Source organism: Perna viridis, chromosome 8, assembly GCF_037379345.1.
Source record: "Perna viridis isolate PV_CMFRI_1.1 ecotype Kerala chromosome 8, ASM3737934v1, whole genome shotgun sequence".
In the NCBI taxonomy this organism is placed as follows: Eukaryota; Metazoa; Mollusca; class Bivalvia; order Mytilida; family Mytilidae; genus Perna; species Perna viridis.
The window spans coordinates 47656273-47800451 of NC_142452.1; the positions used below are offsets into that span (position 1 = coordinate 47656273).

The following is a 144179-nucleotide window of genomic DNA, read 5'->3' on the forward strand; positions in this document are numbered from 1 at the left end:
TCAAAAACTGTCAAGTGAATTATTTGTGTCATTAAGAAATTAAACACATTAGAGTGACGTTGGATATCCTATTGAAGTTCCAAAATGTCACGTAACATAGTTTTTAAATGTCACGTCAAATTCTATACATTGTATGCTATAATTGTGACGTATTAACAAATTTGATTTACATGCTGTTTATGAAGTAAATTCATCCCAAATGACCCGATACTTCCGCTTTTAATATGAATGAATAATGAATTTCTAAGAGAATGTTTACATGACTATTTTTGAAACACTTTATTTGGTGCATAATTGAGACCTATTGACTTAGGAAGAATTTATAGCTGGCACTTTGACTTATAGTCAACTATTTCCGTTCGCTATACCGTTTATAGCGTCACACGAACTTATTTTTTTAATTTCAAAGGCCAAAGGTATGGTTCTGATTTAAGTAATAATTCATGAAATGGCAGGGTAATCCAGGAAAAAGTATAAGCTCGCGCGTTAGAGACAAAGTTAAAGGCACGTCATGCAAATATTAACGGACAATTGTCAAATAGGGTAGGACATCTCGCTTTCTCAAAGTTATTTGCAGGAAACAATCCTTCAGTTGATACAAATAATTCACTTCAGTATGTGGACGGAAATCTTTTTTTGTAGAAACATTATTTCTGAGTAAAGTTATAAGTACCATTCTGTGTATAATCCCGGCGATGAGTGGTACATCATTTTACTCAATTTGGTCTGTTTAACTCAAACACATTGAATATATCTAGAAAACAACTGAAAAGATATATAAATTTATTCTGATCATCTTTGATCTAGACTTTTTTGTTAGCTTATATCGGAAAAAAATGTCGGAAAATTTTCTCATAATTTTTCATAATGCATTTCAACTAAACTTAACGCATCATTATCTTAAAAAGGCAAACTTTACTAACACTTCGATGGTGATGTTTGGAGATAATGAGATAAACGTATGCGCATTTGGATCATGCAATACAATCTTGTTTTTTATGTGCAACATCTTACACACATTTAATTTGATTCTTAGACAAAGAAGTACTTAAGAATAACAGGATTTGAAATGTTATTTCATCCTGAAACAATATAAGAAAATATATAGACGGGTAGTGTCCTCGTTTTGCAATACGACAAGCGAACATCCCTAAACAACAAAACTGAACATATTATATTAAAGTCTAACGAAGCTCCATTACAAATAGAAATAGAAAATTACAGTTTGTTCAGAAAAAAAAGGAACAAGTGTGTATGTGAACAATAAGGCTAAAAACAAAATTACCGAACGCTAATCCGATCCATAATCAAGTCAATATAAAACAAAAACTGGGAAAATAGATTTAACACCATCGGAGCAACTAGTACCGCAATAGTTCTGACTTGGTACAGGCACTTCAGATGAAATAGTGGGTTAAATCTAGGTTTTACAGCGCTAACTTGGTAGACATTTCTAACGAACTGATTAGTTAAATCTAAATTTACAAGTAAAGGTCATAAGTAATCGTTTCTTTTCACAATTACTAATCCATGATTGTGTTATAACATCGTGAACTGATTATGTTTATTCTCCCTTGATTTTGTATACTTTTATCAGATTATATTCCTTTCTGGATTTCGTAGCGCATAAATGCCTCAACTTACTTTTACGGCACTCATTTGATGTGATTAACGAGTTCCTTCAATACCAAACAGGGTTTGAGTAAGGCACAAGACTACAACCGGGCATCGCTCTTGTACATTTTTAACATTTGTTAAGTCATTGAAAAAGGAAGGAAGCTGAAAGGGGTTATAAAGATTAGGTAGACGGTTGTCCATTAAAAAAAACAATTAAGCGTACCGGATCATGATAGAGTAAATATTTTTTTAAAGGTTTTTTTATTTGTTTATGAACTGCACAACATAATTTTAAATTGATTTAAAGGCTTATTTTACTGATTTGTTCAACGTGTTAAAGTATCGTTTTCTTTTTCGTATACCCCGGACATTTCATGAGCAACTCGGCGGGCGTTTCTAAAAAAGCAGGGGATGCTTACCATATCGGTGCACCTGGCCCATGCTAAAAGTTTGTGTGGGGTCCGAGTAGCTCATTTACTTTTGTTACTTTGTATTTATTATTTAAGTTACTTCATGTTCTTTGCTGTGTTTATCTGTTTCCCATGTCTGGTCTTTGTCCCTCGATGACCTTCTTTTGATTTCCGCTGGAATCTGGGGTTCCTGGATTACTCTGGCACTTTGAATTCACTTCCTTGGCCCATTTTTGTGGGCTTATTTGAAGACTATTTCGGTTGGCTTGACGTTAATCGTTAGCCTGGCATGCGATGATCGATGTTAATGTACCTTTTGTTGAGTAAGCTGGAAAAATAAATGGAAAATTTGAAAGCTCTACATTTAAAAAAAAATTGCCTCTTATGACCACACTCTTATGTCTTAGTAATACACATGTAAGTGCTAATTGAACTTTTAGGAAATGAAGATATGTTATATAAAAAACATAAAGATAATATTTTACTATTGAAGTTTAGGAAAAAACACCACAAATTTCATATCATGACATTGATGTCAAACACTTATGGGAAAAAGAAAGAAAAGAGATAGAAAACTATATTGAATACATGTAATAAGCTTGACCAGTTATGGCAAAAGTAACTTGACAGTCTTCATAAAACTAGGTATTGTCTGAGTTTGGAATTCTTTTCGTTTTAAGAATAATTCATAAAACTCACCCGTACTAAAGGACAAAGACGTGCCTTCTGATGGTTAATTAGTTGTTATTGCGTATTGTAATTCCACCAACTTTACCCTGAACTATACCGGCATCACTGCCTCCTTAATAAGGACTAGTTTTACAAGCTGTATTTTGTCATTTTCTTAATTCAAACATAAATAAAAATTCAATACTATTTTAGTTTAACGACTTTCATTGGCAAGCTAATTTGCTTAAGAACCATGAAAATATTTCTAATGATCATAATCGAGTATCGCAGATTTATAGAGCGCATTTTTCCACTTTTTGAACTTTGTACAATTTTTGTAGAAATAAAGTAAATTTAGTTTTTAAAGTTTGATTTTGGGAATTATGTATGGAAGTAAATTATTATGAAGCAACGTTTAAAATGTAAATACATATTATTCCAATAAAGGAATACATTGACAAATGCATAAAATGAAAAAAATAATCAATCGAGTTAGTAAACCCAAATACTTTCAGAAAGAAAACAATTCTGAACACGAACAAAAAGGGTTACCTTCATAGAAGAGCAAATGTCTTTAAATATTTCGTTAGTTATTGAACTACATAAATGCTTCCCTGTGATCACAACAATTTTATCTTTTATTTACTATCTTTTCTATGAACTACTCACTTATTGACAATAACACAGTATCTAACTGTAACAGAAGCACTCTGAGAACGTAGGTATTTATACATTCATATGTACTTTGTTATAATGCTGCTGATGAGAGTTGAGAGAAACAATTGTTTGAAAGCTCCATATTTGTTAAATAGCTGATGACATAAATAAACAAGATAATCGCATCATTCATTTGCAGATCAGATATAGGATGGACGAAACAAAATGTCATTCTGAACGTTCCTCATTCTTTGCATCTGAAGGTTATTTGATGGATGGGGTTGCCGTTGAATCGATATCTTCACCAAACCAATAGATTTGCTCCAACAATGACTTGGAATATCAATATCTAACGATCTATGTAAATTACAGTCACCATTTCCATGATGGCTAAGAAAAGAGATGATACCAAATAAAAAAAATATTGATAGTTATTGTTGACAACATTTACTGCCAAAGAATCTTACTGTTTAAGGTGTTGGCATCTTTTTTACTTCAGTAGTCCGTATATTGTTTCGTCCCTGGCATTTAAAGAGGTAGACCCAGGGTAAGGAACATAACTCTTGCAATCAGTGATATGTTTGTATCATTTCCATTTCACCAAAGCCTATCAAGCTTTCATTTGAAACAGAATAAAATCAGTCCAAGTTACTTTGATGCTTACTTGAGATAGATGTAAAAGTGCTGAATACAAACGTTCCAATGATTTGTAAGAGTTGTGTCCCTTACCCTAGGTCTACTTTTTTAATACTCAAAATGATTTTGCAAAACATTAACGTTATTTTAAATTCTTAGGACCCGTCCGGGTAACGACGGCATCTGCCAAATTTCGGATTGACTTGATATAAAACTTCCCTCTGATGACTATTGACTATAGGCAAAAACTATGAAAAGCAGCCTCTTCTAAAACGTATATCAAATAAAGAGCTACTCTACTTTTTTTCTGCAAGCATGATTAATCAAAATTAACATTAACCTTCTTTTTATTCTAAGCAAGGGTAATTCAATACGTTTCATCCCTTTTCCACATTGTTACCTTGACCTCAGGTGAACGACCTTGTAATCAAAAGCTTTTTTATAATGTTAAATGATTTAGGGTGAACCATACTTAGCAAATCGTAAATGAAAGAAAATGATTCAATAGTACTTGAATTGGTGTTGTGTGCTGACTGATTCATGAACTGAAAGGATGGATCTTGAAAGAGTAATCAAGGGAACCAAGGTTATAGCGGTAATCAAAAGAATGTTATCCAGGGACAAAGACCAGACATGGAAAACAGACATTCACAACAAAGAACATAAAGTAACTAAAATCATACTTACAAAGTAACAAAAGTAAATGAGCAAATGAAAAGGTTGTTCCAGAAAGGGGATTTCAGGTAATTTTCTTACACACGCCCAGTTTTTTTCTAGAAAGTAACACAATCTTAGTAGCTTGTAATCCCACCTCCTTCCCTCAATAATCGCTATTTGAATTTACGTAACAATATCATTATTATTATTTGTTTGGGGTCTGGAGATAAATTCAATCATTTTATTTAGAAATATGTCATGTACATGTTTAGTTTTTAAATCAGAATTAGTTTCAACCCTTACAACTATGTGATTGACAGTAACTAAATCAATACTTTTGATACAACCTTTAAAAAAATATTGTATGAAAAAATAAAAACAAAACAAAACAAATCGTAGGCTGTCAATCATAGATAATATTAATATGCTTGTTCTACCGTGTTGTGTACATTCCGTATCATTTCTACAATGGAACATACAGAATCCATTAACACACGGCACTCCATGCTGAAGACATTAGCCACTTATCACTGCATGTGATTTTAGAATAATATTGTTCAGTCAATATTTAATTTCCAAATCGGACTTTTATTACATCCGAGCTGACAACTGAAATATCAGCAATACAATAAGTTATTGTGTAGAAAGAATTAAACATATTGTTTAATCAGTGTCTAATGACTATAATCGTTGCAGGGTTATTGGGTTCGTATGTTCGCTTAGAACTGAGATATGCATGTTTATGTTTACTTCTTCGTTAACCACATATTTTCGCATCAGCTGACGGAAAGTAACCTGTTTTTCTTTATTCTATTAACTTCAAAATAATATAATACAACTAATTTGATAAGTCAAGTCGATAAAGTTCCTGAACTAATCCGTGCAACTATGATTCATCAGATTCCGATCGTTCATCGATCCGTCAAACTGATCCGGTAAATCGATGATCGCTTCTATTTTCCATCCTGTGACACTCATCGATTCCCATTTTTAAACATATTAAGTGATGATGACATCTATTTACCTACTTTTCTTTTACATTTGATTTTTCAATGAAACACAAAATTTTGATTAAATATTTTAAATTCAATACAAATCTAAAATATTGCTATATTGGATTCGTTCAATGAAAATTCTTAAATTAAAATGAATCGATTACCGATTATTTTAAATAACAAAACTGCGATCAGATCGGTTATCGATTAGTCAGCGATCATTCAATCAGCAGAAATATTTGCGCCGATCAGTTTAGAAATTGAATGAGCGTATTGATTTTCATGATTTTCAGACTAATATTTGCAGAATCTTTGAACTGAACATTTTTGCATGTCACAGAATACAAATATACCAATTATATTGAAAGTTCAAATTTTGATATGCTATAGATGTAATTCAAGGGGTATCCTCTCATCATCAGCAATACAATCAAATACAGAAGAACAAGGAATTATATAGCTATGGGGAAACGGAACAATTGAACCAGAGTATAACCTAAATACAACGTAGTAACCATTTTCGGAGATCACCAAGTGTAATTACACCTAATTCAGCCCTGGAAGGCCCTACAACAAAGAGATAAAATCCGGGGTAAGAGGAAGATGACAAATCCTTATTACTAAAACTATCAACATAGAAAGCCAGACCCATCACCAAAAAGTTCTATCAAAGCAATACAAGGAATTATGCCTTATAATTTAGGTTTTAAATTTGCAATGTTGCAAAATTTGACAACTATAATATGATATAGTTCGCGGTTACTCAAGTCTGACTTTGGGTTGGTGAATACCATCGAAGACATTTGGTCCACCAGCAGTGGCATCGACCAAGGGCTATATTTTATTTATTATTAAGATTGGTATTTTTGTAGCCAAGGTCATGTACAGCATATTTTGGAGTTTCTCTGCTTTTATCCATTTCATAGCATTTATATTTTTTGCAGTGAGCTCGCTTTCCTTCACAATTTCATAAAATACACCTTTAAATATTATTTTGAATTCTTTAGAAAATTCTTGTTACTTATTAAATGTTTTAATAGATAAAACCTGATAAGACAAAAACTATCGAAAATCAAGAGAAGTTCTTTTCCCGCCAAAATTTCAAATCCTTATCTCTCAAAAACGAGCACACTGATCCATCATTGCTTTTTTTTATTATGTATTGTTCTAGCGTGAAAGAATCCCCCCAATGAATTTATCATTTACTAGTTGTAGTAAATATACAAGTTCAAATCATTGATTGATTTATTCATGTTTAAGCCAAAGCAACACTATTTTGGGGTATCCGGCCGATTGACATAAAATGGATAATAAAATGAACATGATATGAAGAAAAGAAAAATGGGATGGGACGCAAGGATAACAAGGTTAACGAATTTCGATTGCCATTGGGGATTTGGGTATGGTATGGCAATTGAGGATTCTGTAGTGAAGCCAAGGCTCCTATCCCTATTGATTACCACAACAGGTTCTCTAACGCACAAGAAATGTCGTGGCGTTTCACATAAATTGGTATACTACTACAGTTTGCAGTCAGGTTTTCAGTATTAAAATTTAAAAAAAAACAAAAAATCAATAATACATTATAAAATACACACTAAAATACATTAACACAAACATATCAAATCTGTTTCCTGAGTAAATAGAATCTAAATCAAAGTTTTATTGAATTTGATTTTATTTCATAATTTGTCACTTTTTGGAATTTCTTTCTGTTGTTGGAAGGTTGTTCCACTGAGTTGTACGATAGTAATAAATAGATCTTTTGTCATCATAAACTCGCGGATCGTTACGGTGTATTCATCTGCACCATGACAACTGACTTGTTCAATGTAACATAGTTTTTCTTGCCTCTTTCGTCTCACCGGACTGGAATTTTTATGAGCAACTCGGCGGGTGTTTCTAGAAAAATAGAGGACGCTTACCCTACCGATGCACCTGGTCCAAGTTTTTAGTGGAATCCAAGGTGTTTATTTACTTTTGTTTCTTTGTAATATTTTGGTTATTTTATGTCTTTCTTGTGTTTGTCTGATCTCCATGTATGGTCTTTGTCCCTGGATTACATTCTTTTGATTTCGGCAAGAATCTTAATTCCTTTGATTACTCTTAGTAGAGTTGATTTTGGCTCATCTGGCAATAGGCCACAGGAGCTATTGTCATCAGTTGGCGTCCGCCGACGTTCGTTATCGTCTTCGTCGTTGACAAGTAACTCTTCTCAGAAATGACTGGACCAATAAGAACCAAACTTGGTATAAATGTTTCTTGGAATATTTTGCATAGAGCTACTGTATTTAAAATTTGATCGGTGAAAAAAAAACCTAGCCGCCGTTCCTAAGAATTAGAACCTAGGGGTTAGACAGATTTTTTTCTACATTTATCTTCAAAACCTTTAGGTTTTATCAGATTTCTGAATTGCCGAACTGGTCCTTCTGATAAGGTCCACAAAAGTCTGCTTTGGATTAACGGAGTTGGACGACTCCTTGTTAGAGTGATTGTCCATGAAAGGCAAAAATGACGCTTTTCTAAGGTTTTAGCCAATATCTTAAAACATATGATAGATAGAGAGAAACTTTCATTTGCTGAAATGATCATTACGATATAGCCTACGGAAGTCCGTTTTGGATAAAAAATGTCGGACTACTCCTTGTCAGAGTTATTGCCCTTGAAAGGTGAAACATGATATTTACTTTATATAATCACTGCTACTACTCATAGAACGCGGTATATCGAAGTATTATTGACAACTGATTGGTTAGGAGCCAGAATTATTTGTTCTCGTGTTGTGATCTGCGGGTCGTTACGTTTTTGAGCTGGTACATTGATATTTTGGCTTAGCGTGAAGGACAAGTACAGCCACGTCAAAAAAAATGGAAACTACAAAATGACTGACCTTAAAATTCACCATGCAGAAAAACCCGGTAAATTAGAAGCAAGCGTAATGGTCCCGTGTTCGTAGAAGAATTGAAATGGTAAATGAGTCCACGTTTTATAATGCGCTATAAAATATTTTTTTTTATGTATATCGAAGCATTTTATCTATTTTCATTAAAGTTCTAAATTACGTTGCACAAAATCATTTTCACCTTTATAACCTATATAGCTTTTATCAACAGAAAATATACAAATGTACTTAATATTGCATTGAAAATGATTAATGTTGAAATAAAAATATTGTCCTTGAACTACTTGTTGTGCGTTTGTATTTTAGTTACTCTTAATTAAAAAGATATCATCTACTCATGTATATAACTAACTCTCATACAAATGCATATGTTCAAACAATAAAAATCATTTTCAATTAACTTGAAGGCTACTTACACAATGAACGCATACCATTGGTAAAATGGAGTATATGGTCCCGCGATCCTTTTTAAACTTTTTTTATCTTAAAATCAGAGATCGTACAAAATTATGATTTAATTTGATTTTAACATGTCATTTGATTTATTTTCCCAGGTTATTCCTGGAGTGGAATATAACCTAATTTGGTATTGTGAAACAAGTAGCATAGATCAATCCCCGATTTAAGAAATCTGACAGAAAATACCGTTTTTATGAAAAATAAAATCTTAATTTGGACTGAAAGTCATTAAAATAAAATGATTCTTTTTTTGAAAATTTTGCATTCTGTACCATATAATATAAGATAACTTGAATTTTGGAAGTTTACATATTAAACATGTTAAAATTTGTTAATCGTTTAACACTAGTATATTCCGGACAACATGTTATTAAAGTAGAAACATTCCTCAAAAACGTATCATTTCTGTGGTGGATGGGGACACGCATTTTTCATCATATATTTGTTCGATAAGTCATCTAATATCGACACGTCAGTATTGAAATATTTAATATACTCAAATAACTTCACAAATCCAAAATCAAAGACGATGTACATACATAATGTAGTAAACAAAATGAATAGATTACTCACAAAAAGATAAAGGAAAACACAAAACAAAATAACTACGGCACTAGCAGTCTAGTCTTGTGTTACATGCCTTTATTTATTGTTTCGAAACCGCGTGAACACCTTTTTCTCAAAAAATATTTCTACCAGAAAATAAAGACACAATCTGATCTCTCACGTGATATATTCTCGTGTATAAATTCTACCGGACAATAAAGACACAATCTGGTCTATCATGTGCTTTAGTCTTGGATATAGATTGGACAATTTTCCTGTCAATGTCATCGACAAAAAATCAGAAATTTCTCGTCTGAACAAAAAATCGATCACTTGATGCTCATGCTAAATCGTAAGAGACAGGAACTAATTTCAGTGCTTAAATGACGTCGTGCACATAATAAATATAATAATCACCGGAAATTTTAATATGCAATTAAATTCGTCATAAACATAAAAAAAACAAGACAAAAACAAACAAACAAACAACAAAACATACATACACACAAAACCGGCAATTTACATATAAAATTGATCACGTTGTGCACTTGTTCTAAATGAAAATTTGTAATGAATGCGGCATAGACAATGAAATATGTTGCCTATATAAACTCCAAGAAAATAACGTGTACACAGACATTTATGCGTCTCTTATCGGACTTTTGATTTATTTCATTTCATAAATGGCCACGATTTCAATATAAAAATTACTTTGTGTTTTTTTAACTGCTTCTTGAATTTAGATGTCAAATGTTATGACAACTAATCAAACTAAATGTTTATAGTGGCATTCAAAGCACAAAGCACACCCATCCTTCCCTCGTTAGACATTCTAATTGAAAAAAAAATAAAATTGAAAACGCATTTTTTATACAAGAACAGTCGTTCTGCGAAATGGACCAGAAAACCAAGCAAAAGTGGAATTACATCAAAAGAGGTACGTGTTTAGTAAATCTAATCGATAGCTTTGTGGTACAATGAAATTGACATATATTTATTGAAATAAAAAATAAACAAATAACTCCAATTAAAGTTGGTAGGTATTTGCATGAATATATTGGTAAATCTGATGCTTTGACAGCTGAGACAATTATACGTTACCATAGCTACAATAGTTTACAATTGCCATGTGACAAGTCTTACGGTCGTCATCATATTGCTGACTTAAACTTGAAAGTGCACCGGACTACATGAATGTTTTATTACGATAACTTTTGAGTCTTACATTAAAATCATAGTGCGGTTTACAAATTTCGTGCTTATTTCTAAATGAGATCGCAAATGTAAAAGAAATATTCGGAAGTGTAAAGTTAAAGTAATTACGAAAGGAAACATTAATTGTGAAAGTACTTGTCTTTAGAAATTCTAAGGTTCTACCGGAAACCAAAAGAAAGTAATCAAGGAACAAAGACCATACATGAAGGAGTAATCAAGGGAACCAAGGCTATAGCGGTAATCAAAAGAATGTAATCCACGGACAAAGACCAGACATGGAAAACAGACATACACACACACAAAAAAAGAACTACAATCATAGATACAAAGTAACAAAAGCAAATGAGCAACTCGGACTCCACTAAAAACTGGGAGCATGGACCAGGTGCATCGGTAGGGCGAGCGTCTCCTGCTTTTCTAGAAACACCCGCCGAGCTGCTCTTGAAAAGTCAAGTCCGTGGTAAACGAAAGATGAAAGGAAAATCATGACACGTTGAACAAATAAGTTTTTAATGATTGATTCTTTCACTTTTACCTGTTTTTTTTTGATAAATAACTATCAAATACAAAGTGCACATTGCATGACTCGAAAATGATTATGATACATCTGATTAAATTTACATATCTTTAAGTGATCCTGGCATGAGTTTATGTTCTTAATGATTTTGCTTTTCGTTTGGCCTTGATTAGTTTCATTTTTGATTACCTTTGGTAAATACGGGAACCAAGGTTATATCGGTAATCAAAAAAATGCAATCCAGGGACAAAGACCAGACATGAAAAAAGACATACACAACAAAGAACATAAAGTAACTAAAATCATACATACAAAGTAATAAAAGCAAATGAGCAACTTGGACTCCACTAACACCTGGGAGAATGGACCAGGCGCACCAGTAGGGTAAGAGTCCTCTGCTTTTCTAACAAAACCCGCCGAGTTGCTCAAATACGTCCTCAATATGCTTATACCCTTTGATAAATGATTTTCACAAGAATTATTTATCCGGGGCCTTACAAAACCGGTCAATGACCTCTTAAATGTTATATTTATATAGCTTTATATCCATCTGCACTATGAAAACTGATTTATTCAATGGATCATAGTTTTCTTTTTCTCGTTTGTCTACCCCGGACTTGACTTTTTATGAGCAACTCGGCAGGTGTGTCTAGGAAAGCAAAAGACTCTTACCCTACAAGTGCACCTGGTCCATGCTCCCAGTTTTTAGTGGAGTCCAAGTTGCTCATTTGCTTTTGTTACTTTGTATGCATGATTTTAGTTACTTTATGTTCTTTGTTGTGTACGTCTGTTTTCCATGTCTGCTCTTTGTCCCTGGATTACATTCTTTTGATTACCGCTATAACCTTGGTTCCCTTGATTACTCTTTCTAGTTTGCATAAATAAAAATATAGATATATAATTTAATTTCAGATGTTACATGGATTCTGATTGGATATAACAATTTCGTCCATCATCTCATAGACCAAATTTTGTAATGACTGTGACGTCAGCAGTTTTTAAAATTATTTATTCGTTGAATTAAAATACTTAAATTAAACTTTCAGGAATGATTGTTATATTGTTTTTAATATATTTAAAATAAACTCAATGCTCGTGGTGTACACTTAAAAATAACCTGTGATTCTTCTGTGCACCACGTGATTAATATTATTTCTTCATAGACCAAAAAATATATATATATAACTATCATTCATTTAACATCGAATTTTTTTTTTTAACGGAATGATTTTATTGTACTATAGGGAAAGTGCCGTCTGACTTTTTCCCAAAGACACTATGATAAGTTTGTTATTAACCCAGTTTTTCCGAATAAATTATCTTTAAAAAATGTATTTAACCTTGATTTCATATTTTGTTTTCAATTTAATGGGTGTTTTACTTCTAAACCGATACGCGTTTATAGTTATAAAATACTAATATAAGCAGCACGTAAAATTATAAAAAAAACGGAGATGCAGTAACCATCAAATATTGAATATCATATTGGACAATAAGAAATGTATCTTATCAACAACAATCTAAGGTTTGCTTTTGAAAATGAAACAGAAATCACTTAGAAAAGCTATAACAATTGAAACACGCCAAACAAATCGATGAGTAATCTGTCATGTTGAGTAATGATTTTATTTCTTTTATTCTGCACCATAGCAGCGAGGATAAACATTTTTCATATTTTCTTGTAATTCCGATATACACGATAACATTGTTGGGCTAACTAGACTAGATTCCAAGAATATATACTTCCATTGAAGTATTGAGTTTTTTCATATACATCGAGAGAGTATTGGAGTTTGAAGTCATCTGTTATCTGCGCAAACTTACGGTTCAATTTGGATTGTAGCATACACAAGTCTGTGTCATTCATTAAAGTGAAATAATTGGAACTTCAGGACTATCAATGGATTTTTGTTCAATACATTTGAATAGAAAACTATCAGATTGAAGGTAAGCTTGCATGTCATGTGTTTTAAATGTATTTTAATATGATTTTTATGCATGCAATAATAATGTAATTGAAAAATTATAAATACATACGTAACATTGTAAAACAAATCTTCATCATTTGCTAATGCGGAACTTTATCTTTAGAATTATGAATATAAAACAATTAAAGATTTGTAAGTTTCAATTCCATACATAAAATTTACTTATAGCTTTCTTTTATTGGTAACGAAGTGTGAACAACTCAACTACTCAATAAGCTACATGCCTGAAATTAGAAATGGTACTGCAATTATTTTTTTTTATCATATATACGATAATACTGAGAAAAAGTTTTACTTAAATGAGATTCCTGTATAAATGTGAAATGTGTTTCGAGTTTCTAAACGGCTCAATATTTATCATTATGTGCATTGTAAGTGATTTGATATTTCAAATTGAAAAACCGAATATCAAATCCAGTGTGCTGCTGCAAGGTATATTTAACAGGTTACAAATAAATAAAAAATAATACCAAATAAGAAGTCGGTATATTGGCATTAGTTTTCACCTCAATCAAATAACTGTTGGTTTTCTTTTTTTCAAATTACATTAATACAAATTAGTGAGGCCGCAATAAATGTATAATTATCTATGGCAATATCCTTTCAGCACCTGCGTATAGAGTTTTCATATCACAACTCATACGTTATGCCAGAGCTGGCTGTAACTACGCATACTTTTTGTTTATATCGCGCTAGACTTCTTACATTTATGCTTCTTGAACAGGGTAATCACTATAGATATTTCATGGTCGTCATGAAATCGTGGATCGTTACGGTTGATCCATCAACACCATGAAAACTGATTTGTTCAACGTGTCATAGTTTTCCTTTCATCTTCCGTCTACCCTGGACTTGACCTTTTATGAGCAATTCGTCGGGTTTTTGTAGGAAATCAGAGGATGCTTACCCTGCCGGTGCACCTAGTCCATGCTTCCAGTTTTAAGTGGAGTCAGAGTTGCTCATTTACTTTTGTTACTTTGTATGTATTATTTTGGTTTTTTTTTATGTTCTTTGTCGACTGTGTCTTTTTTCTATGCCTGATCTATGTCCCTGGATTACATTATTCTGATTTTCGCTAGAATCTTGGTTCCCGTGGTTACTCTTACACATGGACGCAACAAACAAAAGATAAGAAGGTTGCGTATGTCGCATTAAATGTCGAGCCGAATACTGCCAATTGACCAGCCGTCAATTTGACTGAAAGTCTAAACAAAACCAGGCGGAAGTAATGACGTCAGTAAAATTTATATTGAGATTTTAGTTTTCCTTTCATCTTCCATCTACCCTGGACTTGACCTTTTATGAGCAACTCGGCGGGTTTTTGTAGGAAATCAGAGGATGCTTACCCTGCCGGTGCACCTAGTCCATGCTTCCAGTTTTAAGTGGAGTCAGAGTTGCTCATTTACTTTTGTTACTTTGTATGTATGATTTTAGTTATTTTATGTTCTTTGTTTTCCAAATATTGAGATTTGCTATGTCAATTGGGGTGTCAAATTTCCGCGGTCTCCATTTTTGGCGTTTTCAGCTTGAGTAGAATTGAAGTTGTATATACAGTGTCTAGAATTAAATTAGGCAAGCTTTTTTTCGCGCTTTCCTGGACTTCGCATATAGCTAAAAGTTAGAAACCCGCGAAAATATCTAGCTTTCCTTATATTATGCCTACTTAAGTTTATAACTGATAGTCTTTAGTGGTTAACTTGATTGAGATAGTGACGTAATACATGAAATAAATTGCAACTATATTCGACAACGCAAAACGATCCTGTATATAAAAAAGAACTTTACCTATTAGGTTGTCACAAATGTTGTTTTTTTTTTCAGCTACACTTTAATACAATAAAGCGATGTTAAATAAATTTTAGATTATCCAAAAATGGCTACATTTGCGTTTTCATAATGTCTTGAAAATAGAAAAAGTCTAAATAAGTAACTGCTAAACAACTGGGCAGTTGCCAACATTAAGATTAACATTGGATGTATGATCCTTACAACTAGACGAATGGACGCAAAACGGCAAAAAACCAAATAACGAATAAACAAACATGCGCAACGGTTTTTATTCGGTACATGGTTAATCTTCAATTAATACATACATACATGCGTTCGAATTTTTTCTTTTATTTAATTGGTGAGAGACAAGAGCTTATGAACTCACTTGTACTAGAAATTTGGCAAGCATGTCAATTATTGGTTTATCCCCTTCATGCATCTTTACAAGTGCAATTAATCTTATGTAACGGATCTCCTTGTTGCATTAAGAGTGTTACCGATTTAAATCAATCTGCACTTTCAGGAATATACTGTTGATAGGTGTAAGCTTCCATTTCCATCATCTTTAGATTGGAGCTATATTTAATACTAAAGTTAAATGTCAAATAATGATCTAAATTCAATATTTGAAAATGAATTAGTTTTCTTTTGTAGAGCAGACATGCTACAAATCATTCAAATTACTTTGGACACTTTTGTTGGATTATTCTTTATTTCTGTTCATTTTCTGATTCATCTGTAAATATATATAAAAAATAACGAATATTCGTCGTATCCAATGCATTTGTTATATAGCTAAAATGTGTGATATCTAGAGAGGGCGATTTTTTTATAGCTTTAAAAAAGTGCAAAGGAATTCAATTGCATATGTAAATCAAGATTGTGAAATATTCATCCACGGAATGTATATTTGTTACGCATATTTTTAAGCTCAATCAAAAATTAGTTTCTTTTTAATAAACTATTCATGAAATCTGCTTTGTCTGATAGTCAATACTAATGACCTCAGTGATATTCTAATGTCATTGGGTATGCACCATCAATGCTTTGTTTGATTTTAGACAGTTTGTTCGACAATATCATATATTCTTTTAAAACTTTTGACTTGGTAAATTTAATACGTTTCATCAGTAGAACCTAATTACTTTACTATTTTAATGTATTTCAATGTACTTTTTATACTCCCCGCTTAAATATTTATAGATCATGCAGGTTCATTCGTCCCACTCTACCAGCTGTTTGATTGAGTCAAAATGTATTTTCTAATTAATATATATAAAGCACAATATATATATTGATATCCGGTGCACCTTATTGAGAAATGTGGGTGGCTGAAGTTTAAAGTACATAGTATTGTTTATGATATAAGTAGAACGTTATATTAATTTAACAAAAATGTATTTTAATGTACTATTCATACTCCCCTCTTAAATATTAAGAGATCTTGCAGTTCATTCGTCCCACTCTACCAGCTGTTTGATTGACTCAAAATGTATTTTCTAACAAATATGTATAAAGCATAATATATATAAATATATTGATATCCGGTTGCACCTTATCGAGCAACCGGGTTCGTTGTTTTGTAATCTTTTAGTTCTTTTATGTTGTCTATTCAGTGAATATATAAAGCTTGTGTTATTTTATTGAAGGATTTATCATCGTTTCCTCAGAATTGTTTTTTTTTCATATACCGATCTAATCATCGGGCCGTTAAACCTTATTAATGTGTCCTCCAAATTATTTTTGTCCTGTCCGTTTGTTTGTTCATCACACATTTGAAAGCACAACTCCTCTGAATTAACTGCACCAAATTAAATGAAACTTTGTCGGTAGTTAGGACATGATGTGTTATTGTACATATTACTAGAAAATCTCGATTCTACTGAAATTTGTAGCAATTGTACCCCTCAATACTTAGGAAAACGACATATACATTTTTGAAGGCAAAAAAAATTAATTTTGCTGTTCACATGTCAAACAGATAAAGAATATAGATACCCTCTTTGTTAATTATAATCATGTAAAACGGCGCATTTTATTAATCAGAGAACGAGAACTGTTTTAATTATCATTAAAGTCGTAATGGTAGAATGATCACACAAGATTCGAAAATTCAAAGGATGGCTCTATAGTGATGCGATGAGGAAAATTGATTCTGAAAGAAATAAATTTAAAAAAAAAACCAATATTGATTCGACCTCCATTCAGTACAAATCCCTTACTAACTTATAAAGTTTGAATGAAGCTTTAAAATCTGGTAGCAGTAACTGAAATTGATCGTTGTAAAGGTAAATCACTCATGTTTTCATTATGCAGCTTTCCTTGAGGCCAAGAGTAACCAAGGAAACCAAGATTCTAGCGGAAATCAAACGAATGTAATTCAAGAACAAAGATCAGAAATGGAAAGCAGAGACACACAACAAAGAACATAAAATTACCAAAATAATACATACAAAGTAACAAAAAAATGAGAAACTCAGACTCCACCAAAAACTGGAGCATGGGCCAGGTGCACCGGAAGGGTAAGCACCCTCTGCTTTTCTAGAAAAAAAAACGACCAATCTTTCAGGATGGATATATAAAAGTACCTTATAGTTTTGTGTCGACCAGCTTCTCTTATAAACACCACTGACAATGTTTAGTATCTGTTAGGATAAAACACGCACTGTCACAAAATGTGGGCTACACTATAATTTACGAGTAAGAAAAGAAGTAAAATATATCCAAATAGAACAATTCCGACACCATAAGGTCTGATTTCAAAACACCATATCACGGCAGAGTATCGTAAGAGACCTTCTGCTGTGCCTTTGTTTAAGTCGTATCGTTGTACAAGTTATATATTTATATGTATTTTCAGCATAATCATGATACCCTGTATGATATATAAATGCATGTATACATATATAATTTTATTTCAGAAGTAAAACGCTTTCCGATTGGATACAAAATGTTGTCAACGTCCTCATATGATTTACTCCATGAACTTTGCACCACAATTAAATTATAAGGAATGATTGTTATACTTTTGAAATAACCTCAATGCACGTGGTGTACACATGCAAATACGCTGGTTATTCAGTATGCAACACGTGATTAAAGTCATTTCTTCATAGCCCGAAAAAATATAACAGTCATTCTTTCAATAATCTGCATTTATAAAAAGACGTACAAATTGCAGGCGTAATATATTATCATTAGGTTGTTCATCCTTCAATACTACCGATTGCACATGGCTAAATCTTTTTTTCTAAATTAATGTTAACACAAGACTCAAAATGTGGTTTTCCGTAGCCTTTGTTCATTGACACTGTAAATCACTGTTAACACAAAACACGAAAGCGCAGAATTTGACATGTTTCATTCATTGGAACTGTAAATTACTGTGCATTGCGTAATAATCATGTTATTGAATTGACATTATTTGATTTTTGAATCACAGTAGGATTACATCACCACTGACAGATATTAAATTGATATTGCGGCAAAAACAAGTTTATAAGAAATGATCAGATAACGGAGATGCAGCCGAGTTTTCATGTCACTGCAATGGCAGATGGTTCAATATTACTTAGATAATACTTACGTTACACTGCAGTTGTAGATGGTGTGATGACCTGTTGTATTACGTAGGTAACAGTGCAATAGCACATGGTATGGTGTAACTGCGGTAATACGTACGTTACACTGAAAAAACAGCTGGAGTGGTGTTACTATGGTAATACGTAAATTACGCTGAATTTGCAAATGGTGTAATGTTCTTGTGTTAATACACACGTTACAATACAAACGTGACGATGCAAGATGATGTATTGTTATTGTGTCAATACTTACGTAACGCTACAATGTCAGCTAATGTAATGTTCCCGTTGTAATACGTACGTTACAGTGTAATGGTAGACGCTATAATGTGTCTTGTATACGTACGTTACACTGCAATGGCATGTAGTGTAACGTTGTTGTTTTAACATGTACTATACACTATAATGGCAGATAGTGTAATGTTCCTTTTGTAATACGTACTCTACACTGCAATGGCAGACAGTATAATATTTCTGTGGTAATACGTACGTACTCTACACTCTAATGGCAGACAGTATGTTTTTGTTAAAATACGCACGATGCATGGGTGATAAGGATAAATAAACACTATAGATAGAAGATAGAAGATGCATTGAGAATAGTTTTCAAATGCCCTTTTTGACAAGATCATATATAAATTATCGAGAATGACCAAGTGCATGACAATTTTTCTTACTAAGATAACAATTATATGCATAATATGCAATATTTGCCCTACAACAAAAAAAAAAAAAGATCATGCTTTTTTTTCATTCTTCTTCCAAGATCTATAAAACCTTCCTGATGTTAAACAATTTCTTTACGCTATCTTATAAGCATATAATAAACAAAAAAGAAATGCAAAAAAAACAGCACAAATATTTACTATGTATATTTTGTAAGTGAGCACGATATTTTTCTCGTAGACAATATAAGTTGAGTACATACAAATATATAAAATGCAGTGATTTGCAAAAGTAAAAAAATGGACATCGTGTTTTCGCTCACCTCTCTCAAGATCGTATTGTTTTTTTACATTTCATGGAAAAGAAATCTAGGAATCCAAGATCCGAACTGTAATCTGAAAGTAATATCATCGTTGAATTTCGACTCAACAAGGAAACCATACAAACATGTACACACAAAACAAAAAAACAAAACAAAACAAAAACAAACAAAAAAAAACAAAACAAAACAAAACAAAACAAAAAAAAACAACCAAAATAACACATATATACATAGAAACAAAGGTCAATGAGCACCTCGTGCAACATAGATAATTTGAAGCATTGATCAGGTGCACCGGTAAGGGTAGCGTCATCTGCTTTTCTTGGAAACCTGTTGGGTTGCTAATAAATTTTCACGTTCGTGTAGAATAAAGAGGAAAACTATGATACGGTGAATAAGTTGGTTATTGTGGTGCAGATGGCTATAACAATTAATGCAATCACAATAAAAACTATTAAAAAAATGCGCAGTATAATCATGACTTTAATCCTGTAGTTACATAACACTTTTGTAGATGCATTATTTTGAGATGTATAGTAAAGTACAAAAAACTCCGACTAGCTTCAGAACGATCGACAAAACGTATGAAAAATAATACAACAATCAAAAGTCCGGCGGTAGGTGCTTAAGTGACCAGGAAACCCCATCCTACATCTTGAATAGGGACATCCCTATCTAACATTCTATCATGTAAAATTATCTACTCCATACAAAAACACTTAAAATAAATATCATTTCTTGCATTTTCTTGTATATCCAACAAAATTGATATCGCAGTGAGAATAAGCAAGCTTGAATGATATGCATGGATATGTATAAATTCAGTTTCATTTAATTGATGGTACATTTAAAGAGCATTGGATTTGTCATGTTATATTCCCTTCTTCAATATTAAAATACTGTTAATTAATAGTATTTCTTACAATATCTTGTATATCCAATAAAACGATACCGCAGTGAGGATAAAAAGCCTTGAATGCTATGGATATAAACTTACAGTTTAATTTAATTGTTTACATTGAGACAGCATCGGATATTAAATGAAAGCAATATGCTGTTTTATTTCATCGGCAGAAAGGATTTCCAGACTGACATTGTATGTGTTAATAATACCAAATGCAATAGTTTATTACTATCATAACATGTTGGAACTTTATCAATCCTTATTATTATAAAGAAGCTGAATTTAAGGTAAGGTATATTGAAACTTTTATATTTAAAAAAAATGTTCATTTTCTAATAAAGAAAATGTAAGTGTTCATTTATTTCATCATGCATTATCTTTTCCTTACGTATAGTCTTGCAAGGAAATGAATTAGTTTGATTTCGTGTATTTTTGTAACAGGTCGATTGGAGGAATATATAGATAACCTAAAAACGAATGGTTCATGATACTAAATTTGCAACCCTTCCGGTGGTGCCCTTGTTTTGTTACTCTCAGTGTTTTATCAATCGGTTTGTATTCCTAGTTTTGTTTTGTTATTTATAATTTATCTTGTAGTTTGGTTTAGAACCACACACAAATAAAACTAAAAACAATCCCAGACATCGCAAGGGAACATTTTGAATGAATGAGGCTTATTTCTATGTAAATTGAATTTTCAGTTTTTGTAATCATATGATGAGCAATTATGTATTTATCTTATACTTCTATAAATCAATAAGAGACATTCGTGTCGGTTCCTCGATGCATTACAGGATATTGCATGCAGTATTACAGCCGTTTCAGATTTCACTAAATATTGAGAGAAAAAAACCGCTACCAACGTAATCCATGAGTTTGATTTTGTTTTGTTTATGCTGTCAATAATCATCAACAAACAAACAAGCTAACAAAATCACGACATACGCTCTTCTGTAGTTTTGATCATGTAAGACCACACATGGACTCATTTTCAAACGAACAATGTGATCGTCATGTCTCGAAAATATGTCAAAATAAAACAGCTATTTCTACATTATTCTGTTGACAGTTCTGTTTCCTTCGCAGAAAAAAAAATCGTCCAAACATATCAAGTTATAATAATTGATTATTTGTTTTTAGTAAAAAAAAAATACAATTAGATCATATTTTCAACAAATTATCAATAGAACGAACCTTAGATTGAATAGATAAATGTTCTGTATTTTGTGTTTATCTTCAAGGTTGAATAATAATCAAATAGTAAAATGTCGTCAGAAATTTCATATTGACGTCAACTATATTGCAATGTGTTTCTATTAAGTAAATGGTAAGTTTTTTTTCTGTTTTATCGACCAAGATGTATATCTAATTTTATTAGAGAAAGTTTGAACCAATCAGCTGTGTTCAATCATACCTAGATTTTGCTGTACATGTACGAGTCGTACTCTATGCTTACTTCCAGTCTATGTTTGTTTTTTTTAATTCCGACGCCGTCGGTGTACTTTCGCTTTTTACCCTTTGACCTTAAAGACGCTCTGTCGTGGAAACGCAAGTCACCTAATAGCAATTCTATTTCCCGATAGGCCAAACATTGTGGATCAATGATCTTAGTTGATTTAAAAAAATACATTGAAAATTAAAAGTAAAAAAACAAATTTTACTGCGTCGGCTATATTTTGTTTTGAAAGATAGTACTTGTTTACAAGTAAAAGAGTCTTTTATATTTAACTAGTGAAAAGGAAACAATCTTGTATATAAGCTGATGTAATTTGTTTTTACTGTACAAGTATGTATTATTTATATATCATTTTTATAAAACACTCAAACATACGTAGTGAACCCTGCACACTCAAAATGGTTTTCGTACATCAAAAAGTGTGTTCCCCATTGACTCCAACTTACACTGTTATCCCATGAATCCAACTCACACTGGTTCCTTTTGGCTCGACCTACACTGGTTCCCCATAACAAGTCTTTCATGAATTCATCATAGTTCCACCATACAATTTTTAACTATGACTCCAACTTACACTGGTATATCAAACCTCCAACTCACACATGCTACAAATATATCCAACTCACATTGTTTCTCACAACTTAATTTATAAATCACTTTTCACTTTATACAGAGTTGAATAAGTATACATTTACTTTGATATTAACATGATTCAAAAGGCGTAAAATATTGCATTCAGATTAGTCGGAATCGAATAATTCTTTAGAGTTTCTATTATTTTCAAGACAGAATTGGAAGTGTAAAGGATATGGTGCGTACAATATCAGAATATGCAAATCGATGTTTCTCAGAAAGCAGATCAAATGGAATGAAATTAAGTCTATGTTTTTTGTAACAATTAACATTTACAATTATGTCGTGTTTAATAATCAGATTTTTTAGTATTAAAGTAGCAGTCTTTTCAAGAATCATGCAAATTATGTTATATGTAATACACACCAAAAAGGCTACAAATTTTTTTTTACTTTTGTTTTTAATTTGCTTTACTGGTATATATAATAAAAAAGTATCATTATTCAATCAAATCTGTCGGCTCTTTCGGGATAATCCGCATTGACAATTCAACAGTTTCTTTCGTATTCAAGTGTCATTTACAGAGTTATATCCCTTAAATTTGAATTCTAAATACGTTCTATTATTTTTTTTATCTCCCAAGAACAAGCGTTATATGTCATTTATTTATTTTCTTTATTCAGAAAATCGTAATATAATGTAACTTTGTTTGCAAATAATGACGTCACAATACTTGTTACTGCCATGACGTCATAACGTTTCACTAATTTTTCACATAAGTGTTTTTGTGATAACGGCTATATAATTTTCCATGTAAGTCTTCATAAAAACGGAAAGCCCTAAATAAATTGAGATATTTGCAGTATTCACCAATTTTCATAATTTATTAGAAATCCAAGCAGCTTTTGATTGCGCATACACAGTACCTATGGTAAAATTTTCAAGGCAATATAGTTTAATTTTACCTTAAATTTGGCAAACCCACACAATTCACTGATAAACGAACAGCCTTGTCATGCAGCACTAAATGTGTAATACATCTTAAGTGATAGATCTCTTTGTTGATAGAAAGGTGTGAATGATAAAATCGACCTCCAATCTTTGAAGCATTCTGATAAAAAATTACGTAATCAAGTAATTTAGAAGGCCTCTTTTACTATCACACTCTCAGTTCAGTTTTATGTTCTATACAAACGCGTTATTGTTTATTTGTATGTATCAAATAAAAAAGGAAAAATGTCTAACCGTATCCATCTCTGACATTTACTTCTTAGCGGAAATGTGTTCATTCGATTTAAATGTTAAACTTAACTGTAGTTATGTTCTTTTTTATTTTGAATTTTTTAAGAGATTGCTGCTTTTGTGTATCCAGGGTCTTAACCATGTTTGGAACAGGACACCAAATACAAAAAATGTTTGTACCGTTTTTTTTTTCAGCAGGTGTGTGTGTTTTTTCAAATCACTATACACTATACACAGCCAACAAAGGTCACAAATAGGAATTATATGTAGATCAATACAAATTATTTGTCATACATTCCCATCTACATATGATTCCAGCTTGATTATAAAACAAAAATCATTTCCTGTTATACGATAATTATTTGTTTTTCACTAACGTATGATTCACATATGTAAATAGCTAATATTTACATAAGAGAACCATGAGATTATGTATGTGATTCATTATCTAACTTTTATATTATCATCATATGTTTAAAAATTAATGTCTATGTACTTTCCATACAAATATGGAAACATTATAAAACATCAATGCTATTTTCGTCAGTTTTGACCTTTAAACGAAGTGGTGATATTGACAAAATCAAAGCTGTGTACAGTCTTGAATGACATAATCTTCCCATTTACCCAATTTACCACACCAGCCCAAACCATTTTCCATCGGCCCCATCCCAATGTTCCCACTGAATTGATTTTTCTTTATCACACTTTCTCATTATTAAATTGAAATATCTATATTTGAATTTTAAAAAATTCAACTATTATTACTTATTAATTTTGATTCATTTTTCATATAAATTAAAACTAAAATTTCCCATATTCCACGTTCAAAATCCCTATTCTCCCACCCCATTCTAAACCTTTATATTCCTTATACTCACCTTATACAAGTGCTGTAAAACATCTAAAGATAGGTTGGTTTATTAATAATTCTTATATGACGTCTTCATATCGTCAAACAGTATTTCAGTAAAAACCCCACCTTTAGCACCTGCGCACTGTCTCTTTTCTTTCGCTGTCTCTTCGAGAACAAACACTCATTTAAAAACGTTTACGCGATGATTTAACGGCTGAGAGGTTATCTAATACTATACTATACTGATACTGATACTTATTCAATAAATGGTTTACTTGAATATGTTGTATATTTCCTAATTAATCCAACTTCCACACGGGGGAGTTTAACCGGAGCAGTAGTTGTTTTGTATACGCCTAGGGAATTTTTTGTCACAAAAATTATCGTATATGTCATATTAGAAAAGAAATAATTCCTTCAGGAGGTAGATTTGTACTCATTCTAACATGGGTTTGGCATTTATATTCCCATTTAACACCTCGCAGTCGCTCGGTGTTAAATAATCGAATATAAATGCCGTACCCATGTTAAACAAATCTACCCCCTCCATGAATTATTCTTTTAATTGATAGATCACGGCATTTGTTGAGGATAACACTTTTCGATTACGTCAGCTAACTTTGATGTCCCGTACTGCACAACAATCGACGTATTATGGGATGTCAAAACCGCTAACTGAGTTCTACTATATTCGGGTGCAGACTTGAATGTCTGCATTATGTCAATATGTTTTTTTTTCTTTTGTTTTGTTTTTTTTTTTTTTTTTGAATTACTTCATCTAACCTTTACTACTCAGAGTTTAGAATATTTACAATATATCTACAGTTACTGACTGCGTTGCAATATATTCTTTTCACAGTAATGGGCACTTTATCATCCGCAATTTGGTACAACATCTCAAGAACAAGAATGCTATATTTGGATAAAGAACCAATCCTTTATAGTCTAATCAAGCACACAAACCCATTGATATAGAAGGTTTTCCGAACTGTTTCGCCTTGGTATTACGACTGGTTATTCATTAAACGTGATTTATGCTCTGGTCACTAAGGATTTGCAGGAATCTGACCTCTTGATTAAATGTTATTGACCGATTGGGCTGAGAAGAGCTTAATCAAAGATTGAGGTAAAAGTATCACAACGATAGAGTAAAATTAGATTAAATTATCTTATTTTCTTTGATGTGATTGCCAAAACATGTTTCTTTTCTTCAGACATCATTGAAATATAATAGAAAAGCTCGACTTTGCAAGTAAAAACATTAACTGGAAGACCTTGTACTATATTTAAAACATATTATTGGCATATCAATGTTTCTTTGGAATTCTCTCATATCATCTAAAGTAATTCTGTAAATTTTTTGCACAAACTTGTTCATTTAGGAACGGTTTTAGCACTGAATATATTTTAATTACATCATTCTTAGTCGAAATATTTTTTCACGAGTACGCTTGTCCAATTGGTTTATATTTTTATTGACCGTCATTTTTTGACATTCTGGTGTGGTGTGAACAGTTTCCTCATAAATGTGATAAAACTGTTCGAACTACGAGAAGCTATAACAGTCAAACAATTTCTTAAACTATAATAGTTGATTGGTAAGACCCGAAATCTTTAATATATAGTTTCATAACTAGTCGCAATCAGATATCTTGTTTATGTTTGTAATATGAAAGGGTGAAACTTTGAATGGCAATTAAAATTGATAAGCATACCGTATGACATTTACATGGTTTGACAATCATATTGAAAATCCTGGAAAACGGAAGAAATATATGATTGGTTTGTTTTTAAAACATTCATTGGATGCAACAACTACTGAAATACTGTCATCAATGGGACTTCATCATTTCTAAGAGACGCTTAATAAACTTGCCAAAACATTCGATATGCATGATTCAGTTGAACGTAAACATTAAATTTTATAATTACATTCGTTTTCGTCTATTTATAAACGATACTAAATGGTTAAGGTGTTCTTTCATTACTTACTCTCATGTTTAATTCATTTACATTTATTTGTTTGCACTTTGTTCAATAAATCAAAACTGCAAAACCAAAAACAAATTAATGCCATAAGACACATGATCCTTTACTATTACTGTGCCATAGAATCAGGAACCAACTGTACTTCCGAAGAGTAACACAACAAAGAACATAAAGTAACTAAAATCATACATACAAAGTAACAAAAGCAAATGAGCAACTCGGACTCCACTAAAAACATAGACCAGGTGCGCTGGAAGAGTAAGCTCATAAAAAGTCAACTCCGGGGTAGACAAACGAGGAAAGGAAAACTATGACCCGTTGAATAAATCAGTTTTCATGGTGCAGATGGATACACCGTAATGATCCACGAACTATATGCACCATTGTGGTGAACAAACGAACGCGTTAAAGTAACATTCTTATTACCAATTATTTAACGATAAAACGATCTGAATTGTTTCTACTTGAGTTTCTATCACTAACAGACTTCCTGGCGTGAATCAGTCTAAAAACCAGTAAGCTAACTATCAAAACATGTTTAGACTGCCGTTGCAGATAGTAGTGTTATTATTTACAATAGACAGAAACAGGTTTTATGCTCAACTATTAGTTTTGTTACTATGACACAATAGTTTACCGCTACAATATTGTTTCTTTCGAAGTCAAGAAGGATCTGTCAATTTTTTTATATCGTTTTCTTTTAATATTTTATTTGATTGAAGGGAATAGTTTTTGTCCCATCTTTATTGTGTTTATAGTTTTTTACTTGACTACAAAACAAGTGAGTACTGTTCTAAAATGGTATAATTTTCTATTTAACCATATATCGTCCTCCATTTCTCATTGTCTCAATTTCTATTTCCCATGAAGAATTCTGGAATAATCACTATGCCAAAGACTCAACCCCCTTGCATTTTTCTTTAGCATACATTTACATTATCAAAATAAGTGGCATATTTTTTTTGAATTTTACAACATTTAAACTGGTATTTGTATTTTGGTGTCTTAGAAAAACATTTTCAAATATAAGCCCTTACGATTTATAGATATATAATGTATTTTCAGAAATAACACGGTTTCTGATTGGATACCAAAATTCGGTTATCATCTCATAGACCAAATTTTGTAATGACTGTGACTTCATCGAACTTTTTTAATGATTTACTCTTTCAATTTTGGTACTTAAGTTAAATTATAAGAAATGACTGTTATAGATTTTTTGTCTATTTGAAATAACTTCAATGTCCGTTGTGCAACTTTTAAATTACCTGCTACCCAGGTTATTTAGCGTGAACCACGTGATTGACATTATTTCTTCATAAACCGAAAAAATAAAACAATCATTCCTTAACTAAAACAATAAAGTTGCTTTTAAGACATATAATGAATATGCATTTAAAACAAAACCTTCAATCATATAAATCACATTGCATATTTGAGTAAATTTTAAATTCCTTTCATTCACCATTGGAACCAAAAACGTAGATAGTTCAAGATTATATAAAAAAAGTACTCAAAACCAAAAATGTCCAAAAAGGAAGCCAAATACACTCTAATGTGTTATTATCAAAGTATGTCAAGAAGCTGCAAAACGATAGCAACATATTAAGGAGGTAGACCTAGGGCAAGGGACATAATTCATGAAATCAGTGATATGTTTGTGTTATATTCAATTTCACCAAAGCCTCTCAAGCATTTGGTTGAAGCAGATTAAAATAAATCCAAGTTAATAAGATGCTTAAATAAGATTAATGTAAAATGCTGAATACAAACGTTTGAATGATTTTTAAGACTTGTGGTCATTACTCTAGGTCTACCTCCTTCAGGCAAGTGAAATATAATACATAAATTCGAATCCGACAAAATTGACTACAGGATTGGTGAATTCTCTCGGGAATCTTCATTGACATCGGCCCAGTGGTTTCTGAATATACAAATTTCAGTCATATAAATATTGCAAATTTCATTTTGCTGTGCATTTGTTTCAAGGAGTTAACTCAGCATACTTAAGTAGCTCAAGATAGGATGATTAGTTTTATACAAGTGCTAAAATTTGACACCTATGAGTTCTACCAAAGTATTCAAAAGAGCTATAACATTGTATAAAATTGTCAAAGTCTTTACAATTCCTGTATAAACAGAAGTATAAAGAGTACACTACTAACACTTTTGTACACCAGTAGAGTAAAAGATTATAAAAAAAACATTTTATTTGTCAATTTATATTGGATATTGTACCATTATTCTATTTGAAACAATCATCTATTATTGAAACCAATTATCCTCTAAACCATAACAATTTGCTTTTAATAATTAGATCCTTTTTAAGCTTTCAAATCGTCATAAGTGTTAATTTATCTTTGTAACCATTACAAACTTGATGTATCATCTTATTACCTTATTCAAATTATACAATGGCAATATTTGATATACCTATAATCGATGCCGGGTCTGTTAACTTTCATTTCATTCTGAATTTATGTTCTGTTGTAATATTTGAGATAAGTGACATTCATGATCAATATGAAAATGCCTTAATCAATGTGACACTTGTCATTAATTTACAATTAGCAAAGTCTTGCTTAAAAAGGCATTTTTCGCCATCAAGCAGCGCCAGACAGCGACAAACATTCGTATCATCTCTTGCTGTAGCCTTTCAAAATTCTTAGAAATTATTCATACCAAACGTCGCCTCAGAATTATGAGAGGTTCAAAAAATCATTCATCTTCCCAAAAGTTTGCAGATTCTTGCATCGTTTGCGAGTTATCTACAGTGTAAAGAATGCGTTTCAAAATTCAGGCGACGCTGTTTTAAGCGTGTTGTGCCATATAATTTTTCGAACCTGATTTCCTTTTCAAACCAAAATTATTACAATAGAGAAGTATCTCTCTCTCTCACTCTCTCTCTCTCTCTCTCTCTCTCTCTCTACTGGCACGTTTCCTTTCTGTGCGATGCCTTGTTTCCTTTGTCTTCAATTTTATCTGAAATTGTATTGAATTGTTTTCATATTCAGGACATGTGCTTGAATTTAAATATATCCGAACTTTCCGGTTATTGACGCTTTGTTATTTTTGACCGACATTGAGCGGAAATAAAGAAAAGTACAATCAGATTAAAATGATTCACAAACTTTTGACTACAAAAATATTGAAATTGTATTTATGCTAAAATAAATCGATTTTGGAAGTGTTTGTCTGCGGCACATTAATTTACAACTAAGAAAAGTAACACACAGTGAAAATCAATTTTCCGATTGAAGGAGTTAATTTTGAGTTGATTGGTTTATGTCTGCTAATATGTACAGTTCAATGAATAGACCTATAGAGTCTTTGTTGTTTTGTCAACTCTTTCTACTAATTACACTCGATAAAACTTATCTTATTCATTTTTGCGTAAAGCAAGGACGCATATCTTCCATCTTGTATGCAATTTAAGTATTAACTATTGAGTAAAAAATTAAATGAACTGATGTGCATGTGAATTGGGGAAAACGCGTCTTGTCTTCTACATTAGTAATGTGTTAAATATTGTAGCACCTGTCAATGCATCATTTTTATCAGTAGGTAAATATCAAAACCAATTAAAAGGTATCACTTGAAATATAATGTTTATTAAGTATTGAAATATGTGGGTCATTTACCGCTATTAAGCGTTATTCGAAAGTCAGTAAAATCTAGCATAACCAAACTCTAGATAAACCGAAACCTGTCTAAATAAAACAATTTTATAGTTCATTTACCTCATTTTGAATGTATGTTGAACCTTGATACACCACAAACCAGTGTCTAAACAAAACACTTTGAAAGCCCCTTCCTCATTTTGAATGTATTTTGAACCTGGATACACCGAACACAAGTCTAAACAAAAACTTTGAAAGCCTCCTTCCTCATTTTGAATGTATGTTGAACCTTAATACACCGAAAACCTGTCTAAACAAAGCACATTTTAAAAGTCAAGGACATATCCGGGATAGGCAGGTTTCAATGTACAATATTTTGGTCGTAATATCATTCGACATTAGAATGTTGAAATTAGTATTTTTTTCTCTTATATACCACATCTGTCATCTTTTTTGCATTCTTCCGTGTGCAATTCTACTGCTGGCTGCAATAATAACTGTAGTGACCATGCATAGTCAAACTTTAACTGAGGAAAACACATACTATCTACTGAAATGGTCATTTCGTTTTACCTAGTCAAAATATGTATACATAAACATTTCATTTTGTTTAAATTGACAAAAAAATGACATGCAACATTTGTTTCTGTTTTGTTATACAAATTTAATTTCTCAAAAACAGATAATGCATTGATTGATACATTGTGAGTTTTCATCAGTCAAAAAATGTCTGTGAATGGTCATGTCAGTCATTAGTTTTTGTCTAGAAGTATTCTGTCTAATTCTGTTTGCCATTTCTCCATCTTTTACCCTTTTGAGTACCACTTCCGCCTAGTTGGGTACATTGTACGAATTTATCTATTTTTGTCGTATTGAGTATCAATTTTGCCTGCTTTAATTTTACCATGGTTCGAATCAACTGCCTAATGCAATAAACTTGGAGCTGTCGCTCTTGACTGTTCATTTCAATATTATGATTTCATGTTAAGTTCACTAGTTCATGCAATACGTACGTATTTTGATATGCTACTTTAGCAGCATTACCCCCCTCGGGATTTCAGACATTATCAAGGTCTTTCTTATTTATTGCGAATACTAACAAATTATAGTCAGACCCCGTTGTACCTAGATTAATATTGTATGCTCTTCCTTGTTTACTGGATAATATACACAGTTTAATGCAATAGATGAGAGTTAATATTAAATTTTGACAATTATATTTCATGTAGATTTGATTACCATTCTTTAGAAGAGCAATAATAAATGTTTGGGACACCTCATGGGAAAAAAATTGGAATAAAGGAGACTGAGTATATGTAAATTTGGTTTCTGGTTTCTCTTTACCAATTTGTACAAACATTTATTGTCACAGCAATCAATAAGTAAATTGTTTGTTTTATTTTATTGAGTTATGTAAAATTGAAATTATGGACATTGTAAACTTCAAAACAGAAAGTACTTTTTTTCAATCTAAAAGTAATATATCTAGTTATTGCATCAGAGATATGTTTGTATCATATTCATATTCACCTAAGCCTATCAAGCTTTCATTTGAAACACAATGAAATCAATCCAAGTTACTCTAATGCTTTCATAAGATCGAAGTAGAATATTTAAGGGAACTAGCGGGAACAAGGTTCTAGCGGTAATCTAAAGTATGTAATCATGGGACAAAGACCAGACATGGAAAACAGACTGTAAATGATGAATATAAAAGTTTCAATGATTTATAAGGGCTGCGTCCCTTATCCTTAAGTCTACATCCTTAATTCTTATTGTCTCCATACCTTCCAACGTTTCCTTATTTTGTTTTTTTTTGTATTTCGTTACCGTGCTTCATTAGTTTTCCAGGTACACGAATCTCAAAAATGCAGTGAGTCCAAGTTTGATCTTGAAATCTTGTTCTGGATATGTAATCAATATATTTATGGTGAATGTTTTTTTTTTCAATTTTCATCTAAACATCAATAAGCTGATTTAGGAGGTAGACCTGGGATAAGGGTATAACTCTTAAAATTAGTGATAGTTTGTATCATATTCAATTTTACCTAAGCCTTTCAAGCTTTCATTTGAAACAGAATGAAATCAATCCAAGTTACTTTGATGCTTCGTGAGATTGATATAAAGATCCTGAATACAAACGTTCTAATGATTTTAAAGAGTTGTGTCCCTTACCTTAGGTCTACCTCCTTAAGTTGATGCGAGTAAGTTATTATCATTAACTTTAACATAAAATGTTATTAGGTTTAACTTATGATGGAATTCTTTTTGTTGATGGTGCTTCACAATCTTGTTTTAGATGAATAATAGGAGTATATATGAACTCATCAATTCATTCGCTTTAATGTGGCCGTCTTTGTAGGAATCATGCAAATTCTGTATCATGTGATACACCCGAAAAAAAAGGCTTCTCATTTTTATTTCTGTTATTAAGTTGCTTTATAGGTCTATATGATGAAATATATAATGATTCATTCCAATTTGTCTGCTCTTAGGAGATAATTCACATTTAAACCAATGGTTGCTATTGTATTTTAGTATCATTAACAGAGTTATCACCCTTTATTTTTAATTTTTACAGTACATTCTATAAAATTTATATCTCTTATGAATAGGGGTTATATGAAAAACGAAATGTTAATTTATTTTTACTATGACGTTTTAAACAAAATATCAAAAATAAAAATATATAGGCTTTCCAATCATGAATTACATTTTTATGCTTCTTTGCTAGAGTAATGCTTATTAGTTTTTTTTTACTTACTGTTTTCACTGAAAAAAAACTTTTTGCTTATAATTTTAAATTAACAAACAATAAAACAAAAATGCTCAAAAAATATCGAACAAAATGAGGTGTTCATAATTGTTTTATCGTGCTGTGAAATATAACGAGAATGGAAATGGTGAATATGTCATAGAGACAACATTCCCACCGAGTTGAAAAATGTCAGCTCAAGGTCACCAAGGGCTCTTCAATTCTTCAATGAATGCCGAGGAAACCATAACACCACAGGACTGACTGCAACTGGCCATATAACAACAATATATACAGGTACAACGAATTAGTTATCCCCATATTCTCCAGCAACATAAAGGTAAACTTTAAGTGGAAACAAAACAAAACATAAAGAGACCAGAAATTGAAACAGGCACAAATAATGTTGCGAGTTGATGTACTTTGACGTACTCACAACCCTCTACATTTTAAATCTGACCACTTTGAAAAATATAACAAAATTAAACACCGATAAAAACAGTTCAAACATGTATGAATCCCTTCTTAAAACAGAAATAAAGAAACAACGTTACACAAATGTACATACAAAAGTCTTAACATTAAATTGCCCGGAACAATGGAGTCATAATATAACAAATTCATTTCAAATCGTGATACCTATCTGCAATTGTTTTTATTTTTGAAATTGTATATCCGTGTATTTCTACTGAATATCTGGAAATTTGGTTCCCTTGTATTATACACCATGTCCTTATAACAAAATCGGACAAAATGGAAAATGCAGGTCAAAATCAAACTCCTAACAACGTAACTTTCTTACCCTACCGATGCACCTGGTCAATACTCCCAGTTTTTAGTGGAGTCCTAGTTGCTCATTTTTTTGTTACTATGTAGGCATGATTTTAGTTTCTTTGTTGTGTATGTCGGTTTTCCATGTCTAGTCTTTGTCCCTGGATTACATCCTTTTGACTACCCTATAACCTTGGTTCCCTTAATTACTCTCTCCTCATATAACACAAATAAGTCTTCTCTTCTTTAAATGACCATTTTTGTCATAGTTTTGTATTTTTTATCCCGTAGGCTTCTACAGTATTTAAACTTCAATTTTCATACAAATGGAAATGTCAAAAATCATTTTAAGGTGCAATTCTTTTTTAAAAAGGCACGAACTATGAAACACCAGAATAGATCAGACTTAAAATAGACTTTTTCTACTTTCCCTTATTTTAGTTCATAAAATACAATAATTTGCTTGAAGCATTATGTCCCCTCAAAATCAAATCTGTAGTATCGTATCTTGATATGTACCTTATTCTATAAATAAAAAATAATAATAATCATTTACACAAAAGAAAAGAAAAACAGCAAAAAAGCAAAAAAAAGAAGCGCAGTATTTTTGAAAGCCTCCAAGTACACCCGCTCAGGAATATGCAATACAAACCTGATATCCTTTGGGTATATTAGACATTTTTCATTAGTGTGTAAGGGAATGTGATGTATTTTAGTTGTCGGCCCTTGAAATGTTCATTTCACAGTGCATTGCAATGGGCCGAGATGATAACATATTTTTACCAAAATAGTGTGGAAGGTCTTGCTTTTTTCCTTTATTCAGACGACACATATAGCCAAATTACACTGTTACATGTATGGATTATTTCATTCAATGTTTCGCTCACTGCCTAATTCTTACAAATAATGACACTTGGCGGGTGTTTCTAGAAAAGCAGAGGACATTTACCCTACCGGTGTACCTGGTCCATGACCCAAGTTTTAGTGGAGTCCGAGTTGCTCATTTGCTTTTGTTACTTTGTATGTATTATTTTAGTTACTCTATGTTCTTTGTTGTGTTTGTCTGTTTGTCATGCCTGGTCTTTGTCCCTGGATTACATTCTTTTGATTTTCGCTAGAATCTTGGTTCCCTTGATTACTCCTTAATTCAAAACAGCCTAACCAACCAGCTATCTCATCAATCATATCCAATTTCTAATGATAAATGAATTTATTTCTCCAACACAATCTATCTTCATTCAGTTTCATTACAATTTCGCATCCTTTGAATAATAATTGATCAAGGAAAACAGATTTAGCATGTTTGACTTGACCTAGTATAAATATAGCTGTGGATGCTTGTTTGTGTGTATGTTTGATTTGGTCTTTTCCATGGAAAATGTAATGAATAACTTCATTGTAACCTGATTTGTCATGTTTTTTTAATTTATTTTACTATATGCTTGAAGAAATATTAAAGATAAAATGTAAAACTTGTTTTGCTCAGTGTGTAGTCATCAATTCACTAATAAAAATCGCTCATTTTGTAAAAAAATAAGAAAGAATATCATTATTTCATTTGCACTCGATCTTCACCTGTCGTCCTTTCCTTGATAACAGGTTTTGTTTTTGCTTGATAAATTGGAGAAATAGGATCCCCATAAACAATAGCAGTCTCATAAATCTTGAGGTTTGAAATGAACAAAAAATCTGAGCATATGCGGCACACGAAATTCGGAATCTCACGAGACTACATGAGCATATATGGCACACGAGATTTGAAATCTTGCGAAACTACACTGGTAAACATCATGGTTGAATTATAAACTTAAGTCCACGTCGCAGTTAATCAAGTTTCGATAGCACGCTATACGACCATGATAAATTCAGAATTTTTGTAAATCAGTAAATATTTTGAAAATATTATCAAACGATTCTGTTTTCAGTAGTGTCATAGCCTTTATTGTATATATCTAGCTTATGATTTCGTGCCTTTAAAAGTACATGTAACATCTGTTACAAGTTATTGTTTATACTAAAGAACTGTTATATAATCTCCAGTAAATGTTATGACTTCATTGTTATAATTACTTTGTCATATTTATGACATACAATAATTGTACATATCTTCTTTACAATAAACAAAACAATTAAAACATAGTATGAATTATGGCATAAATACAATGGAGGAAAGATAATGCATTAACAGATACTTAAGGGGGTAGACTTAGGGTAAGGGAAAGAACTCTTACAAATCATTGGAACGTTTGTAATCAGCATTTTACATCAATGTCATGTAAGTATCAAAGTAACTTGACATTTCATTCTGTTTCAAATGGAAGCTTGATATTGTTATGTCCCTTACCCAAAGTCTACCTCCTTAAGTCAATTTACTTTTTTTTCTCAGCAGTTAATTTATATATGTTTCCTGTTGTTTTTAGCGTTTATAACTTTATCGTTACTTATATTTTATGTAAATAATATCTAAATCCTTTAATTTCTTGTTTTCATTTCAAGCATTAAGTAGAAACTATTAAATATTTAGGTTATAGTTTGATGTCAAACTCATCTTTTTTTAAGCATTAAATTATTTCTTTGCGATGATTCCTCACACAGTCTGAACATCCAAAATATATCTTTTTCTTGTCGGTGTCAAAATAATGCCAGATGTTTTTGTTTGAATTGTGTCAATGGTGTCATATGAATTTCATTATCGTGAGCATATAGACTATTCATGAATTAGTATATGCATGCATATTTAGGAATGCCCCTTATTATTTGCAAATGAATTTATAAATAATAAAACAAATCATAAAATGTAAACATACTGAAGCAGGATTCTAAGCGGGATTATTTTTGTTGCAAACATAACATATATATATATTACTTCTGGTAAAAAATGCTAAAAACCCAATTTACTGCAAAAAACAATGTATAATTATTTCTGGAATAGTAATATTTACTGAATTATCTGTTCTTGCTTTTATATTCGTTCCATACTTCAAATTTATCTACTAGAAGTGTAAGGAAGAACTTAAAATTGTTACTTTTACCCAATTTCCAATCAGGAGGAAAATCTTCCTGATTTTATTATACCAGCATTTGTGATTTAATTATGCACTTAAATGAAGGACTGTAAAAGCTACTCTGGACATGAATGGTAATATTAACGCCTACTAAAATGCTCTTATATTATTATCTTAACAGTATCAAACGCTAATGCACAGAGTGACGTTTTTGACACAATAAAACTTGACATGCCATAAACATATTTTTAAAAAATAAATATATCGATATACTGTGTTTATGTTGAACGGTAGCATTTTATGCTTTTCATGTGTCTTTTCAACCTTCTGATATTAGAAATATAGTGCCATAATGATTTTCATTCTATATATAGATCCAGATTTACGGTTTGAGAATTGGTAGAACGATACCATTTTTCCCACAGACGACAATAGTTACAGTCTTTAAAAATACACTTTTAAACAACAATGAAGCTATAAATTGATTTTTATCAATTAAACCACTTTTTTGAAAAACAAAATAGGAAAACTGTTGATTGTATTTCTATTTCAAGCGGGTGATTTTATCTACATGATCTTTCCTTGTCTAGCTAATGACATACAAATGTCAAAGTGTCATCAAATTTCTACAAAATGACATTTATTTAAAAAATACAATGCATTTTCTGTAAAGGAAAAATGATTATTAGTCTGGAACTATTTAAAAACAAATTGGTATCAATGCAATTTGTTCAATAACAAATCCAGAATTATTTACTGCAGTACGGTACGCACAAGACAAGGAAACATAGTACCGCTCATTCAAAAGCAACCGTTATTCCGGAAGTAATTTACTTTATTCATATTTTGCCTCAATTAATCTGAAAATAAGGTTTTTTTCTGCGTTTGGTGCTAGGACATCTATCAAATTAAAGGTTGCTGTAAGAAAGTTACATCACGATTTGAGATTAGAAACTTAGTCTAAGATATCTTTGAAATTTATCAAGACAAAACGTATTTATCCTTATAATAAAAAGGCAGTTTGGTGGTGGTCGTAATTTTGTGTTCAATGTGGACAATAGGAAATTGTATAGTGTTTAGAGTGCAAATCAAGATCCTGACTTCTATAGTAATTGTTGAAATTCTTCAGATGAAGTCATGATAACCGATATTGTTTTAGCTCATAACAGAAACAAATGAAAAAAAAGAAGGAAAATGAATAATTGACTCTGTTACAATATTAATCATATTTATGTGTCGATTCATAATTCTTTATATTGTTTTAGTGTGATCAATCTTCTCAAGGTTTCAAGTTGGAATCAACACTAGGTTATTTCTGTTCAATATTTTACATTTAACTTTTTTCGCTATTATGTCTCGATGATAATAACACGCTCTCCGATTGTATCATCCCTTGTTTTGATGTGTTCTTTAAGCAACATGTTTATATTTAATGTACATAGTAATTGCGAATTGTTTCATCATCCAGAACGGTCCGGATTGAGCTTGAAGACACCGGAAGTCGATCAACTAAAATTTGATTTTATTTTAGGGAATTGAAAAAAAAATAGTAAAAATAATCAGATTGGTCGAATTTAGAGAGAGCGGGGAATAAACAGAATAAAAAAAAACCAAATACTTCACATTTATAGAATAAGAAAACACACAAATCATTCAAAATACTAGCAAAGAATATGTTAAAAAAAGTGCATTGAATGTCAATTATCTGAAAGATGGTATTGCCGACATTTGTTACGACATTATTAGCAGTCATTGTACTAATTGGTTATTAATGCATAACACCATGCAATATTACATATGTATTTGATGAATGTACTTTTACGATCAAAACGGCATTCGAAACGTTCAGCTTCTGCAGGTAATTATACATCGAAAAAGTCAATTTTACGGTTTCAATTTTGCGGAATACCGCAAAGTTTAGATTGTCGGAAAAAGGTCCTGTTATATGGAATTTGTATTTAATTCATAGGCTGCAAACAATTATACAATCCTTCATATGAATAAATAGCAAAAAAAACCTAATATATATAAAATCAAAATATTACATAAAAAAAAATGAAGTGAAACTTGTCAAAACCGGACATATTTCCGATTCGTACGGATTACGGATTACACAGGATCAAGCATAAAACGACACATATTTTTAGCGTTTTAGCACTGTGGAAGATGGCAGCGAATTTGTTTTTCCAATCAATTTTGATAGGTATAATTGTATACAGTAAAATGCATCACAATTATAGATACTCCTCCTGAGCCTTAAAAATAATAACGCATTAGACAGGTGATTAAGACGCAGCTTGACCTTAATCGTATAATAGTATTGTAATTTTACTGATTCTCAATGATGTACATTGAATCGCTCAAGGGTTTACATCGTTTAATCATTTTTGAATATATATTACTGGTGTCAATGTGCACTTCAGTTAATCAACGTTTACAGTAATCAATTAATTGTCTAGACTCGTGCATCACGTTGTGCACTTTATTCAACTTATTTACATAAAAACATCGTAAATGTGAAATTGAAATCAGGGGTGAATCACATGATTTTGTTAATCTTTTTCTCTCATTTTCCTTTCCTCTTTCGTTTACCCAAGACTTAACTTTTTATAGGCAGCTCCGCGGCTTTTTTTCTAGAAAAGCAGAGGACGCTTACATGTACCTTACCGGTGTACCTGGTCCATGTTCTCAGCTTTTATTGGAGTCCGAGTTACTCATTTACTTTTGTTCCTATGTATGTATTGCGTTGGTTAGTTTATGTTCTTTGTTGTGTGTGTCTGTTTTCAATTTCTGATCTTTATCCCTGGAATACGTTCTTTTGATTTCCACTAGAATCTAAGTTCCCTTGATTACTCTTTTAAATAAAGAGGTTCCGACCAAAAAATGCATGAAGGCCTTTAGGGTTGGTATGGGCTCAATTTTTATTTTTACCAAAGTTTGTACAATAAGAACCGCATTTTCTAGTATTTTCTAGTAGAATGAATATGTTCTTTTGCCCAGAATCCTCCCGTAGATCTGCCACTATAAGCTTCTTCAGTTAAAACAAAAATAATTCTACGATGAAACGTGTTAAAAAATTTAAAAAGTTGAAAAGTGTCAGTTTAGTCTGGTGTTTGGATTATAAATAAATCGAACAATAATCCAAATACCTATCTGAACCAGGCACTCAAAATGTATTTTGAACCTTGGTAATCCGAACTGCTGTCTTTACCAAACCAAATCAGAAGCCTAAAAAGTTTCTGTTTAGACAGGTTCCACTGTATATTAACATGTATTCAGTATCAGAGGCTAAACAAACGCAAAATTTCTCTTGATTGAGTGAGACCTCCTACCAACAATCATGCAATGACCAGATGTCCCAACAGAGTTTAGACGTCCTTTGAGTGTATCACTTACACATGAAGCGATTTCTGTACAACATGTACTTTAAGAATTAATTGAACTTCAAATTGATTGTTGATTATCTGACGAATGAACAAAATCAATTTAGAAATCTTTAGTGCTTTTTAGCAATTGTTACCACATGTTGATGTTTCAGTTGAAACTTCGTAAGTAAAAAAGATTTGCATATGCATAAAAAAGCACATGTACTAGAATATTTAGACACGCAGAAAGTGCGAACGAAAATTAAGTACAACTTGAAATGTTTTTGTACGTGTTTGTACCATTAACATTTTTTTTAAATTTCAACCATTAACGACACATGCAATGATTTGTTGTGCAATATTTTATTTAACACTTTTAAGCAGACAATCGCAGGTCAATTATTTAAAGGATAGATGATTTAGCTATGTAACAATTCCTTGAAAACCGATAGCAAATTTTCAGTGACAACTGTTCTGGTTTCTTTATAATCTGTTGTTTCTGCATCCTTCATACGAAAAAAAAACAAGCCTTTCAAAGAAGAGGTCAAGAGGTGTTCAGTTCTGTTTTAGGTTTTAATGATGAAGGGGTATATATTTAAATGAAGTAATGAAAAGTATCCGAATAGTTATTGCATTTATTTAAACAAATGATTAAACGAGCTTGTTCGTTACAAGTTACATTTGAATAAAAAGTTGTGAATGGGAGACGAGAAGTATGTATTTTATCGGGAAGAATTTTAGGTAGTGGGTGACAAGAACGACTAGTTTTACATGATAGGTCGTGCAAAATCGAACATATATATATATATATATATATATATATATAAAGGTCTGCAAAATTCCCAACGATGTTAGAAGTGTCAAATTTGCATCTGCAAATGTTTGGTCGTTCCCTCCGCGGGACTCGAACTCGTACTGCTGTGCTATGCTGTGGTAAAAATATATCATTATTCATCTTTCAAGTATTTATTATACTTCTATATATTTTTACTAATTTATTTTCAAGTGTTAAAATGTCGGTTAAGTTTCGAATAAACAATGTTTCTTCATTAACACGTTCTTGTTCCGTTATTTCATCCGGAAATATATAAAACGGAAATGTTATATCGTTCTTATTTCTACAGTTCTCTACATGTCCACTTAATTGTATTTTGCGATATTCTGGAATTTTGATTTGTTGTCGATGGACTTTAAATCTTTTCCAGTGTGATGTTTCCGTTTGTCCAACATAGTTTTCTCACTGCAAGTTACAATGTACAAAAGATTCTCTGAGGTAGACGTAAAACTGCTCTTTATATCAAATACATCTCCTGATTTAAATGTAAAAGATTTACCTTCTAAAAGGTAGGCACAAATACCACACCTTATGTGTTTGCATTTTTGAACTTTAGTTTCCGATATGCTGGTATCAAATCTTGCCGAAGTTAGTAGTTTCTTTGACGATTTTGGTGTCTCTTACTTTTAATTATCTTAAAATTGTTTATAATATTGTTCATCCGTTGATCTTGCATTAATATTTGCATGAATTATATTTAAATATTCAGCATTCTGCGGGTTGTACGTTGAGACATGTGGGATGCTATCTTTGCTTTACATATATTTTTCGTCCTCCGTAGATCTTCAATTTTAATTTTCAATGCTTTCTTTATTCCCAAATCAATTATTGCTTCTGGATATTTCCTTTTGCTTAATGTTTCTTTTAATTCCAACAACCGCCTGTCTTTGGTATTTTTATCGGATATTATTGTGCACAATCGTCTCGCTAAATTGTATGGAATGCTCAATGTTTGTTCTCATGATAACTACAGCACTGCCTTTGTCAGCCTCCTTTATAATTATTTCGGGGTCCTGTTTCAAATTTGTAATAATTTTCCATTGTGTAGACGTAAAATTTGACTTGACTTTATATTTGTTATTACTTGTATAACGGAATTCAGAAATATACTCACAATATTTATCCAGGCTTTTATTTTCCTTTTGATGAAGGATAATTGCTTGGGTTGCGGACAAGTGATCCGTCATCTAAAGTTTTATCAAAGAATCCTCCGTTAACCTCAACCTCCTTATAAATTTTGAAAAATCATCTTTTATTTCTTGATGGTTGGATTTTTGAGGGGTCGAAGTAAATTTTAAACCTTTAGATAAAATTTGTATTTGTTCCTCTGTCAAAGGTTTTTCTGATACATTAAATATTTCCGGTTTCTCAATCTCGAAAGGTTCCATCTCGTGTCCCTGTTTCTGTGGCTTACTTCTAAAAAAGGTTGTTTCCAATTTCCGTTTGGTTGATTTAGTTCTCTTCGGGGCGAATCTGATCTTAAATGTGATTGATTTTGAAATATGTTATCTGAATGGTTTGTCGAAGCCTTCATTATACAAATTGTCAGTAAACGGTTCATTGTATATTTTTCTTTCTCCATATATATGTTGTTTTTGATTTCGTTTGTACCTGCTTTGACTATTTCTGTTTCTTTGATTACTTCTATTTCCATTAAATGTTTTATTGTTAGTGTGATAGTAGTAATTTCTGTTATTAGCGTTTTCCCTCTGGTAATGCATGTAGTATTTACTTTTTCTTGGGCGTTCTTTTAGTACCTGTGCATATGTTCTCTCTCTGGCTTGCTTTATAAATGGGTTTTGTGAATTATAGTCTCTTTTAATCCAACAGTGTATTTCCGACTTCTTGTTGTTGTTATAGGTCTGAAAATTCCCAACGAAGTTAACACTCATTTTTGTCGTTCCCTCGCCCCGTGCTGGTCCGGGTGTTAAAGGAATAGGCCTGCAGCAGCGCTAAGCTTGTCGTAAAAGGCGACTAAATAGTGCTCAGAACCCTAGCCGGGGGCTAGGGCGGTCTGCCCACAGAGCAACTGGGATGTGTGCCCTAGGTGGTGGAATGGGGTACCCCTGGCGTGTTGCATGCTGGGGTTGTCAGGCTATAATACGGAAAATCTGACCGCAAACCATAGTGGTGCACCGTGTTGGGAAAGATGCCACGTTCCTCGCACGTTAAAGAACCCTACTGTGGTATTCTCCCGGAGTAGGAACCATAGGGCCCCGCCACAGGAGGCTAAATTGCCCGACCCTACCCACATCTCCCTATTTCCAGTGGCAATCAAAATTTGTCGACTCCATTGTCCTTGTGTCCCATCCCTTTTTCATTTCATCATTTCATGTTCATTTTATCATCAATTTCATGTTCATCGTCTGAATGTAGCTGAAATCTTGCTGTTCGGACGTTAAACCCCAACAAACAAACAAAACAAATTGTCGTTCCCTCCGCGGGACTCGAACTCGTACCGCTGTGACATCTATGGCAACACCCCTAGCACAAAGTCCAGCGCTCTACATCACTCGACCAGCTAGGCTATATAGCCTTTTATATAATTGTTTGCTATTCATGACTAGATTTTTTTCTTTGAGTTTTATTAACTTGATTTTGATCTCTATTTAATGTCATTGTCAAGATACAAAGCGGTTTAAAAAGTATTTGGAAGAAATGATTTTCAAAAAAGCCATGAGAAACAGCATACTGGGAAACAGGTACGAAACATAGTTTACAACATAAGAATAACATAACAAATTTTAAAACACAAATGAACCCCAAAAACAGAATAAACCAAACGCAAAACAAAACAAACAAAACAAAAAACAAAAACTGTCAAAAAAAGTATTTGGAATCTTCTGATATGATATAAACAGAACTGGACAAAGGGTTCCGAAACCTTCAGAAATCCAATAAGTGAACGACCTGTTCAAATGTTTCTAACAACCTTAAGTAGTGAAAGGAGTAAAAAAGGACTCAAGAACTGCTAAAGAACATATTGTAAAATGAAATCTAGAACTGTCTAAATTGAACTATAATAAGATATAAAGATGTCGAGATCTATAAATGAAATGTCAAAAAAACTTCAACTGTTCCTTTCACTTAAATTTGAAGTCTACTGCTGTCCATTACTATAATTTGACAGAAACCAGTCTGTCAGATGACAAATTTGTAAAAAGATACCCCATTCCTGAAAATCTTAAATAAAACGAAGCCAAAGTCAAGAATATGAAAAAGGACTATTCCATGCCTTTTCAGTACATTGAACCACACATTGTAAATTTGTGTAAATGTGCAAGTACAAAATGTACATTTGTACTTTTTTTCAGTAGTAATCGAAATGTGCGTTTTGATTTGTTATTTTCCAAAATAATGATTATATCCGTACATTCGTAACTGATTAGAAGATCCCAACTGCAGTGTCATCGTCAGATAACGCGTACGTGCGAACGAATTGGGTACACTTATCTAGAATCTCTGACAGCTTTAACATTTCGGAAATAATTTAATTATCAAGTTGTTCAATCAAGCGAATGATATCTGGTTGATCAAAAACAGTTTGTGCAGAGGGATTGTAATTATACTGAAACGCCCATGTTACTGATGGAGTCGATAACTGCATTAAAGAATATCTGTAATCTGTCTTCGTAAGGATCAAGCACAATATTTAGAAATCCTTATCTGAATCACGCAAATAAAATCGGTATCATTTCGATAAAAGTTCGCAAATATTTTCGTCTGAACTTTACATGATTTTTACCTGAATCGATCATATACATAAAATGTTATTTCATCATGCAATTTGCGTGAAATTCTGTTCACATGTGAACAAGAAGGAGTCCAAGTATTGATTGATTGTTGGGGTTTAACGCCCGAGCATCAATATTTCAGCTATATTCAGGCGATGAACATGAAATGGATGATAAAATGAACATGAATGATGATGAAATGAAACAAGGGATGGGACACAAGGACAATAGGGTCGACAAATTTTGGTCGCCACTAGCAAAAAGGGGTTGGGTAGGGTCGGGCAATTTAGCATCCTGTGGCGGAGCGCAACGACCAAAAATGTGCATGACAAATTTGACAGTTCTAACATCGTTGGGTATTTTTCAGACCTTTCTATATATATATATAATAACGTAATAATTAATCCTGCAATATATTTACTTTGCACCACCAAGTACCCGAAAAAAATCTAACACCCTAAAATTAGCCCGCCATACGGTAGCATATTCGTAAAATGTATTTAAAAAAGGGGGTTACATTATTTATATTACTGCATATTCACTTGACCTTACATCATCAAATGATAAACTTCACCAATGTAAACAAAATTCCATTCGATATACTTTCTTTTAGACTAATAACACGAATATGTTTTTGTTAAAAAGAAAATAGAAAAATTATGGAGTTATTTCACGAAATAATTTTACAACGTCATTGTGACTTGGGATATTTCGAATACATTAACTGCATAAACAGATGGTAAAATATGTTCCTAAAACCGGTCCTCAGAATGTTTAAAGCCCACATTTATACCGTGATATTAACGAATAAATACCAGCTTTACCCCATCTTGTCGGTAATATGAGTTATTATTCAAAGTCAGAAAACGTTGTCAGAAAGCAGAATTGTCCAGCATTCAAATTGCATTATATTCAGGTTGTGTAAAGGTCAAGCAAATGTCGGTATTTGAGACACTGGTGTGAAAACAATATTTAGTATTAGTATAGTAATTGTGTTAGGTTAGTGTAGTGTGTTAGGTTGTTAGCTGATAGAACGAATTTTTCCCCATTTCAGAATAATTATTAACTAAATCAAGATTTTCTTATCTCCCAAAGCACACAATGCCATTCATATATTTTGTTTTGTTTTGTTTTGTTTTTTGTTTTTGTTTTTTTTTTTTTGTGATTTGTTTTTATTTTGTTTTGTTTTGTTTTGTTTGTTCTACACTGCAGTATGTAGTGATATTCCATTCTATTGTCTTCATTAAGTATATGGATCTATTCTGTTTCCTATTTTCACGTTTTTACCATGTGACTCTGATGTTTACGGAAAGTACATATGTTTTGTTGCTTCTGTATTTGTGCCGATATTTTCCTTTTTGATTCAAATATTTATTTTTATCAGAGGTTTGTGTCAATTCAAACAAATGTGTTAGAAGATTGAACTGAATGAATTGTCTTCGAAGTTAAGATTAAGCGTACTTCATACAATGTACAGTAGTAATTGTTGCATAATGCTTCCAAAATGTGGGAGTAAAAATAATTCTTAATTGTCTGTCTACTATTACATCACCAAAACAATATAAACTAACGTTTTATGGCCATTTCGCGAGTGTAAAATAATTCACTCAGTACATGCATCTAGGTTTCTGTAACGAAACACCGCCCCAAAACAGTTATCAATATAATATGATGAATTACCAAAAATGTTGTTACGAAAATTTTCCCTTTTCCTTCATGGCATTAACTTATCTATTCAAGATATTGTATCTCTACAGAGACGAATGTGTACATCAACATTTCTCTTCGTCCGGACAATATCGTCAATAACTCATGTTATCAGAAATTTGCATCAATTTCAATTGTCATTGTTAGGTTATACTAATTGGAGCATTGGAACGGATAGCAAAAGGTTGGATAAGATGCGTTTATGACGTTAAACCTGTCTAACCACACAAACTATAAATTGGAATTAAGACTGTCTGGTTAAGACAGGTGTTCGGTTTATCAATGGTCAAAATATTAATTTAAACTTTCAAAAGTGCAGAAGTTTAAGATAGGTTGTAGGACTATTCAGTGTTTGAATTAAACAGGTTTCCAGGTTATTCAGGGTTTGGTTATGACGGGTTTTTGGACTATTCAGGTTTTGGTTTAGACAGGTTTCTGGACTATTCAGGGTTTGGTTTAGACAGGTTTTCAGGTTACTCAGGGTTCGGTTTAGACAGGTATCACTGTAGTGAGATATGAGAGTGATAATATGGCAATAGTTTGGTTTTTTCTATGATTTGGTTGTTTTTTCTACTTCTTGGACGTCTAGTTATTTGCTATATTACATCATTTAACGATGTGATATGAAAACTTGTCATATGTTGTTAGGTTGTTGTGTATCATTTCTACAAAACTTGACGTTGTGACATTCCTACCTTGTTCTCCCGAAACAACTGATGACGTCATAGACGGTCGATTGCTTCAATTTCCGCAAAGGAATCATTGGGAAAGATGTTTCATAACTCGTGAAAATTGAATATTGCAATAAACAACTCACATAATCTTATTTCAACATCATAACAACTGGCCGAGTTGTAGAATTTTTGGAAATTAAATGAGAAATTTCCTTTCGACTGTTTCTTTTGACAATAGTCTTCAGTTTATCAGTGCTGTAATTTTGTTATTTCATTTTATCTAAGTACCACTCTGTGTAAGAATCAGGCAATGAGTGGCACATCATTTTTTTCTAAATTGATCTTTTTCGCCTCAAACATAATGAAATACATCCAGAAAATAATTGAAAAGCTATTTAAATTTATCCTGAAGCATTGGTGACGTAGATATAAATTGACTGCTTATATAAGGAAAAAGTTTGGGAAAATATTTCCGCCATTTTTCCATGGTGCATTACAACTAATTTTGACCTATCAATATCTTAACAAACACTTTGACAGTAATGAGGTATAAATTCTTGGATAATGCAATAAAATCTTTCCGTATTTTTCCTTCATGTGCCACACATTATACACATTTTGCCTGATTCTATGATGGAGAAGTACTTAATTCACACTATGAATTTCACGTTAACTCTGTCACAACATGTGCATTTCATGTAAAATATGTACTTTGAATAGCATTACTACTGTACAATGGTAGGTCATTATCGACATTTATATATTAAACAGCAGGTATCTGTTGTCCTAGGCCTGATATTAAGATTTTGTTCAGGAACATAATTAATTTCATTTGGAATTGATCGATGAAACATTAAAAAGCAAAACAATAAAACTTATTTTACACGAAACAAATCAATTGACTTGAAATGTTTATGAGAAAGTTCGTTCAGCTTATTGATTCGAGCTCGAACAAGAAATGATCATTAAAATTTGCCATTGTAGTATTCTATTCAGTGGAAATTAAAAACTTGATATCAAAATTTAATTTATATTCATATACATATCGTCTTAACAAGCAGTTTTCTAAACAATAGTAAAAAAAAACTATAAAAATCTATTAAAGAAAATATGTTGATAATAAATATATATTTTACTGTCCCTTTGTACTATACATTTTTATTGCAAGGAAAAAAAGAAATTGACATATTGGACACGGTCTGTTGAGTCCAAACAACTGTAATTCATGACGACGTCGCCTTCTAATCATATCTCTCAAACTTGAAAAAAAAAACTGCGTCCAAATGTCAACACCCATGTTCGATGGCAATAAATTAGACTCACCGGTAAAATATAGGATAAAACAGGAGAATATTAAAAATAGAAAAAAAAGAACGGATATGGTGAAATGTAACACATGCAGCAGCGTATAACCTAAATACCAAAAAGGTAAACACAGAAGTCACCGAAAAGTCATCAGCAAGTGTAAACACGCCTTTAAATAAGCTCAGAAAGGCTCCGACAACAAATGTATTAAAATTCCACTGTAACAGGACGGTGGTATATCTTCAAAATCACACAAAAAATGTAATATAGGCACCCAGACACCAACACCTCCTGACTATGGACAGGCGCGTAAAATCTGCGGTGGGGTTAAAATAGTTTTATTAGGCTCTATCCATCCCCTTTAATGTAAGGTCATAAATAAACAGAAACAACAAATAAACACGCCATAGAATTTACTCAATAATACATCCAAATATCTCCATTGAATACTACATATACAATATAGACAAATGATATCCATAATTTAAAGAACGCTCACAGTAACCGAAAGCTAGCTTAACTTATGAAAGAATGCAATAGACCCTTTTGTGGTAAAGTGGTGAGCATGCTCAATTTAAACTTCCGCGAGGTAGGGCTTGGGTAGTGGACAAAGAATTTTCCGCGCGGAAGTGTATATTGAGCATGATCTCAGTTAGCACTAAAGAGTCTATAAAAATCAAAACTGACAACATTGAAATCATCAGTCATTACAATTCCAGTCGACGAGTTTAGGTAGTACATGTAACCTAAAATACTAAATAGGCAAGATTCGAAATAAAATACTAACAATGGTTAGTGTACATGTATGTGTATAAGTGTGCGTCCTACATGTAGATCTTGACTTTGAAAGAACCTTAAATCACCAGAAAACCTGCAAAAGTTAGTAGTTAAAGTGGTATCAGTTCATTGCCTTAACAATCATGTTCATTATCAAGTTGTATAGATTTCTACTAATTGTATGTTAAGTGGATAATTGTAAATTATTGATAACTAATTAACCTCTTTACATTGCATGTCACGATGCGCTCTAGATAGATACTTTTTGAATCTCTGTTAAATAATTGAGTTATGATTGCTTTTTGGATTTTTGTCCTTACTTGTCTAATACAGGTATGTTAGCATATCTAATTTTCATTAATGGTGAATGTGTTTTTTTTTAGTTGTTGTTGTAGTTTCTTTGTTTTACATTGTATTGTCTGTTATGTGGGCTATTTCATCTAATTTTTAACTGACAATGTCATGTGAATGTTGTTATTTGACTTTTTACTTTTATTTCCTCCTTTGAATTGATATATATTGATACTCTAGAAAAAAAAGCGGTTTACCGGATGTGATGTATTTCGGATTTAAATGAGGTATGAAGTTAAAATGTTAGAGGTGATCCTCTGAAACGTTGACGAAGATGAATATTGTGTTTTTTAAGTACTTCTGTTTACTACTGTTGGTTGAGTCATCATCGATTGATGAACTATTAACATCGCAAATAGCCTCGTCCCTCATAAGAAAGACCAGCTAAAATATTGCAATACAAATAAAAAATAATGAATAAGTCAGAAATCACAATCATCTTTTGTTTCTATTTTCAGCAAAGAATATCCTACTACAGTGAACGGTGTCCCGGACACATGTATACACAAAATACCGATGTTCCCTAGTTTCGGAGCGTCTTTAAATGGTCACACACCTGATGGCGCTGCTCATAAAGTTAGGTGTGGTAAAAGGAAGGATAGTGCTATTAGGGTAATTATATTTTTCCTTAGAAAACTTAGTATTTATATTCCTATTATAATATTTCTTGTTTGTGTTTTTTTTTTTGTTTTTTGTTTTTTGTTTTTGTTTTTGTTTTTTTTGTTTTGTTTTTTTTTTGTTTTGTTTTTTGTTTTGTTTTTGTTTTTCGACTTTCCTTGACAAGACATGACCTCCATTTGTTTCTTTTATAACTGAACTTGATACATAAATATACTCATGTAAAAACATCAATTATCTCCCTGGAATCTTCTGACAGGAGCTATATTCCTTCCTACAGATCTGCATATCAACCTTTCTTCAAATTTCACCAAAATCCCTTGAGCGGTGTTTGAGGGCGTGTGCTGACAAGTTTTAAACACATGTAAAACCTTTAAGTTAGATGATCTCCCTTTGGATTCCTCTGACAATGATATTATAGTAATAATATTCTTTCATGCTCATTCACATATGATGCCCAACCTTCCTATAAAATTTCATCAAAATCCCTTGAGCGGTTTTGAATTAATTTCGCTGGCAAGGTTTCTACATGTAAAACCCTTATATTGGATTATTTCCTTTTAGAGTCCTCCGATAGTAACTATATTCATTCAAGCACATCTACATATGATGCAAAAATTTCCTATAAAACTTCATCAAAATTCCTTGAGCGGTTCGGGGGAGTTGCGCTGACGAGGTTTTAACATATAAAACCCTCAAGTTCGAATTTCTCCCTTTAGTGTCCTTCGACAATGACTATATTCCTTCACGAGTTGCCCTGACAAGAAATATGGACAGACAGACGAACGGACGGGCAGACAGACGGACAGAGAGACGGGGATATTCCTATATACCCCTACGTTGTTTGCAGAGGTAATAATAAGCAACGACAACAGAATAAAAAGTAACCATTCTTAGATTAAAACAGTAATGTACATGTAAGTTACTATATATAGCACAAAACACGGGACTTCTTATTATATAATTATCATTTATTGATATATCTATCTGGATAGAAAAAAAAACAGTTCTAAATATCATTATAAAACGACTAGGTCAACTTTGTAATATTTTCGTCTTATGTTAACGTATTATTATAAGCACGCACACGCTCCTTGCACAAACATGAACGTTTATTTCGTCTAAATGCAAAACGATCAGTAAATGCACGACAAACGATGCACATATTCAATGAGAAACCTACACGTTTCAAGGACTGTGTAAAGATACACATAACACAAGTTACAAAAAATGTGACCAAAAAAAAAAAAAGAATAAAGAACATGAACTTAAAGAAAGACTTCCGGCAAGAGGCAAGATATTCCCAGTGATTGAAAGTTTGTAGTTCTCTTGAAATGTCTACGGAGTAAGTTGGGTATGTTGAGTCTGGTGTTAGGCGATTTTTAACGGCACTTCTAAAGTACTAACAAAATAGATTTGTTAGGAATGAAACAAAGATCTAGAATTCGAAAATGAAACTAAGCATTAATGGTTGTCCTTTTTTTCAGACTTTAGTTGCAGAAACACTAGTGTTGGCAAAAACTCATGGTTATGTAGAAAAGATTGAAAATGAACTCGAAGAAGAACTACAGCAAGATTCAATACACATTCAGGAACATTTTGGAAAGTAGGTTCCTTTCAATACACATTCAGGAACATTTTGGAAAGTAGGTTACTTTCAATTCACACTCAGGAAAATTGGAAAATAAATTTCTTTCAAAACACATTCAGGAACATTCTGGAAAGAATGTTTCTTTCAATTCACACTCAAAAACATTGAAAAGTAGGTTTCTTTCAACACACACTCAGGAAAATTGGAAAATAAATTTCTTTCAATACACACTCAGGAACATTGGAAAGTAGGTTATTTTTCAATACACACTCAGGAATATTGGAAAGTAGGTTTCGTTCAGTTCACACTCAGGAACGTTTTGGAAAGTAGGTTTCTATTATCTAATACAATTCTCATATATTATCATGAAAACGAACATTTTATCCAATGCCATTCTCATATATATTCTCGTTTATGAAAACGGACATAAACCACATGGCGATGCTGATATTTCATTGCTAATTTATAGCAGAGAAGATCCAACATTTGTGGTCGACTAGAGCATAACAGTTTTAAAATGTAAGGTAGAGAGGATAAAATATCTTTGTCCAAAAATAAATGTAATGGTTTGTCTGCTCGCATGTTACATGTACCTAATTAGCATAAAGATTTTCTGGGACAGATACAGCAGTATTCAAAAGAGGGGGTCAGACCTTGAAATGTATATGGAAAAGGAAGTACCAGTTACTTTTTTACTTATTTTTTGCCGCAAAATGACCTCAACATTTTCCAACAAAAGGGATGCCTAACCTTTGGAAAACTCCAAAGAGACTCGTCATTGATATTAAATATTAAGCAACAAATAAGCCTCGCTACTAATGAGAAATTCGAAAGAAAAATAATATTTTTTCAAGCTGTAAATTAAAAATGAAGGATACGGCAGCTCTTAAGCAATTAAACTTAAAAGTCTTCAAAATAAATAATTCAACCATTTCGACAGGAAACCGTATTGGAATTTTAATTTAATGAGTGCCAATTCCGTATAATTTAGTTTTAACGAATTTGACTTAAAAATAAGTTATTTATCAAATTAATTTTATGTTCTTCGTGAACTTAAAAAATGTTTCTCGCAGTGTGAAATTATTGCAAAAACTGTCATTTATGTGAACTGCATGCTGTACATACAGAAAATGTACTAAAAAGAACTCCATGATATCGAATTCACTTCCAATAATATAAATTCAAGCGACAACTATGTCATGCACACTTTTCGAATGAACAGAAAATATTGCTTAGTATCTCAGGATATTTGCTCTCACCCTTAATTTGAGTACAAGCGACAACTATGTCAATACTTAATGCATGAAAAAAAGTATTGTTTAGTAGTTAAGAACAGTTTGTATAATACTATAGTTTAACACGAATTGTATATTGAAATTACAACTAAGTGAAAGTTGTTCAAAGAGTCATGCAAGTAGTGTGTACATCCACAACTTTGAAGGTCTACGTATGCAAAATGCACCTTCTAAACTATAAAAAAGATCGAATTGTTTTTACCTTTTTTTTTTAATGATTTCATTTTAATTTCATTCAAATACCCTGGAAATAAACATGATGGCATATCCATGTAACTCTGTCAGAAAGCATGATCAACTGACCTTCCATGCAGCGGCATGCTCCTATTATCAATTACACTGCCCGACTACTATATAAACCGATCTTGGGCCGGTTTCATGAAAACAATTGAGATTTTCCTGAGTTTTTCATGAAATATCCAAATTCAAACAATCTAACAGGTCAAAATTTTTGAGATTTTTTTATGAAACCTAGGCCTGTTTTTGGACATATTGCCTGATTCTTACGTAATACTTGTACTGAACTGGCTTCTCCTTTGTAAAGAGAGAATTTTGTATCATTGGTAATAGGCATAATAATTACAAATAACCCGTTCTAAAAAAATAAATACAATCATTGAACAAACAATAAATCTTTATATAACACCGTGCCTGGGAAATACAAATAGCCATTCTCAAAATACGTAATAACCAGAAACGTAATGAATTGAAACGCAGAGATGAATGAATCTATCAGCTATCGTAATTACAGTGCCAATTTAATGATGGTGATGGAAATGGCCATCTTAACCTTATCTCACTAAACAAGAAATTCATCAATGCAGAAAGTACAATGAAATCCTCAAATATCGGGGTTGAGGGGTGGGGAGGGGTTCAAACATATCGAGGGTATGGTGTGTGTTTATTTTTTTCAGGTTCCCAATACCTGTATGTATTAGCTGTTAGTGGTATGTGGTTAATTCATTTTATTATCCTATTCCCGCAAAGAAAGTTTGGAGTTAATAGGACACGTCCTGTATGTTTGTCTGCTCGTTCTGTCTACCTAAAGTCTGTCTGTCTGACTACCTCTCTGTCCGTCCTGTCTTCCGAAAGTTCGTCTGTCTGTCTGTATGTTTGTATGTCTATATGACTGACTCTCTGTTCGTCTTATCTTCCCTTTGTCCGTCATTCTGTCTGTCAGGGTCTCTGTCTTGTAAGCGAGACTTTTATTTGACTGCTCAAGAGGTTTTAATGAGCATAATAAGTAAATTTGTATAAAGTAGGATAACAATGATCGATGTGTATATACTAATAAAGGTAATTAACATGAAAAAATAACAGTGTTGGGTTTGGGAAGGGAGTTTAAGAGCTCAGAGTAGTTATAACGTACATGTAAGAAACCGTATAAAACATGAAACTTATGCTTCCTAAAAAATCTATCAATGTTATGCATTCTGTTTTAGGCAATCAATTTTTCATTCAATATCGTGAAACATTTATCACTTACTGTACAATTTACCATGAGTTTATCGTGATCTTCTAATCCCGTGGTTGTTCAGGACTTTTGACGAAATTTATTAGGTTTTACTCAAATGAATTCACGAGTACTTTTAACAAGTGTTATCATGGGAAAAGATAGCCGATGCAGTAATATTGTATTCGTTTTACAATATATATCATAACTTTCCACACTAGACGCGACTTCAGTTTTCGAAACAGTTTATCGAACGCCACAGAGTTATCAGTATTTGATAGAGAACCAAATTACGATCAGGTACATGACTCGCCTTTCCATTGAAGTGCGTCTCTAAGGACAAATGATAGAAAACGAAACTATACTGATATCCCTTGTTCCATTTATGTGAAATGCTAAAGGCATATTTTTCTCTGTTTACGTTTTAACGTGTTGACATATACCATACCCTAGTGTACTTGGAACACGTAAAAATGTTTTGTAATATAAATGCTACACAGTTATAAACAACTTATTTAATACTAAAACGTTCTCATAAATCAAAATGTTCTACAGAATTAACCGTTTCCTTAATTGCAGAGACAGGCAAAAATAAAAAAATAAATAAATAAATAAATAAAACACCGATTGCCAGCCCGTTTCACTTTTCCCCTATTAAAGTAGCCATTGATTAAAACAAATATGATTGTTTTCTTTCTGTTTTCAGAATTCGCCGAAAAGGATATGAATTTTTCAAAAGCAAATACATGCTTTTAACTTTAGTAATACTATGCATTGTTGACTGTGCACTTGTGCTAGGGGAGCTAACTCTAGACCTCTACAAAGTGAAAGGTAAGATTATATTTATTTATTTTTCATTTAAATACTTCGCACTTTTATTACTATCACAAACTTAAACTCAAAATATGAAAAAGGTGACAGTCCCCATTTTTCATTTACGATGAATTAATTTGTTGTCCATTGGGATAAAACCGTTCCTAAGAGAGATAAGTGGTTACTCCTTTAAACAGGAGTACCGCATATCGAAATTTGCAAGATAAACATGATTGGTAATTTTGTATTCCTTGAAAGCTTCGGCGGGTGTTTCTAAAAAAGCAGAGGACGCTTACCCTACCGGTGCACCTGGTCCATGCTCACAGTTTTTAGTGGAGTCCGAGTTGCTCATTTACTTTTGTAATTTTGTACGTATTTTGGTTATTTTACGTTTTTTGTTGTGTGTCTGTTTGTCATGTCTGATTTTTGTCCTTGGGTTAAATCTTTTGATTTCCGCTATAATCTTTGTTACATTGATTACTCTTCTTCACAAACATGCCTTATCATGAGAAACGGACTATATGTGAAAAGGGGCTAGTAAGTCTCGTTTTGCGACTTTTTTTCTGAATTTTGACTTTACTCTAGACTGATTTGTATTTAATTTGCATTAGTGTGTTGCACAATTTTCTGTTGAATTATATTAAACTTATTTAGAGTCTTGAATTTGAGCAACCTAGTTATATCATCATATATACGTATACAGTTGGTGAGAAAATTTATGTCTACGCTCTTTGAACAACCATGCTTTTGAAGAGGAGTAAGGGCTGATCACATTCTCATGATTTTACGGAGTCATGTAAGGAGACTTGTTCCTATTTTACTGAGCATTTTTTTTCTATCCTCTTAAAAAATCAAACAGAAATATTATATATTTTCATTGAATTAATAATTTTTAAAATGTTGTTAAAACAGTAATAACTATGTTAAAAATATTCAGACTTTGCGTACGATGTTGGTGTCACGTTCGACTGAACCGGGGCTAGTTACGAAAACTTAAATATTGCTATTAGAATGTGGAGTTATCAAAGGCAATATAGATATTAAAATGTTCGAAAATGGTTGTTGTTTTAGGATTATAATCATAAATATTTGAAAGATGCCATTAATTGCGGAGGGAAAGCACTGTTCGATCACAAGAACGTCCATTTTCATATGTGGACGGGTAACATTAAGAAATGCTTGCTTCCCATTTCACCAATATATCTAAGTTGTTTCTTGGCGTATTTTGATAAAACAAACTTTTTTGTGGAGAACATGTTGTGCTGCAGATGATGTCATATTTTTCATGACGTAATGATAAGATCAAAGCGTATTACAATATCACAAATATCTCCCCTTTGATGTGGACATTGTAAAAATGGAGGAAAGAAATCGATTTGAAGACAAAATGTTAGACATTTTGTTAGAGTTATGCGAAGAGCTTTTTTTAATCGGGACTTTTATTAACTATATTGACAATTTATGACATAACCCCAATGAAAATATATATAAAATGTACAATCAGGCTTTTTGTTAAAAGCCTTTTTGTCCGTACTTCAATAATGTCACAAATCTTGATTTTTTTCTATATTGGCCATTGGCTACTTTCTTGCTTACCGTTGTAAAATATAACAACGAATAGTATCTTTTACCAAAGTATATTCACGCTTAAAGGACTGTATAAATATTCAGAATATAATGATTATTTTAAAAAAGATAATGAGTTTTATTGCCTAAAAGTAGATAAATACGCACGTATGTTGTGATGTCACGTTGTCTTTTTCCCGCCGTTTTCTACACGTAGCGTGCTACCCGGTCTTTATCAAAAGCTTTTTTCGTTAGCTTTCAGTGAACTATTAACTATGAAATTTTGAGTTTTACATGTATATATGCTACAGATAGTATATTCTAAAAATAATGGTATTTGGTTGAACGTGTATCTCAGCGCAGCATTTTGTCTGTGTCTAACCAAAATGTCACAACATCTAAAATTTGTATTTTTTATTTATTCACGCGTACACCATGCGAAATTCGAACGGATTGTTCAAAAAGGCAATTGGTGTTGAGTCGATTTCTTCATATACTTAAAATGTATTCATCCTGCTCCATGGTTTTATCATTCCATTTTTCTTTGGCTTAACATATACATATTGGGTTATATATATAATGTAAAACCATGTCGAACAAAAATGTCACTAAAGCGCAATTTTGACGTTTCCAAAGCAACGTTCTGTTTTGCGACGTAAAAACTCTTTTAACATCAATTTTAAAAACAATAAAAAGTATTAAAAAGTTAGATACTAGATTGAATTAATACGACTGTGGATGTAATGAATTAAAAAAAAAACGATTTTAGCAAATCTGATAAAATAAAGAAAGAAATGTTGAAAAGAAAACAGGAAAAAGAAATATGAAAATGTTGCCCAACTTTGAACCCCCCTCCCCCCGTAACTTGAAAACGGTCCAAAAAACATAAAATCTGCTGTACATTTGTTTACCTGAATTAAATAAAGAACACATTTAAAATAGAATAATTAAAAATCGAAAAACACGTTTTTTCACCCTTCTTGGCCCTTTTTTTCTAAAGCGGCAAGGGCAACAAAGTCCAAATTAAATAGGAATCTTCTCAATTGTTGGTAAAATCATATCAACATTTCAGAGCAATTAGTCAATCACAACATTTCAGAACAATTCAACATTTAAAGTTATCGCACGGAAACGAAGTGTCCCCAGACGACGACGTCGCCGCCAACCACGATGACTGCGCCATAACATTATACAACCATAACATTATTTCGTCGTATAATAAAAACGGGAGATTTCGCTCTCAAATTTTCTCAAAGAGGGATCGTTGCCAAGGTTTTGTTTTCTCGAAATGTTTAACAGTGTTTTATGTTTAGACCTTAGAATTCCGAAACGAGTACATGTATTCGGAAATTTCAACATACAATGTACATCTACATTAGAGATATAAAACCAAATAGGAAAGAAATAAATTCACTTTATACGCTTCCACAACTTGATTTCCGGGGGTGGGGGGGGGGGCGGGGTTACTGACTTTTTTGCTTGTAGGTTTGTTGGCTTTCTGTTTTAGTGAGGGTGTTTTACTTTTGTTCGAATCACGAAAAATGTTTTCATGATTCCTAACATTTGTCTCATAGGATAAAATTTCCTTCAAATCATTTCTAAATGGTTGATGTCAAACTATTTACCATATCAGGATGTAATCATTTCAATTGACCAAAACGTACGAAAAAATAATATCAAATCGGACAATTAAATAATAAAACATGTCGTGTGTGTTATTTTATGTAAAAAAAATAAATAAGCACACTTCTTTTTACACGTTACAATTATAGAACGATGTATGTCGCAATACAAAAAAGACGTCGAAATTTTGCCGATTTCGACGTTACCAAATATGACACCAACACCGTACGCTACGTCTTATTAAAAAAAAATGTCATAAAAATGACACGGTAAAACTCCAAACCTCTTTTAGGGAAAAAATTGGCGAGAAAATGTTCTATAGAAGTGTAATAGAAATTTTAGGGTTTTTTTTAATGTCATGAGAAAAAAAAAGATGACCACTGTACTAAAGAATGTCAGTTATGTGTTCATTGTATTAAGTTAGAAGAAATTTAATCTACCAGTTTTTGACAGTTTGCGAAATAATGAAATTCCTCACGGAATCTATCTTTAAGGTTCAATTATCTCGAAATCAAGATTCTAAAGTATGTTCATTCAATATCATATTCCAGAAAAAAACTAGGAAAACTTATCTACTTAAAATATAAGGTATGACAAAACTTAACTACAATAGTCGTTTTTCATATTTACGGAATGCAAGCCAATTTAGCATGTTTTTCAAAGGGACGTAACCCACCAACACCCGACAACCTCTTTGGCTGTCTCATTGGGGAAAGGAAGAACAGTAAACATTTTTCTTTGAAACCTAAACTATTTACACTTCGGTAAGTAGCTGAATGGTCTGAAACTATGTATTCAAAAGTAACCAAGTACTTACAACAGCTACAATAAATCAAATATTTGAATTTGAAATCTACTGCTGTCCATTACTCCAGTCGGACAGTAAACCAGTCTGTCGGGTTGGAAGTTTAGTTCCCTTAGCTCAAAATTTCAAAAAAAATCAAGCCAAAGTCGGGAATGTGAAAAAGGTCTATTTTCAAATGATGGTATTAGTGTCTACGTATAGGCTAATTCTATGTTATGTTATTTTAAATAATCTCTGCAATGTCTTGTAATGTAAAAGGTAATACCATTAAGATAATTTTACATATTAAGATTCAACGTGTCTATGATAAGGCAAGCGAGGCATGCTATTTATACAAGCATTAGTGAAGTATGCTGTCCCCTTTTTTTCAAAGAATAATAAACCTCACATCTGCAACTTTTGAACCAAGTGTTTAGGCAGACCTAAATCCGAAAATAAATCAAGAAGTACTGAAAATGAAAAAAATATCGAAATAAGAAGCCAAATCCAGCCAGCACCGTGAGGTTCTACATTTTGTTAACATGGAATGAAGACTCAGTGTTTTATGGGTTTGTGATACTACAAATCTGGATGAAATATAACGATAGTGGATATGGTGAACATGTCAAAGAGACAACATCTTCACCGGTGTGAAAAATATCAGGTCAAGGCCACCCATGGACCTTCTTGGAACGACGAGGGAAATTTCAATCCTTACACCACAAGGTAGGCTGCAACTGGTCCCAAATCAATCACAAACACAGGTACAGCGAAATAGTTGCCCCAATATACATTTGAACTTCAGAAACACAAAAGTTAACTGAAAGTGAAAATGAAATAAATATACAGAGGCAAGAAACTTCTGACTTGGAACAGGCACAAAAAATGAGGCGGGGTTTAAATCTTTGATTTTTTTTCAGTTACTCTAGAAGATACAGAAACTTTCACCAACAGTACTAAGCATTTTTTATCAGATATAAAAAGACAAAATGAGTACACCTTAAAAGGAAAACAAACTCAGGAAATATACGATATGTTACTTCAAGCAACGATAGTGTGGAATGTTTCAGAATACGAAATAGACTATAACTCCACTAACGGTTCTTCTCTGGTTGTACGGACGAAACGAAATCTTCGGTTTTCAACCGAAACACCTGTAATTCAGCAAGAGAAAGTTACCGAAAATAGCATAGAAACTGTGATACACGAAGAAGAATATAGCATAGAAGAACACATAGCTCATATTTTCCATTTTGCAAGTGTTGCTATTTTAGGAATAGTTTCGATTGAGGTAAGGATGGAGATGCGGCTTCTGAAGATTATTTTTTTAAAAATGGAGGGGGTTGAATGCTTTCGCATGACTTCGTTGACTATAGCCCAAAGATTGTATTAATAATACTTTTAACAAAATGTTAGTGAGTTCCAACATCCAAAAACTACCCTCGGATCATCCTCCCAAGTCAGGGTTTTGAGTCCACCCTCGCTCCCTCAAACCCCTGACATCACTCATTCATATCTAGCGGGTATCATCCAGTGCCATCTAGTGAGTTACCTAAATTTAACCCGGATCCAAAATCCAATCAAATGGGTACACATAACGTCATTTTTTTCAGTAAAGACTCAAAGCAGAATCTATAGTTATCATTTTTGCTCATATTGCATAATTTGTGACATCATACAACTGTCAGTTACTATATCGGATCGTCCATTACCTCGTATTATTGTTTACCTTTCCAGGCACGAGACCGCAACTAATTTTCAAGTGCATTTCAATATACACATTTGAGCAGATTAAAAAAATTCCACCGGCGCAAACTGAATAAAACTTCTCTGGCCTAAAGATATGTACAAACAGGATTTTATATATAAATTGTAGAAAATTTTACCATCATTTTCTGAAATTAATACACATAATTTGGAGTTGGGGTAAACATGACAAATGAACTGAGTTAAAAGTCCTAAATTTTAAAATCGGAGAAGCAACCAATCGGAATTGGCTGGACGATACCCGCTAAATATGAATGAGTGATGTCAGGGGTTTGAGGGAGCGAGGGTGGACTCAAAACCCTGACTTGGGAGGATGCCCTCGGATCTGCAACTGGGATTTTATTTAGACTCGCAATAGCATTAGAACGCTTCTATTTTTTCCAGTTCGAACATTTTGTCTAATTTCTAGAAATTATATGCAAATAAAAGAGAAATAACTCATGCAAAATGGTTGGTTGCCTCCTGAAAAATTGGAAAGATAGAACTGTTTTACTTGGAAAAGGCAACTTGTACCGCCTAGAAATACAGTGTACCTGAGTGAATTATATAAAACAATACAAGTAATTTCAAGGTAACTACCAATTCATAAGTTTGTTTTGTGCTTAGCATCTCCTGTAGGAGAGAGTAAATCGGTCAGCCTGGTATGCGAGTTATTTCCCTTCGTATAAAATTGTCTAAGAATGAGCCTAAACAGACAAATACTGAAAATTATAAAACAATCCAAGACAAGTGTTCGGTTGATATTACAAAAATAAATACTTAGGACAAGAATAAATAAATTTGAAATAAAATTAAACTTTGATAGATACAATTCCACCCGACTCACACCTGTACAGGGATAGTGATCCGTCATATCATATCTGTAACGTACTTTTACGGTGTAGTCGCGGCATGTTAGTCCATAATCTCCATAATAGCATTAAAACATCAATCAAAAGTATTCTTTCTGCTTTCTCCATTTAAATACACAATCAATAAAGTTATATAATTTCAGCAACGTACTGTTGTATCATTATAAAATGAAAAATCTGGAAGATACTGGAGGATCCGACATAACCAGATATAAAAATGTCAAGGACAAATTTGAACTGACATATTTTATTGAAGGAACGGACCATTTAACAACCATTCTGTGTGAGAATCAGGCAAAAGATGGCACATCATTCTTTGCTCTATTTGCTCTTTTCTGTGTCCTATATATTTATTACATCTAAGATAAAGCGAAACACATTTTTTTAAATTAATCCTTAATCTTCTGTAACACAGATATTTTTGACTGCATATATCGGTAAAAAGGCCGGGAAAATTCCGCTATTTTTCAATTTGGACATAAAATATTTTCAAAAGGCAAACATTTTGATGGTTACATTGAATTCTGAAGTTTATGAAATATAAATAATTTGATAATGCAATAAATCTTTCTTCATGTGCTACACATTATACACATTTTGCCTGATTCTTAGACAGAAAAATACTTAAAAATATATGTGTTACAAATTGTAATTAAAATCAAAAGGGGCTCCGCACATGTACATTTTGTATGTGTTCTACAATCTACCTTGTACATGAAATAATATAAATGTACTACGAAATGCAATGCTCAAGAAAAGTACTAGGTTAACAAAGGAATGAATTAGATAGAAAAAAAACATGACTAAGCGTCTTTAAAAAAAGGAAAGTAAGCAAAAAATGTAATCAAGATAAAAAATATAAATCATCAGTCAATGGCTAGAAAGAGAAAAAAAACCTCTAGAAGATTAGAGGTTGTGATATAACTTTGTTTTCTACTATTTTAACCGATAGCCATTAAATTCTGTAAAACAGGAAATTTTCGCGCTGTATTTTTTTTCGCAGTTTCTTCTGTAAATCTGCTTTCGCGCAGTTTTAAATTCGCGATCGTTCATTAAATTGTACTGTAATGTTCTTCGAAGAAAATATTCGATAGTTTATTTTTTGCGTAACGAGTCTTGGCGCGAAAATAAAACTGCCGCAAAATTTCGCGGTTTACATTAGTAACTGACGTTCTGTCAATTCTGCATAAGTACAGAGATTATAATACCCTTTTTTAGCTTTTAGGCGTGGAATATTTTTCAGTAGTGTAGTACGTTCGGTACTTTTGTACAAATATCACCACCTGCCTCCTATAACAATATAAGATACTTTGTTTTTCTTTATTTCAGACAATTCTTAAAGCATTGTGCGCTGGTTCATTATTTTTCAACAGAAAACTTGAGGTAAATGTTTATAACTTTCACCCATTTGATAAAAATTCCGAAACTTGATACATATACATATATGTATATCATAAATTCAGATTTTTCTATGCATGGAATTACTTTTAGCAGTGTGTTGTTGAAGACAAAATGAAATGCACATAAAATTCAGACACTACCATTGGTAAAGTCATTCATGGTGTAGAAAAACCCACCAAACAAACGATGCTTTTTCAGTCTACATATGCTGTAATTTCACATAACGGTTATAATTTCTACATTCAGATCTGCACTTTGTAGAAAATCATACATTTATCTCGGACCAAAATCAACCAAAATCGAACAGAATAATGAACGATAACTCTAGCAAAGTGCTAATTTCATGTACAATCTCCATAGATTTTCATCTCAAAAGCGTAACAATCAAGTGAAAAGCAAAGACTGGTTATAAGATTAGTACCTGTTTCTGTACATGGCATAAAACTGAATTCGATGGGTTTTGATAATTATGAATCGCCGTCTTTATGATTTTAAAAAAAGGACTGCTACATAAAAAAAATGTGAGTCCTATATACACTGCGATCGCCGTCATTTCATAGTTTTTTATACCCCACAACACTAAGTGGCGGGGAATTATATGATACCTTCCGAAAAGTTGCATATCCGTGCTAAGGTTACATGTAAGTATAATCTTTAGCAAAATCCAAAGTGTAGATCTTGATTAGGCCAATATGAACAGTTGGCTGTCACCCTTTTTACAACATCACGCGGTGGAGTATTACTTAATATTCCACCAATGCACTATTTTTTCGATGATAATTTAACATTGCAAAAAATGTGTGATTTTTAGTATATGCCACTACTACAGGATCAGTTCTGAAATGATAGTATAAATGTAATTTATTGCGCAAGACTTTCCATTTTCTGTTCCAATGTTAGGAAGTGAAAAACAACCTCAAAAAGTTCTTCCTTATATATCAGAAGTCTATTACACAAGATGCATCACTGTGAATACAGCATATGATATTGAGTCTGGCATCTTAATAATTGACATTTAATGACATGTTTCTCTTTTCATAAAACACAACAGCACGTGTCCTGACGTCGATATTATGTCGTCCTAGTACAGTATGTAGGGCCTTGATAAACAAAATCCAATTTGGTTGACCACATATTGATCACGTGACAGACAAAAATATCAATTATTGGCATACTATATGCAGTCATTCACCGGTACAAGTACATGTATTATTGGTATTGCCTTTCTTATAATATGATTTTATTTACAGGTATTTGATGCTTTCATTGTCATCGTGTCTTTTGTTGCTGATACTGTTTTGTTGGTTGCGTTTCCCTCGTATAGCACCAGAGATTTTGTCTTCATATTAGCGTTTCTCCTGCCATGGAGGGTTATACGTGTAGTTGATAGTAAGTTAGTTATATTTATACGCCTGTCTGTCTGTCTGTCTGTCTGTCCGTTCGTCAAAACGTGGTACGATAACTAAGACACATTAATGGATTTGAATTACTTTTTGTTCAATGTTCGTCTTCATCATAAGCAATGACCCTATTATTCTCATTACTTTCTATTTTTCGTTCCAGAGTTAAAACCTTTGGCTCCCCTTTTTCCACTGAAAAACAATTGATAACGCCATGTCTTTGATCTATAAGGAGGATATCGTTTTTTTACCTTCCTGTCTATAGAATGTGCTCCATGATTGGTTGTGCATGCATTTTGTAAAAGTTTTAATGATTTTTTACACAACGATTGCAAAGTGAACAAAGCCAGTTTTAGTCTACAGTAGAATTTTTTTTAAAGTAAAATGTTTAGTTGACTTTTAAAATAATGACAATAGAAATAATTGAATAATCACGCAGGAGCAAAATGTATCGGCTATCGTCTGTTAGATAATTGTTGGCTTTCAAGTATATTTCGAGCATACTGTTCTAAAATTGGTTTACTAATTTAATAAAAAAGTACTTAGTGTTGAAAACGGAACATAATGTTAAAAGTTTTTTTTATCTATTCGGTTGAAATGAAGAGAAAAGTCGGAAGACAAACAAACAGATGTATATATTTTCTTGTTGCATAAAGCGATGCGTTTACATATGGCATATTTGATGAATATATTTTCTTGGTGCATAAAACGCTTTAAAATACATTTAATATTTGAGTAAGCCAAGGTTAATTTGATCATCAAAGCCTTCCTCGAGTTCCCAGTTTATCAAAATGATAAACTAGAACACCTCTGTTTTCATGTACTGTGGACACGGGAATATCAAATGCCGGTATACTGCATGTCTACCGATATGGAATCGTAGACGATGAGTAATCTTTTGCTTAACTTGGACCAGCTTCTTTGTAAATTATTTGGCATTTAAAGAGGTTTATTCGTTTTAAATATTAGTATAAAAACAAAGAAAGTAATAATAAAGTAATGGAGTCAGTATTTCACCATAATACAAGTAACTCAGGTAACAAAAATTAAAAAAAACAATCACATTTTAACATTTTCTCTTAATCAAACTTTTCAATAATGACTTCCAAAGCTGTATGAAATTGTATGTGAATATCATAAAGAACTAAGAAATCGGTCAAGTGTAGATCTAAGATTTTACACGTTAAACGAGTTCACCTGCGGTCGTTACTGAGGGAATATTACATAATATATTTTTACTAGGAAGTTAGTGCACCATCCGTGACAAAAACAATTGCCGTAACGACTTAAATAACGAAGACCGTTTTAGCACTCACTAGACTTGCAAACTTGCGATGGTTTACATGTACCAAAAAACCATAAAAATGTCATGGCGCTGTAATACGGACATTAATATGGAACAGTTTCCACATTATTAGCAACAGAAAGTGTCGAAATGAAATCAAATTCAAAACTAACCTTCGTTCAGTGGTTTCATTTCATTGGTGAGGCTTGTTGGACATCAAATGTCTTCAGTATTTCAGTACACGGGCAAAATTATTTCACATGATTTTCACATGAATTTAACATGATTTTCACTTGAATTGAGCAAATAAACTAAGTTACAGAGTTCACGTGAAATTCGGGTGAATGGAGCCTTCACGTAAAATTCACACGAAATGTTCACATGAAATTTGTGTTTAGTGAATTTCACATGGAAATCACGTTAATTTCATGTGAATTTCACATGAATTTCACGTGAAAAATATTTGCCTGTGTATATGCCTATCGTGGTCACTTTTCTTCCAACAGTTTTAGCATAATTTACAAAGTTTGAACTTGTATATGTTTTGCCATACACGTAAAAAATCTCGCCGATCATAAAACCTTGCAAGATTAAACTGGCTACTCGCTACCTAAAAAGTAATTTTGTTTGCCACTTTTACAATTCCACTTGTGAATAAAATCATGACTGTTTAAGCGAATTATCAGACAAATGCATATAAAATTATTATCAAACGAATGTCAAATGAATATCGACCGAATGTCAAATCAATATCAAACGAATGCCATATCAATATCAAACTAATGTCAAACCAATATCAAACGAATGGCAAATCAATATCAAGCGAATGTCAAATCAAACAAATGTCAAATCAATATCAAACGAATGTCAAATCAATATCAAACGAATGCCTAATCAATATCAAACAAATGTCAAATCAATATCAAACGAATGCCAAATCAATATAAAAAAATGTCAAATCAATATCAAACGAATGTCAAATAAAACGAATGTCAAATCAATATCAAACAAACGTCAAATCAATATCAAACGAATGGTAAATCAAACGAATGTCAAATCAATATCAAACAAATGTCAAATCAATATCAAACGAATGGTAAATCAAACGAATGTCAAATCAATATCAAACAAATGTCAAATCAAGATCAAATCAATATCAAACAAATGTCAAATCAAGATCAAATCAATATCAAACGAATGTCAAATCGATATCAAGCGAATGTCAAATCAAACAAATGTCAAATCACTATCAAACGAATATCAAATAAATATCAAACAAATGTCAAATCAATATCAAACGAATGCCAAATCAATATCAAACGAATGCCAAATCAAACGAATGTCAAATCAATATCAAACGAATGTCAAAGAAAACGAATGCCAAATCAAACGAATGTCAAATCAAACGAATGTCAAATCAATATCAAACAAATGTCAAATCAATATCAAACGAATGCCAAATCAAACGAATGTCAAATCAATATCAAACAAATGTCAAATCAATATCAAACTAATGCCAAATCAATATCAAACGAATGTGATATCAAACAAATGTCAAATCAATATCAAACGAATGTCAACTCAATATCAAACTAATGTCAAATCAATATCAAACGAATGTCAAATCAAACAAATGTCAAATCAATATCAGTATCCTTCTAAAGTGTAGTGAAAACACCAAATAGCCTAATTCAAAATAGACACTATATACAGTAACTACATGTAAAATAGACACCACTACATGTAAAATAGACGCCACTACATGTAAAATGGGCATTAATATGGAACTGTATCCACATTATTGGTAATAGTGTCAAAATGAAATCAAATTCAATCTTGGTTCCCTTGATTTCTGTTTTAGGATATATGTTCAATGGTTTTGTTTTTGTTGTTGACATCGTTATGCGTAAAAGTTTTACATGTATTTCTTGATAGCTCCAAAACTTTTTGATGAAATATATCTTGCTGATCAACCTTTCTTTAAGTTACATCTAAATCTTATAAATCAAAACTGATTTCAATTCCTTATACACGTATTTCACTTTGTAAAAACTGCTCACCTACGAGATTAATCAAATAGGTAAAACTCACCAAAATGGTATTATCTATTTAAAGCATTTTATGACAAGGTCGATTAATTGATCGTTAACCAAACGCTTACGTACTTCTCCGCCTAAGAATCAGGTAAAATGTATATAAAGGTGTGGCACATGAAGACAAAAAAACGCAGAGATTTTATGGCATAATCCAAGTATTTATACATTATTACCGCCAGAAATAATCATCAAAGTGTTTGTAAAGTTTGCCTTTTTAAGATATTGATAGGTCAAATTTAGTTGAAATGCACTATGGAAAAGTGGCGGGAAAATGTTTTAACTTTTTTTCCCCATTATAACCAGTAAAAAATATATACGTGACAGATGCTTTAGGATAATTTAAACAGCTTTTCAGTTGTTAACTAGATGTGCGTGTATTGAATATATCTGAGGTAAAAAAGACCAAATTGAGAAAATGGTGTGCCACCCATTGCCTGGTTCTTACACAGATGGATACTTAAATGTGTTTATGCTAAAAGATTTTTTATTATTTTTTTTGGGGGGGGCTTATTTTGTACAAATTGTAATTAGCATTGATTTCACTTTCTTTCTTTCAAACATAATTTGTAATAACTGAAAATATAAACAATGATTTGCAAAACATGTTCATACAAATTACAATGCGTACAAAAATCCTTATAAATTGTACACAACATACATGTATATAAGATTCGGAATACGATGGGGATGCCGCGCTGATCTGCATTGGTTAACTTTGAAGTACGTTGGATGTTTACAGAATGCATAGAAGTGCGTTGATTGATATAGAGCGAAGACGCAAAAGTGTCCCATTCATTGTTGCCACGAAATTTTACGTAGGTAGGCGTACCAGTTTTAGTATTCCTTAGTTTAAACTTAATAAAAGATCAGGAGAAAACTAACAGAAGTCATGAAAGTAAGATGTTTAGTACAAATGCTGATATCATTTTATATACAGGTCATGAGGAAATTCGAGCTACATTAACCGTCCCAAATTTTGAAAATATGTTGAAAAATAAGGTAAAATTTAAAATAGTGTTCGAAGCAATGTTTTAAATAACTTGTGGGGCTTATTGAAGTTTCAAGTGTTTATTTTACCAGAGTTGCTTGTATTTCACCTATTTTTTTTATTTAAACAATATTGTAACTAAATCAATGTTGCGCTCTTTCTTGTGCAAAACCTGTGGTCCTTTTCACAAAAAATTGTAAGTGTAAAATTAGTCGTAAGTTATGACGTCACAATACTTTGATTTACTATGACGTCATAACTTAAGACTAATTTTACACTTATTTCTTTTTTCTTTTTCTTTTTTTTTTTTTTATTTTTGTGAAAAGGACTACTCAACCACTTAATGACACTACTTCTACTTTACTTCACAGCTACAGTTTATTTTAAATGAATGAACGAAAAACCCTTGTATGTGGTTTGCAGTACATTACGATTTACATGTAATTGATATATTTAACAAATATAACGGAAAATAATTAAAAGCTAAAACAATCTAGTAATTATACCTTGTATCTAAAGTAATGTTTAGCAAAGCTTCAACTTGTTTTTTCTTACAGTTAGGATAATTTTGCCTTTATAAACAAACGTAGCATGCATCATTACTACATTGTGATTTTGAGTGTAAGCAGTACCTGTTTTTCATGTTTATGCTGTGTCAAAACTTTGAAAATACATAACGGCGCTCAAGGTATTTTGAGAAACCTAAACCTTTCAAGATTCGATAAAACATATCTTAAGAGAATAATAATTGATGTTTGGATAAAAGACTAAGATATATGTCTACATTTAAAAAGTATGACTGAAACATTCGTGAAGGTCAAAAAATATTTTATGCGACAGATTTTATATTTTGTTCTCCAGTGCGTACAAGTTACGTATATTTTTTTCAATTTGAATATGTTACTTTTATTTAAACTGTATTAGATATATAGAGTAACCAGGACCACTTTGTTATCGTTGTATTAAAAAATCAGATTTGTTTTATTGGATAATTATGGTGAATATGGAACACCTCACCGGGATGAAAAAAATCTAAATGTCAGCTCAAATTTGGTATCATGAGTTTTTACCTTTTGAAAAAGTAAGACATGCTTTCAAAATGAATCATGGAGCGTACTCTTTAGCGATATACATGTACGAAATGTTCAATTGGTGTATTAGAATGTCAAAAACAATTATTAAGTTCTAGGGGACTGGTTTGACACATTTCTTTCCTTGTTACGTATAATCCGTTCATCCTCTGTAGCATCAATCATTCTTTGTTAACCTTAGCAGCAGTGTATATAGTAACACGCAGAAAAGAAGGCACTGTCTTATACTACATTTCATTTGTATTTAAAAAAATCTAAAGGGTACTATGATAGAGTACGTGTAGTGTATACGCTAATACAAAAGAGTTATCCACAGCTGTTCTGTGGCTACATATAAGTTATTGTATATTTGCACTTAAATGGGTCTTCCCGTCATTTTCCTCAGGTTATAGGAAAACGTGAAAGTAAAAAGTACATGTATTAACGGAAGTAGTCGTCATGAGTGTCAAAACATTTCAGCGAAGTACAAAAAAAACAAAGAAAAACGCACCTTCCTGTACGCATTGTTGCTATAAGCATTCAAAATCACGTCAGGGTATTACCATCGTACTTCCGCGCGACCATTGAACTTCTGCATCCCATTCCGAGTCTACCATATTTATATACATGTGACATGTAGTATTATATATTTTATTTAACAGGTTTAGTTGTGGCTGTAAAGGATCATGAGCATTTCAGACTTAAATTGTTATATGGTCGGAAAAAGAAAATTCAAAACAATCTAAGAGAAACAGAAGTTCGGTTACAGATTTTTAAGGTTAGATGTTCAGAGATTATGTTAAAGATCATTGCAATACACAATGATTGCTTTACTTGATTCTTGTACCATTGTATATATAGTGAGACATGTCTAAACTGAACCCCCTTAGCAATGAATTATGTACGGTTTCCACAGGTTCAAAGGCATTAAAACTGAAAAATAGCCTCTAAAGATATTCAGTTTTGGCATATGGTATCGTCAGAAGTTCCAGTTAGATAGACTTCACTGATCATTAAGATTGGAGTAATAAAAACTTAATCGAAATGACGTGGATTTTAAATATGCTTATTAAAATCAACACATTTATGTGCATTTTTATACCTTTGGGTTGTTCAACTCTCAAATGACGCGATATTAATACCACGTTGTTTCTTTAATTATAGTTGTTGTCGCTGTAGGTTTTCGTATTTTTAAGTCTCTACGGGCTCCATCATAATGTAGTACATGTACATGTTCCATAAAAGACGTACCACATTGCGATAATTGCCCTATCTTACTATTGTTTTCAAACTCCACTGTTGACTTGACTGAGTCTTTGCTTCGAATTTATTGAAAAAAAAACAATTATTTATATACTTTTTCTTTGTATTGTCCTTTCGTTGCAATACGCCTTTGCTTAAAATTATTTCAATTTTGAGATTTTTTGCAACAATATTGTGAAAGAAAGATTGTTTTTATTTGACAGTATCAATGCAACGCTTTAAGAAGACTCTGTATATCAGAGAATATTGATGAATGGAAGATAGACCAGTGTCTAAAAGCCGAACAGAAATACCAGTGTAAGTTTCAATTTATATACAGTAGCTATAATTATGAATCCGGAATATGGATTATTCCGTCTCCGTCTTTGTTATACACAAATATAATGAACTAGTACAAATGTTACTTGTTTTTACTCAATATATTGATAATCAATGTTCTTCGATATTCTTGTGATACATTGTACCGTGCTCGCCTTGCCAATGGGAGGTCGTGGCTTCATTTCTTGGCGACTGAGTCACACGTAAGACTTTGAAATGTGTAGTCATTCCATTTTCGCCAAACAAGCGGCATATATATTTTTGTAGGAGAAAGATAAACTGATTGTTACGTGCCCGAGTGAAACGACATGCCTACCTACGGGTTTTTGCGTCTGCAAACTAGCACAATTAAGACCTGGCGTGTCAGGCTAGTACAGAGTAGGCTCTGTCTAACGTTCTGCATGAAATATCTCATAAAACAATAATCCATCATTCAATCGGAGCACAATGTTATAACTATAAGGGCGTATAATGAGCATTACATGCAAGTGGAGAAGCGTTTTAATTGTTATTTTCGACATTATAAGATACATTTGTGCCTACATTATCAGATAATGTTAAGAAGAAAAGAGATTAAATGGCTTCCCATCAATTCCTGATTTAGAGAGAAACGTTAAATGGGGCCCTTTTTTTTCTTTCTTTTTTTTTTAACTTTGAGGTCCGATGTTCGCATGTGGCATTTTTTTTATTACAGCTACACTTGGGAAAAGGAAACACAAGATGAAGATAGAAAATTCATCATTGACCCTGATAAATGAGAACGAGGTTCTAGCCTCGCCTTCGACATCTGCACGTTCATCTCCAAGACCTTCTCTTCCGTCTTTGGACTTTAAAGGTTTGAGGTTCATGAATGGAAACTCACTGAAAAACAACGAAAAATCGGGCTCTGGTGACATAGACGATGTTTAGTGCAATAAGTAAAATGTATTATGTTGGTGAATTGTTTTAATTTTAAGATGTTTTAAGCATTGTGTATTAAGTAGCGATTTTCAATCCCGACCGTCTTTGCACATTAAGTTTTATTTCATGGATTAAACAGTAACTATATTTTAGATTTGAATATTTTGAACTTGAAATACGATAGAAGTTCAAAACTTTGAACACGTGTAAGATCTGTGTGTGAACCTAAATTCAAAGTTGTATTTTGCTGAATTCCCTGAAACTTTGCTATAGGTTTTTACAGTAACATAAGACATAATTTCAATAATCCATCCTTTGAATTTTATGTTTAATTTCACACAGAGACGTTTAATTTCCTCGACATATATTAGAGACATTGATACTTTCGCTTAGTTTGGAGTTGGTATTTCATACGTTATTTTTTTGAATGTTAATATCATAAGATGATTCAAACAAGAAGATGTCGTTAACTGTATTTAATTATCATTCTGTGTAAGAATCGGGCTGTGGGTGGCACATCATTTTCCTCAATTTAATCATTTTTGCCTAAAATATTACATTCAGTACATCTAGAAAAACAACCAAAAAGCTATTTCAGTTTATCCTGAAGCATCTGTGACGTAGATATTTTTTGACTGCTGATAAAGGTAAAGTGTGCAGGAAAATTTTTCCCGTCATTTTTCCGTAGTGCATTTCAACTAAATTTGACCTATCAATATCTTAAAAGGTAATTTTACAAACACTTTGACGGTTATTTCTGGAGGTTATCAGTTGTAAATACTTGGTTAATGCAATAAATTCTCTGCGTTTTTTCCTTCATGTGCCACACCTTACACATACATATATATTGCCTGATTCTTAGACGGTGAAGTACTTAAATAAATTCTTAACTTTTTCATATTTTACATACATGTCTTAAGTAAACTTACATATCGCACATTTCCATTCCATTTTCATTAAGTTCTTCTTGTTTGAAGTTTAAATGTACCTGGATCTTTGCATTACCAGGACGCATTCGTTACACAGGCGGCCTTGTCTAATAATGGGGTTGGGGGCGGGGGTTCGTTAAGCATCAAGTATTTAATTGATTTGCATGAACAATCCTCCTCCAAAAGGATAATAAATCGTAACATATAAAACAAGAATTTCATAAAAAGGTTTCGTATTATGGGTGTGAGTTTCAAGAAGGGCTCAGGGTATGAAAAAATAATGCATGTTCATGGAAAATGCATTAAATGCTGGTCATTTCAATGCATTTTACATATTATTATAATATTATATTGCTGGATATTTGTACGTGAAACCATGCATGCATTTGGAGATAGATCATACCTAATATAGCACAAGATGATCCAGATAGTTTGAATCTAGACGATTACGCGATTATTTTTGCCCACATTTTACACGAAAGTATATATTAATACACAATTTTCCAAAACAAAAGGGTGGGATTCCCCTTGGATCCGCTATTTTGACTAGGCAAGTTTTAGGTAGTGACAATATTCGAAAAAACAAATCAGATCTAACGTTTTTAGAAATCCGTGTTTTACACATTTGAACATGTACCGGACTCAAATTTGTTCTGATTTGAAAGAAGAAACCTGCTGTGGTGTTATCTACGGAACTTCCGCCGTCGATTTTTTTCATGTAAAATGAACTGCATGTACGCATCTGACATTTAACATTTAAAAAAAAAATTATTGAATTCATATTCATTGTATTTTTGTTATGAAAAGTCATATATGAATTATGAAAAAATGGCATGATCGTTTGTAAACATGTAGCTGTTATATTCGTTATCATTTTTCCCTTAATGTATTAGATTATGTATTCAATAACCATATACAACTTTATTATTTTTGATTATTCGTCTATTGTGATTAATTTCATTATCAATATGGAAAAAATAGTATATTCTTGAAATAGCTATGAGTATCTTAACCATTTTCTGTGTTTGAATTATCTACCTTTGATCATGCACACGTGTATGTATTTATATGTGCCTAGAATAAAAATAATTGTTTATGCAAGAGTAAATTTATAAAAAAAAATTTCCAATTTTATGTACGGGTTATTTATTTTTTTCATTACATGTACATGTACGCATGCATACAAATTACGTCACTTTACCCCGAATGTACAACCATGCAATTGCACGCACAGTGCTATTTTTTTCAATAGAGGGAACCCAGAAGTAGAAATATATCGATGTCTTCGTGAATATTTAAATTGGTCATATACAAGACATTGTATGTTTCGCTATCTCGATCTACAAATATGGTGGGTAAGCCTAGTCACGTGACTCCGTGGTTTCGTGAGAACCATTCAAATGTATGGAGATTCGTCATTAACATAGCATTGAGTTCAATATTAAAAGCGAAGTATCTTTTTGGGTAAAAATGCTGATTAGAAATGACAAATATCTAGTTCTAAGGGATAAAAATTTTAAGAATAGCATAAAATAGAAGATTTTGCATTGTGAAGCAGGGTTTGGATTTCCCGGAAGTACACAATAAAATGCAGATCGGTCTTCGGATTTCAATACTTTCTACACCGGAAATTTCGAAAGGAAAACTGAAACTAGAACGAGAATTACAAGCCCTATAATGATTTTGTAACTTTGTAAAATTTGCAATCGTTCGGCCATAAAAAGTAGCTTAAAAATTATTATCATATACTTTTTTTATTACTTTTCTTTGAGCATTTAAATGTTTGTAGTTTTGTGAGCATACATGTACACCATGTTAATTACCAGAAATACCAAGGGGACCGGACAGCAATAAGAAATAGTCTCCGGGACAAGTTTGCAATACCAGTGTGTGCATCACATCTGACCAAAAAAAAAATAGCTGCGACTTAAAATAGAGAAGATCATTTTTGCACTCACCGGAATTGCAATTTTGTCCCGGAGCCTTTTCGGATATAAGTCACGTATGGTGACTCGGATTGTACCATAGATTTAAAACAAATGTGTAGTTTATTATCAAAATACGATTTTGTAGCAATAATTAAGAAAATACATGTACATCATGGATTTTATGCAACCTCGTTTTGGAATTTAAAAGGTACATGAAATGTTATTGTAGACAGTATTCGCAAAATATAAAGTGTTAAATAGGCGCCATTGTTCATGAGTTGGTTGTTCGTCTTTACATTCTAAAGACCTGTTATGGTATAACGCTTTACGTCGGTCGGTGTGTCCGTCAGTCTGTCCACGTGTTGTACATGTATACCATAAGTCAGACACCCTGCTCAGTATTGGAGTACTATGACACTTAATTGGTGAAAAGTTCTTTTATGGAAATTTCGGAATGTCTATCGTTTTCGAATTTTAGAGGGTATATAGCTTTAATCATTGGAAAAAAGAGACGCAGTCGTATCAAATAATTTGTTTTATATGCAGATATATATTATATATAGTCAGCTTAGGATAGTTGTTTATTGAAACACAATTAAATGCTCATGTTTCAGCCATTTTTGCCATATTTTCGGACTTCTCTTGCTTAATCCATTGTATAACATTAAGATATTTTGCCTGGTGATCCCCATAATTTCATTAAACACACCTTAAAATTTTTCATGAAATCCTTGTTACTTCGGTGATTTTGGTAGATAAAGCCTACTAAGAGAAATCCTTGTCCCGCAAAAATTTCAAATGCCTGACCCCTTATTTTTTCCTACTTATATTGTTCTAGCATGAAAGATTTCACAACCCTATGAAATCTTTGTTATTCTTAAACAGAGCAGCGAACATCCTTAAAGTATATGATAACGTGGATAGGCATGCTGTTTCGTTTACTCTGTGTTTAGCAACTTGGGCATAACATGTTTGTGTAATTGCAAAACAAGTATTAAACTGCTTATACGAAAATCATTGCGATGTTTTACTATTGCAAATTATGCATGCAACATCGTAGAACTGTAGAGTTAAAAATTCAAAATTTAACTTTCAAATGAGTTTTCATTAAATTACAGACCAGATATTGCTAAAATTATGAACGCATTTTCAGTCTATGAAATGTTTGATGTACATGTACACTGTATATGAACATGATTGTATACATTCAATAATTTCTAGGTTGACTTTTTGTGATTTGTATGTATTTTTTTTATTATAATTGATCCCTTTGTTGCAGATTTGAGAAAAAATGTTTTACGTACATTAGTTAATCCATATGTATGTTACATGTAAATTGTGTTTGCAATAATGCAAATCGAATCGTATGAATTCGGTCATATCCGTTACTACGTATATGCAACGGAAATGCCCGATTATTCATTATTGACAGTTAATCATATGCAAGTCTTTGTAACTGCTGCGCAGTTACCGTATGTATTTCGAGGGTTCAGGGATATCCGGTATTATTAATTATTATTAGCAAATTTGAATTTGCAGTTTATGCTATTAATGTATTATTAATAAAACATTATTTTTAACATTTTTTGTCAATAAAATATACCAAACAATCTTAATGATAAAGGTAGTGCATTTTTGTAACTTTAAGAACATATGGATTTTTTCTATAAGATAATGAACTACATGTTAAAAAGGACAAACCCGACTTCGTGAGTTTACATGTACATTTGTAAATATACATCTACATATATAATGATTAAAAATCCTGATTCAAACACGTCTAATTAAAATTTCACGAACACCATTACATTTAAAATTCGCTCGTTTTGGTGGAACTTGAGAACCATTGCTAGATTATTTCTAAACTGAAAACTCTCTTTGAAGAATAAATGATTTAGATTTTTAGAACAGCATGACTTTGTTAAATATTTCTGTTACTCAAAGAATATAGGATAATAAAGAAGTATTGAAGACCGAGAATAAAAACTGCAAACAATTAAGCCGAACAGAAACCCTAAGAAAACAAAAAAAAAAACGTTATTTAAAAACCACGATTCAATTGAAAAAATTGAGACCGCGGGTTCATGTACGCACGATTAAACAAATATAAAATAGACTAACGAAACGAAGTTTTCCTCGTAGAAGAAATGGCTGCAGTAAGTTAGAGAAAAATAGAATAAAAAAATCAGATCTAATATGAAATTTCAATGGGAAAAGAGCAAAGAAAAAATAACCATGTATCTCATACACTTAACAAGACGACCTCCCTCAACTGTAGCTATCATCCTCGTTTGTAAGGAAATAAACAAAAAGATCTAATTAAACCGGAAGTTCCATTAGAAAAGTGTAAAGTAAAGAAAAAACATACAAGGGCAGATCTAAAGTGTAAGAACTTGTAAGAAGAAGTTTTACACTACAAATTTAGATAACTTTCACTCAGACTGCTCCTTTGGTCACTTATAACAATACCAACTTTCTTTTTGTAGATTGTAACATTGTGGGTTTATTGCATTCCGAATTACATGTGTACATGTTGACTCTGACAAGTGTCTGGAAGATTTTCCACATTCATGGTTCACCCATAACTTAATGAAAGTTCAAGAATGTCAGTTGATAAATATAATTTGCAGAAGATAAAATTTACCGACGTTTCTTGTCGCCATTTTTCATCCAATGCTAACAATAAAAAGTTCTCAAAGACTAATCAAGAGAACCAAAATTCTAGCTGAAATCAAAAGAACGCAGTCCAAGGACAAAGATCAGTCAGGGAAAACAGACACACACAACAAAGGACATATTAAGGTTACCAGAATAATACTTACAAAGAATTTAAACAAAACTAAATGAGCAACTCGGACTCAACTAAATCTGGGAGTATGGACCAGGTGCACCGGTAGGGTAAGCGTCTTCTGCTTTTCATGAAACATCCGCCAAGTTGCTCATAAAAAAGTCAAGTCTGGGGTAGACGAACGAGGAAAGAAAAACTATGACACATTGAAAAAATCGGTCACCGTAACGATACACGAGCTCATGATGATGAAAATAAAAGGGAATAGAAAAAACTCAACAAGTAATGATATAAACATATGCTATGTTTGTGTACTAAAACTTGCTTTTTCCTTTAAAGTCTTAGAAATATGTTTTTGTTGAAAAAAAGCGATAACTTGTATTTTGAAAGGATTCCCTGCATAAATCTTGAAAAGGTAATAGAATTCAATGTATATCAATTAAGCGTTATGCATATTTTATTACCATGAGATGCTTTGTTAAAAAATGTATAACATTTTACAATGAAATAAATATTTCCTGGGATTTTCTAAAAACATATATACTTGTTTTTTGTATTTTCATGAGTATTTGTGGTAAAGGAAGCCGATATTATAAGTCAAAACTAGCCACCTTTAAGCGACTAAAAGAACAACTATTAGTCGTTTAAAGGATCAAAATGAAGTCATAAAGCTAGATGAATTTATTAAAGCCAAATAAAGAGATTTGTATACGTTCCCTTTTACTATATGTATATACATGCAGCTCTTCAAAAAGGGGTTTCTCATTGAACAGAATTACTAGTTAGTAAATAATACTATGATTATTTCATACCCTTGGCATCGTGCCAATTTCTTTGGTTTTGATTAGAAAAACGCATGTATACACAATTTCAAGAAACTCTAAACTATACACAGCATTATGATTTAAGTAAATATTTCTCTGCAAGTTCGCCAAAATATGGTACTTTATTCAGTATTGAAATACCAATTCTGGGAAAATATATTCAAAAATTAAAAAAAAATAATTTTTAAAAACATAAGCATTGGAGAGATTGTGGTATGTGCCCAATGTGTATTTATATAGATATCTTTAAATAAGTAACTCATAAGGTCACTTTTCGAAAGTTACTTCTGGACAAAATTTTGATTTTTGCATGATTTTCTCATAGACAGGCTCTTAATTCTTTTGCACATAGGAGGCATAAGGGTATCTGAAAATTGGTAGAAACGGGTGCACTGGGTTTATCTCAGTCCAATCAATGGAATCAATCAATCAATCCAAGTTACATGAGATTGACGTAAAATGTTGAATACAAACGTTGCAATGATTTGTACATGTGAGAGTTATGTTCCTTATCCAAGGTCTACATTGCCTCCTGTTGCAGATGTATCGGTAATAGCAGATACGTTTGATAGAGCAGTTGTATCTGTGGTCCATGTGGCTAAAACTCAGAAATGATGTCCCCAACTTCTCATTGAAGCATGCGATTTACCTAAAAAATCTTATTAAGACTGCCTCAACAATTTGTAAGAAGATTGATATCCTCGCACATACGTATATATACAACTTCTGAGTGTCATATACATATACATGTATATAGAAAATGAAGTGATACCTGAAAAAAAACATGCTTTGTAACTGTATTGAGTATTTAAAAACGAATCTCTGCGTAAAATCCTTTCTAAAGGTCCAAAGTTCCGTGAACCACGCTCCATGTATTAGAATTAAAACTTTAAGTTCTTATGGATGCCGTGGAGAACTTCGCCAGAAAATGGATAAAACGACAAGAAGAAGACCTTTATTCTTTGTCAGAGTGGTTAAAGGCCTTGAGGTCTTTAATGTCGAAACGAATGAAGGTTTTAAGTAGGTCAATGAGTGCCAATGTTAGATCAGTTTTCAAAGACCCCGATGTAGCAAAAACAGTGTCTACTATACATGACAAATATATTGTCGTACCAGCAGACAAAGCCCAAAACAACATTTTTTGTATGCAAAACGTTTTATATCCAATATTTATCATCAGAGGTAGACATAGAAAATAATAGCAGTGGTAAGACTTATACTGCTACCACACTCTCCAAAGAAGAGATTGTGGGAAACCATAAATCTGTGCTATCCTCTTTTGGTCTCTCTACCAAGGACGATGATTGTAATTTACCTTCTATGTACTGGATTCCTTAACTCGACAAGAATCCATACAAACAACGTTACATAGCTGGATATGAAACATGTACCACCAAACCTCTTTCAGAACTTTTAACATATATTATCACAACTGTCAAAGAGGGTCTGTATGTAGTCCCATCACAACACTTGTTACTCCCGTAGTGGTATTAATTCAATGTGGATCCTGAAAAAAATCTTTTAGAGACAATCAGTTCAGGACTATTATCAGAATATAATTGCATTAAAATCTATGATTTTTCAACACTGTATACTTCTAATTCCCCATACTCATTTAAAATCCCGACTTAAAAACATTATACATCGTTGCTTATCCAAAAAAGATGGTACACCTAGATAGAAATATATAGTTCTTGGTAGAGATTCCTCACACTTTGTAAGAAATAATTCCAAACCATCTTCCAAATATACAGAAGAAGATGTTTACAAAATGCTGGAATATTTAATCGACAACATATTTGTCTAGTGTGGTGGATGCGTTTTTTAACAAACGGTCGGCATTCCATTGTGCTCCTCTACTTGCTGACCTATTCCTTCACTCTTATGAGGCTAACTTTATAGCTGATCTGATCCAAAAGAAAGAATATCGTTTAGCTAGCTCCTTTAATCTCAGCTTCCGCTATTTAGATGACGTATTATCTTTAAACAATCTTAATTTTGGGGATTTGATACATCGCATCTACCCCAAAGAACATGAGATGAAGGATACTACAGACACGTTATGCCACGTGGATCGTTACGGTGTATCTATCTGCGCCATGAAAGCTGAGTTCAACGTGTCATAGTTTTCATTTCCTCTTTCGTCTACTCTTGACTCGACTTTTCCAAGTAACTCGGCGAATGTTTCTAGAAAAGCAGAGGTCGCTTACCCTACCGGTGAACCTGGTTCATGCTCCCAATTTTTAGAGGAGTTCGAGTTGCTCAATTGCTTTTGCTTTGTGTGTGTAATTTTAGCTGCTTTGTGTTCTTTGTTGTGTGTGTGTCTGTTTTCCATGTCTGGTCTTTGTCCCTGAATTGCATTCTTTTTGATTGCCGCTATAACCTTGGTTTCCTTGATTGCTCTTTAATTTGATAATCATTTTATTCTAATAAACTGTGGGAGGAGATAGCTGGATAAACTATGTATAACCCATTGTAGCTGTGTTCAATTATCCGTAATTTCAGCTATATTTTACGAAAATAAAACTCCTATAATTCTACAGATATAGCTAAGTAAATGCTTCACGAAGCGCAGCTAGGTATGCCCGCAGAGATCGAATCCGGAAAGGATGGGGCATTTGTGGACACAAAATTAAAGTTTAATACAACTCTGAATTTTGACTGTTAATTGTTTCACACAGGATAAGATTTTGACCGAAATGGATTTTTTTCAGACAACTAAAATACCAGCAAAAAGACTTATAAAAGATTACTTAGACAGACAACAGATGACTTACTTTCTATCGATGTATAAATTTGGAGGTTATTATCAATATCATCAGCCCATCCTCCCAAGTCAGGGTTTTGGGTCCATCTTCGCTCTCTCAAACGGAGCGAACGTGGACTCAAAACCCTGACTTGGGGGGATAACATCAGACCACAACAAGGAAAATAAACATGAAAAAAAAAAGGAAATTTGCCCCATTATTTTGGGTGAATAAAGTCCTATAACTCAAACTCAAGATGTATCATCCAAAATATATATAAAAAAAATAATAATAACAAAAGGAAGCTTATATTATAAAAGATAGATAATTCAACAAAGTTTCAGCTAAAATTGTTTGAAATATTTTCAAGTTATTTTGCAAATATTGGAGACTCCCTTTTTAATGAATTATAAGTCACATAACTTGAAAATGGAAAGTCTATGAATTTTATTAAAAAATTCAAAAGAATTTTCTTTATTACTTCAATGTTTGTTTGTAATTGTTCTATTGAGAAAAGACAGAAAATCACCCATATTCGAAACCGTAAGGAAAAACGGCAAAAAGCGACCAAACAAAAGAAATTTCAAACTATATATATATATATCTTTATTTCTCAATAAACCTCTGTACAGTGGTATAGAGAATGTAAATTATACATAATATATAACATTGACAATAATATATTCACAGTTTTCATACATAATTTTTTGGTTACGAAACAGTAATCAAGTACAATAGTAATTTTAACTACATTGATAAACTTACATAATTTGCTAAGCTCTGAAATGTTTTGAGTTTGTAAAAGACCTCACATTCTCAATATATTGGGTCGTGTTCTATATTTCACTTTAAGAAAATTTGTCCTGTCGTTCTGGAATGCCGGGGCAAACAAATAAATAATGAAACTCGTCACCAATTTTGTGAGAGTTACACAAATTGCAATTTCGCTCATTTCTCTCACTGTTTCTCCATCTACCAGATTCAATAGGTAGATTATGATTGGTAGTCCTAAATCTACCAGATTCAATAGGTAGATTATGACTGGTAGTCCTAAATCTACCAGATTCAATAGGTAGATTATGATTGGTAGTCCTAAATCTACAAACACTAATAGCTTGTTTGGTGTCCAATATTTTTCGAATTCAAGATTTTCTTTAAAAATTCTGTAGTTGAGAGCTTTCAGTGAATTTTGCACTAGAGAGACCCAAGACTGGGTAAATTGATCTACCAATTTCTGTTTTACTATCTTATAGAGCCAAATATTACTAATAAAATTTTGTGTATCCCATACATATGACATTCCACAATTGTCTAAAATAGATTTTACATAATGTATCCAAGTTATGGTTTTACCCTCTAAGATTTTTCTTAAACATAAATTGTATAGTATAACAGGCAGTTTCTCTGGTTTTCCTGATATTAGTTTTGACCAGTAATTGATCATTCTCAATTTAATACTAATTTCGAGTGGGTATCTGCCGAGTTCACCATAGATCATATAATCTGGAGTTGAGGTTTTTAAATGTAAAAGCATTTTGCAAAATTTTAAGTGAACTCATTCAATAATACGAACATTTCCTGCTCCCCAAACTTCAGAACCATACAAAAGTCTAGGCTGAACTACCTTGTCAAATAATTGCAATTGGGTTTCAAGTGATAGATTAGGCAATTTGCCCTTTTTCAAAATGTCATACATGGCACTGGTCGCCTTTCTTACATTAACCTGTTTGGCCCGTTTGAAGCTACCTGTTCTTCCAAAAGTAACTCCTAGATAATTAAATTCGTTTACAATTTCTAATTCTAATTCACCATATTTAAATAACAAATTATTTGATAATCTACCTCGAGAAAAAATAACAATTTTATTGTTGTCTGTGTTAACCTTAAGTTTCCAAACATCACAATATTCATATAAGGTATTTAACTAAAATGAAGCTGATCGGAAAACAAGTCCTTAGAACTATCTTTAAAAAAATATAGCCGACTCATTTTCTCGGTTTTTCAGCCTAATTGTAAAAAATATTAAATTCGATAATGCAAGTGATAATGATATTGGTTAACACCATTAATAATTAAACAAATATTAGATTTGCGGGATATTAACTGTCATTCAAACCCCCTTCATACTAATCTCAGTACCAAGCTCAAGCTAGCGAACAGTAAGCCCGATCAAGCTAGCGAACAGTAAGCCCGATCAAGCTAGCGAACAGTAAGCCCGATCAAGCTAGTGAACAACAAGACAGCGATCAATAAGAAAGTGCGGGAAAACTCCAATATCTAAAAGCTATACAATATAAAAACCCACAATGAGCTATCATGCCATTTTATTTCATATTATTTATGTATCATTGGTTACTTTCGTGATAACATTTTTGACACTATTGAATTATGTGTATGCACGTACTTCTAATGCATTTCAAATTGCTTTACAGAAACTGAGATTAAAAACTTTTAAAATCAGATTTTGAATGCCTTCAGACGTAAGACAGTAGTTTGCACACTGATACATTGTATACATGTAATTAATTAATTACTTTTAGACCCTGGTTCAGGTCCCAATTTGTAAATCTCTGGATCTGACGTTGATAAATCTGTCAAGTAATTAATTAACTATTCAACTCAATTCAGTCACATGAAGGCAGAATAATGTTAAAAATAAACAATTCCCCTTTTAGACAGATACAAAAATAAATTATATCCTTTTTTTATAAAACCACACAAACAAATACATACAAAAAAAATTATGACCCACCACTGTTAAATTTCACTCCTCCTCGAAAAAGCATTTCTATAAAAAGTAAATTTGTAACTAGAATGAGAAACAAAATATGAGTTGGGGGAATCCTGATTTTGGGGGAACGATCTACATGTATATGCACATCCTAGAAATGTGATGGTTAACTAACCAATATACAGAAAAATCAGCCCTTAATTGTCCGTAAAAGTTTAAGGTTACGGAATATTTTATACATGTAACTACATAAAATGGTGTCCCGAATGACATTAACTGCAAAACTTGAAACCTGACACCGCAAGGACAGGTTATATATGGATTCTAGTTTCTGGTGAACTAACTGGTAGGGTGATAACCTCACTCATAATGGCATAGAAGATCGCCACCGAATTTCCAGTGTGTGCATATGAACCGTTCTCCAAAACTGAAAATTCAAAGTTGGCAAAAAACGTTATGTGGTCGGATCCCTCTTCTAGGTGTCATAAAAAATGTCCTTTGGGAAAGCTTTATAGGCTATTCAGGGTTAGTAAGTCACCATAACGGCTATTTCACCACCAAATTTCCAGGGTGTACTGTATATGTACCGTTCTCCCAAGTTGAAAATTCCAAGTTGGCAAAAAACGTCACCATAAATACAAAAAATAATCATGAGAATAATATATATATATAAATTTAAAGAATTAATTAGCAACCTAGTCTTAATAAAGAAAAACAAATTGGGGTTCATTGGTAGGATATTAATTCTAATGCCGTTTTGTCTGTTTTTCCCTTAAGCGCCTATCGATCTGTTCGTATATAAATGATGTTATTCCAGATTTAAACGAAGGAGGGAAACTCCGGCATTGCTTAAAAGTCATCTGGTATGTGAAGGTGAAAAAGAACGTTACAACGATTTTTTTTGTAAATGAATTATTTCAAATAAAATCGCCCTTTCCTATCATATAGACTGAGTTATGAGTGGCTTATTTCCGATTCTTAGCTTTTACATCATCTTCGTTAGGAAAGAGTTACATGTACGGTGCCGCCTTTTGCGTGAAGGGAGGGGCGGGATCATAACCAACCTTTGACTAGCGAAGATGCTTTAACAGTATGATTCAGTGTAATTTTTTGGATTTTAGATTATAACCAATCAGAGTTAAAAGTGTCTCACCTTTTGTTTATAAACGTCTTTATCAGACCCCTCCCTTTTTCTAATATTCCAGGGCCGGATCCAATAAGTTTTAAAAGGAGGGGTGCTAGCCGAGGTTCCTCAGAAAAAGGGGGTGCTGGGATATTATTTGCCATAAATAAAAACTACGTTACCATTGTTCCCTATTCATACGGCTAATAAAGACGGAGTCTTATCGAGAGGAAAAAAATCTTAACGACAGTTACATGTATGTACATGTACATTGGATTTTTTACAAGGAAGCTGATTGGTTTTATGCGGTTTATATCAACACGTTTAGTATAAACCGTTCAGAGGATATTACATTATTAATAACAATTAGACTGGCGCACAGACAAAATAATACCGAACAACACTATTAGACATAAATATTGTGACAACATGTATGTACGTGCAAAAGCTCCGAAGTTCAAAGTTCACAGTTACATGTAATGTAACAAAATCCAAACTTGTCACGAACCCTGAGCCGCATTTTTTTCTTTTCAAATCATTGATTGATGGTTGAATCTTTAATGTTTTATTCGAAGTCCAAGCATATAAAAACAAATGCAAAAAAAAAAACTATGTATGCCTTTTTATTTACAAAAATAAATATCAAAACCTTAAGTCCTTAAGTCTATTCGCCAAAATGTAAGGTACACCTGGGGCGGATTCAGGCAGGGGCGTGGCGGGCGTGCGCTCTCCACCTCCCCCCCCCAAAAAAAAAAAATATTGGAAAGCATGGGTTGTCAGAGATAGTTTGGAACTTTAATTTCTCTCTAATTTAACGATAAAAGATATCTACATTGCACCCACTCTAGAAGAATATTTCATAAAATTAACCCCAAAAAATTTTTCGCCTCCTTCCGCTCGGTGAAATTTTAATGTGCGCCTTCTCCCTAATCTAAAAATCCTGGATCCGCCCCTGTACACAGTTACTCGATGCTTTACATGTGTCTTTGTTCATAAAACAGCCTGGAAATTTGAAAAATTGTCCGGAAACGATTCCGCATTATACAATTTTAGTACAATAAAAGTTTTAATGTTAACGCGAATAATTCAGGCCTTTCCTGTCTCCGATTCTCTCCACCCGAATCGTAGATCGGCGGAATTACACGACTGATATTATTCGAGTTGTTTCAATGTAAGAAAATTTGCAACTTCCAACTCATTTGGCAAAACCCGTGCTGCAGATTGAATCGAGAATGTTGTGTTTATTTTATATGATATTCCGTACAGAATTAAGATAAACATCAAGCCCGTAGGCAGGAAGGAATTTTTAGAGGAGGGTTCTTTAGACTCGAGGTGCTATCGACTTTATTAGTCACAAATCAAACAAAATTTCGACTATAATAATGCATATTCGTTTTAAGGGGAGTTCTTTAGAAACCCTAGAACCCCCCCTGGCTACGGATGTGTACATTGTAATAATCTACGGTGTCTTATTATCTCTTTTTCACTGAATATGCACTAAAATGCAACCAAATTTAGGGGCATTTTGTTCAGTGATTAAATAGTCAACTTCTGTCGGAAAAAGTTCTTTTTTTGGACATTTTTGAAATTCTGTACACTTGATCTTTACATGTTACCTGTTTTCCGATACCTACAATGAACAATATGACTTAATTTACTTATCAAAGCGTATTGGGGTCGATTGATCTTTGACCCCTCATCTAATTAATTCAAAATTATAATAGCAGAAAACTTTTACCGCTTTTCAGTCAGAAAAGAGGGACATTCAAAAACTACATTGATTTATCTTTCCATGAATATATAATATAGCCGTATACCCTCCAGGCCCATTAAAGTTCTAAAAATTTTAGCCGTCCACTGGATTACAAGTTTCATTCGAATTTTTTAAGCTTTCGTGATCAATACCAAACTGACAATCGGTAGAAGAACGACAACTCAATTTGAAATACACAAACGTAGCAACAGGGAAGTTTATTACAATTCAAATATTTGATTGAAAAGCACGTGATTCAAACACGATATATAAACATTATAATGGAAAAAGAAGTCGCTGTTCTTTTTATACTCATTATTGCTGGATTATCTTATCAGTATCACAAACTAAAGGAAATGGAAAAGAGGATTAATAAACTATTGGAAGAAGTAGGTATGTGAAATGAAAGGTATAATAACATCGTTCGAGTTTGTAGAATCGGGTTATGTCATTTTACTGCTTTATATATTGTATAGGGGTATCACCCCCCCCCCCTCTTTCAAGTCAACAGTACACTCCATCTTTTGGGTGAAGTCCAAGGTACAATTTTACTTTTTGGTAAAGTGCAAACTCCATGAAATTTGAAGTACAAAGTACGGCTGTTTTGAAATGTTAAGTCCATGGACTTGTGTGCCTAAGTCTAAAGTACACTCTTAAAATGACCAAAGTCCAAAAAGGGGACGATGACCTTATATAAATTTGTGAGAGAAATACACATTTCGCATTGGCGTAGCTAGGTATCTGGGGGTAGTGACAACCCATCATCCCCACCCACAGAAGCTGATCATATTTTGCTAGCAGTACAGCAAGAATTATATAACTTTTATATCAAAATTACAAGTATGTTAGGTCTAGGAGGTGTAAGACCACATCCGGCATTGATTTTGTTGTTTGTTTGTTTCTTTCTTTCTCAGTAAAACAAGGCGACAATGATTAGAACAAGAAACAAATCACTTTTAAATCCTTCATTTTTAACCAACACAAAAAAGGGAAAATTAAAAATTCTAGAAAACAAATTGGAAAGTCCGTGTGTAAAAATACAGGCGGACAAATCACACGTTTTTTTTTCAAGTGATTTGCCATGCACATATTGCGACTGTTAGACGTTTTTACTCACCTGACTGTATTGCATGTCTCTGGAGACAAAGAGTAATCAAGGGAACCAAGATTCTAACGACCAAAGACCAGCCATGGAAAACAGACAAACACAACAAATTATTTGAAAGAATAATCAAGGGAAGCAAAGTTATAGTGGTAATCAAAAGAATGTAATCCAGGGACAAAGACCAGACATGGAAAACAGACATACACAACAAAGAACATCAAGTAACTGAAACAATTCATACAAAGTAACAAAAGTAAATGAGCAACTCGGACTCCACTAAAAACTGGGAGCATGGACCAGGTGCACTGTTAGGGTAAGCGTCCTCTGCTTTTCTAGAAACACCCGCCGAGTTGCTCATAAAATGTCAAGTCCGGGGTAGTAGAAAGAGGAAAGGAAAATTATGACACGTTGAACAAATCAGTTTTCATGGTACAGATGGATACACCGTAACGATTCACGAGTTCTTGGTGACGACCATAAAGCTTCTGTAGTGATGACTTCAATCTTACAGCAACATACCCCTGTTCCAGAAGCCTAATTTGAAGACGTCTAACACGATACAAAAATTCTGCGTAGTTACGGCAAGCTCTTGCATAACGTACGAGTTGTGATATGAAAACTCCATACGCATGTGCTGAAGGGATGTTGCCACAGATGAAAGGAAAGTTGCCAATTCTGAATGAAAAGTTATCATCTTTGTCATAAAGTTTGGTTAATAGTTTTCCATTACCATCAATCTCTAAGTGTAGGTCAAGATATGAGGCTGACTTCACAATGTCAGTAGTATCCTTTATCTCTAGTTCTTTGGGGTAGATGTGATGTACCAAATCCCCGAATCTAGGATTGTTTAATGATAATACGTCATCTATATGGAGGAAACTGAGATTAAAGGATTTAGCTAAACGATGTTCTTTCTTTCGGATCAAATCAGCTATAAAGTCATAAGAGTAAAGGAATAAGTCAACAAGTAGAGGAGCACAGTTACAGGTTTATGGTAGTCTTTATCAAAAGAAAACTATTAGTAGACCTTATCAAAAGAAAACTATAATTCTAGTAAAAGGTGAAACTGAGTTTCAGAAATTAAAACTTTATGAACATTATCATGAATAACCAAAATGTGATCAAAAATTTTAATGCATTCTTGGTATTCTTCGCGCGATTGATTATATTTAGTTTATTTACGATAACTAATCAATTATAATAGGATTATTAATTGGAAGGAGTGAATAACCAAAATATGATCACGAGTGCCGAAGAACTCATAGATTTAACGAGTGTGCAGACTTGTTCCGCACTTTATTATAGTTATTCAATGGTCAATACATAAATATTCCCAAACTAATACTGTCAAGTACCAAGTCAGGACCGTTGCTGTTGTTTCAAACGTTTTTACCTTGCTATATCGTTTGTAAGTCTCGTCATGTGACTCTGTGGTTTTACGAGAATTGGTCCTAATCTACCATTTAAATGCATAGAGAGCGTTTGATTTAGTATATAAAAGAAAAACATAATTATTTTGTTTGTAAAGTACATACATGTATTTGTGTAAAAATACCGATAAAAATTATCTATTTCCACATGATAAAAGCGTAAAATAGAAGATTTTGCATTGTAATATAATAGCGTTTCGATATCCCGGAAGTAAACAATAAAATGCAGACGGGTCTTCGGATTTCAGTACGTTCTACATCAATTCCGGTAAGAAAAATGAAACTAGAACGAGACTTACAGACCCTATAGTAGACTATCTACTGCTTAGATTTTATCAGTTCGTTAATTTCGTTATTACCCTTCCCGTTGTAAAATATCAATAATTTCACCTGAAATGTTACGATCATCAGAGTCCGGTTTCATATAACATCTCAAATTGGGATTTTTCTCAAATCCTTCCTCAACTCAAATTTCAACCAGTCAGATCACTTGAAATTGAATATTTGAGAAAAAATACAGGACTTCAGGAGAGATCCTCAACTTGATATATACATTTTTATGAAACCTAGGACAGGCATGTGTGATCTATTGGTGTAGAAAAAGAAGATATCACCACAATATTTTATTCAGCCAGGGAATGTGTCTTTGAAATAAGGTCCCCGATTCAGCTTAAAACTTTGGCAGATCAATTATGAAATGATAGTAAAGTGTAAAATGTTGCTATAATGCCCCAAAAAGTTGTTGATTTCTATTAAACATTTACCATCTTACAATATTTAGTATTCAGCAGTTCAAAATTTGACAAGACAGAAATCGTCTATCATACCGGTGTATCTGGTTCATGCTTTCGGAATATTGGAAAGGTCCTTGTTCCTCGATAAATTTACTTACAGTTTACTTTGTGTTGTTTTTCATTTGTTTTGTAAGTGTGTGTTTCAATTTCCAACGACGAGGAATGTATTCGCTATATAGACACATGCCACGCCGCATTCAGTACGAAAAAAACAACTTTCAATGTAATTATATGTAGTACTGAGTGAACAGCTTCGTGGATTCGTAATAGAAAGTGCTAATTGCATATCAAATATTTACTGAATGCAATCCATTTTAGCAAGTTTTTTTTTCAAAGAGACGTAACCCAACAACACCCGACATCCTGGTTGGCGGTCTCATTTTGGAAAGGAAGAATAGTAACTATTTGTCCTTGAAACTTGAACTTTTTGCACTTTGGTAAGTAGCGAAATGGTTTGAAATTAATCATTCTAAAGTAACCAAGTACTTATCGCAGGTACAATAAGTGGAATATTTGACTTCGAAGTCCACTGCTGCCCATTGCTCGGACAGTAAAACAGTCTGTCTGGTTGGAAGGTTACTCCCCTTTGCCCGAAATCTTAAATCTGGAATATGAAATAAACCAGGAACTGTTTATAAGTCTGAAAAAGAGGTGGAAAGCGATTATACATAATTTGCACATGTAGTTGTGTTTGTTGTTTTCATCTTCAACCGAACTTGTTTTCATTTTTATGAAAATATGCCTTAAATTAAATTCATGAATTTCGACAAACACTATCATAGACGTACATTGTAGCTGATCTTTTTAAAACCGGAAAAAAGCTGTTTATGAATACGCGTGTCGCACGTCTATTCGAAGGAAAAGGTGTGGGTATTTAAGTTTAATGCCATAGCCACCCCTTACACGACGTTATTTTAATTTTCCTAATTTTCTTGAGTAATATTTTGGTCGTTAAAAACCAGGCGCGGATCCAAGGACTGGCGTACCGGGCGTACGCCTTCCTCCCTTAATCGGTAAAAAAAAATATTCACCACAAGTTTCAGCCATAATATTTTTTGCCTTGCTTTGCACGGCATTTAATTCAAGTTTACGCCCCCTAAACTCAAATCCTGGATCCGCCCATGAAAACGATGGAAGACACAAAGTTGATAACCAGATACAAGTAATTAGAAGTAATTAAAAGAAATATGTCCAACACGAAGTCGAAAACAACCCTGAGCAGAAGATTGTCTTCGAGCAATCAGGTTTATTTCGAGTTACAATCAAAAGTCAGCAATTTTCATGCTTAATCATGAAGTTCGATCGTGATCATGATCCGGAATGATTATTTTTCCGTTAACGAAATAACACTTTTTTAATAAGCAAGTCTTTAAAATATTTGAAGGCAATCACTCATACATGCATTTATTTTCAGCCTTGAAAAATCAACTTAAAGATGTCGAAAACAGTCGAAATTCTTGAGAATCTCTTCAAGAAAACAGGCTAGAAGATTGACTTTATAGACTCATGTTGGTTTCGAGTTACAATTAAAAATCAGCAATTTTCATGTTTAATCTTGAAGTTCGCGATCATGATCCGGAATGATTATTTTCCCTTTAACGAAATAACGTTTTTTTTTTATTAATAAGAAAATCTTTAAAATATTTGAAGGCAATCACACATACATGTATGTACTTTACAAACCTGAAGAATCAACGTAAATATGTCCAAAACGAAGTTTAATAAGTTCGTGATTATGACCCAGAATGATTAATTTCCCTTCAACCAAAAACATTTTTTTTTATTAATAAGAAAGTCTTTAAAATATTTGAACACAACCACATATATATGTATATATTTTTCAGACTTGCAAAATCATCCATCATTTTTTGTCACGTTGGAGAAGCACCCATATACCCTCACCGGAATAGATGACGTATTAAAATTTGACAAGGTAATGGTAAATATCGGGTCAGGGTATGACCTACACTCAGGACATTTTGTCTGCCCTAAGTCTGGAGTTTATCACTTTTCAGCCATGATTCTCAGTGTTCATGATCACCATTACCAGTTAAATAAAAACGACAATCCGTATGTTCTGGGTTTTAGTCATCCCCCCTCCGCAGATTCGAGTACTGTTAGTGTTATTGTTCAGCTTGTGAAAGGCGACAGAGTATATATCAAACATCGACATTCAGCTGCGGAACAAGTTTTTGGATTAAATCACTCATCGTTTTCCGGTTTCTTTTTGCATGAATAAACTATGTTTGTTAAGCTTTTCACACATAGTGCTTATTTACTGCAGGAAGATAAAACTTTACGTTATTTACTTTATTTATGCCAGATTACTTTTTATACCTTTACGCGGTAGACATACAAAAATACTGGTAGCTGAACATATTCTAGCATATCAAGATAACATTTCAATATGCAGTTATTAATATTCAGTAATTTGATCCAATATTCCGACATTTTACATGCATCATGCAATTCAAAATGCATCATGTATTTAGTTGCAGCTCTTTTCACATTATAAGAACTTAAAAAAAAAAAATAAAGAGTTAACGTTTAAATGACTATATATTGCACTATGATGATATCCTCAAATCTCACAATCATAGCTCAAAATAGACAAAACATATGTATCAAATAATGACAATAAGGTTTCTGTATTAAAACAGTCGTCTCATAACTGCATTATTTCTAACGCGCTACATTTTCTAAGTATTACTTCGGCAAAGTAGCGCGATACTTTTGATATGTAACTTGTACTACTAACAAGTAAAGGGGCATTTTTTTCATGTAGTCATCAAGGGGGGTCATTTTTGTAGATAATATACAAAATATAAAAAGGGGCAATTTTTGTAGAGCCCTCCAAATGGAAAATTGAAAGGGGCATTCTTTGTACATGTACAGTAGAGGAAATGTATGTGTGTGGCTTCGAATTTCTTTAAAAGAAGTTATGAGGAGGAAGAGATGTAAATCCTTTTCATAGCGATATAATCTGTATCTTGCGTGTCAGATACCCCTGTGCAAAATCGAAAGAGTGGTTCAAAAAAGAGAAATCCTAGCAGAACATAAAAAAAAAATTGTCATAACAGTTCAAACTCATTGAACGTTTCGACGACATTCAATTTTAGTGGTAGGGGCAGTCAGTGTCGACCGGTGGACATAGTCCTCAGCCAAAGTAAATTTTCATGAAACGATTACATTTGAAATCAAATTTGCATTAAATCCAACATCGTGCTATTGATATTTTAGATGAGTGGAAACGTTTCAGTTTTTATTTAAATATGCAATAAATGTTATTTAAACAAGTAAAGAATGTATTTCATGGAAAGAATATCTACAACAAAATGAGGGATGTATTTTTTTTTCAGGAAGACCAGAGGTTGGGGGATCATTTTTCTTAATCAACTTTAGAGGGATACATATTTTTTTGTATTTTCATTGGTCAGCAATGAAGACCCCCCCCCCCCCACCATCACCTTTTCCAGTAAAAATTATGTCCCTAAGTAGCGCGTTACATATCAAAAATATCGGTCGATGTAAGCCTGGAAGAAAGTAGCGTGTTCGAAATAACGCAATTATGATATGAACGGCCACTCATTTTTGTTGGTGCTCACAAAGGTGTGACGTAGCAGGAAAGTGAACCAGTGTCAACTATTGTTTATTTTCGGTTTCCTGCGCCACCTGGCGTTAAATATAAATTGTGTCCAATAATTTTGCATTGACGTCTGTTTGTTTATTTTTGACTGTTAATTTTTAATTCAGTGTTGTTTGTATTTAAAGTGATTGATTTTTGATTGGCCTTTTAATATCTTTTTTTCTAAATTAATTTGTTTGTTTCGTTTTGATGTCTTTTTTTGCCCTGTCTGCCTCCCATTGTTTATAGCATCACTCATTTTATACTTTCGCGAAGAATCACTGTTTTATCATCGTATATCAGCAAAAAAAAAAGATTGATAAGCCGTTATGCATGAGAGATGCACCCTTGTATTATCGGTTCTATTTCAATATTGTGAACATATAATTAAGCATACAAAAAAGCTGATAAAAATTCACCTTGCGTAAGACCTTTATTACAATGGAAAAAAAAACTCTGACAAACCGCCTTGCCCCGTGCGGGTCCAGGTGTAAAAAAAGAGGTCCACAGCAGCACTAACCTGGTCGTAAAAGGCGACTAAATAGTGCTCGGAACCCTGACCGGGGGCTTAATTACAAATTCATTTTCGAATATTACAAATTCAATTTATAATATTACAAAATGTGTGATATTTTATCATATTACTAAATCAGGACTTTGTAATATTAGAAAATGAATTTTTAATATTACAAAATGAATTTCTAATATTACAAAATGAATTTCTAATATTAAAAAATCTTTTCTAATATTAAAAAATCTTTCTAATATAAAAAAATCTTTTCTAATATTAAAAAATGATTTTGTAATATTAAAAATTCATTTTCTAATATTACAAAATATTGATTTTTGTCCACTTTGGCTTGCCATACGTATCATTTTTAGTCATGTCCTCTATTTCATGCTTTGTTACACAGTTACATGTACACATGTACATTGTATTAAATAGAAGTCTTTATAAGATTCAGCTAGCCAGAAGGTGATTCATGCATGTCAAAACCCCACCCAAGTCACTTTTATTTCTTACTCAGAATAGGTTACAGACCATAGAACCAGTCATAGTTTTTTTTCATTTGGCTGTTGCGCTTTTGAGATAAAATTTATATTGATTGTACATAAAATTAGCTCTTTGCAAGAGTTATCGTTCTTGATTTTGTTCGATTTGGTTGATTTTAGTGGAAGTAAGATTTTTTTTCAAAAATACAGATTTGAACATGAAAAGGACAACTGTTAAGTAAAAATTTAGCATATGTAGAATGAAAAAGCATTGCTTGTCCGGTAGGTTTTTCTTCACCATGAATCACTTTATTATGAATAATGTCTGAATTTTATATTGACTGGTACTTAAACAGACAAGCATGCATGTCGGACGGATACGTATACAGACGGACGAACCGATAAATTATTATGAAGAAAGTATACTTTTGAATATATTCTCAATTATTTTATACATGTTAGTATTATAATATGTATAAATAAAATTCTCAATAGACTTTGTCTTTGATATGTAATGATTTTTCGAAAAATGCCTCAATATTAGCGTTTGATCAGAAAACATTATAGGTGAACTCTTTCTGATTTTTTTTTCGCTTTTTTAGTATCCCTTGTAAGTTTGTTGGTTGTATGTACAGATTTTTTTTGGGGGGAGGGGGGGTTGGCGAGCTTGCGTGACGGGAATGTACCCTCCTTTCAATTGACAAATATGGATTTTCAACTGTAGAAAAGCAGAAGAAAGCAATGCAAAATTGGTTTTAGTAGCAAATGAAGTTAGGAAAGCACGATTAATCATCCTGTTTTCCATTCAGTGGGACAATAATCAAATACAGCACTAAGTTATGGTTTGCATCGCTCGGGGGCATCGCTCTGCTCGGCGTCACGAATAACTTATAACCTTGAATTCTGCATCTGCTCCAAGGTAATTTCGTTGATGTTTGTTCAGCATCCTTACAATTTACTGCTGTACATGTATTACCTGAAGTAGTGGTTGTTTGATTGAATCCAACATAATTCTTTGTTCACTGTTATGGTAATTATATGGTATTTCTGGTTTCATGAAAACCAATTCAATGCATTTTGAAGTTTAGAGTTATTTCCCTTTGGTCATGATTTGTCACTTAAATTAAGCTTAAGCAACCAAACAAAACAACAACAGCTTTAACAAATAAAAAAAAACATACATACAAACAAAAAACGCAAAAAAAAAAACAAAACAAAAAGCACAAAAAAGACCCTAAAAAACTCATGTCCGAAAATCAATTGGCACCAAAAACAATTGCATTCACACTATGCAGGAAAAAAGAACAGTACGTGTTATTTTATGCAGGCAAAAGGACAGAATTGTCAATTTTCGAACAGTATATGTGATTTTAATTTAAAAATGAACAAAGAGTTGCTATGTACATACATGTATAAATATGAAAATGAGTGCTATTAAATAGGTACCTTTTTTAATCCAATTCCATTCCAATCGAAATAATAACAAGCATATGGGTTTGTAAAATTTTACTCTACGTTACCACATTAATTGATAAAAAAGGTCAAATTAATTATGAAAAAGACAAATAAAAAATGAGCATAATTATTAAACCATAACAAATAGACAGAAAAACATTTACCTAACTTGTAAACTTCAGAACAAAGTTTTTTTGAGAAACAACCATTTGAAAGGACTACGGTCAACTTTCATAACCCTAGATTGTCGTACCTTTGCGATCTCTGTTTGTACTTAATAAATTAAACTGATGTTATTATGATACTAAAATGTTTGTATTAAACTTCTATTTATTTCATAAAGAGCATTGGATATGATGTTTAATTTAATATTCTAATTTGTTTATCCTAATCCAGTCTAGCACAAAAAAAAAAACAATAAAATGAAAATTATCACTAGACAGCAAGAGTTAAATGTATACAGAGAACCCCCTTTGGTGGGGTTATGCCTTAAATACCAGTATATGGGATTTGTGTTTTTTTTTCTAGGTAGACATACATGTATATTTGGTGTACATATCTAATGATGCATGACATAAGTATGGATTTTGACTTCAGACTGTAGTTTATATAAAGGTCACATCGATTAAGTTATAATGAATGTGTTTTAATTACATGTATTTGGTCATTGATTTACTTCATCCATAGATTTGGGAATGGTTATCCAGGCTTTGGCTTACATAATATAAGGTTTGGGTAAGGAATTAATTTTGAAAAAAATGTACATCTTGAGTGTCATTAAATAATGGTATAATCATAATCGATATTTTGGCGTCAAACTTCATAAAAAAGTTTAGTAGCATATTCGATGTGGCCTGCAATGGTTCAAATAGCGGCGTGTTTAATGTCTTTAAATGTCAGTCCCTGTAAGAAACACGGTATGAAATAAACCCATCATTTTGATTGTGAAATTTGACTATTTGCACCATCAGAATCAAGGAGAACAGACAAAATTTTCCTTATCATGCTGGACCATTGAGTTATAATTTCATTGAAATGCACTGAAAATGAACAGATAACTTTGTCAAAAATCTCATTTTTCTAACATTTTATTGAAAAATTTCTGAGCAAAGCCAGTGGTGCAGAGATCAAATAATGATCTTTTCAAATAGAGAAAGCATCCTTGAGTGATAATTACATTGTCAGATCGGTGACGTTTTGACATGCATGTTTCCGATTTTTCCCATTTTGCATGATTCTAACAAATGCTTCCACTTAATTGTTTGCGTTTGGTTGTTGAGTAATATTGAGGTACATATGCACGGAAGAAGAGCTTTCTTGTGAACAGGCAATCACTTTAGAATAAGAAAAATGGGGTAAAAGTTTTTAAAAGGGATAAATATATTTAATATAAGTACTTAACCATTCTATCACCCCCCTGTTGTCTTTCGTAGAGGATCTTAAGCTTCTTACTCTAAGAATAGAACGAATCGAAGGCGTAGGTAAATATTGTATGACATATGGGTTAAGAATTGTTTACAGAGCAAAATCCTTTCAGTTAATGGTGTGTTTAGTTCGTTTGTTTTAAGAGTTTAAGCATGGAATCAATGACCATTATTCAATAATTACCAATTGCTTCGTAAACACTTATCCGTATTTTTGCTTTCCTACGGCCACCATTATTCCTGTCAATATAAATATAATGTTTGGTCATTTGAAACAAGCAGATGTTTAATTGGTAACATTCATCATGTAAATTGTTTCTGTTCAAACCTTTAAAATCCTTCAATACAAGACCCATTTTCATGCATGTATATTGCAGGTCCATTGATTAAGTTGTTCTGATGACAACATGGATGATTTCTCTGACAACGGAAGAGCATGTTACAAGTTACAAAATTATATTGTCGCCCGCCACCGAGAATTGAACATTGAATCGCGCGGTGACAGGCCAGTGACAAACAAATTTGGTTAAAGAATAACATTCCTTTGGCCAAATGATTCTTTCTGGCCTATCACCTATCGGTCCATGGTTCGATCCTCGGTGGCGACTTTATCAATTGAACAGATATTTTTTCCATTTAATTTAGTGCTCAACTAAAACATCCAGAGTTCTTCATGGAATGGAGGTTCTTGTGGTGGGAAAGGTATGGCAGAACAGTTTTGGTATATACATTTGTGTAGTCAGATATAAATAACAAGTAAATAGTCCTTTTGGATATTCCCGACTTTGGCTTCGTCTATTTTGAGGTAATGAGAAGTAACTCTCCAACAATAGAGACGTGTTTATTGTTCGTTTTAGCAATGAACAGCAGTGGACTTCGAATTCAAATATTTGATTTATTGGAGCTGCTCTCTTATGATAAATCATACCCACGTAAACAAAAATAAATAACCTTTAATGCAAAATGCGCTTTTATAAAATGCTCAAGGCTATGCAAAGTTCGAAATCCTTGAAATATAAGTGGATAACCATCTTGCAGAACTCTCCTATCTGCAGGAAGACCATAGCCAGAGTTTATTGATTTTTACCGATAGCTTCCGATTGGCTCGTGACGTCACTAAGTCGGTTTGGTACTGATACAAGTAGTGCAAATAATATGTATACAAAGAATATTCCGTAAATATTTCTACGATCATGTTTATCTAATCACCAAAACACGATGACTTGTCAAGCTTACGATTGCACGAATGATAAAAGAGAAATGTTCTGAAAGTTTTTTTTACCAGCTACACGGACATTCTTCGGAAGTAGCCATACGATTTTCCTTACAAATACTAGTCATCTGGCTGCAAATCCCGTTGTTCGTCGATGGTCTGACATTTGCTTATACATTTTGTGCCTCAATCTATCTTCTATTTATTTTGGGTTGAAATTAATGGGGAAAAGTCCCAAGTGTGCGATTTCTTCGGACATCGTAATCAACTACCTATTTACTTTCACTTTACAAACCGACTTCGTCAACTGGTCATGGTGGTGCCCATAGGCGCGGAAAATTCAAATTTCCTAATTATAAATCTCGATTTATTAATTAAGAAAAGGAAATAAATTTGTTTCAATTTATTTTTTATGAATATTTAGCAGATTACTTTCAATATTTATGACGTTCACAACAACATGGTCTTTCCCTTTAATCCTTACATATGCAGCAATATTCCTTCATCTCCTGCATATGGTGCTTATATTTCGAAATTGGTTCTCTACGCTATAGCAAGTACTAACTACTCTGATTTCCTTGAATGCCATATATATCTGCATAACAGACTTCTTTATCAGGGGTATGAGAAAATGCGTCTTTAAAAGATCTCTTACCAAATTCTTTTTAAGATATCTGTCCTTGGTTGAAAAATACTCTTCGAAAACAATGAGTAAGCCCCGTCGAAAGTGCGTATTTTCTCTATGCGAATATCCCAATATACTCTAGGAAAGAAGGTTGGTAAATTGTTTTATATTCTTTAATGTTCATCATAAATATGCATATAAAAAATATAAAACGTGACTTCTTAAAATAAGTTTAGATTTAATTAAGGTAAGAAAGCAGGACAGAAAGATCGAAAGAAAGAAGGTTAGAAAAAAGTCAGTAGGAAAGAAAGAAATAAAGGAAAAAGAAGATGCAATATATTAAAAACAAACAATAGTAATTTCCAAAACTCAGTTTTTCTGCACTAGTACCATTAAATTCTTCTGTGAAATTCTTAAACTTCTTATTGAACTCTCAAATTGCTTTTTATCAAATACATAAACGGCCTTACAGACAGCGCACATACTATACCAATAACTTGACTAAAGAAACTTTCATTTTCTCAAAGATTCGAAACATAATCCGTAAAATTTCAAATTTGAGAGACAAACTAACAATTCAAACTGCTTTTATTGTCTTAATTTGACATTTACTAGGGTCCTTCTATCTAGTTTATAAAATGCCAACATCAATAAACTTGAATTAGCGAGGGAACAATATATATCCAGCGGTCTTTTGACAAATATTGGCTTAGTGTCAGTCGTGAGTAGCTCTGACGGAAGATTGGCTTACTGTCAGAGCGGTAACATATATCCCGTTAAGGTTGTATTATACAGACTGATTTGTTTCGTACAAAATGTATTTGAGATATTCAAAATTTATACGAAACTGACTGCGTCAAATCGGCTTTCGCGTCATTTTTATTTTTCTTGCGTTGTTTCGTATTTTAAAAGAAAGGAATCACCTTATATGAGCTGTAGGTTGTACATTCATACATTTACATGTCATAAATACTGTAATTGTATGTTCATAATTATTTATTTAAACAATATGACTTAAATGTCGCATATTGTAAGGGGAACTACTGTTTGACTTTACGGGGATCGCTAGGGTGAGATTTCATATAAAAAGGCTGTGATAGGACAGTGGTTAGACATTCTTGATTAAGTAATTTTAGTCTTTGAGAAAGGGAGGAGAGTGTATGGACATTTTGAGACTTTATAACTGATATTTTATCATGTGAACTATTGATTATATTAATACGTATAAGGGGTAAAACAACTATACAAAACATGAGAACAGGTACAAAATAACTCCCAATACATAATGAAATTGCAATGTGGACAACAGATAATAAAACCAATTATAACCACATACTTGTACAAATCAAAAAGGTGTTACATGTACACATGACATACCCATATACATAAACAACCATTAAGATGACAAAGGTGCATGAGGGAAATGGTAGTTGTACAGGTTCATTTACAATTAAGAGGGTAATATCAATAAATAAATGACAAATTAAAAGGGATGAAATAAACATAATGAATTAATGATAACATAGACATGAACAGTGGGTTTGACTAATACATAGTTGTTTTACATAATAGTTAGTATATATAGGGAGGTAGGGAACTTAGAAAAGAGGACTAAGAAGGCATTTATTAAAGAGAGAACTAAGTTCAAGAGGGTTCGCCCTCAAGAAGGGAGTCTTCTGACACTTTCTCTCTTCTTTTTGTTTGTACGTTGTTGTTGTATTGTGATTGGTGAATAATAAAATTACCAGTCGTACGTCTGCTTACTGATCACGGCCATGGAAGGTAGCAGTAACAGATAACAGGAACAGATCTTCACACTGTTATAAGGCAGAACCAGAACTTACTTAATGTACGGTTAACCTAAGGTAAAAAGGTACATTTTGATATGCAAATTGACAAACATATACAATATCATGTATTAGATGAAAATAATAAAAAGCGAAAAAAAAAATTATGGAAAATTTTTTTATCCCCCCCCCCAGCAACAACTTTCATTTGTAACTAAAATGGGAATAATTTTGATGCCATTTTGATGGCACATGGTGATTGGTCCAATATCCCTATAACCTAGGTTGTTTATATATACTAGTATTTGATTCTGTCCAATGTTTTATTAATTTTCTTTTGAGCTGGATTTGTAATCAATAATTAATCTTCTGATCATACTTCAAATTTCTTTGATTTATATTAATTGGTGGTAATTAACCAACTGGGATCTAGTTAAATTGACATTCTAGAGTTAGGATTATAGTCACCTAGTTAAAGCAAACCGCATTGTTCAGAAACATGATTACAATTAATTTAATAAAAGCATTTGGATTCGAGATAAATGCGAGGCTCAGAGGAATAAGTCTATGGTTTTTTTCGTAAAATTAAGGTCATTATTAGTTACACGTTGTAGAGTGTATATCATTCGAATAAAGTTAATGTTATTTAATCTAAAAACAATACAGAGTTGATTTTAAATGCATGTAGGTTAACCAGGAGAGAGAGAGATTATTAAGGAACAAAATAAGTTTTGAAACGGAGATCATCCCCAAAGTTAAGCAAGCGGCTGACTGTTTAGCAGATGGAGCGAATGTAGCAAAAATTTTGAAATAGACATTTCAGGAATTTCTTGCCTCTGTATGTATTGATTCGTTTTCACCTTGAGTTTACCTTTATATTGCTGGAGTAAATGGGGGCAAACATTTAGGTGAATCTGTGTATAATGTGGGGCCAGCTACAGCCTGCCTTGTGGTCTGAGGGTTGGGGCCAGCTACAGCCTGCCTTGTGATGTGAGGGTTTCCTCGTTATTCATTGAAAACCAACTGGGCGACCTAGCTTGAACTAATATGTTTTATCCCGGCTGGGTCGTTGTCTCTTTGAAATTTTCAACATATCCATTCTTTTTACATTGCATTGTCGCCAAGCATCATAAATGTACATGCACTTCATGTATTGTACCGAAATACTTATATATTAGATTTTACTATCATGTCGTAAAAGGGAACAAGCGGTATATTTCTTCCTCAGCTGTTACATGAAGTTCTACTTAGATTTAAAAAACACCATGCAGAATAAAATACATGTATATTGTTTTTAGGTACTGACATGTATCGCAATCGGATCTCCTCAATAAAATTTAATTCCGATCCAGTTTTAAAACTGAAATAAGTGGATGTTGAAAAAATGTAATACTATGTTTCATTTTCGACTGTTTAAAGTAGCTTTTTTTACAATCTAAATTTAGTTATACATGTACATGTCTTTTGTGGTGTTTATTCATGCGGACCATTAAGTCTCACCCTAACGTTTTCATACAAGGAGTAATTACTGCCCTTGCTTCACGAAAAATAAGTTATGCATGTTACCTTAATTAACTTCATCTTGACTGCTTTAAAATAAATTCTTGACGTGATTTCAGTTTTCATGCATAATATTTGTGCTATATATGTTATATCCAGATCAAGACCGCCGTGGTTTTTACATTTAATAGAGGACCAAATCCTCGTAACGGTATTTAGTGCAAAATAAAGTCATTGCTTAAAAGCACTGTGACCATGCTTTCAGTCTGACAGAAAGTCTTTTTTTTTCGGAGCTCGGTATTTTCTTTATCACTTCACTAAAATGAGTAATTATTTGGTCTTTAATAATTAATTGTATTCAGTTGTTTTTTTTTTCTCGTTTCGACATACCACAAGAGTAGACCTTTCTGTCTTTTGTCGTAAAGTCTGATGAATACCGATCTTGCTAATTAGCGACAAGAAGTGTAAAGAAACGTCAACAAGTGACATGGACAATCAAGATGTTTAGAAAAAGTGACAAGAGGGGGAAATAGCGACAAGAATATTTAAAAATTTAACTATATATTGGTCTTCTCACAGGTTACATCGGTCTCATAATATACTTGGTATTGTCCCATGCTTTCTGATTTTTTAATTGTCTTCATTTTATTTGTCAATGTTTCCGCATTACCTTATAAACATCATGATACATGTACTCTGTGAATGAAATCGCCGAAATGCGGATTGTTGTTGATAGTACCCTTGCTACTCGCGTTGGAGAGCTGCATTATTGTTGCTCAACTATTACTGTGTTATAATCATCTGCAATTTGACGGGTGCTGGTAGCGGAATAAGACACGCTTACCTTTCCTGAGGACCTGATGTCACTCCCGTTTTTTTTTTTTTGGTTTTTTTTTTGTGGGAGTTCATATTTCCAGTACTTTAGTTTTTTGTATTACGTCTTGTTTTCATTATCCTCTGAATCAGATTTATATGTAATCTATTTCATTCGGTGAGATACATGGTGTTTGTACATAATTATGTAGATCGTCTATTTTTTGTCTTGTTTTCAAGTTCAGGCTAAGACTTTGGATTTTGACGTATTTGAAACGTCCCATTGTTGACGCTTCCGTATTTGTTTTTACCGATATTTAGGATAACATCAAATAAGTTGAAACTTGTTATGGCCTTTTACAATGGTAAATGCCCTGATCTTAATTTAACATTTATGTTGCAAATATAGTGATAAAATCGGAATACATATAATTTGACCACGGTGACCATTATTAAAAACCTCATAATAAACCAAGGGTTTTATTATTACGCTCCAAGTTGTTTCATTCTCCGTTAAATTACAACTTAGCAGGGAAATTATACACTTTACAACACGATCACAAAAATATTCCTGAAGAGTACTGATTCGTCCTGTCTGCATTGAGATAAACGTTTGTTCTTCTACAAAAAACTGCCATCAAGGCCATTGATCAACATCACTTCATTAGCAAAAGGCTGTCAACGTTGAAATTAGCCTTTACATGCTTGTTAATCCGTTAAATATCTGACATTTTTTTGTGTTTTCATGTACTTCTGGTTTAGCAAGCTCCACGCAGCGGTAGCCATTTGTTTCTTCTCTTACCAACTGCTGCATATAAGGCCTTTAGAAATTCTAGGACATCATTCAAGTCAAACGTCGTTTGACAATCGGATAACGTCGCGTAAAATCATTAACTTTTTCACAACTTTTCAAGGTTCTTTAAATTTCTGAGAGGGCTGGCAGCAGCGTCTAGAGTGAACTTCGAACGTCAGACGCTGTTTAGTAGGTTATTATTCATAGAGATATCACGATTCATAACTGTGGAGGAAGAGGAAGAAATACTAAGGAACCAGTACGTTTCGAATGACAAGACAATTCGTGAAGAAGAAGTTTGGAGCTATTAAAGACATCGACGACGAATAAGTCACACAACACAAAATAGAATAAATAGCAGGGACTTCACTTTAAAATAAGGGGTGTTATTTTTGGTGTCCTGGATTCAGTAGAGTTCATGAACATAAAATTCCCCAAACTACACACACACTGAGAAAACTTAAAGCTGCATTAGCTGCCAAATTTGTTCAGTTTTGGTTCCACTGAATTTTGCTGATTCAATGAAGTACGTTTGTAGTAATGCATTTGAAGCAATTAATGTCGGTAATACCTACAGAATATTGTTTTTTAGTCAGAGAATATCGATAGATCTGATCTAATTATTTTTCGCCATTACTTCCGAAGATTGCCGACAAGACATTCACCAGGATTAAAAATACTTTAACCTTGGCAAAAAAAAACAAAACAAAACAAAACAAAACAAACAAAAACAAAGAAAAAACAATAATGGATACACAGGTAAGCACGTGTCTTCTTTTCATTTCATTACACCTATATCTTGATTAGTTTTCAAATAAATAATGACCATATTTCAGCTGCATTATATTACAATATGTAAATTTGAAAAGGATCCTTGCGTTATATTCGAACTTTTTTCTTTTACGGCTTGAGTCTGTCGGTCTTCTTTGTCGTTTAATAACCACTTTCGCTTTGCAATCAGAAGCGACCCTTACAGCACATGCGCGGGTGAAGGTCACCAGACGTCACATGCATACGAACTTATCTAGGTCGATTTTTTGTTTTGCAAGACAATAAATATATAGACACCTATTTCATGTATTTAATACATTTTATTTGCGGATATCAAATGAAATTGTACAAGAAAAGTACTATTTAGTAGAAATAATTCAAAGTTAAGGTATATTTCAAACGAAACAAAGAAATTACGAAAATGACAGGTAATGCAGCTTTAAAGAACATGTAAATAAACAACTCAAACCCCATCAGATTATTATGAACATGTAGAAAAAACATTGGAAGGATTGACCGTTTCTTGCGTTTCTAGAAACCTTACCAAATTACAATAATCAATTTTACATTAAGAGGAACGTCCGCGTTTTAAGTACTATGAAAGTACTATTCTTCGTGTGTAGGCTAAACCACGAAATTTAGTTCCCAACAAAAAAAAAAGAAATTTCAATTTTTGTGTAAACTGTAAACCTAAAAACTACGAATTAAAGAATCCACAAACTTGTATTTCTTCCCTAATCCTCGAAAATTGGTATCCACGAATTATAGTTCTTTCACAGTATGTCCTCTGTGGTATTAACATGTTTCAAAACGTGCATAATTTAGTATCCGTTTTCTATATGTAAAACAATCTAAAGATGGTTCAAATGCATTTTCTTCTGTTTTCTATACTATTCATTTTACTGTTGTTATATCTATCTGCATATTTTCCGAACATGTTAAGGGAAATATATTTTTACATGGATACCTTATCTGCTAAAAAAAAATGAGGTCCGTCAATTTCACATAAACGTTGTCAAGCTCCGAGCAGCTGCAGAAGTTCGGTTCCTATCTACTCTCTAACTAACCGTTGCAAACAAGCTTTACGAAATTCTCCGACATTATCAAAATCAAACGTCGTTTGACAGTTGGATTCATTCACTTAAAATTATTCCCAACTGTATAAGTTTCGTGCATCTTCTTATAGGGCTGCTTGCAGGGTCAAGACTGAATTTCGAACCTCAGACGCTGTTCGGAGTTTGATACACCGCTTGTAATTCTGTCGGTACATGTACACTCATGATAGTTATGGTCATTATCGTTGCTCCACCTTTTTTTTTATTTGGGGGTGGGGGGGGGGGGGGGTTACAGGTGTAGGCACACTAAATTTTTTCGAATTGTCAATCTTTTCATAATTGCAAGCCAATGTGTATTAGGAAAATTAAATTCACATAATCAGTCAGATGACTTTATTAAAGACAGAAGAGAGCAAAGAAAATGTAATAAATCATAATCAATTGGCTTGTTGACCAAATCTTTGTAACGTCGATTTTAATTGGTCGACAATCCTCGTTCAGTTGTAATATTAGCTCAAAAGTTTGGTACATGTGTAGAAATGAGAAAAGTTTATTAAACATGGAAAACTTTATCCACAAGATCTCGCTGGCTAAGGATTGTAGTAGTTCTTTATTACCATAAATGGCCATGGTTTAAAATGGAATTAAATATCACAAGTACATTTAGCAAAACGAAAACATGAGAGAATTTTGTTGATGATGGTATAAAAGTGATCACTTCAAAAGAGAATTTCCTAACATTTCAGAAAATGATGCTTTTAGAAGGTACTTTGTACATGTATATTTATATTGCCTTGGTGATACATGTATTCATCTTCATTCTTGTCGACAAAGCAGAAAAATACTTAAAGTGCGTGTCTCTGGTAATAAAACAACATGGTTTCTATGCAAAATGACACAAAAAACTTACAAAAATAAAGTTCTACATCTAAAAATTAAAGTATTTCGATAACTGAAGTGAAACTGGTTCAAAACACATAACTAAAACGATCATCCTGTCAAAATAAACCATTCCTATAACTCTTTCATACGTGTTACATAAAAGTAACGTATACGTATTGTGAGAATATCGAATTTCAACCATTGGGATGTACAAGGTTGACGTGCTTTGCCGGATGTGATTTCATTTATCATTTATAATGTTGCATTTTTTAAGATTATATAACGAATAATCAAGTAATAAAACACATAATATTGCAATGATGTACACGATGTGTCAGAAGATAATACTCCAAAAGCCGTTTTCTGTACTTTTCCATGGTTGACAATTAGTTTAAAGCACACTATTTAATTTAGACTATGTTTTGAAAAAGAGAGTTATGTTTTGCGGAAGCTCCGCTCATCGATCTAAAAAGATCGTTTTCCCCAGGGAAATTTTGTCCATTGTTGGCGTTTTAACAGTGGGTTTTTAGTAAAATATCCTTCATATGACTGATCCTCATCGTATACTTTGACGGCCTTAGTTGTTGGCATGGCCGCTGCCGTTGTCCCTCTTTTGCCCCACCGTGTCACCCACGCTTGTTGTCGTTTGTTGTCGATGTTGTAATATATTGGAATATCACGTGTTTCCGGTGACTCTGCATATGGAGAAATGTTGGGTTCGTTTCGGTTTGAATTCCGTTTTCCGTATGCTATCCACCGATCTCGTTTACCATATGCAACGGACCATGAATACTTTCCTCGCTTTTCTGCCCCTAGATCATTCATTTGTGGTAAAGTGTCCTGTTTGTTTCTATAATACTCGTCCAATAACTTGTACATCCGTAATTCGCCATCTTTTGAATTAATATGTCTATTGCTAATTGGGACGGCGTAAACACCTAAGAAGAAAGAAAGTATTAATTAATAATAAATAAATTCTTACTTTGCACATGTAAAATCTGAATAGATTCCCAACAAAATAAATCAAAAACAGAACTGCAGTACTGTCCTAGTAGCATACAATGATCCTTAGCTATATAACTGCTATTGCTGTTTTTAGTGGACGTGGAAAACATACAAACACAACAAAGAACATTACGTAACTAAAATAATACATACAAAGTAACAAAAGTAAATGAGCACCTCGGACTACACTAAAAAAAACTGGGAGTATGGACCAGGTGCACCGGTATGGTAAGCGTCCTCCGCTTTTCTAGAAACACCCACCGAGTTGCTAATAAAAAGTCAAGTCCGGGGCAGACGAAAGAGGAAAGGAAAATACAATAAATGATTGCTCTCTTAATCAATTTATAAACATATATATCAAGTGTAAACAATACTTATTTTGTAATGACATACCCAATAGAATGAATAATTGGATTGGAAAACATGTGTCGGCCACTTTTATAAATTCCTCTCGCAGTGTATTTTACGACAATCCTCCTTTGGCATTTTTATCTTTTGATTTTATAATAGTTAATTATATATAGAAGAGCCTCTCGACAAAAAAAAAGAACTTTTATTATTTAACCTTTGATGACGAAGAAGCTGTTTCTTATTTTTTTTATTTATTTTTTTTTATTTTTATTTTTGTCAATTGGTTTTATACCGTGGATATTTTCCCTGCTTCCCTACGAAAATTGAAGTAAATAGGGAAAAGCAACAAGCTGACAAGGATGGCATGTTATCACGTTAATCTGAATTGAAAATCTCATAAATTTTAACAAAATAATGGTAATTACTAAATATCACCCCAACCTTACAAAAAACAAATAGATTTTCAAACTGAAATGTATTAGACTATTGATTGGAAATTGGATTCTAAACTCTAAGCTAAATTTGCCAAGATAAATCATTTGTCTTATAGTCTTAGTGGCTTACAGGGTTTAGAATGGGACATTGTTCACCAGAAAATACTATTAAGTGTATGTCACGTGACAACATTACATTTCCGTATCTTTAAAAGATAAATTTACGACAATTTGGTTGAAACAATAGAAATGTATCATTCTCCCAATTTCGTTCGAAGAGCTCAAATTCGCATTTATCGTGTCATTCAATTTAGAGTCCAGTTTTACAGTAATATTGAATTTTTACATCTGTTAAGTCAATGCCGCGAAACATTAGATTCCACTTACGTCTGTAACATACAGGATAGATAAAAGAGGCAGTTAATGGACTTGAGGTACAATGTACCTTATCCATATCTACTTTTTTTCGAACATGATTGGTATCTTCAAATTTGACGCTATATTTTACTATCTTTGAAGCAATAAATACAATGTAGGACACCGTTTGTTTATTTTTGTATATTTTCCCAAAAACGTTTTTCATACGTTTATTTTTGAGCAAGCTAAAATTGACAGGCAACGTTCAATCATACTACGACCACATGTTTAAACAATTTCATTAATTTTCTATGAAGACATGAAAAGGATCAGTTTTTTTTCTACCTGTTTACATGTAAAATGTATTCTGTATGAGCACATTTTTAATCATGATCGAGATTTACAAAATGTTTTAAACAAATATCAATACACTTTGAACTTGTACATTAATTTGAAACAAGGTTATAACAGTTTCCAGTTTACCATGTTGTTGAATGTATACTCTTTCGGTTTGCTTCAAAATGCTCACCATTAAAATAACGGTTCTATAACATATAGACAATAATACTTATCTTTTCTGGTACCTCATATTGTTGTACCAGTCTAATCTATTTCTTCTTGCATGCACTTGTTGAATTTGAACCATTATCATTTTGACAAAAAAATAAAATTATTCCAAATTTGAAAAAAGAAATGTTTTATCTTTTTTCTCGGCCTAGACAGAAAAAAAAAGAGAAATATCTTTCAATACTCCCCCTTTACTTAACAATGTAAATTTGCAAATATAAAAAGAATTCAACTCCGACTGGGTTAAAATAAATTAAATGTATTTTCGCTCTTGCGCGAAAAAAATAATGTCTTACTCGACATAGAATCACAAACATCCCCATCCTTCCAACCCTCGAGAAGAAAATAGTTTTTGCAATATAAGGGTGGATAATATACCAATGACAATTAATATGTTCACCTATTTTACTACAGACTGTCAATTTGCAAATGGCTTAAGTCGTAGTAAAACTTTAAGTTCCAGTGAATAATTCTGAATCTAATGATAGCTACAACTTTTCTGCATTGTTTTTGGCAGACTCAAAGTTGGTTGCCTAAAAAGTTGGACTTATGATCAATTCGCATAAAAATTAGACGCGACTTGTGTCTCTTTTCAACCCGGAATTCTTTTCGTCAATAGCAGACATACTTGCATTCGGAAATACTTGTAGGAAATTAAACTCTTCAATCATCTTTTTTTTTTTTTCAAATGACCAGCCCGTGGTAAGGAATGAAATAATGTTTATTCATTTTTTTAAATTGATACGCATGTATAAATCTAACATTAAGCAGAAAGAATTGCCCAAAAGTAGGAATACCGAAATCTACATCGGCTTCAAGTGAAATATCTTTGTTACAAAAACCTAATAGACTATACTTCAAGCTCTAACTGAGGAACTGCATCATTATTCATTTTTTGGAAAAAGAAAACATACGAAACACCATAAATAACACAAGTAAACAGAAAACACACAACAACAAAAATAATGTTTTGATTACTAAACACGATTGACTAAATTAACGGCCAAGTGCGGTTGTTTTCAACTTTCCTTTTTTTTTTGCCTTGATAGTACTCTTGTTATATTAACGTTCAATCGTTTGATTACATGTATCTCTTTTGAGTATTGCCTTGAATTTATCTATCAGTTTGATAAATTTGTTATGACCCTTTAGAAAAATAAATATGATACATTTTTCTTATTCAATTCATAATAGCTATAAAGTGTATGTCCCTTAGTCTTTGAAGACTCAGGTACGTCTTATAAGAAAACGTTTATAAGAAAAAAAACTCGGGATTTGGGTTGCTCAGTGGTAGAAAAATACATCTGCAGTCATTCGAGTGTGCTTGTCCATTCAACAGATTATAAAAGATCTAGTCTCTCCACTAAGAATGGACAATATGTCATCCGTTGACACTGACATCTTAATGCTTCTTAAACACCATTTATTTTGGGAAGATAAATATCCTAATGAAGTCTCACTTAACCAGAGAATGATTGTATTCAACGCTTTGTCTTCATTAGCGATCTACCAGACGGACAATCAGTTTGACTATCTATAAAACATCTTGCCACCTTTAAGTCGTTCCCTTAATTGACCATTCGTAAGAGAGACACAATAAATGTAGTCGGCGGACGGCCAGCATATACAGACAGTTTTTTAAAGTCTGTGGTTAATTGATAAGTCTTCCGGTATTTAACATGTTTTCGATTTCACCAAACGTGTCAATATGTTTGACTGCTTTGATTTCTAAATGGGAAATCAATTTTATGTCTGATAAAATACAAACTTTATCCAATTTCTATGCAACAAAAATATATAAAAGAAACCATGAAGATACATAAAGGGAAAGATCAATTTATCAACGTCAATCACCAGTCCGAATGACTACGGTCAGATTATTTGTAGTTATTTTCTAATATTTAGAATTCCATAAAATTGACATTTAGTATCTAAAGGTGGATGCAGAAATTAATTGAAAAGTGGCTTGTTCTGATAAGGACGGCCCAAGGTGATGTTGTGTTTATTTTGCACAAAATGTTGTCGACAAAAAGTGGCTTAATACCCTTGGACCCCCTTTTATTCGCCTCTGGTTTCTTTCTATTAAAATAAATATTTTCAATAAGTTTACACTGTTTTTAATCCCTGTGATAACATTAGATTTATTTCATGGTTATTAGCATATATATACATGTAATGATATTTTAGATGTAGATGTAAACCCACACACTCTTAACATACCACATATACAATAACGTACCTCGCACATTAAGGTGGATTGGTTAAAAGAATAGTTGTCAATATGTTGTTAATGGGTTCGTGAAAAAATATATCTGAGGGTCTATATATTAAATATCGTGTTGAGTTATTTAAGAAGTGTTTCTCATTTTTGAACAGGTCATATATTAAGGAGGTAGGCCTGGGGTAAGGGACATTACTATTGTAATCAGTGATATGTTTGTATCATATTCAATTTCAACAAAGCCTATCAAGCTTTCATTTGAAACAGACTGAAATTATTCCAAGTTACTTTGATGCTTGCATGAGATTGATGTAAGAGAGTAATCAAGGGAACCAAGGTTATAGCGGTAATCAAAAGAATGTAATCCAGGGACAAAGACCAGACATGGAAAACAGACATACACAACAAAGAACATAACATAACTAAAATCATACATACAAAGTAACAAAAGTAAATGAGCAACTCGGACTCCACTAAAAACTGGGAGCATAGACCAGGTGCACCGGTAGGGTAAGCGTCCTCTGTTTTTCTAGAAACACCCGCCGAGTTGCTCATAAAAAGTCAAGTCCGGGGTAGACAAACGAGGAAAGGAAAACTATGACCCGTTGAATAAATCAGTTTTCATGGTGCAGATGGATACACCATAACGATCCACGAGTTCATGATAACGGCCATAAAACGTCTGTAGTGATGACTTCAATCTTGTAGCAACATAACCCTGTTCCAGAAGCCTATTTGTTAGAGTTCTAGCGCGATACAAAAAGTCTGCGTAGTTTCGGCAAGCTCTGGAATAACGTATGAATTGTGATATGAACACTCCATACGCAGGAGCCGAAGGGATGTTACCACAGATGAAAGGGAAGTTGACAATTCTGAATGAAAAGTCATCACGTTTTTCGTAAAGTTTGGTCAATAGTTTTCCTTTACCATCGATTTCTAAGTGTAGGTCAAGATATGAGGCTGACTTCACAGTGTCTGTAGTATCCTTTATCCCAAGTTCTTTTGAGTAGAAGTGATGTATCAAATCCCCGAAATTAGGATTGTTTAAAGATAATACGTCATCTATATAGCGGGAACTGAGATTGAAGGATCTAGCCAAACGATATTCTCTCTTTCTGATAAGATCACCTTTAAAGTTAGCCTTATAAGAGTGAAGGAATAGGTCAGCAAGTAAAGGAGCACAATATGTTCCCATTGGAATGCCGACCGTTTGTTGAAAAACTCGTCCACCACACTGGACATATATGTTGTCAATTAAAAATTCCAGCATTTTGTAAACATCTTCCTCTGTATATTTGGAAGATGATTTGAATTATTTCTTACAAAGTATGAGGAATCTCTACCAAGAACTATATATTTGTATCTAGGTGTACCATTTTTTTAAAAAAAAACAACGATGTATAATGTTTTTAAGACGGGATTTTAACTGAGTATGGGGAATAGAAGTATACAGTGTTGAAAAATCATAGGTTTTAAATTATATATTATAATTATATATTATATTCAGATAATAGTCTTGACCTGATTGTCTCCAAAAGATCTTTCAGAATTTTTCAGGATCCACATTGAATTAATACCACTACGGGAGTAACAAGTGTTGTGGTAGGGCTGTAGACCCTCTTTGACAGTTGTGAGTATAGAAGTTAAAAGTTTTGAAAGTGGTTTGGTGGTACATTTTGCAGATCCAGATATGAAACGTTGTTTGTATGGATTCTTGTGAAGTTTAGGAATCCAGTACATAGACGGTAAATCACAACCATCGTCCTTGGTAGAGAGACCAAACGAGGATAGCACAGATTTATGGTTTTCTACAATCTCTTCTTTGGAGAGAGTGGTAACAGTGTAGGTCTTATCACTGCATTATTTTCTACGTCTACTTCTGATAATAAACATTGGATATAAAACATTTTGCAGACAAAAACAATGTTGTTTTGGGCTTTGTCTGCTGGTACGACAACATATTTGTCATGTATAGTAGACAATGTTTTTGCTACATCGGGGTCGTTGAAAACTGATGTAGCCTTGGCACTCATTGACCGACTTAAAACTTTCATTCGTTTCAAAATTAAAGACCTCAAGGCCTTTAACCACTCTGACAGAGAATCAATGTCTTCTTGTTCTCGTTTTATCCATTTTCTTGCATAGTCGACGGCATCCATAAGAACTTTAAAGTTATAATTCCAATTTATGGAGCGTGGTTCACACGGTACTTGGGACCTTTAGAAAGGATATTACGCAGAGATTCGTTTTCGATAATGGTTAAATCTCCCGTAACGACGTGACGAAAAGGACCATATTTGAATGGTGAGGTTTTGCAAGTCAGGTGGTTTAGCCTTGAAGTCCTCAATCTCGAGGTTCTGCAATAGCCTTTTATAATTGAAAATTTTGGATGCGATGGATGAAGTATAGAAATATGAAATAATTGGTATGGATTTGTCTTTGAAATACAGGGGAATTTTGTTGGTAACGTTTTTGTGATGGAGTATGTTAGCCAAATTAATTGCATCTATACCTTTGTTGACAAACGGTAGTGGAAAAAATGATCGTTTTTCTTCATCTTGACTTTTCACACAAACTGGTTTAAAGAGTCTGTGGAAACCAATGTCCAAAATGATGGCAACAAGTCTGTATAATGATGAGGTGGGGTCAGAAACAGGAGTGTCAAGACTTGTTTTGTAAAGGGAGTGTAGTAGAGTGAGAGGTATAGAATAAAGTTTGGTTCTAATGTGATGAAGTCCAAGAGGTTTTTGTATGAAAGGAAGGAGACCATCTATGGAGACATCATGTAACTTAGGTGACGTATAGTGGCGATGGCCATGACTCATTTCCCGTCTTGGATTTTTGTCAAATAAATTCATCACATTTATGCTATTGTTATATTGGCTTGAAAGGTTTCCTATACTTTTGATGTTGTCATTGTATCCGTAAGGTATTGCAGTACCTAGTCTGGGTATCCAGTACTCCTCTCTTTCCCTACGATAGTTTTTACTTAGAACGGGACTGTTCGTAGGATGGTAGATTTTTTCTAAAATACGAACTTTCATGGAGAGGATTGAATGATCTTGTTGATTAAAGTGTTGATAAATTGTCGGGAATTTGGTGGTGTTAATTCCCGAACGATGACCGCACATTCTTTTATTTAATCGTTCTTGCGTTTCTCCGACATATATTAAACCACATAAGTTGCATTCTAATCCATATATTAAAAATATATGTAAAATGCTGAATACAAACGTTCCAATGATTTTTAAGAGTTGTGTCCCTTACCCTAGGTCTATCTCCTTAATTAAGTTATAAATTTAAGCCTTTCATTGTGCAGACCCATCGACGTTAATGACGTCATAATATTACCAAGCCACATTTTACAAAATAACCTAGTTCGCTTAAAGAGAATCAACCAATTAGGTAGCTGTCTTTGTAAGAATCATGCAAAATCTGAAAAATATGATACACTCCAAAAAAAGGCTAAATATTTTTATTTTTGTAATTACGTTGTTTCATGGGTGTAAATTATGAAATGTGTATTGATTCATTCCGATCTGTCTGCTCTTAGGGGATAATCAACATTGAAAATCCAGTAGATTCTATTGTATTTGAGTGTCATTTACATAGTTATCTCCCTTAATTTTGAAATCTGCAGTGCATTCTATATAATTTTTATCTCCTATGAGCACGGGTTATATGAAAAACCAAATATAAATTTCTGTTTAATTAAGCATTTTAACCAAGATATCAAAAATAAAAATATGTAGGCTTTCCAACCATGTATCACATTTTGCATGATCCTTAGCTGGAGTGCTACTTAAAATGATCGTTAAGATTTAAGTTCAATTATTTGTTAATGAACATCTTGAATTGATCGTTACGTCTATACTATTATGTAATGCATAATTATTATTATCATTTAAATTTTGTCAGATTTTATCATATAAAGCTGTAATCATATATCGTAGCGAACAAATAACAAGTATATGGGTCCTTATTTAAATATGTTACTTCTCAAAATATTGTCTGAGGCGTCGAAAATTAGTTCTTTTTCGAAAAAGGATATGAAGTTTGAATTAACTAAAATTAAGTCGAAGAAAACAAAGTCAAATGAACACTCAAAAAAGAGAAAAAAGAGAAAAACAAAACAAAACAAAACAAAACAAAACAAGACAAAACAAAAATACAAAAACAAAAACAGAAACAAATACAACTAGGTAAAAGACAACAAAAATCAACAAAAAAACTTACCTAATAAGAATAGATTAATAAATAAAACCAAATAAAAATAAAACGAAACGAAACATAACAAAGTACGCCAAATAAGTTTTGATTCGAACTACCAAAAATTGTTACTATTGAAGATAATACGATAGAGCTAATTGGCTTTTGAAGCGATATTCCATCCGTTCAAGTATCCTTGTGTCACACTTTTGTAAAAGTCATATTGTAATTGGAACAAAAAATTAACCAGTAATTGCCTTAAAATCCCTTTTTTTGAAACGTCCCTTCCATAACCTCTGGATCCGCACCATTGTTATTGATTAAAAAGTGAAAAGTACACTGTATTGCTTCCTCCTTACTGGGATCCGCACCATTGTTATTGATTAAAAAGTGTAAAGTACACTGTATTGCTTCCTCCTTACTGTTATTGTAACCGACTCTTTTAATGGAGAAGGCTGAGTCAAATTATCACCACCCACCACCAACCAAAAATGCGGAAGCGCCAAAAAATGGGACAGTTGAAAAACGTCAATACCACGTGGCAAAAATCATGACCTGAACTTGAAAACAAGAAAGACAGTCGATCTAGCGAACCAAATAGTTTAGATTACATATAAAGTCTGAAAAATAAAGAGAAACAATACGTAACATAAACATATCGATCAAAAACTATTTAAATTGTTGATATTGATATGTTTCTAAAATTAAATAGATCTAATAAATGACTACCAAAACACCAAAATAACACACACACACACACACACACACACACACAAGCAAAAACGAAACGAACATAAAACCCTGTAAAAACAAAAAGGAATAATGAAAATAATCAAGGATTGAACACATTTTATTCAGGGTTTTGATTTTGTTAAAACTAAAAAGAACGAATAAAATTAATGAGACGCCCCCGTGATCTGACAAAATGGGTACTGACGAACTCTGAGAATGATAATTAACGTAATGTCTTTAGAAGGCATTCTAATTAGCAGCTGACAAAGAAAACGTATAATGAAATTTTAAAAGAAAAATGTCACTCTGTAATGACTACGGGGTCAAAGGTTTCTGTCAAGTTAATTTATGGCTTAAGATACTGTTATTGTAAACTTCCTGGGCGAGTTCAAATTGATTAAAATTCAAACCTAAAATTGACGGTAAAATAAATCATCTGTTTCAACTGAAATTATCGTTAAAAGAACATTACTTAAAGGGAACGAATCAAACATAACATTGTTTTGTTGTTAGGATTTCCACATTTAATACTCAGTATGTGCACCGTATCTATATATAAATAGAATGATTTCTATAATATACATTTCATATTTATCACCCATTTTGACTTGTGGCAATTTGATGCTACATGTAACCATACAGTATTCAGTTAAAATGCTGTTGATGAGATGTTACTCCCTGAATCACGTGTACAGGAAACAGAAATATGAAATATATACACGTAATTGTTTCATTTTGTATTTTGAAACGATTTGAAAAGGATCCATTTTAAGTACTAAAATTTCTTCTTGCACGATAAATTTGGATATATTCATTAATGATCATATGTTTTTTTATAAGTAATGTGTGCATACTTCTTATTACCCGCAACTTCCCTTCTACAACCATCAACTCCAACATTCATAAAGCTCATATTTTTTACACAAGTGACGTATATATGAGATATATAAATGCTAAGTATGGTAGTATATTATGGCAATAACGAAAACAAATACATTCAATTAACTGAATTAACCAAACAAAACTCTGTTATAGTTGCTAAGTTTTGCTAAATATACTTTAATAAATGCGCCTACGCGGTATGTAAACCTTTTACTTAAATATGGAGCACAAATATCAATTAATTCTTAATAATGTACATTTTAGCGCATATTTAGATATAAACAAAGTTTCCTTGCGACGCCAAAACACAGTTAGACTGATATTGAGTTCATACGCCTGTTCTACAGCTCCATCAAATTAACTGTCCGCCTTCATGTACAGTTGATATTAAGTGATTCACTCGCAACAAAATTATGGATTTTTTTTTTGTATATTTGATGTAATGTAGCTTGAGGTGTTTCATCCGTGAAATGGCCAATGGATTTTTATACGTAGCATTCCAGTAAAATTTATTTGAGTCTAAAGTCAAAAACAGAATATGCTGGCATATCAAGGTACTATTATTTATTCTATTGATTGTTCCCACCAACAAGCTAAAAGATAAAAGCAACAATTGGAGATTTACAATAATCTGATGCAGTTAGAAACAACATATATGTGTAATATTTCGACCAATTACCCCCTTTTTCTCTTTACAAGATTGTATGACGGATTGTTACATAATGATTCGAAAACTACTTGAAGAATTATTTCTTATTGTACTCTATCAGAACAGAAACATGGATATGAAAGTCGTCGTATTTTCATCGTGCTTATAACGAATAAAAAGAAAACGAAAGATTATTTACTGTCATATAAATAGATAGTATATTTAAGTAGCAGTCTTCATAAAAATCAGACAGGAAGTGATTCATGAAAAGACTCTTTACTTTTATTTCCTATTCAGAATCAGTTACAGACCCCATAATCAGTTTTGTTTTTCATTTGGATGTTGCGCTTTTGAGATAAAATTTATATAAGATTGTACATGAAATTCGTAACAGTTGTAGTTCTTGATTTGCTTTGATTTTAGGGAGAGATAAATGTATGATTTTCTCAAAAATCGTTTGTTCGGTGGGTTTTTTTTTCTACACCATGAATCACCTGTACTATAGGTAGTGTCTGAGTTTTGTATGGACAAGAACTTAAAGAGAAGACGTCAAGGACGTGACTGAAAGGGAAAAAAGAAGAAAAGATGCAAAAACACCAACTGTTTACTGTTGACACATTTGAAACCATGAATCATTCTACTCCTTGTTTTGTTCATTTTCCGTTTAATATCAAATAACGAGCTAAAAAATACGATTAATTTCAAATAAATAAATATAATGAGGAGTGTCTTTGATCTTAGAACGCCTTTAACGTGTTTCAGTAATAGAATAGTATTTATGTTCTTCATCAAATACCAGATCAATTCGTTATGCGAACATAATTTTGAATTTCATGTACAAATGTATTGGTCAAAATATAAAATACTAGATGTGAATTATAGCTGTTTTTGAGAAGCGTGAAATGGAATGGTTTTTATTCTGTATTTAACGTTACTCATTGATTAGTATGTATCAAAATCAACATTGTAAAACGATTTCTCATACGAAATGTATGGTTTTTGAAAATGCAAGGAATGATAAAAGCCTGTGTCTAATTAACAGGAACAAAAAGAATAAGAGTATGGTGAAAACCGAAAAAACGTCGAATAAGCAAGTATATGTACTTGACTTGAAGAATTGCATACGAACATTGAAGTAATGGAAATTGGTATGTAATGGGTAGGGAAAAATTACAATGCTTTCAAGTACATAGATCATGAGCATGGGACTCTGAAATCAAAAGTAAATCATAAATGAACAGACTTATCTAGAATATTTGTATTCACATTTGATTTTAAAAATTAAAAAAAAATACCTGTTTATGTATTGTTAATTTTGATATGCTGTTCACTTGTTTCAAGAAGTACCTTCTCATCTGCAGCATTAAAATCAAATATGTAGGAAGATCATAATCAAAATATTAGTTGTATACAAGAAGTACTCATAACCAAATCTATCGAAAGAGGAAGCCAAATCCATCACCGAGAGGTTCTACCATATATAATGCAAGGAATGAAGCTTTGGTGTTTTACGTATTTTTTTAAAAAAAATTTCGAATACTGCGAGATTTCATAAATAGGGTAGATAAAATATGATATATAAAAATAAGGAATTCAAATGATAGCCTAAAAGCCTGATTACGTTATCGAAAGCAGATAGATTAAACCTTTTTTAAATATAAACTTATATTCGTAGATATCAATTTTCATGGATCAGGAAAGAAACACAAGTTCGTTGATTCTTGAATTTGTGGTTATGAGATTTTCAGTATATAAATCAATGGAAATCTCCATTTCGTTTGGAACCGAATAATGTGGTTTGGCATACCAACGAAAACCACGAACATTGATACTCCACGAACAATAGTCCTTTCACAGTATTGTAACATTTTTATAAATCCTGTCGCGGTTCTATTTGATGCTTTAATTTCTATTGTTAATTTAGATACATTTTTATCATGATTAGTGTAACCAAAAATCAATTACAACAACATCATATCTAAGTGAAAATTCAGTAATTACTAAACGGGTTAACAGGTATGTGTGTAATAATTTAAAGGGTTATTTTCTTGTTTATTATTATTTTGCACACCACTTGGGTTATATGACAATTAATATTATATAATTATTTGTTAACTTTATGAAAAGATTGTACTTAAATGATAATATTGTCATATTAATTTGGGTGTTTTCTTTTTTTCTTTTTTGTAGGTGAAATAATATTTGATGGTTGTATTTAGTTGACATTTAGTCTTAATTTGGAATTTTATTGAATGCTAGACTATCCTCATCGGTTGTTGATCTTTTGATTTTATGTCGGCTGTTCTGCTTTTTCCATGACCTTCAAACTATTTCCATCAATCCCATTTTATTGACATTTAAAATACAAAAGAAGGAACGAAGAAAGAGGGACATATTAAAACGGTGTAATCCTTAAACATTTTTTCTATAGTTTATCACTTTTTGCCGGCGTGACAATATTATATAACATGCGTGTAAATACAGCTTTCGATTACAATACATATACCCGTGAATATAACACGTTTTAAATGATTATAGAGGGGTTTAAAGTACCCTTCTGTGTACGAATCAACCAATCGGTGGCACATTTTGGAAATTGGTCTTTTCTGCCTCAAATATAATCTATAATCGTAGTTCCGTATTGTGAAGTATCTATAACGTTGATATATTTTACTGGTCAGGAAAATTATCCCGCCATTTTCCCATAGTACGTTTCATCTAAATTTAACCTAACAATATCGTAAAAAAGGCAAACTTAACAAACGATTTGATGGTTATTTCTAGAGGTAATAAGTTATAAATACAGTGATAATGCACTAAAATCTTCGCGTATTTTCTTCATATGCCAGACCTTATACACATTTTGCCCAATTCTTAGACAGAAAAGTAATTAGATATTTATTATTTGTATGACGTTTACTCAGAAAACTTTATTTTAGTGTATGCAAGGACAAAGTCCATCTTGTTATTCAATATATGCCCAACCATACAACAAAGAGCTTGTAAACATTTTTAATGGATATCTATCAACAGCTTTAAAAATAAAACTATTTACTGAATAAACTCCTTGATTAACTAGCTGTGCGAACAGAAATAGTCGAAGTCAAACCCGGCCCCAATGTTTGACATGTATATTACCGCTATAACATTGGTTCCCTTGATTACACTTTCACTTTATATCAATGGTACACTCCAGATTCACCAAAATCTAAGTATTTGGCCTAGATATGGAAACAAGAAACAGAGGCCGACGATCCACAAACACAATTAATAGAAAACAGAATAAAATAAAATCTGAAAATAAAAAAAAGACGTCTCCCTAATATGACCTTACATACCCCGAAAAAAAAACAAAGCAAAAAAAAAAAAAAAAAACAAAAAACCTCGGAGTAGCAGCAGGTATTCAGGTAGGGTAATCATGTCCTACTCCTTTTGTAATACACGTCATATTGTAGCTGAGTGCAATCCGAAATTAGGTGATGTGAACTGGCAAGTACAATATACTTAAATGAATTAAATCCTCTGAGCATGGATAAAGAAGAAATGATGTTATAAGTTTAAATTTTGAACTGCAATATGCCTTACAGCAACGTCCATGCAGAGGACAAAAGGGTTAGAGATGTCATGTATATAAATTTAACCCCATTCCACATCTTGTTGTCATTTTATTTAATTTAATGTAATATTACCACTAACATTTTTTTTTAAACTTTATTTCATATAAGCATATTTTACTTAAAGATATTTAAAGTGTTCAAAACCATCGTATAAGTTTAGTATGCACGTAAATCTATGTTCTTTTTAACTAAAGTAGAAGTTGTTCATTGCATCAATTAAAAATTTCAAACGCAGTTAAGGCGAAAAGCACACTATACAAACAATGTAGTGCAAAACAAACAAACAAACAAACGACAAGTTAATTAAAAATATAATATTTTTTTCTGTTTTATTAGTGCATAGTTATTAATATAGGAATTATTAAATATAATTTGCAAGTATATACATTGATCAAATTTGAATTTAAAAAAATATTTGTTCTTAAACCCAGTGGTATGTTTTAAAAAATTTCAAATCAATATCACTTTCCATATAAGATTATGCAAATAGGATAAAGAGTTGGGATTTATTTCTGTGTTTCCGGCGGAAATCCCCTATCGAGCATGTCAGTCAACAAGATCAATAGATGATCTAATTTTCCTTAAGTAACAATTGATTGCAAAGATCAGGCAACAACTAGTAATTTTGAAACATTAATGTGCTACATGCAATACTTATATTTGATTTTTTAAAGGTTTGATATCTAGCTTAAAAATGGTATAATTTGGATTAATTTGGATTTTGCATTTCCACATTTATTTGTCTTTACAAAATGATGATTCGAATAATAAACTTAAACTGTCTAAGCAGTGATGTGAATTAGATCATATTTTGCCCTCTGCATTAACATTATAATGACTTGAGTTTAAGTAACTCGCAAATACAAAGTAGAGTATATTTACTCCATTGTGCCCGTGTCAAGAAAACTAACTTTCCATTGTTATATATTTGAAGAATTGTGTGTAGTTGGATTTAGAGTCCAAAAAATACCAATCATATATATGGTAAGAGTAATCAAGGGAACCAAGAAAATCAAAAGAATAAAATCCAGTTTTTTGTTGTGTGTGTCTGTTTTTTAATGACTGGTCTTGGTCCTTGAATAACATTCTTTTGATTTTCACTAGAATCTTGGTTCCCTTGATTACTCTACCATGTGTAGTCGTAGTCCTTGGATTATATTCTTTTTATTTTCGCTCGAGTTATGATTATCTTGATTACTCTTTATAGGGGAGGATATATGTAAATATATAAAATAGCGAATATGTTATTGACTCAAATTAAAAACTAAAACCAAAATTAAATATTTCTATATACGCTTTAAAATTAAGGTCTGAGGGACACTTCATTTTGCAAAATGCAATTTTTAAAAATACTCTATTAGATTAAGTTGTCTTTACAATATTGAATATGAGAGGTCTGGTGAAACCAAGAAGTGCACTTTATTTGAGGAGGTAGACCTAGGAAAAGGGATACAATTCTTACAAATAATTGGAGTGTTTGTGAAGAGCATTTTATATCATTCCCATCTAAGCATCAAAGTAACTTGGATTGATTTCATTCTATTTCAAATGAAAGCTTGATAGGCTTTGGTGAAATTTACTACGCTGCAATCACTGATTTCAAGAGTTATATCCCTTAACCCATGTCTACCTCCTTAAGAGATTATAAAATACGACCATAATCATATGAAAACGTGGAATTCTTCCATGAAGGGAATATACCAATATACGCATTGCACTGAAGCCTTCATTAAGCATAGATTAAAGGTAGAAGTCACTATGTACAAAGCCTATAAACTTTTGGAAAATGTGATACGTGTGTTACTTTATCATCTATAAATAAACTATGTTGTGATTAAGCATTTTTACCCTCATTTATCCTGTAATATGTCTAACTATCTGATTTATTTTCTGCACATAATATTTTTTTTATGAATACCTTTGTTGATACTTTCAATTAAGTCGGCAGAACGCCTGAAATTACAAAAGATCGGTCAAAAATATGGAAGTGTCAGAAGCGGGTTGATTCTAATACGTAAAAATCCATAAGCATGGCCTAAACATAAACTAAAATGCTAGCATAGGAATTCCCACAAAAAAAACCAAAAAAAAAAAAAACAAAACAAAAAAAAAAAACAACAAAAAACAAAAAACAAAAAACAACAGGAGTGACATCAACTAAGCGTAAGCCTGTCCTGGTCCGCCAGCGGAACCCGCCATACTGCAAGTGAGTATGTTCTGGTACAAACCTAACAATTGATTTAAAAATTATATAATTTCAAAGTGTTGTTAAAATATCGATCAAAGTAATCAAGATTAATTTCTATATGCCAAGTAAATATTGCATATTTTTGACAAGGTTCACTGAAGGTACAAATTTCTAATTTCTCACGCAAAATTAAAATAAATGATTTTATGAAAAAAGAAACAACAAATTCCATCAACAATAAAGATAAAATCAAATCTGTCAAAACAAAATAGTCAAAGACATCATACGTATGATTTTTTCTTAATTATTCATTTTTGTCTTTCCAAAGAAGTAATTTTGGGTTGTTTTAATTAGTAGGTGTCCAAGTATTATGTTCTGAAAAGGTGAAAAAAGATATATGTATCAATAAAATTCATTCTTATCCTGCATGGCATCAATCATTCTCAATGTACATAAATCTAACGATTCATTGGAATTCTCATACCATTATCAAGCGAAAGAACTGAATAAGTATGTATTGTTTTACCAGAAAAAAGGCGCAACAAAAGTTTAAGAACCTATAAATTTTCCCAATGAAAACACGAGAATGTCAGATAGAGCTATTCTTTGTCCATGAACCATTGAAAATACCGCATAACAGCACGGAATTGCACAATAGAGAAATAAGGCAATTGTCATATCGTGTTTAAGTTGAATAAGAACACAGATAGAGCACTAATGCTGTTTATCTAACCGCATAATTCGCTTGTTTCGACGCTAAATCGGTATAGCATGGGTGTCCGGGGATCATAGCGGGTTTACATACTGTCCGAAGTAAATTCAAGGCAAAATAGATAATAAACTGAGTAATCCAACTTAACAGTTGACGCCACAAACTAAGCACAATGCAATTGTGGTCTTATGTACATACACATACATGTGTGTATATAATTAGAAAAAGGCCATCCCGTATTAGAGCTGTTTGTGTTCTATTATTTTTAGTTTTGAGAATTATATGTTAAACAAATGGTTTTTTTTTTTTTTTGTTTGTTTTGTTTTTTTGTTTTGCAAAACTGTACGCTTAAAAATCAAATATCTAAGTATACTTCAATCTACCTGAACTGACCCTAAATTAATTAAGAGAACTACTTAAGTTTGAGTCAACTGTTTCCTTTTAATAAAATTGGTAAACGTTTTCACTTATTTTGAACCGAGTAAACAAAATAATCATTCGGTACAAACTGATTCGTCAAAGACACGCTACACTGTACAATACTCCAGAATTCATTTAATTACAAAATTTGGCATAACTAAGAAATTGAAGAAACTACTATGATTCCGAGGGAAAGTGAATGTTGGTAAAATCCTAAAATGATTCTATGTAAAATAACGATTTGACATATTGTGAGTAAATAAATATCTACATGACTCTTGCGATTTTATGATGTCACAACAACGTCTAAATGATCAGAAAGGGCCGTGGTACAAAGATCGTTTCGTAAGTTATACCTTTATTTAGAACACATATATATGATATGATTTCATGTGAATAACACATGACGAATCATATGATATCTAACGAAATTCATCTGAATACCATGCTATTTTAGAAATGTCAAATAAATTCTTTACATAATAAAAAATAATTTGTCCAATATATCGTTAAGACATAGGGTCATTTTACAAACTAATTAATACTTTAAAATATTTTTTTCGTTTTTGAAGCAGTCTTATGATTACTTAAATTATGAGGACTTTCTATAGAGTCGTGACAAGGACACCACAACAGACATCATGTGGACATCGATCTGATTCAAGTTGTCATTAACGACTTTGGAATACTTCAAAAGAGATGTTTATATTGCTTAAAGTAATCATTAAAATGAACAAACATTTCAGCATATATAAACGCGTTTATAAACATAATGCTTTTTGAACGATTGTTCGTGGGTATAACTTTCGAGACTTTTTTGGTTTTTTAAACGAAAGGTTGAATGTAATGAAAAAAAAAAACTAAACGTAAAAAGAAATTTTGATAGTGGCGTAAGGGTTCCTTCCTGTGTTTGTACCTGTTTAATTAGTTTCTAAGAAAAAAAAACCCTGCTATCTTGATTACTTTTGGACAGAAATTGTAGGTGAGGACAGCCTTATCAAAAACAATATCAGTCCAGCAACAGCAGTATCTGCCATACTGCCGCCAATCTAATGTCTACAAAATAACAAATTTCCTTTCACAGAATTTTGACCCAATATTGTTCATACAAATGTATTTAGAGATACCTTAACCATCAATTGTATGGTAAACAATGTATTATTGACTCTTATGTACTATTAAAACCCTTAACAAGCAATTAACGTGTGTGTTTCGCATCATACGTAACTTTTTATTTGGAGTTATGCAAAACGACATTCAAGTTTATTAAGGGTTATATGTAGCTAGGGAAAAGAAGTTTGTCTTTTGGGTTCTGTTCGGTTACTGTAGGCTCTTTTGAAATACGTGTATGTTGCCTCATGTTCAGAATTGTAAATAAGCGAGGTCTTGTTTAGTCAGATATTTATTTAACAATGTTTTGAATATTAATCAGTGTTTTTATCAAATAGGCTACCGTTTACTCAATAGTTTTTATTAAACAGTTTTACAGATTTCAGTTATTTAAAGTTAATTGGTGTTATATGATTTTTAGTATGTTATTAAGTTCAATACTTGTCCTCATCTATTGGTATGTTCGAAAATATCCTTCCTGCACTTTAAAACAAAGCATTACATAATTTTCAATTTGATTGTTAAACATTTTGCAAATAAGGTTTTTGCTCGATTGAAATATTAGATTCATAGCATTCAAAACATATTGACTGAGAAAGGAAAACATAACATAATATCTCTTTAGAATGTCAAGGTTTCATGAAAACCAACTATTTCATGTTTTTAAGGAAGTATAATAAAACACGATGTTGCAACCTCCTTTGTGCTACTTATACCCTCGCTCAACCATTTCTGTCAAACTAAGTCGTACCGTAAACATGAAACAGATCAGTTGGAATCTTAAAAAAGAGACTCCGTACAAAAGCAATATACAAATATCTAAGCATTATTCCAAACAGAGGTTGAGAAACTTTGAATAGAAACGTGTAACGGATTGACGAACGGATAAGACGGTTGTAACTTTAATGTGATTTTGTTAGTTTGCTTATGGTGATGAAATGTTTTTAAGACAATGGTATGAGAAGGGCATGCATTTCCATTGTGTGGCTTTCACAAAAGCATGACAAATTGACAAGGGCAAATGAGAAACTAGAGCGCAAAAATTCACCAAATTCACATCCATAATAAAACACATTAAGTAAAAATTTTGCAAAGGATTCTAGACAATAGAAGCCAATGCTTAGTAATCAACCCAATTGGAACCTCCTTTCAACCCCATGTAAAAGAGGTTTTCCAAATAGTACAGGTCATTATCATTAGGACTTATAATCCCCCAAAATAACCCAATTGAAAAAAAGTGAAAGAAGCAAATTAAAATCTTAAACGAAAATAGATTATTTCTCTTTGAAAATACACATTAATTTAAGATAAGTCGGTTTGAAATTAAGCTAGTTATCATTATTAATCACGACAGTCAGAATATTGGTAAAAGGCAGGTGAAACCGGTAAGAAAACATAATTATAAGCTATAGAGGCCTTATGTCTTCTAAATCCTTGTATATGTGGACTAACGTTTTTGCTAGCTGAGTTGTACCATATGTGCACAATTGGAGTTACTCAGTCATTTATGCTGTACTTTTGTATTACGACAACAGTTAAGTATTTCCGGGTAGCATTGGTCTAAAATGATCGCATACCGTACTCATACGACACCGTATAAATCAATCTTTTTTTATCATTGTGACAGCAAGAAAGTCAAAATTGAAGTCATATAAACATGTTAAATTTTAGTTATCGCTTATAATCCTATGTTAAACAATATTTGCACATTTAAAATGTTAAGTGAAACATATTTCTGTGTTGTTCAGAGGTTTATGATGGCAGCAATGAGAGTTTCCTTAAAGTTCATTTATCAAACTTGCATCCATTGATAAATTTTAAGTGCAACCATACACGAAGATTTTTGATAATACATTCGTTTACATTACTACATCATGTTATTACTGTACATTTTAAACTTTTATGCAAATGATTTTTTGTATTCTCAGTGACATGATGTTCTAAAAAATGTTTTGTTGTTTTACTCGTAAACATACTTATCGATTCAGGTCCAATATTCCTTTGTATCTGTAACTACCAGCCCATTTAAAATTCAGGAGCTGTCTATGGTAAAGTTATTCATGGTGTAGAAAACCCATGGATCAGACAATGCATTTTGGTCTGCATATGATATCTTTTATGTGATAATAGTCCATCCTGTATTTAGATGAGTACTTTTGAGAAAACTACACTTAGACCTCCCACTATAATCACCCGAATCAAACCAAACGAAGACCAATAACTCTAACAAAGTTCTGATTTCATGTACAATCTAAGTATTTTTTTATCTCAAAAGCGGAAACCCAAAATAAAAAAAAAACAAAGACCAGATATGTAATTTATAACTGTTTATGAACAAGAAATAAATTCAATTCGGTGGATTTTTAACATGCATGAATCACCTCGTGCCTTACTTTTATAAAGACTGCTACTTAAGTCATCATTTGTACGATTATTGTGTTTGCATTTTGGCGTTATTTTTATCCAAGACAAACATTTAGAATATGCAATCGTAATAAAAAAAAAATCATAACAAATAGTCAGAGCATTGGATAAAAACAAATTATTACATAATGCCTAATTTTGACAAAGACTTGTACTTTAATTTAATGTACTTTGCTTAGACAGTTACCTTGCTATTTTTCCTCCTATCAAATTATTGTATTGGTGATCTAGCGTGTAATTTCATTGACCATGTAAGCTTATCTAATTAAATCGGACATCAAATTGCTACTCTCTGTCGGAATTATCGGCATATGATAACACATTTGTCATTTTATATCAGGTATGACGTATGGTCTTGGATCAATGGATTAGTGATGGATATCACGGATAAAATGCTATCTGAAATAGCGTAATTTGTCAGGTATTGTTATTAGAGGCAGAAACAAAATATCAATTCATTAAAAAGTCAGGATTAAAATGGTTTTAACTAAAATTAGTATGCCCTTACATAATAAAAAACTGTTTAAATCGACCAAAATGAACGCCTACCTGAGTTGTAGTAGGTAGTGAAATTTAAATGGCCAGGTAATTGATTTGGCTAAGGGATTAATTTTTAAGCCGCATCGATTTGTCACTGGCATGTCATTCAATCCTCGGTGGTGGATATATAATTTTGTGAAGTGTATCACAAGGAATATACTGCACTATTACATTAAAAAAATATTCATTATAAACAACAATGAAACATGTCTAAACCAAACCCAAATAAGCAAAAAAACTGTCTATACCAACACGAATAAACAAAAAAATCTGTCTAAACCAAATCAGAATAAACAATAAACCTTTCTAAACCAAATCCGAATAAACAAAAAACCTCTCTAAACCAAAACCGAATAAACAAAAACCTGTCTAAAACAAAACCCAATAAACGAAAAACCTGTCACAACCAAACCCGAATAAACCAACCTGTCAAAACCAAGCAATTTTTAAACTCTTTCTTCATATATGTAAATAACATTTAATTTTGATAATGACGGTATTTAACACTTTATGTCATTGGCCGACTCGTTACATGAAATACGGTTCAACAATTTGTTCATATATGGACTTTTAAGAATTCAGTTTAAAACTTTATATCGCATTTCAGACATCGTTTCTACAACGAGAAATTTTGTCCCTAATATCTTCTGTCAATCTGTTCGTTTGTTCACATCTCGTATGTTAAGACGTAATTTGAACCCCTTTTTTAGGAATGGGGCAAAAATAGTGAAAAAAAAATACCAAATGTTCTTCATGTGTTGGAGACTCACTCTTCCTTTGTTAGTTTATCGTACTAACAATCGAAAAAGTTTGATAAAAAATAGTATTGAGTTGCAATCATAGTAAAGTTTAACTTCCCGAATATTAAATAGCAAGTAATGTACCACAGCTAGCACGAGTAGAAAATTTATAAAGGCTTAAGTTTGATCTACCATAAAGTGAAAAACTCTCAATATTACAAAGCAAAGATGTCCTAAAGGACTTTAACCAGATATATTGGCAGTATTTTCCCATAGGTTTCCACTATGATAACTGATTATAATTGTCCTTATCACTTGATACTTTCTTAAGACAATATCCAGACGCCACATGTATAAACTAATTACCAAATCAACCATGTAATATGATCAATCGGCAACATAATAGGTTGTCCATTGTGCTTATAAATGCCTAATATTTTCTGTCTCAGGCTACTGTATATCATATCTGCAATTCTAATGAAAATATGACGTCAAATCTACCGTGACGTAACCGGAAAATACTAAATCGGATCAACATGTCTCTTCCATCGAACAGGATATGATATTTTCAGTTTCGATATCAAAACTGGTTTAATTCTATCTTTCCTAATTATGACATCATCGTATTTAAGTTTTCAGCTTTTACTTCGCTTTTACTTTCGTCGTTAAAATGCACGGTTTTATTTGTTTGGTTATATCTTATGCATTGTTTTCAGTTAATGTAGACTTTCTTTTTTTTTCAGTTTATATTTTTTCCTTTTGAATTTCAATTTTACTTTCAAACATTTTAGCAAAACAAATATATTGATGACGTCGTACGTTTTTAATTTTTCGAGCCTGACACCCACGCCACATATACCTTTTTCTTATATCAATATAATATATGATATAAAATAACAAAGTTTAGATGTTGTAAATTACCCAATCCTTCTTTTAGTGCTTTTTCCCCCAAACCAACAATAGTCGCTTGGTAGGGTAAGTGAGATCCTTTATCTCTGTTTTATGTACTGTGTAGCATATTACTTATTTTATGTGTGTAGTACAGGATTACAAACGAAGAAGTCTGATTAACAAACAGCAAAAATATAAATTTAGTCTTCGATCAACCAAATGTAAGGGGTAAATAGTTAAGCAATCACACTTTACCAAAATAGTTCAAATATCCTGTTATGTTCAATGTAATGTAATCAATGTAATCAATGTCTATATTTCACACTATTACCAGATGAAATAGGCAAGTTTTGTTTATATATTACTTAGGTACATGTATTATAGCACATATATGTATAAATTATCTAGATTCATAGCGTGATCTGAAGTCTCTAAATACTTAACAATTAAAACCACTTATTTGATCAAACATTCAGACGAAGTTTAAAATAAACCCATAGAATTTTAAAATGGGTTTAAACTTTTTTATAAAGTTAATTTATCTGCTCTGTGGTTGGATTCAAGTCGTTACCAGTATGATAAACATTTTTACATTAAGACTATTATGATAATTGACCAGATTTTTGGTTTTGTTAAGTTTAAAACGCACAAATTAATTTCCCCGTAACACCACTAGCACTAAGTTTTTATTGAAGCGTTTGAAAACAATTTCCAATGTCTAATTTGCTGTTTCTAGAAAAGCAGAGGACGCTTATCCTACCGGTGCACCTGGTTCATGCTCCAAGCTTTTAGTGGAGTCACTTTTTCTTTCGTTACTTTGTATGTATGATTTTAGTTACTTTATATTCTTTGTTGTGTATGTTTGTTTTCCATGTCTGGTCTTTGTCCCTGAATTACATTCTTTTGATTACCGCTATAACCTCGGTTCCCTTGATTACTCCTACATTATCAATTTACCAAAACTTAAAATTTATTTCACAAAGCAATTTATGAGAAAATGTATATTATAATAAATAAAATCAATTTGTGAACGGTAATTACAATAATGAAGTTACACGTGTTGGAAACACTTGTAAATTTCATTTGTACTCGTAAAAAGTTCTGCTAATAACTCGTTAAATCTTGGCATTCTTTGGACCCGCGAGTTTAGTTAGTCACTCTTTATAATTAATCATCCAATAGTTTATTGATCCCATCTCTACCTTCATGTTTTCAAGCGACAACGATGTCACTCATAATTAAATAACTAAGACTACAAAGCAGGCCTCATATGAAAGCTTCCAATGTCTAAACGTTCTCTGATATACACAAATGTACCCCTTAAAAAGTATGTATTTTTGTCTAAAATTCGGACTTTGTCGAATTATAATGAACATTAAATAATATTTGATATGATATTTCCTCATTTTTTTGTTCATGAAACCGTTTTTTTTTCAGATGATACATGCAAAATGTCGCCTACATTTCAACTGAACTAACAGTTGATTAACTGACGCATTCCGACCTTGAAATGTTGGCCTTTCGCGTCCAAGCCTTTTATTGTTTAAAGATGAAAATTGTTTTGCATTAATTAAAATTTTGTCCAAAATACTTAGCTTTCCATATGCTGGTAATATATCCGCGTAAAAAGTCCTCTGACCTCTTAGTTAATGACGAATAATTGTAAGTTATACAGAGACAAGAAAAGGTGATTGAAAGATTAAACGGAAAATTAGTTTGAGCTAAAGTGCCCTTTAAATATATAGTTCGTCTTAATTGTTTGTAAGCTTAAATATACTATACACAAAAGACATAGTAGAGAAGCGTTATACTTCTTGGAACGAAAAGCCCAGAAGAAAATTACATTTTTGTAAATATCAAATTATACGCAGCACATTTTGGAAAACTTTAGAAAACCCCATCGCCATCCCCTCAACGTTTTGCTATTCAGGAAAATTATAGTTATAAGTATGGTTAGTTAAATTCATATGGGTTTTAAATAAAACAAAGTTCATACATTTTATATTTTATGCATTAATAACTCAGTTAATTTGTTCTTTTAACAATAACATTTATTGAAGGAGTAATCAAGGGAACCAAGATTCAAGCGGAAATCAAAAGAATGCACCAGTAATCCAGGGACAAAGACCACACATGGAAAACAGACACACACAATATAGAACATGAAATAACCTAAATAATACAAAGTAACAAAATTAAATGAGCATCTCGGACTCCACCAACGACTGAGAACATGGACCAAGTGCATCGGTAGGGTAATCGTCCTCTGCTTTTCTAGTAACACCCACCGAGTTGCTCATAAAAAGTCAAGTCCAGGGTAAAAGAAAGAGGAATTGTATTGTTTATCAACAAATTGCAAAACGGAAATCAATTTTGATACTGGCTTTCCTTAAATTTAAGGTTACGAGAACAGATGCCAGAACATATCAAGAACAGAAATGACAATGGAAATGTAATTTCAAAAAGAGTATGTGATATTCAATCATTACAATAGAGAAGAAATAGATATGGTGAAAAACGCAACAGACGAACCATCGTATACCTTTATTAAAAAATATTAAATACTTACAGAGATCACCAGAAGGTCTTCAATACGTATAAATACACTTTTAAGTCAGCTCTAAATAGCTGCGACAAGAAAAGTGATAAAATCCATGATTACAGAACTATGAAACATCTTCAAAATAAACTAAAAAGTCAAATAAATGCATATCTCATTACCATTTGCCTTTAAAAACCTAATACAACTATATTATGTTATGGTAATATTTAACCATTAGTTGTCCATTGCTACTTAATAAGAGTTTTATTATAGCTTACCTTTAATAATTAAGGCCACTGCGTGTAATATAGCCAAACTGATAAGCATTGCTACCCGTGTGTTCTGATCAAGTCAGTGTATTCCCTTTGGTTAATATTGGAGTTCTGAGACTAACGCTGATTTGTGTAGGTCTCCGTTGCTAATGACATCATACAGGTACCAATGACGAGGATTGGGTTGTAAAATTTACTTCCAAACAAGTAATTCTCACTGATGATAGTTAGTCTTAAAGACAATTATGTTCAGTAGAGTTTATGCTGTGTCTTGTGGAAAATTGTTAAAAATTAGCAATTTGTCAATAAATCAACGAAATGTTCTGAGGAGTTAAAGACTATGAAAATATACGATATTGAATTAACGTCTTGTGTTTGACTTCGGTTCAATTATTAATTTTATTACCAAACTTTCTAAACAAGACAAATGCCACACATGAGGATTGCCTATAGAACTATCAACCATCCCCTAGTGATGCTCCTATCAAGTCTTAATTAGTTTACTCGCATCAGCCAATAGAAATGTTTTGATAAACGTTCTAGTAGGGATTTCGCTGAAACAGGATTCTAAGTCGTAAAGAAAAAAGATTTATGGAATAAGATTAAGCCTCATTGTGCGGAAAACTGTTCATGGAAATTTTCTATAGAAAAAAGTTTGAAATACTTCTTAAATGTATGCTTTGTTCAATATATCTTTGTAAATGGTCTCTGTACTTGATGCATATGAAAATTTATTGCAAGAACCTTAGAAAAAAATACGCAAAATAATGGATGCTTTGAACGCGGTTTTGCCTCCAATCATATTAGTTGAAAATAGCTGCACAAGTACGGTTGAATACGGAAGTGTTTCTGGCATTTCTTTCTTTTAACAGTTGATGAAACATTGTTGAATTTCATATAGTTATTACAATCTATCATTCTTATACAAACCCTACGTAAGGAGGTAGGTCTAGGGTAAGGGACATAACTCTTGAAATCAGTAATATACTTGTATTATATTCAATTTCACCAAAGCCTATCAACCTATTATTTGAAACAAAATGACATCATTCCTAGTTACTTTGATGCTTACATGAGATTGATGTAAAGTACTGAATACAAACGTTTCAATAATTTGTAAGAGTTGTGTCCAATACCCTATGTCTACCTACAACAAAACAAATCATTATTTTTGACGGTGGTGATGTAAACAGCTTGACTTAACTTTAACATTACCGTCGTACAAAATGTGTTTAATTATTCTGATGACGGTGCAAGGGCACCAAAGAATATTCATATACAAAACAAGTCCAATGATAACTGTTTCTAGAAAAGCAGAGGACGCTTACCCTACCGGGGCACCTGGTCCATACTCCTAGTTTTTAGTGGAGTCCGAGTTGCTCATTTACTTTTGTTACTTTGTTTGTATGATTTTAGTTACTTTATGTTCTTTGTTGTGTATGTCTGTTTTCCATGTCTCGGTTCCCTTGATTACTCTTTTAATAACCAAATACTGGGGTAAATATTAGATATGCTTCTTGGCGTTCAGACGGCCGATACTACACGAGGTCATACAATATCATTCTAAAAAAATCAAGTAGATTTTATCAGTATTATTTTTGTAATTACCCTATCATTTACATTCGAACTCTTCCTAACCTTCTTTGAAATTCCTTTTTTTTTGCGCGTTGAATAAAATAATATAAGTACAGAAACATATACAGATCAGTTGCCCCATTCCCTAATAATATATCAAAAGAGTAACAAATTTTTCGTGCACGTATTCATTCGTTTTTCAGAATTTTTTCATGATTCACCTGTTTTGAAATATTTGAATCTTTTTGGCAAAAGCTTTTTTTGTAACTCTTATTTTAGCAACCCTTTTATATTCAGGTTTATTTGAGAGAGAGAATGAAAGAGTAAAATTGCTTAGTACTAATCGTGACAATTTGTTAGAGGAAAAAGAACATAACAATTATTTCAAAATAGCTTTTCTGTTCTTGTACGAAAACCACTTTCTAGATAAAAAGTAGGCAGATTAATCACAAAAAATAGTAACAAGGAACATTGTGGTGCTAGTTCTATATCACATTTAGAAAGACTTAAAGACTGTTAATACGTCGGAAATTGTTAATGAAACTCCTAATTAATCAGTACCTAATATTTCTAGTTTTTCTTAAAAATTACCTTAAACGAATATACTTAAGAAATTCAATATAGAAACATAGGTAACCAAACTTGATTTTGAGATAATTGAGCCATATTGAAGGTAATATTTAACTACATTTTATATGGATTATATAGGGAATTTTCAATATTTCGCAAACTTCCCAACAAACTGGTAGATGGAATTTCTCGTAATTTTATAAAAAGTGTTTGTACGAATCAGGCAAAATGGGAAAAATTAGAAACATGCTTGCCAAAACCCCATCGATCTGACAATGTAATACCACTCAAGGATACGTTCTCTATTTGAAAATACCATTATTTGATCTCTGCATCAATGGCTTTGTGCAGACATTTTTCAATAAAATCTTAGAAAAATGAGGTTTTGACAGAGTAATCTGTTTTGAAACGTTCATTTTCAGTGCATTTCAACGAAAATGGTCCAGCATGATATGGAAGATTTTGTCTGTTTTCTTTCATTCTGATGGTGCAAATAGTCATTATACACCATTAAAGTGAAGGTTTTTTTTCATACCATGTTTCACTTACTACCTGAGTCTTACAGGGGCTGACACTTAATAATTTCAAACAGCATTAGTCTATAGCAAATATGTATGTGATTTTGCAAGATGACAGAATGAATGCTCCATGTATTAGGTATGATCTACCTTAACTACTTACAAAATATATTATTTACATGTATCACCATGTATTGAATGTGTCCAATTATTATTCAATTATCGTTTTTTCAGTGTTATAAATTTCAAAGAAAAAAAATCAAACACAAAAACATGACAAAACAAAATACAAAAAAAAAACCAAACAAACAAACAAAGACAAGGAATCTCTCTGCTATATGCTAAGGACTCTGATAGAGTTTAATTTGATTAAAATAATATTACTTGTAACAGTCAGTTATAGTATATAAACTTTTGACTCCGCCTACTTTTCAACTATTGCATGAACTACCTGGTCGGGGGCCACTTATGGGGATGAAATGTAATAAACAAGTCGTATAAAAATTAAATTAGATATAAACAGTTTTTAGCATTACAATATAAAACAATAACAGTATATTGAATAAAAATAGTAATGTTAAACAAATTCGGCACGAAAAAATAAACGTTCGGTGAAACCTCGAGGTTTTACCCCAATTCTAAGCCTCTTAATACTATTTTATTATCTGTATATCTTGCAAAAAAATAAAATTTGATGGAGTCGGCACTGTTATGAAAAATTTTATTTGTTAGATTTTCTATTGCTTCTATATTTAAATGCGTGATAGCAATATTTCATATTTCTCTGCAGAACGTGTATGGAAGTATTAACTATTGATACTTAAAAACGATCATTACCCGATAAGTATTTATTTCCCCACTCAAATCGACTGATTCACCTCATTTTAAAAAAAGTGTAGTAAGCGCCAATTAATAACATTGCCATTTCAGACGACTTAAACAATGTTGGCGTTTTTATCATTTCCCTGGAGGTAAAAGTCAAAGCTTTGATTTTTTTTTCTAGAAATAAATTGATTGCCTTATTTGCAACATTTCCAGACGGAGTTGTTGTCCCCTGGTCACCGACATTTATATGTATTTTATTTATTTAAAGCGCATGAAATGCCAAGCAAAATTTATGAGTTCTAAATAATACTTACTGTTCAAATACAACAAACATTATTCATATATATATAAAAGGTACTACTGCTTCATTAGTATGTTATGTTTTAGGTAACGATTCCACATAATTTACCACTGCAGAACAAGCAAACAAAAAAATAATAATAACAAAAGCTGTCATACCGAGCAACATTTGGTCATTATGCTATAGTTTCTAATTATCACTTGTGTAAGGCACCTTTTCTGCAAATTATTGGCATTTTTGTAGGCACTAATTGAGCCCTTCTCCTGTATGAGCTGTTAAGGTTTACATGTGATGAAGTATATTCAACTTTCCTTGTAAAAAAGGGAAAGTGAAAATAACTTGATCCTTTAATTTTGCATATCGATATATTGACAATATTCTCTCCATTGACAATCCTAAATCTGGAAAATGGCTTCAATATTTTTATTCGCCAGGAATACAAAGATACTATTGGAAAACCTTCGTCAGCGTCATTTTGAGATATATCTCGAAATCGACCAAGTCATTTCAGTGCAAAAATATGACAAATTAGACGATTTTGAATTTTGTGCAGGAATACTCTTTTTCGACTGATTTAAATTTTCCCGAGGAGGGGGAGGGCAGTTTTAAGCTGCCTGATTGTCTTATTATGTACCAAAACCTACTAACCGTAATAAAAACGTGCGCAATAATGCCAGGTTTAACCCACCATTTTATCAGATATGCCTATACAAAATCGGGATCATTGCGGTTGTTTTAAACTTTTTCGGTTTTTTTCGCGAAATTGCAAGTGCTATAGTGACTTTTTTTACTTCCGTTTGAATAGAGTTTACAAGTCCGTTTGTGTGGTTATTTACTGCATATCGCTTTGTTTTTGTTTTTGCATTTCTTTTGTGATGATTTAAATGATTTGGGTAAAGCTCCAGACAAAATGAATTTTTCTGATGAAAAGTTAACGGTTGCACTAAGAACAACTAGTCATTTTGTCATTGCTACTTTTTGCCATAAAATCAACGAAGGATCGAAATTTGATGCCGACAATTAAAAATACATATTTTCTTTTATTTTCAATGTTCGTGACATTATCAGAGGCTAAAACGACATTTAAAGAAATTCAAAACATGATCGTGACATAATCGGAGGCTAAATCGGCATTTAAGGAATTAAAAAAAAATAAAGCATAGAAAACTGAGGAAGAAAAGAAATCTTGACAAATAATTCACTCACTGCAAAAAAAAAAACGCTTCTATATAGCTGAGAAAGGTACCTTGACCTGTAAGCTCCGATGATTTAGTATGTATTTCACCACACATTGCTGAAGATGGTGGTTGAACCCTCATATAGAAAATGTTGATTTACAGATTTCGATTTTCCCGATAAAAGCTGTTAATTTTGGTTGTTAAGATTAAACTGTACAAGTATAACAGAAACTATCTTAAAGATTTTAACAGAAAAATTGAAACCCAATTCATACTTACCTTTTATATTTAGTCGTTCAAAATTCTAGAAGTAAAACTTGCAAATTATATTACCTCAAACACGTCCCTCAACCATTACGTTTCACAAAAAGTGTAAGTTGCTAAAGTGACCTTAGTATTGAAATGTTAGCCCAAAACGCGAAAATGAGTGGGTTAACAGTATAAAGAGTAATTATTTACCCAATTTATATGTTTTACTTGAAAATTCATGTTCCTACCTGAGTTGTAATAGAGCTGGTAGTATTTGTAATAATATGACGACGAATTTTGAATACATTAGCTTTTTTAATGTGTTCTTTGGTTATTTTAAATGAAGTCAAAAACTTACAAATTGATATTCCTGTGGTCTTTTTCACAAAAAGTCGTAAGAATAAAATTAGTCGTAAGTTATGACGTCACAATACATTTATTTACTATGACGTCATAACTTTTTTTGTGAAAAGGACAACTGGTCTATATCAATTTGTAAGCTTTGTTTAATGGTAAGTAAGACTGATAAATGTAAAGGACATTAAGTTCATTCTTAGCAAACATTCTTTCGAAATTGATATGTTAAACATTTGCATATCAGTTTGTAAACAAATTTTTAATAAATCATAGTTTTTTTCATTTTTTTTCAATAATTTTTTGTTTTCATATATTCCCTTTTGGTAGAAAGAAAACTCATCCATCAACTATTTAAGAAATAGTTGTGTTTGTCTCCCCACAGGCGGATTGATGATATCGGAATATTCATGCATGGAGTAAACTTTAAATCCACCTTCAATTTAAATTTATTACATTCTACTAAACTTTATTTGATTAGAAATCATTCGATCTGTTCACTTTCGATATATCTTTTATAAATTTTGATTTTATATAGTAGTAAGTAGAATAGATATGTTGATTATGTCATCGAGACAACAACCCTAACGGGAAGAAAAATATCAGCTCAAGGCCATCTATGAACGATGATGGAACCAGCACACCACCAAGCAAGATGCAACTGGCAAAAAAAAGCAACATTATACGTATGAACAGCGAAATGTTTGCCTCTTTATACTCTAGCAACATAAAGTTAACTAAAAGTGAAAACGAAACAAGATGTACATGTACAGAGGCCAAAAACTCCTGACTTTGGACAGGGACACAAATTGATGCGGGGTGAAAGTACTTTGGCGTGATCATTTTATACTACATTTCTGTAAGAGAACGTTATTGAAACACCATGATGCGTACAGGATTTAATTGTTGAATTAGTTGTAGTGTCTCATGGGCATTTAATGCTGTTGCCATATTTTGTTAAATGGTTTCTTGGCGTGACATTTTTATCATAAGGACAGATCTTTTCCGCCCTCGGAATTGTATATGAAAGATTTTTTTTTTATTTCATTTGTAATAAATGAATTTCATATTGACAAACAATTAGCTTAATATTTCACCAGACATGAAACGTATAATATCATTAAGTTTCATAAAATGATAAAATAAAAGAGGAAACAATCAATTTAAAACGAAATTGATTTTAAACCACACATAATAATCCGCTCGACAATATTTCAAATCTAAGTACTTAACTTTTATGATAATTTCCTTAAAACGACGTAGCTTTTCCTATCAACGCTATAGGCACGTGCATCACATTTCTATCGACATAACAAAAGGGTTTTCAAACCGTGGATGTATTTCATCGTTCATATCGATTAATTTCTGTTCATTTTGCGGTGAATATCTAGTAAAATATTTGCAATATCATGCGAAAAGTACATAAAACATGGGATTAATAAAATAAAAAAAATTACAAATCTTAATAATTCGACGTTGAAAAAAAAGACCTATTAACAAATGGTTTATTATTTACATTTTTTGACTAATGATATACAATACCTGATAATTTACAAACATTTTATGTTTTATATTTGAAGTATTTATAGTTTAAATTCTGCACGAAATATTGAGATTCTTTAATAATTTAAGGAAACATTGTCTGTGACTGCTTCTATCGTAATAGCCTTGTGGCTTTTAGTTCTTTTTTTGTATGCTAAAGTGTGAATATAAAATGTCAGTAATAATTCTGATGTATCAAAGTATCTTTTTTTATTAACGTCTGTGGTCATGTAAAACCTGAAAAAAAAGATATTTTGTAAAATGTATATTAGCTAAAAGCATAAAAGAAGTCATCAGTTCGTGTCTTATCACTTATAATGCCAGGTGAGTGAATAATTACAAATTATCGATATAAAATTGAAACATTATACGTTGTCATTAATGTAATAGAATTAAGCATACATTGATATTAACGGTTTATGGTTCAGAAGATTTGTAAATAGTAAACTGTTGACATGTTTCGCAAAGTTTTTATGTTATAGTATCTTTCGACCTCAGCTGATTGTTTTATCAATTTAGTTTTGTTTATTCAATTAGCTCACATGAGTAAATTAATCTAATTAATATTGAATTAATTTATCATGTGTCTAATTGACTTCGACAGGACATCTCAAATGACATATAAAGTATTACAGCATTGAATCGGAAACGTATAACATGGACTTAATGTTATTGTTAATACCACATAGGTCCCATGAGAAAGGTTACATTGTAGATTTGATATCAAAGTATACCATAGGGTTTGTTTATCTATAATAAGGCTTCCTCTACATCTGGCTTGAAATGCACTTTTAATAAAATTGTTACGAAAATTAGCCATATTCTTAAGTCATAATTATATGCGTTGTTTTTATTCGTTGTTAAGCGTTAAAGGGTCAAGTAGTTGGTACTTTATAGATAGAGGACAATTAAGCTTTAGTCAGTTGTTATCACCTACATATTTTAATACAACAACGTTGAATTCATGGTAGCGCCCTCGTCGGGAGTGTGGAGAGGACCAATGAACAAATAGTATCTATAGTTAAGTTTTATATCACGTGCTGATTTAAAAATAAAACATATATTTGGCTCATTTAAAGGACCGTTGGCTAGAGGGTCTGGATACGATTACCTACTAGTACTGTTTTCAGTTTTGTCGAGTGCATCCCGCCCATGTTTTATTTGTATGGAATTTGGTTTCAAACATTTTACTCCCCTTTCGAGCGAATGGTTGCCAATATACCCATTATTTTACTATAATTCAATTAGATATCTTGACAAGTGATCGTTAAATTTCCAAACATAAATGAGTTTGTTATGTTTTTCATTGACCTTTTCGTACGGAGAGCTAGCTGAAACTTGACAACCGTAAAATTTGTGGATCAATTTTGTCTACCGATGTAAAACACCTATTAGTTTGGTATATGGAAAATTGACATAGTATAAAGGTCTCAGAGTTTTGCTTGTAAGCTTTTTTTTATATACATAACAAAAATTAATAATTAGTTATTGTTTTAAATGCTTTATTCATATCAATATTATATGATTGACTCTTGCTTGTTATATAACTATTTTCTATGTGAAATAAAGTTTTTCTGAACACTAGACCACCAATAAAAAAGTCAATTGAACTAAAAACTTTTCCTGTGCAAAAAGGTTGAAGCAACATACCAAACAAACCAAAAAACAAGAGAAATTAAAATGTCAAAGAAACTGAAATTAAATGTACATCTAATCAAATTTTGTGTCCTGGATTTTTTGTTTCTGTATAATTTCTGACACGACTTTTTTTCACTTCTAGCCTGTTCTGAATTTGTTTTAAACCAGATTTTGATTTTTTTCTAACACTTGCATTTTACCCAGTTGTTTACCCATACATCATCGTCCTGTCTTTTTGTTTCAAATTTAATCCTATAAAATTAAATGGTCGCAACCATAAGCCTTAAACAATTTTAGAACATCAAAATTATGTGAGATTATTGTTTTTACAGCAAATATCAAGCATGTGCAGTATGTATAAACTCATATTTTAGGGGATTCATTGTAACGATCATCGTTGTCAACTACTCTCCACTCCCAAACATTACATGAACGGCCGTCGGCTGTTCATTGAGTTTGGGAGCTCCGAGATCCGTTCATACATGCATGAACGACCGGAAATAGCTGTTCAATCCTATAATAACAACGGTCCAAAAATTTGAAATTGAAGAATATTCTAAAAGTAGTTACAGATATTTTATGACGCGTGTGTTCTGTTGTATTCCTGTATAACACTTTTTTTCCTATTTGCCCCCTCTCCCATAGATCTACCATAGAAAGGTTGGTTAATTAATTTGCAGTTGAGAAAACGTCAGCTGATAAAATATCATTTATAACAATATGTAGGTTTCCATTCATAAAACATAAACAATGAAAGATGATTAAATGCCACCTTAAAGCACTCGACACTTATTTTAAAGTGCGTGTATAGAAATCTAATTGCTTACTATTCATAGTTTCATATAATATTTCAGTATCGAAATAATTAGA

At 32.2% G+C, this 144179-nt stretch overlaps 3 protein-coding genes across 7 annotated transcripts; 2 read left to right on the forward strand and 1 right to left on the reverse strand.

Moving 5' to 3' along the window:
- Positions 1–12849: 12849 nt before the first annotated feature.
- Positions 12850–77075, forward strand: LOC148610788 (uncharacterized). 4 transcript variants are annotated; one of them, XM_088596145.1, is made up of 11 exons: positions 12850–13227; positions 25498–25764; positions 49985–50138; positions 51632–51750; positions 55190–55314; positions 60190–60560; positions 63217–63270; positions 64539–64677; positions 70790–70905; positions 71594–71687; positions 72403–77075. In XM_088596145.1, exons 3-11 carry the CDS (start codon positions 50043–50045, stop codon positions 72615–72617), a joined length of 1329 nt encoding a protein of 442 aa, XP_088452271.1. In that variant the 5' UTR covers positions 12850–13227; positions 25498–25764; positions 49985–50042; the 3' UTR covers positions 72618–77075. The 4 variants fall into 4 exon arrangements, with proteins under 4 accessions (XP_088452271.1, XP_088452272.1, XP_088452270.1 ...); XM_088596144.1 differs by lacking the exon at positions 12850–13227 and adding an exon at positions 20250–20798; XM_088596146.1 differs by lacking the exon at positions 25498–25764.
- Positions 77076–87634: 10559 nt separating this feature from the next.
- Positions 87635–95874, forward strand: LOC148610789 (heavy metal-binding protein HIP-like). Of its 2 annotated transcripts, XM_088596149.1 has the most exons (3): positions 87636–87824; positions 92605–92692; positions 94357–95874. In XM_088596149.1, the coding sequence occupies exons 1-3, from the start codon at positions 87713–87715 to the stop codon at positions 94373–94375; spliced, it is 219 nt and encodes a 72-aa protein (XP_088452275.1). In that variant the 5' UTR covers positions 87636–87712; the 3' UTR covers positions 94376–95874. The 2 variants fall into 2 exon arrangements, with proteins under 2 accessions (XP_088452274.1, XP_088452275.1); XM_088596148.1 differs by having other exon boundaries at positions 87635–87824; positions 92605–95874.
- Positions 95875–107192: 11318 nt separating this feature from the next.
- On the reverse strand, positions 107193–134987 carry LOC148610790 (uncharacterized). Its single transcript, XM_088596150.1, has 2 exons — positions 134566–134987; positions 107193–108634 (listed from the first exon to the last, which is right to left on the reverse strand). Exons 1-2 carry the CDS (start codon positions 134612–134614, stop codon positions 108162–108164), a joined length of 522 nt encoding a protein of 173 aa, XP_088452276.1. The 5' UTR covers positions 134615–134987; the 3' UTR covers positions 107193–108161.
- Positions 134988–144179: the final 9192 nt, after the last annotated feature.

Excerpts from the sequence above, each read along its gene's own strand:
- LOC148610788 (XM_088596145.1), top strand. The coding sequence starts at position 50,043 with ATGTTCCCTAGTTTCGGAGCGTCTTTAAATGGTCACACACCTGATGGC. Across the intron at positions 51,751-55,189 it reads ATTCAGGAACATTTTGGAAA|AATTCGCCGAAAAGGATATG; the intron begins GTAGGTTCCTTT and ends TTCTGTTTTCAG. Across the intron at positions 70,906-71,593 it reads TTCGGTTACAGATTTTTAAG|TATCAATGCAACGCTTTAAG; the intron begins GTTAGATGTTCA and ends TTTATTTGACAG.
- LOC148610789 (XM_088596148.1), top strand. The coding sequence starts at position 87,713 with ATGGAAAAAGAAGTCGCTGTTCTTTTTATACTCATTATTGCTGGATTA. Across the intron at positions 87,825-92,604 it reads TAAACTATTGGAAGAAGTAG|ACTTGCAAAATCATCCATCA; the intron begins GTATGTGAAATG and ends TATATTTTTCAG.
- LOC148610790 (XM_088596150.1), bottom strand. The coding sequence starts at position 134,614 with ATGCTTATCAGTTTGGCTATATTACACGCAGTGGCCTTAATTATTAAA. Across the intron at positions 108,635-134,565 it reads AGTGGCCTTAATTATTAAAG|GTGTTTACGCCGTCCCAATT; the intron begins GTAAGCTATAAT and ends CTTTCTTCTTAG.